This window comes from Centrocercus urophasianus, unplaced genomic scaffold, assembly GCF_019232065.1.
Source record: "Centrocercus urophasianus isolate 14NV4802_14NV808 unplaced genomic scaffold, USGS_Curo_1.0 seq_26, whole genome shotgun sequence".
NCBI classification, from domain to species: domain Eukaryota; kingdom Metazoa; phylum Chordata; class Aves; order Galliformes; family Phasianidae; genus Centrocercus; species Centrocercus urophasianus.
Genome location: NW_024884822.1, coordinates 9,975,211 through 10,099,768, shown reverse-complemented (window position 1 = coordinate 10,099,768; position 124,558 = coordinate 9,975,211). Strand labels below are relative to the sequence as shown.

At 45.2% G+C, this 124,558-nt stretch overlaps 3 protein-coding genes across 8 annotated transcripts; 2 read left to right on the top strand and 1 right to left on the bottom strand.

Moving 5' to 3' along the window:
* The first annotated feature begins 5,555 nt into the window (after positions 1 to 5,555).
* On the top strand, positions 5,556 to 87,698 carry GALNT10 (polypeptide N-acetylgalactosaminyltransferase 10). The gene is made up of 12 exons (XM_042826352.1): positions 5,556 to 5,783; positions 45,711 to 45,813; positions 46,615 to 46,753; positions 50,442 to 50,608; positions 66,289 to 66,474; positions 68,318 to 68,501; positions 69,391 to 69,508; positions 76,264 to 76,371; positions 78,258 to 78,479; positions 79,189 to 79,305; positions 81,116 to 81,268; positions 82,041 to 87,698. Exons 1-12 carry the CDS (start codon positions 5,604 to 5,606, stop codon positions 82,206 to 82,208), a joined length of 1,845 nt encoding a protein of 614 aa, XP_042682286.1. The 5' UTR covers positions 5,556 to 5,603; the 3' UTR covers positions 82,209 to 87,698.
* Positions 87,699 to 90,892: 3,194 nt separating this feature from the next.
* Positions 90,893 to 101,461, top strand: SAP30L (SAP30 like). Of its 5 annotated transcripts, none has more exons than XR_006170222.1 (5): positions 90,893 to 91,078; positions 92,673 to 92,795; positions 94,406 to 94,504; positions 96,422 to 96,981; positions 97,506 to 101,461. XR_006170222.1 is itself a non-coding variant. In XM_042826515.1 (5 exons), exons 1-4 carry the CDS (start codon positions 90,893 to 90,895, stop codon positions 96,548 to 96,550), a joined length of 537 nt encoding a protein of 178 aa, XP_042682449.1. In that variant the 3' UTR covers positions 96,551 to 96,595; positions 99,925 to 101,461. The 5 variants fall into 5 exon arrangements, 3 of the variants coding, with proteins under 3 accessions (XP_042682449.1, XP_042682448.1, XP_042682447.1); XR_006170221.1 differs by having other exon boundaries at positions 96,422 to 97,665; positions 99,925 to 101,461; XM_042826515.1 differs by having other exon boundaries at positions 96,422 to 96,595; positions 99,925 to 101,461.
* Positions 101,462 to 107,934: 6,473 nt separating this feature from the next.
* Positions 107,935 to 109,131, bottom strand: HAND1 (heart and neural crest derivatives expressed 1). Of its 2 annotated transcripts, none has more exons than XM_042826543.1 (2): positions 108,593 to 109,131; positions 107,935 to 108,084 (listed from the first exon to the last, which is right to left on the bottom strand). In XM_042826543.1, the coding sequence occupies exons 1-2, from the start codon at positions 109,094 to 109,096 to the stop codon at positions 107,983 to 107,985; spliced, it is 606 nt and encodes a 201-aa protein (XP_042682477.1). In that variant the 5' UTR covers positions 109,097 to 109,131; the 3' UTR covers positions 107,935 to 107,982. The 2 variants fall into 2 exon arrangements, with proteins under 2 accessions (XP_042682477.1, XP_042682478.1); XM_042826544.1 differs by having other exon boundaries at positions 107,935 to 108,081.
* Between the last annotated feature and the right edge of the window lie 15,427 nt (positions 109,132 to 124,558).

Genomic DNA, 124,558 nt, shown 5'->3' with positions numbered 1-124,558 from the left:
GAAAAGCACACAGAGGAACAAAACAATGCGAGCTGATGAGAGACCCAAGTGTCCACAGAGCAGAGGGTTTATGTCTGGGAAGGCTCAAAAGAATACTGTCAGCTGCTTTTTTATGGCTTTAATTTCTGTCTTCCTGCCCAGTGATTGCTGACTGCTCTCCACATCCCAACTTGGTCACTCTCTGACTTGCAGGGGGTTCCCAGCACCAGGGACAGGCTGGGCACTGGAGAGGAGATGCTGTAGTGGCAGTGTCCTCTGTGTGTGTGACAAGGGGGCAGGCATTGGGCTTCTCAGCCCCCAGATATCCCTGCTGGGGGTACAGCGAGCCACTCGATACCACACTGAAATGATATGATAGCATTTCTCTTTGGTAAAGCACCTTGAGAGCCCTTAAAAAAAGAGACAAGAGAAAAGAAAAAAAGAGAAGAGAAAGATGTTAGGAAGTTTCCTTCTGATCTAGAAACAAAACCGCATATGTTATCAATGTACCAAACACACAGCTCAGATCCCCACCTGCGAGGGCACAACATGCACAAGTGTGTGACAGAGAATCACTGGGTCATTGCACGCTCCATTAAACACAGCTCTGAGACCAAGTGCCCTGACGGCTCCCCAGTGAGATTTGCTGTTGGACAGGTTGGGACACAGCAGCTTTTATTTCCTTCAGACAGGGAAAGGGGGACTTGGGCACGCTGCTGGGGGTGGTGTCATGGTCTAAGTCCCTGTAGTCCACAGACTAGGAACAGGAAGGGATGAGCTGCAGATTGCAGGAGGAGAAGAAGGAAGGAAGTTTGGGACCCTGGGGATGAAGGCAGCACCACTCACTGAGCTCATGAGTGGTGTTTCCTGCCTTTCCCTTTGGAGAGGGAAAATGAAGCACAAAGGACCTGGTTTTCTTATGGCTCTTGAACACGAGAGCCCTCAGAGAGGACCTGCTTGAAGCAGAGAGCAACCCCTTGCTGGAAAAGTGCTCAGAGGGGCTGGTTCAGCAACATGCCCTTTGGGCAGCAGCCACTTCAGCTGCCACAGGCTTTGCTGGGGTCCATGGAGGGGGATTTGTGCCCAGGCCACCCACTCAGAGTGGTGACCTGTGCTCAGCCCCAGGCTTGTTCCATGATGCTATCTCCCCATGGAAGACCCCATGTGCCCAGTTTTGCTCCACAGATCAGCTCCTATGCTGATATTTCTCCACTTGAAAGGCACTTCTTGAATTCTGGACAGGATTCTCCTCTATTTCCATTTCACAGTTCGTGCTCTTTTCCCCGTAGTGGGACTGAGTGCAGTAACTCAAAATGTGATGATCTGTATCATTTAAGTTTTTAGGCACTTCACTTAAACTCTCTCATAACCAGCTTTACTTCTCCCATTCTCCTGGCTGTCTTCAGCATTAGAGAATCAGTGCTGGGTTAAGCATCTTCATTCCTCTTTCCCTTTGCCATAAGGTTCTGTTTTAATGGTGCAAGCAGAGTTTCTCACACTTTGCAAATAAAGAAGAGCCTGAGGACAGAGGTGTTCCATAACTACTGCAGTTCCACCGTGAAGAAGACCTGGGATCCACACAGTGCTCCTCTCACCCAGCCTGCACCCATGGATCTAGTGTGGAGCAAACCTCTTCACCAGCTCCAGCACAGTACTGCACAGCTCTTCCTAGGAAACCTCCCAGATGCAAGGTTCATGGCTGCAAACCTCTCTCAGTGTTAGCTCTGGGCTGCTCTCACATACACACTGGAGAATCTGCTTTCAGTTCATTCTAGCTAAAGCCACGTTGGCACATTTGGAATGCTGCTACCTGCTCCATGCATGAATAGCTGTGACAGGAAACAAAGTCTAAGAAGCAAAAAGTGATGCTGAAGGCTGCAATGCTCAGAGCTGCCTTAATTATTAGAGCGTGAGCTTTTACGTCCCTCGGGAAGCATGGGAAATATTGGCCTAAAAATGCATGGTGTGCTCAAAGCAGCAGAGGCAGGGAGCTGTGGGGACATCTCGCTGCAGCCAGCCTTGCTGTCTCCACTGGGCTTGGAACGAATCCTATTCATTGCAGCATACCTGAACTCAGAGCAGAGAGAGCAGACGAGGCTCATTGCCTATGCCAGGCAGAAAACTGCAACAACAATTGCGGTTTTCTTTCTTTTGTAATAAGGTTACGTGAGCAGACAGCAGCAGGAGACCCTCTCCCTCCTCATCCCCATGCCAAGATTTGTTAGCATCCTCCTGTGCTCAGAAAGAGCAGCAAAGCCACACAGCCGCCAGAGCCACACATCTGCCACACACCGTACCCCAGCCTGGAAGTGGGTGAGGGATTTGGGTTGGAAAAAAAACAAACACAAACATCCCCTTGCAAAGCTGAATGCTGGTATGTTCACACAACTGCACTGTGGAGGATGAGTGGGCCCACCACCTCTTTGCTTCATGCTCTGCTCTAGCAGCAGGCTGGCCATGTCTCATGCTGCTGCCTCTGTTCGCCCAAAGCAAATGCAGCAGATTTCTCTGTTGACTATGGGGATTTGATTCAACCAGGTGAATCCATGGGGAACACTGGCTAGTTTATTTTATTTCTTTTTCTGCTAGAAGCTGTGCATAGGTCCATCCCATGCAGATTAACCTCACAGCCAGTCTCAACACAGAGAACTCGCATTTTGCTTCCCAAATTTTTCCCTTACTCCACTGCTTTTGGTGCTCTTTTCCCTTTCCTGCAAAGTCTGGATGCCCTCCCACAGGGGCTTACAGCTTCTTTTAAAAATCCTGCAGTTACCCTCACCTCCTCAAGCAATTCAAGCACACCAGTGCTTTTGCAGCATCTCCAGTGCCCATCCCCCAGGTCTGGGGGCACCCCAGCATGTCAGAAGCAGAATCTGCTGGGCTGCAGAGCAGGGCTTGACTCCTGCCCACAGGTGAATTTGTTGCTGAGCACAGCATGTTCCCTTTTCTGGGGGAAAAATATAGGAAAGAGAAACAACAAATCAATTCCATTCACGTGAGATATGAGCTGAACTTCAACCAATAAACGCTGAAGGATAAAGCAATGCCAAAGAAAAAAAAAAAAAAAAAAGTCCTGTTGTGATACGGTCATGTTTGAGGTTCATTTATTATTTAGAGATTTTTTTTTTTTTCCTTTCCTCCTTCTGGTTAAAAACTAGATTAGCAGAAAGGAGCATTGCCAGCATACCAACACCCACCCAGAGCCCAGCCAAAAGGTTTGTGGAGGAGCTGAGTCCTGGGTGCGACCTCACAGCAGGCACAGTGGGGACACGGAGCTCGTGGACATTTTCCACACCCACCCCTGCAGGAGAACCAAGGCCAGCACCGGCCCTTACCCATTTTTTGCTGCATTCTGCCTCTCAGCATCTCAGCACACAAGCTGGAAGCCAGGCGACCCAGCTTGCTAGCAAAGAGAGCTTCCAAATGGGGATTGAGCAGTGATTAATTCATCCTATATTTGTTTTGAAAAGTGCTTCAGCAAGGTATACTATTTCCCTTTCCAGCTCGAGGCTTAACATCCACAGGCTTTCTTCCGTCTCAGAAACAAATCCACATTTATTTTGCATGCACCCAATTAATCCCCACAGCATTACATCCAACAGGCCAAAACGAGAGCTGTCTCCACTGAAACTTCAGGAGAAAGAGGAGAGGGAGAAATGCTGGGTGGTTAGTGGAAGAAGTCAGTGAGGCAGTGTTACAGCAACGTGCCAAAGCCCTGTGCTGGTACCACCCGTGGCTTTGGCTGAAGCCAGGTTTTCTTGGCTTGCAGGTTCTGTTTGGGGACCTGCTGGGTCCCCCAGTCCCCACTGTGACAAATTTTGGAAAGATCCCAGCTGGAGGGCATGGGCATTGCAATGTGTGCTCATGGCTGCAGCACCCACATCCTGCTCGCTCACCCCATGGAACCCATTCAGTTATCAGAACCCCACTGGTGGATTGAACCCCAGTGAGGTTGGAACTAGATGATCGTTAAGGTCCTTTCCAACCCAAGTCATTCTACGATTCTACGTATGGCTGCATGAGCTGTACGTGGTTTTGCAGTCCACAATGACTTGGGAAGGAAAACCTGAGGCATTCATTTCAGGTACAATCACTGGAATTCCTACATGGCTCTTCACTTGCTTTCATCGTTCAGGATGCTCCCAGGCTGAGCACTGATTTACCTGCAGCATCGGACATGTTCTGTTCCCTGTTAAATCTTGTGCAACTCTGCCGTAGTCAATCTACGAAGCAAACATTTAATTTAGCAAGCAGGCTCAGAATCCCAAATTTAAACATATGTCAAGCCAGCTAGTAGCTTTGTTTTAATTAACTCTCAAACTTTGTGGCTGTCATTTCTTTATATAAATGAGGATGTTCTGCCAAGGGCAGAATGTAATCCTGTGCGCATACCTACAAAACCGTCTGCTGCTTCCCCAGCGCTCTTCAAAGAGCACGGAAGCAAAGGGATGGGCTGTTGTTATAAGGGTCCAGATGGCAGCACAACATTCTGTGGTCTGCTCGGAGGTCGTGCAGCTCTGCAGCCTGGATCCTGGGTGGGATGGGTTGGGATGGGTGGTGTTGGGGTGGGATGGGATCATTAAGGTTGGGAAAGACCTCTACGGCCATCTAGTCCAACTGTCCAGCTACTATCAGTGTTGCCCACAGGAATATGGATGCAGTGGGTAATGTGAGTGCAGCTTTATTCTCAGTGCTGTTGGGGGTGCTCAATGATGAGGAATAGCACTCACTTTGCTTTTGGGGCAGGAACAGGAGAATTTCGGGGCTCTGTTGTCCCTGCTGAAGAAGGAACAATGCAAGCGCTAACAGCTCCAGAAAAGAAATAAGCTGGTAACCAATTCTCATCTATAATTAATAGGAATGAAGGAGTGGGGCTCAGAACTCCCCTCCCAATTCTGTGTTTTCCCCGAAATCGGGGCTCTCTGCGCCTGACCATGCGGGTAGCCGCCACCTAGCGGGCTGAGAACTTCGGCTATACCCCAACCCGCTCTGCCGGGGGGTCGTGACGTTCTCACGCACTTTCTGTTGCTGTTGTTCAAGGAAATGGAACGTTTCCCTCGGGGCTCCACGTTGGAAGAGGGCCGTGTTTGTGTCCCCGGCAGCCCTGCAGGGTGCTGCGGTCACAGTGCTGCTGTTCGCACGGGGTTCCCTGCTGCTGCTGCTGCTCACCCCCAGGGCTCTTTGCCATTAACAAATGATCCCTAATTTCGGGAAATGTGGTTTATTTAAGCCGCCGCTTGTTTATTTAAAAGAGGAAAATAAATAAACAAATGAGCCATCCCGTGGCTATCCATCATGTGGTTTATGGGCCGGAGGAAGGCAGCTTAATTACCACGAAGATCTCCACCAGGGCGCTAATTGCGGGGCCGCTCCGCAGCAATTAGCTCGCCGCTCCCCGCGCCGCCCCCGCGGGTCCAGCCGGGAGGGGCGGGGCTTGAGGAAGGACCTCCCTCCCTCCCGGCGGGGTGGGCGGGGCCTCGTCTGCTCCGCCCCCCGCGCGGAACGGAGCGGAAGTGCCCGAGTTGCCGCCCGCCGCCGTCGCGCGCGCTGAGCAAGTTGCGCTCCGTCAGGGCGGCTCCGCGCTCGCTCTTCCTCTCTTTCTCACGGCGGCGGCGGCGGCTCCGATGCGGCGGAAGCAGAAGCGCTTACTGCAGGCGGTGGGGCTGGCGCTGGCCGCTCTCGTCTTCTTGCCCAACGTGGGGCTCTGGTCCCTGTACCGCGAGCGGCAGCTGGAGGGCGGCGGGGCGAGCGGCGGGGAGGGGGCGGCCGTGGGGCCGCCGGGGGCGGCGGCAGGAGAGGCGGCGGTGAGTGGGGGCGGTGTGCTGAGCGGGGCCGGGCGGCGCGCTGAGCGGTTGTGGGGGGCGAGCGCTGAGCTGCGCTGCGGTCCTGCGTGCGAGGGGCTGGGGGGGTGGGTGGGCTGAGCGCTTCCCTTTAGCTGTGAGTTGCCCGGGGGGATCAGCCCACCCCAAACGGCGCGGGGAGGGCCGGGGGAGGCTTTGCCCGACTGAGCGGGATGCGCTGGGGAGTGTCGTTGCTCTTCGTGGGGAACGCGAGGTCTGCCTTTACGTAAGGTGAGGGACGAGGGTTTTGCACTGGGATGGGCTGCAGGGGGGACGCCGGTACTTGCCGTGGATCCGGAGGTCTGCTTGCCTTTCGGCTGAGCGCGGTGAGGGGGTAGAGCGAGCTCTTTGCTCTAGGGAAAAAGAAGGCTTGTCCCATCCTTACAGCACAAAGGGTTCTGCTTCCCAAAGGGGAGCCGTCTGCTCCATTTCTCCTCCCCTGCTTCAGGTGGAGGCGGTGAGCAGCTCCTGTTACACCTGGTGCCCCCAGGCCGTGTGGCAAGGACCTGCAGAACCCAGCCCTCCCTGAGGACAGGACGAGCTCGGGTCCCTCTGCTCTTCCCACTGTGTGCCCACTGCTCAGTGACATTGCAGCCAGTGGCTGCGTTCCTTCCTTGTCCCGGTGGTGTAGCTGCACATCTAGCAGACAAACCCTTCCGCTCCGTGTGAGAGACAGAGCTAGATCACCCAAATCAGACATTTGTAAGCTCAGCTTAGCTGTTTTACTTCTGGCAATGTAATTGCTTTATCCAATTCTTGGTTTGGCTCTGTACCATTAAGAATGATGGGGATGTGAAAGCTTGAAATGTCAGTGTGTAACTACCATTTCAGCTGCTGTCTCACAAGACTCTCCTTCTTCAGGACTACTTAAAACTCTTGGTTGTCTAAATCTTTCCCTCCTTGGAGACTTGCATTATGACTGCACGGTAAAGGTAGAGAAACTTCCTGTGGCAATTCCTCTCTTGGAATAAGGCATAGCCATGCTGGGATGGGGCTCTTCCTTCCCGAAGAGATGCTTTCCAGATGTGAGCATTTGGGGTTAAGCCCAGGTGTGATCATCTGCTCGTGTCCCCTGCTGATGGGGTAAGAAGCTGTTGTGTGCCATATAGTGGTTGTGCAGCTGACCCTCAAGACTGCACAGAAATCCTTTTAATGCACGCAGTGCTTGTAGCAAGCCTATGGTACTTGTGCTTGGGCTCATGTTGTGTGCAGGCAGCCTATTTTGCATTGCTGACATAACCCAGCCCTGCAGGCCACTGCTGCACAGCTTTGCATAGTTGGTGTTTTGGCAAGGTGAAGATCAATGTAAAATCGTGGCTTCTAGGCATTATGAAGGAGGAAGCTGGTAATTATCCTTGGGAAGCTTCAAAGCTCCTTGCTGTGGAGGTAGCAGTTAGTTTTGGCTAAGTCTAGACCAGCAGAAAAGATGGTAACAGGCTTACTTCTTCTTTTGGTCTTCCAAAATGGTCCCCGAGCTGTGGGCTTTGGGTAAGAGGAGCTGTAAGCCTGGCAGTTTCTACAGTGCAGTGCATCACTACTGATTTCAGTGTATGTTCAGTCATCTCAGAAGTAAGATATGTCGTATTACCTGCACTATGCAGAGTGTTTGTTCCATTTTTCTTTATCCTATAGCTGTTTGAAGCATGACAGCTGTCCACAAATTTTGAGGTCTGTTTTGTTTTGTGGGTGTGTTGAACTGGGCAGGGAATATTTGTGCTGATTGCAGGGGAATTTGAAATGAAAGCTCCAGTGCTTGTGCAAACCAGAGCTGCTGGGTGCAGGATGAAGGCTCAACCTTCCCTTTTCAGTAATGTGGAGCTGTGGGTCACAGTGGGTCTGATAGCAAAGGCGTCTGTGTATATCATATGTGTGTGTTTTTCAAGGACTGGGCCCTGAAGTGATTGCTGCAGTTACACTGAGCAATGGAAGACGTACCCCGAAGGACAGCTGGCTGCCACGGTGAAAATAATTTCAGATGAAGCAGAATAAAGATAAAACAAATGGTTGTTTGTTTTTTACTGTTGTCATAGAGTTATCTGCCAGCTGACTGCAGAGAGTTTGTCGGGCACCCTCAGTGCTGATGATTCCAATGGTCCTGACAGCCATTCACAGTTCTGTACAGCTCATCACCTTCCAGCTTGTAATGAATGTGCTGTTTGTCTGCTTGCTCGTGAACCCGTACAGAAGGGCTGACTTCTTAACACCGAAACTAGTAAGACCATAGGAGGCTATATCATAAAAATCAATATTCGTTGCAGTCAGAAAAGAGATTTTTTTTTTTTGTCTATTTCTGGCTTTAATTTGCCTTCTCGTGCAGGCTCATGTCTGTATTGGAGGCATTTTAGACATGATACAAAATGAGGTTTTCAATGAGATCTCTGTTCCTGCTCATTCTTTCTCTCGAATACCGCTGCTGTTCAGTAATGTTATCTTCCAGAGTTACAGCAAAAGGAGAGAGAAGTTTTAAGATGTGGTTGGATTAAAATGGTAAAAGAATTCCTGGAGTATACAGTTGCAGTGCTAAGATCTGGATGTTTAAATCATGCGTAGCGTTTGCGTAGCTGTGCACCTGTGCTGCGTGTTACTTTCACAAGGGCGATGTATCCATGCAGGCTATCTTTGACTTGTTTAATCTTTCTAGTGCCTGAAACAGAGCTATCAGAAAGTTAAGCAACCAGGAGCCATGTAAATATATTCCTGAGAAGGTTATGGTGGATTGTTTCTGCAGAAGTTCCTGGGCAGTTAATTGTTTCTGCAGTTACACTTTGAGGGTGCTTGAAATTAACAGAGTTGCTTCGACACCGTGGTTCAGGTCTGGGTTCTTTCTTTCTGCCCTTGGGTTTCTTCTTCTGGAGCTTTGCTGGTTGGGTCTCACCCTGCAGAGAAGGGATGGCTTCAACCTGTGATGGACCTGCCCCAAGGTCATGCTGCAGATGTCAATATTGCATTGACTTGCTTCGACTACGACTGCATGTGCAGAAGCATCCTTTATCGTAATGGATTTACGAATGCTCATTAGGCAATATGAAGTCCTTTATTCATGGTGTGTGCAACAAGGTTGGTGGGGTGGTGGCTCTCGATAGGGATGACAGGATGGAGGTACTAAAATGCTCTGCTGATAACAAAAGCATTGGCTTAGCTTCATATACTCAATATATTTTTTCCTCACCAGCGTGCGTATATCAGCATGCTAATGTAATAAAGATTGACTTTGGTGTAGTTTCATCTTTCTCTTTATATATTTTTAAAAAGGTATTCGGTAGGTAAAAACACATGATCTGCAAGTGTGGAGGATTTCAAGAGAAATCAGCCTGTTCCTTTTGTCTCTTGAATTTCAGCTCTCTGCCTCAGAGGCTGCTGGGCATCGCCGGCTCAAACATTTAATTGCTGTTTGGTCCTGTGGTTTGTAAGACACAGATGAGTTAGTCTGTGGGCTGGTAGTTTGTGCTTGGGCTGATGTGATAGCTGCATGAGTCCTAATCCTCTGCAGAGATCCCCCTCACTACCTGTCTGGCCGCGCTGGAGATCCGCGCTGCGTGGTGTGTGCTGTTATGGGAACGTGGTGCCTGAACTCCAGGAGAGATTAAGCTTGAACATCTCATTCTCTGAATTGCTGGATAGAAGCACTGTGGCAAATTAGCAGCCTTTCCTTTTATGCATTTCATTTGATATGATGCATGCTTTATAAAGTCACCCTGTAGCTTGTTGTAGTAGTAATTTGTGCTCTATAAAATCACTTGTGAGCATGATGGAAGTATATAAATCACAAAGCTGATTGTGTGGTGCCCTCTGCTGCCAGCTCTACCTGGCTGCTCGGGGCTGTGAATGAGACACAGGCTTCAAATGTGATTGAAGACTTGTGAGAACGCAGCCCTTGGGCAATTTGGGGTTGTAAACTTTGGCTTTGGTGAATTAAGTTCCCAGTGTTTGGGCTGTACTGCTGAAAAAGCAGCCCTGGTTTCAACCTAAGCAGGGAGCAGCGAGTGCTGCTTCCAGAATGCTGCTGCTCACCTCTTCTTCACCAGAGGAAGATCAGCTTTGCCATACCAACCTCGGGGCAGCTATGAAACTGTCTCTGGCTGTCAGCTTCATGTTGCTGCTGGCACATGCTGCTTGAGAATGGGGTGATTCTGCAGACTTCCCCTGCTTGGAAGGCTTCCCTAGGGATTGGGAAGAGAAGAGGAAAACCTTTCTGCTCTCTGCCAGCCAGAGGTAAGCAGAAAGCCAGCTTGTCGTGCTGCCTGAGTCTTTGGCAGTGGCACACTGGCCCGTGGTGCTGCAGCTGAACTTTGAGCTTGGCTCTCTGTGACACCTTTGAGGCTGCCACTGTTGCTTGTGTTGGCTAGATGCTTCCTAGCTGATGCAAAAGCAAACTTAGAAAAGCTTATTTTGATAAACACAGTGTAAAACAATTGGAATGTAAGGAATGAAATGCAAGTTAGAGCTAAAACAGCTATTTTTGTGTGGCCAATTTCTAGAACTGGCTACTCTGAAGTTCATTATTTCAATGTAGTTGTGAAATAAGCAGTTTTTCCTGGGCTGACTAGATGTTGTACTACAGAGTGAGCTTATGCAAAAGTTAAGTTTCTGTCTTAGAAGGAAAGAGGGCAGGGGGGGAGAGAGTTTTGAAGCACAGAGTACGTGAAGTGGTGAATCCATCTTGCAGCTGCAAGGTCCCAATTTAACCTGGGAAAAGATGCTGATTAAGAAATTAGAGCTTTCACTGATCTCGTTATTCGTGCTGGTGGTCTGAACCGTGATGGTAACACGTCATTGAATGAACCAGCAGGCTGTGTTCTAGCTCCCCTATGTTGTGTGAAAACAGGGGGAGTCTTGTACTCGTGTCCCACAGGGTTGTCTCTGCCATGGGGCAGAGGATCCATGGGCAGGTAGTTCTGTGGCTGGCCGTTGAAACATCCTCTGTATGCAGTTCTTAAACACTGCCCTGATTAACTCTCCTTCTTTAAAGGAAAATTTCAGCAGGAAAATGTTCTGGCTCCTGACATCAGTAGGTCAGCAGTGAAAGCCGTAATCACACAGCAATCTGCAGAGCTGTATGTTTTCCCATTATGAGGAGGGATCAGATGGTGAGACAGCAAGATTTATGAGCAACTGTAGTTACAAATTTCCTGCCAGCTAACTGCCATGTGTTTGACCGACTGGGAAAATATTGGAAAGTTCCTTATCACTGATGGTATGTTGAAGTCAGGCAAAAAAATGCTTTCTACCAGACTGAGGTAGTATCACCTTTCACACAGCATCACATTCAGTGCAGGAGATCTGACGTTTGCAGGCTCCTATGGAGTGTGCCATAACCAGAATGCAGCGCGTGGGGCTCAGTGGTGCAGTGCACATCAGGGAGGTATGAACACATATGTGAACAGAGCAGTTGTGACATTGGCTGTCAAAGGACTCTGCCTCTCTGGAGGGTCCATCATGCTTCGTGTCTTCCATGTTATTCTCTCTGTGGATTAACTTCAGTAAGTTGTGCTGCTTTAAATTGCGTGATACCATAAATATTGCATTGTATGGTGCAGTCACAGGGACAGGTGGCTGCAATAGCTTTGTGCATATGAGATCTTGGAAAAGTAGCAGAGAAGCACTCGTGTTTAGTGATTGAAATGCACATATAGGTCTGCTGGCATACTTTTTTTAGAAAACTGGAAAGGAATTTTTCCATAACTGAGTGGATTAAGATCTAGATAATCTGGTGGGGTATACTGGAATAGAAAGCAGGTGTCAATGACTACTTAAATGATTGTTTTTTTTAAATGTCATTTAAGCAATGCTTATGTAGATTTTGTTAAAGCTGAATAGATATTAGCTTTGTATCTAGCACTTCTTAATCTGGAATCAAATCAGGAGTGACTATTCTGCCCTAAATTTGTACTTTGTCTTAATCTGAACCAGTCTCCCAGGGCAGAACCACTTCGGGCTGGCCTGGTGTGGTTGGGCTGCTCATGTATTCCCTTTATATGCAGTTTTATCTGGGATTCCTGTTTCTAGAGAGGGCTGCGAAAGAAACTCTGACTGCAGATCCCAGATTGTTTGCAGAATGCTGTCAATGGGTTTTTTTGGCACTGAACAGAAATGTGAATCTGTTCATCAGATTTCACAAACACCTGTACAAATCCTGATGCTCAAGTCGCTTTCAGGAGTATAACAATGACTCTCTATTCCCTGATCCAGAAATCAGAGCACATCTCCCTTGATTTTGTAATTCTCTGCTCTCCTTTAAGACTGCCTTTTCCATTTTGTTTGCCATGAACAAACTTTCACATTTGTTATCTCCTTTGGAGTTTACCTTCAGATAAACAGATCTGGTGTGCTGCTCGTGACTTCTTACAACTTGGGGAGCAGAAAGTGCTACTTGTCCTGCTCCATTCAGCACAAAACATGACCTCTCAGTGGTAATGGTATCTCCCCTATCAGTGTAACCGACACTCGTGGTGTTATTTTGTGTTACTTCGACTGGATAGGTAGGTAACAAGGATAAGAGTGTTTATTACACAGCTTTGTGAGAAATACAAGCAGTACTGGGTATCAGGTTATGGCTGACTTGTCAGACTGTGCTTCTCTTGCCGAATTTAAAGGGTCTGATGGATGACTGGAGAAAACTACCAGTCAGTAAAACCAGTCAGTGTGGCACAAGAGGTTACTGGGCAGCCCCTCTTCTGTAAAATCTTGGGTAGAACGGGAACTTAGCTGCTCCCATGTCTGAGATCTGCCGGCAGCTCTGCATCCAAGTCCCACGTGCCCCTTAAAATATAAGAAATGTGTCACTTGACACTTCTTATTGTTCATAAACTTGATAAAGCTTTAAATAGTGGCTTCAAAGAAGGGAGGTCTGCCATGTCTTGGTCTTTAAATTTGCTTTTCTTTCTAAATAATTAGCTCTTTTCCTTGCCCTTTTGCAGTTGCTTCATTTTCTCTAATCTTAGCTCCGGGGTTAAAAGAGAACTCTCTGGAGCATATATCTATAATTAAGGCTTTTCAGCCACAGTTACAGTGGAGTACAAGCAGTGCTCCAGTGATGCCAATACCCAGGGAAGAAACTTGTTTCAGTGGAGAAGCTGCTGAGTTTATTGAGACCGAACTTTTCCAGCTGTCCCACTCGTGGAGTTCCCCTGATGCTATTCTGCACCTTCTCACTTCGCTGAGTTGCCTTTTGAAGGCTGATGACATTTTCTGCAGCTCACAAGAGAAGTTATTTATTCTTCTTGTCACTTTCTTGGAAGCACCAACTCCTAGCTACGGCGATTAGTGTCCATCATGAGCGTTTTCGGAAAGCTGGGAGAAATGTCAGCCAGTTCATTTTTAAGGTCTGACTTCTTCAGGTCTTAGAACACCTCTCTTCAGGCATCTTAATTAAAACTGAGTTCTGGTTAACAGTACCAAAGGTGAGTGGCATTCAACTGACTTTCATCTTTTGGAAATCATTATACAAGTGCACAAATGCGTTGCCAGCGAAGTGAGCCTGGGATGAGATTTGTCTTGTTGTCTGGGTGCTCTCACAGATCTTCCAAGTGCTGTGAACAAGCGCCTGCTTGGTGGCAGCTGCTAAATGGCAGCTGGTGGGCTTGAGATTTATACCCTAATAAGAGTCTCAAATGGAAAAATCATTGTAAGTGAGGTGTAACTTGTGTGGATATCGCAATTCTTTCCTTAGCAAGAAGTAGAGGAGAGTGGAAGGGAAATGGAGGCAGCAAAGACTTGAACGCACAGCAGCACGGAACCTTGAGTTTTACTTTTAATGTTTGTTCAGTGCCTGTGTCTTCCAGGCTCAAACTCTTATTAATCTTTCAACTGTAGTACTTTTTTTTTTTTTTTGTCCAATTAGCACAAGAAGTAGCAGAAAGTAACTTCTAAAAATTGTTTCTCAAAGCAGTGAATGGTGCCATCCTTCCCTGCCAAGCTGAGTGTCACCAATTTGTGTTCAGAGCTTCTCCCCTCAGTGCTGATGTGTATTTCTCAGTTGACGTAGCAGTGGCTTGATGGCATAGCTTTCAAATACAGATCTGTCCTGTGTGGCTGGAGGTTCACAAAGCGACTGCCAAAGTCAAAATTCCAAAAAGCATTTCAGAGTGTTTGTTTGAAATGCATAGGAATTCTGGCTGCCTGCTGAAATAATGGCCAACCAGGCATTGAGTTTCAAAGAAATCTGAAAGAGGTTGTTGGTTGTTGCTTTTTTTTTCTCCAGGTATGGATTGTTGAACTTCCACTTCGAAATTGCATGAACTCTCTTCCTGCTGCAGAACTTGTAGTCAGTAATAAGTATAAAGGAATTGCAGAACAACGGTGAATCTATCTGTGTCCTGCAGGAACTTTTTTGAATGAATGAAGTCTACATTTGTATGTGTCTGCTCTGTCCTTTGAATAACCTGATTAGAATGGAAATATTTTTTTCCTTTGTTGGTCAAAGTCTTGCTCTGTTTCAGGGTTTTGGTGGATCTGATCTGAACGTGCTATTAGCAGTCTCCTGCATGCAGAACTGCTTTGCTTCTGCCCACTTGAACAACTGCTTTTACAAAGCTGGGTTGCTATGAAAGGTTCAGATCTGCTTTCTCTCTAAAGCCTGAAATCCTTTGCTTGCAATTACATGTGCAAACTAAGATGGTTTTCTATCATCCTCTTCTCTACCTTTGCTTATAAATATGTAAGAAGATCTAACATTTAAAATCTTTAATAGGCAATCTTGATTTTTCCTGAGTGGAGTATCATGTGGGCTTGCCTCTGTGTAAATTATTTGTTCAGATTCATTGGGAAAGTTGCTTTCTTTTCGTTTGCATCGTTATCAATAAAACGATTTTTCTCCATGATGGAAAAGAAACACCTGATGTTTCTCAGCATCTCTCAGATGAAGTCCGAAGAAGGAGTTTTCTGAGACATTAGTAAACATGAGCTATTGCTTAATAAATAAAACAAGCGAAAGTGTTTGAGTGTTCTTAATGCTCAGACCAAAGTTTTCAAGCATGTCTTAGGATGCGATGCTCCTTTGAAAAACCGGAGTCTTAGTGACTTTGATCTAAGGTATGATACACAAACACACGTAACCAGGTCTAGCATCCCGTAAGATTATTTGGATTTTCTTTTTATTTTAGAAGAAAGAGCAGATCCTTCTCTTCTTCTCTGACTTTAATCTTAACTCCATGTCCTTGAAAGTGCTGCTCTTCAGACACTGCGCTTTCGGCTCAGACGAGTGAAATAAAAAACCTATTCCCTCACTAAAGGAAATCAGAACCTCAAAAGGTGGGTAAGTACAGGTGTTACTCTGCAAAGGGCTTTAGTTAGGCAGTAAGTTACTTGCTGTAACGTTGCAGAAGAGCTCTTGCATTTAGCTAACATACCTGTCAGTTCATGTTAGCCACTGCTGACAAGGGTTCCATTTCTCAAGAAGAACTAAACCCTGTGATTATCTTCTGTGGTTTCGTGCATCTTGCAGATTATCAGTTGTCAGGCTTTCATGTGTGATAGCCAAATAATAAGAAACAACCCTTTTTTCATACCTGCATGTGTTAGCTTTGCTGCTCCACCAATACACTGTGGGCTGCTGCTGGTTCTCTCTGCTTCTCAGCCTGCAGCTTGCTGTGTTGGAAATATCTAAAACTAATGTTTACTTATTACTGTTTCTTGCAGTCCAATTCTTTTTGTGGCTGTTTTGAAATCCTGTTTAAGAAACTGATTTCATCTGCAAAAAAAAAAAAAGTAAAAAAAATCTCACTTCAAGAAAACAGCATCTGTTCCCAGGTCTCCTTCACAGTGGTGGAGAAGTTATGTTGGCACAATTAAACTGTTCAGAATGAGACTTCCCAATATTGTTTTGCTTCCCTGGGTCTGCAGGCATGGAATCACGCTTCAGAAACGTCTGTAAAGTATCAGAAGACTTGGGATTTTGATGCAGAAACTGGCAGAAATGTATCTGGAGGGAGAAAGAGGAGAGAGACCAGAGGGCTAACGAAATGCTTATCATTGTTAGCATTTTCCTATTGTTCCTGTTGACCGGAAATGTGAAGGGGAGACCAGCCTTAAAGGAGTAAATTGTCCCAGTAATCACCATATCTCTTCCCTCTTCCTTTAATCGTCCAAACCCATCATGTTTCTTTTTTAAGCTTAGGATGGATTGAGAAATAAACAATTTCACTGAATTCCAACACAGGCAGCTCCAGCTACAGGAAGAGGTGCTAGTGAAGCTGGGAGTGTGTGATGCTGCACTGGGAGTGCAGGTGCTCAGAGCTCAGTTCTTTAGCACGGATCTGTTTAGGTAAACTCCAACCATGGAATTTGCATCAGTTACATTTGTCTCTTGCACTTTGCAGAAGGAGCTGTTACATTTTGGCAAACGTGGAATTCCTTTGGAGAAAAGCAGGAGTGGGGAATTGTGCTCTGCGCTTTGCTGAGCGTATGCATTGTGGTTAAAAATACATCTTTGTATTGAGATTTGGCCAACGCCTCCTTCGCACAGTTGGAATGTGTGAAAGCTGCATCTCCACTCCTCCAATTTGTTAACATTTATCAAAATATCCCTGAGTGAGGTTCATTTAAGCATTAAGGGCATCTTTACTCAAATATTGCCAGAGGAACTATTCTGTTGTGCCTTCTATCATTGCTCCTTATAAAACAGATGATTTAAAATCTTATGAGGAATGTCAAATATATATAATGTTGCAATTGAGCATAAAAAAGAGCAAGCAATTCTATTATGAGATCCATCTCCTATTTCACTTCAGATTTTTCTCATTGTTTTGACAAGGTAGGCATGAGTCACTTGCTGTTCTCCTCCTGTGGTGATAGATCCAGATATTTCTTGAGGGTAGCTCTTCCCATGTTGTCTCTTGACTTCCCTGGGACCCTGCTGTCCTATTTGAACCTCAGTGTCCCATGTAAGCACAAGTTTGTGTCTTCAAGCTCTTCAGTTTATCTGCTTGTAGGTCTCACCACCTATCTCAGCAGGTCAGCACTGGGGAGAGGATCTTTGCTGCTGAGAACTTCCTCAGCAGAGCTGCCAGATGCACATATATCTGTGCTGCTGCCATGTGCTCTCAGCCAAAACAGAATGCCATTGCTAAATACAATGTAATGTGTTTTAAAAAAACTTTTTTTTTGCAGGTAGGTGCATGCAGAAACTTGAGTTAAAGCCTCGGTAATCAATCTAAAGGTGAATCAGTTCTCCTTTTCCCATATCCTTCTAAGCAGGATGTCGCATACACCGTCACCTAAACTAATTCTTAAATTCAAAAGTCCAGATCTGATAGAAATGTACAATCTATAGCTGTTCCAGCTGCAGTCTCCTAAATGACCCTGAGGAGAGGCTGTCTCGAGCTGTTTGTGATCACAGATGCGGGTTGTGAATGGGGGTGTGGAAGATTAGAAAAGTCTTATCTGAAACGTGAAGGGTGCTTCTTGAGTTGTCCTTGATTTCAATTGCTGTGGAGTGTCTGTGTGTAGAAGATAATAGATTTTCTTCCTCCGTAGTTGCATATTTTCTGCAAATACGAGCTTGGGCCATCTGATTAGAGAACTAGAGTCCTTGGCGAAGCCAATTACATACAGACTAACAGGAAAGTGTCTCAAACTTCAGTCTACGCCAAGATCCTTTTCCTTGCTTTTCAGCCTAGGCTGTTATGGGCACAGAGTAATGCTGGTTACCAAAGGTGAAAGACTTCAGCTGTGGAAACAGGTGAAGTGCCTGTGCCTTTCAGATAATTTCTGTAATAAGAGGCTGCTCCTCGTAGAAATGTCTGAGGATCAGCTGTAAATTGATGCACACGAGGAGGGAGCACTGATAAATTAGCTGAGAATTGTCAGTCGTGCAATAAAACTTCAAATATTGGCTTAACCTGAAAATGTTATTGTTTTCAAACATCCAGAGAGAAAAAGCATAGTCTCATATTTCATTTAACAAGCCAATCTGAAAACTTGGTTTAAAAAAAAAAAAAAAAATTATCTCTGGAGGGTATGAGTTCTCAAGTGAAGTCTATTTTTATAGTCCTTGAAAACAAAACCTGACAGACCATATTTGCCAGCATGTGCATTGCTTTGGTGACAGCGTTGCTTTTTACAGCATGCCAGAGGAAACGCGCTGCGCTGGAGCATATGTCAGTGATTAGTGGGGCCAGCACTGCAGGATGGAATGGGAGAAGGATCGTTGTGTGGAGAAAGCACTGGATGGGCTGAATGTGAGAAATGCAGTGCTTTGTGGAGTGCCTTTGAAGGAGGAATGGAGAATAGATATTTTAGGTTATCTGCATGTTACTAATACGCTTTCTTGCAAATTGTTCACGTTTAAGCAAGTGGACGGCTCGTTCCTTTCTCTATGTATTTCCTTCTGTTTCTTCATTTAGATAACTGTTTTATATCTCTTGTGGTTTGTATGGTACAGGCATTTGCACGCTTGGTTTGTGCCAGAGTGAACTGAAAACCCTAGAAAGTGAGACTTTGGTGCTTAACTCCCTTGTGGATGGAGGCCTAAGTGGGCTTAAGGGCTTAGGCTGAGTGATCTTCTGAAACCAGCTGATCCTCCTCAGACCTGAAGCCCACGTTCAGGGCTCTTACCCTTGGGATGTGTGCTCAAGGTTTGCTCCTGTGCAGCTCAGGGTACAGCAGATCTTGCCTCTTCCTCATTGAAACCCAGCTGTGATCTTCAGCATTGCCCCCTTGGAGGACAGCAGGTTCAGAGCATGATGTGCTCTGCATGAGGCATGTGGGACTCTGGTATCTGCATTCAAAGCCCTGGGGCAGAGAGAAGAAGAGGTATACCTAAAACCTGGAAAAAACAGTGTGAAAGATGTGACCTGCTCAGTTGTTTTACACGTGATTCTGAAGGCACTTCCAGATCTCACTTAGCGCCAGAGATCCCTCTGCAGGAATCACAGCATCACGATGTAAACCTTTATAGTGGATTTCACCTTCAGTGCCATGCACGTGGTCACCAGTCAGTTGCTGTGTAAGATGTTCCTTCCTTACTCTGTTCACACATTGTCAGTTATACAGGAGTTTGCCAAGTGTGTCATATAAATGAGAGCAAAGTAAGCGTGCTCTGCTCCGTTTATCACAGTGGACATTAGTGTTTTAACTTTACCAATGTTTATGGAATCTTTCCCTCTGAAATCTTGTCAGAGAAGCTCAGTACCATTTGGATTAGGGAAGGTCAAAAGCAGTAAGAGAATCCCTGAAAACTAGCATGTATCAGATGCTGTGTAACACTGTGCTTCCAGAGCTGGGATCATCAAAATCAGACTGACTTTTTGTAGAGTAGGAATTTGGCTACTAAGATTTAAAAAAACAATGCAAGAAGCAAAGTTATTTCCAGTTAAATCCAAGCTCTGAGGTTGTTCTGTCTGGAGCACTCTATGACTGTCATTTACCCAGCTTACAAACATTTGGGGTAGATTTTTTTCCTCTCACATTTAGCAGCTTTTATAGAACTATTTTAGGTCTGTTTTTATTAGTCTATAAAGTTCTTGCTTCTGAGTAACTATTAAGATAATTAGAAAAGCAGAATTAAATCCTCTGAGCCCATTAGGGAAAAATGATGGCTCCATGAGAACTGACTTCTATTTCTGTAATGCAAGGGGAGGCCTGGTCAGAAGTCTGTAAGGAAGGAGTAAAACACTCAAAGGAAAAATGTTTCTGAAAGTTGCATCCACTGAAAGCATGTTTATTTTCCTTCCCTGAAGTTGTTCTGTAGAAAATGCCTTAAAAGTCAGGTTGTTTGCTGGTCCTGGTAGCACAAAAAGCAGCTTCCCAGAAGTGCAGTAATTTGACTTCATACAGTGTGACAAGTAGTCTGCAGCTTCCTGAAAAGGACAGCTGGATTTTCACTGCTGGCTGAGTCCGGTGTGAAGATCTTTGGCATTTCCAATCTTCTGATGCCTGGTGAAATCACTGTAATGCTTTGTCTTCTGTCTCAGATGTGAGATTTGTGGATCTGTTTTTTCCTTCCCTAGCTCATCAGTACTGTGAGACGATCTGACTTTTGAAACTTTGTTGTTTTTCATCTCTCTTTTTTTAATTCCTTAAAATTAAAGGTCTAAACATTTAAGAGGAGCACTGGCTTACCTCATCTGTGAGTCACAGCTTCTCAATAGCAGCATGTCTTCAGTAAAATGTTTTCAAGCTCATTGAAGTTGGATTAATCAATGATGTGTTGATGTAGACTTTTGGCTGTGTCTGCAGCTACAGTCCTGTTCACAGCGCTGTGTGTGCATGTAGCTATTTCTTTGCTGCTATCCCTGGGCAGCAAAGGAAAGGCAATAGTTCTGATCACAAAGTCAGCAGTGAGGAACTGTATTTGTCTCTCCTTTTCTGGTAGAAAGTTGTTGGAACTGGTGTATCTCAGTCTTCAGAGATCCTGATGCACTGTGAAGGTGAATTTGTGTGTAGACTCTGGCAATGTCTTCCATTCAGAATGAAGAAAGGAACACCAAAGGAGGTTTTCTTCCGTTCCAGTACTGAACTTTGTCAGCTTAATATGCATGAGTTTGGACGTGTTTGTTGCTCCTGGATTAGGCAGTCTGGCTTCTGTTCTCATTTCCAAAGCAAGAACATGTAACACATCACCATTCGCTATACCTGTAAGCTGTTCTTAATTATGTGATGTGTGCAGACAGCAAGAAGGATTAGGACCTGGAGCAGAGACCAGTGTGTGCACCTGGGTCTTGCTGGAAATCATTGGGTACAAAGCTTCAGAAGCTTGTAAAAACTCTGGGCAGCTCCTTGGAGGAGGAACCTGGCTGATGGAAAAGGCCCTGAAAGCTTCTTGGTTATGGAGTGCTTTTAAAATTTAATGACATATAATCCAACATTCTATTTGTGTGTCTGGGCTTATAAATTTAATGATGACTTCTAGCAATTCTGTTTACTACCTCCTGCATCAATTCCTTGTGTAAGAACTAATCTCCCTCCAGAAGATCTTTATCTTAAGATAGGATAATACTTGAAAACACAGGAGGGAAAGGCAGCAGTTGCAAAGATATCCCTGGGTTTCTTGAAGTTCGTCAAATCTTGTATCTTCTGTGGTTCAAAACAATCTTGGCTTTAGCTTATGTTACGAAAACTACCTCCCTATTAGTCTGCAGAATGACTTGGACAACTTACAGGGAGCATGCAAGAGATTAATGTGATCTGCAGCCAAAATGGTAGAAGCATTGAACTACACTCTTTAGCAAAAAAAAAAAAAAGCTGCAGAAGGCTTTCCAAAGGGTTTTATTGTAGCTTAATCGTAGCTACAAATGTTGGCTTGTGTTCCTGGAACACTCCATGCTTGAGAAATGACACATTTATCAGCAGGAGTGGGTCAAGTGTTAGTTTAGGTAAATGCCTGCCACATAATGCCATGCCATCACTTGGGTCAGCCCTTGCTGCCTTGCTGTTGGCTTCTGCTGAGCACTCTGTCTCTTCTGAAAGGTGACAGAGAACGTAAGGAACGCTGCTGAGCCTTATACCTTCTGACTGCTGCATATGAGATTTTCATAACTTGTTTGGGGTTGAAAGGGTAAGGAGGGGGGTTATTCTATTCCTGTTAGTCAAACTGTTCTCATTTTTCTTACACTTTTGATGTATAGCTCTGTGCCCAGTCTGAAATGGGATGCTGCTGTAGTGATTCTTGTTCTTCATGGTGCTTTACATTCAACACAGACTATTCCAGTAAAAGAACTGTGTCTTGCAAGTCACTATTCTCTGACTGCAGGAGAAGCTCTAGCTGTCCCCTAGTTACAGCTGGGCTGCACAGGCTGATGTGGGAATGGGACAGCATGCACCTCTCTGGAACACGTGGCTTCAGAGCGGAGAGGATGCAGTGTCCCTTTCTTCATGCTGCTCCAATGTCCCTTCTCTGTGCTGCTGGGGCTGCGCTGGGCAGAATGCTTGGCTCTGCCTCACATGAAGCTGGCAAATTTGAAGTACTGGACAGCTGGCATCCCCAGGACCTGACACAATGCTTGACACAGTGATTAATCAACGTTAATGGAATTGCCTGGTCGGCCTCAATTTTTCATTATGAAGTCAGCAAGGTGGATGGCTCGAGTGCATGTGACAGAGTATGTGCTGCTGCTCAAGGGTGGGACCCTGTTGGAGCACAGCAGTTGAGCACTGCTGTTGGGAAGTGCTTGTGCTAAAGTTTCATTCTTGGACGTGATGGATTGTGTGTCCTCTCCAGCTTTCGCGTAAAAGAACAGCTCTTTAGTTCTGTGTGTATTGCAGAAATTGGAAGTGTTTAAAGTGTTTTGTTATCTTGCCGTGGCACTGGTTGGATGGGCAGCTTTCTCCAGAGGAACAGCTGATGAATTGCTGGTTGTCACTTAAGGACTATCCAAAAAGAAAGAAAGATCCTTGTGCTGCAGCTTTTTCTGCTCTGTCTCTTGCTATTAGGAGGCCTGCAGTACTTCAGAAGGCTGCAGTTGAAAGAAGTTTCAGAACAGGACCCTGGCAGGGTATAATCTCCTCAAAAGAAATCTCCCAGGAACTGCCTGTACTTATAAACAGACACTTAGAGGAGGCATGAGGCCTAGAGAGCAAGGGAAAGTTCGTTTGTATCCAGACTAAGACCCTTTGGCTGTCTGGACTGGGCTTATGCATTGTTTGCTTGCTGCTGGGTGAGGAAGTGCTGTCTGAGCTGTGGATATAAGGTGCTATGCGACATACTTTACTAGCACTTAAGCTGCCTTGACCTAATTTGCTTGATTTTAAAGCAACAAAGACTTATCAGTGGCTTGTCAGTAAAAGTAATTAGCAGTTAATAATTAAGTCCTATATGAGCATGACTTGAGGTAACACCTCTGTAGAAAAAGCATGGCAAGTTCATTTAATGAATGATAAAGGGGAGACAGGGTGATTGGGGTGCTCGTGGTACCAAACACTGACGTGCTGGGCACGTGGCACAGGATGATGTGGGTGTTGCTGGCTGATCATGGCTGCTGTCCTTCCCTAAGTTGTGGCTGAGCTCAGCTCTTAGCAAGAGCAAGCTCCCATGGGGGTGTAGCACATTCCACAGGATTCCAGATTGTTCTGAAAATGCTTTCTAAATGCTGTCTTAATTAAAGATTTCTCTAAGTCAGAATTAAGTTATTAAAATGTTCCAGGCATTTTCTAGAAGTCTTTGAAAACGGACTACATTCCTTCCCGGGTTGATCTACTCCTTATTGTGGGTTACAAAGTAATATTGTGCTGCTTGCTGGTTGCAGATAAGTTCAAACAAATACATTTTTTTCTTGCAGCAGTTTTTCATGAGCTGACACTGCCATTGAGTCACTCTTTGGGGTTTTGCAATTTTGTATTTGTGGTCCTTCAGCAGCGATGGGAAAAAAAAAGTCTAGTGTTCCTTAGAGGGCATTTCCCTGAAAGTATCAGGTTAGATAGTGCCTCGTAAGACCATGCAACATCCAGACTAACATTCACAATGTTTTCCTGCTTTTTTCTTTTTTTTGCATAGCTTGCTGCTGCTGCTAAAACACTGAGTGCTCTGCACGATGGATTTTGAACTCTGCAGAAAAAATGGTATTGTGTAGAGTTGTTGGCAGCCAACATGTTTGTGCTGCAAGTATTTACTGCACTGATCAGGTGATAGGAAGGCAATAAGTGTTGGAGAGCCTTGCCTGTAAGGACAACTTGCTTTGTCCTGGGTCTGTGCTGGAAGCTGAGAAGGGATGGGTCTGTGGGCCATTATGAATAGTGGTTTAAAACCTGAATCTATGTAGTGAGTTCTAGACACGTCTGTCCTCGTGTATTGAATGCTTCTATTGGGCTCTGCTGTTGATTTGGGGTTTTAATTTGGGTTTTGCAGACCAATGCACAGACATGCCAGTGGCGATACTGGTCTTGCTGAAACCAGTTGTACAGTTGGGATGATAAAGCTCCTCAGCAATCATTCCCAGGACATTTCAGTGGCCATGTCCAGAAGTCCTGTTACAGAAACAAGACCCACGCAGCACTTCCCTGTCAGACTGAACGCAGCCCAGCCTGCTGCATGGTGCTGAACTTCGTGCCAGGCTGCAGTGCGAGGAGCAATTTATAGACTGAAAGCAGCTCTTGGTGCTGGAATGGAGGTGATGACAGAGCAGCAGCAGAACTTCAGGCTTTGTAGGCTGTTACTGAAAAGGCTGTGTGTTGAAGGAACTGAATTTCGCTAACAGTAAAGCAGAGTTTCTCCACTTATAAGTTCTGTTGTAAGAGCTCTGGGTCTGATGTCTTTCCAAATCCATGTTCTGCATAGATTCTGATGTGGGTTGTTACTTATTTAATTTTTTTTTTTTTTTTTTTTTTTCATTTTAAAGGTATCTTAAGAGATCAGTTGGCATCAGTAGAGTTGCTTCATCTTCCTGGTGAGAGCAGTTAACTTCTGTAGGAGGTGATATTCAATCTCCCCTTACTCAACCAGAGCTAGGGAGATTTGGCTGCTGCTTCGGAGGCCCCTCTGAGCTTGCAGTTAGCCTTTGACTTTTGGCTGCTTGGTTTTATAAAGTTGCAAAAGGTTTAAAAAAATAAAATCCGAACTCTGCCAATTTTTGTTGCCTCTTCTGGGACCTGTGAGCAGCTGGGAAACCGCTCATCAAGTTGATGTTCAGCTTTTGACTGGGGAATGCAAGACTGTCAGCTCAAAAACGAACGTGCGGTTGCAAAAAGAGCACTGTTATCTTGTACATCGTCCAGATGTGTGTGTGTATATATATATATATTTGTTTTACAGTAAGTGAAATGTTAATTTTGTTCGTTTATATTTGCTTTGCAATCTTCTGGTGTGTCAACAGCCACGTCAGTATCTATCCTGATGGAAGGTTCTGCAGTAGGAATGGGTGACTCTGCCTCCGTCTCTGCAGTGCAGTTGCTCCTTAGGAACAGGGAAGCCTGCTGAGCTGTCAGCCAGATGCAGTGTTCCTGGGAAACTGGTTATTGAGCATTTAAACTGAAGACAGGTTTTGAAATGTTCTCTTGTGTTCTGAAAGAAGGGTGGGGGCAAATCTTTATGAACTTCACACTGAGATCAGAGACTGAGCAGTGAAAGTGGTGAGTGAGTGCGTTAATCTGTGAGTCTGAGAAAAACATTCATCTGCTGAGAGAAAAGAGTACGACCAGACTGCTTAATTATATCTCCCTTGATTTCCCAGGAGATGTGAAGCCAAAATGTTGTGTTGGAGCAGGAAAAGAGCTTCACCTTGTTTGAACAGCTTTCAGAGCCATTCATTTCAGACCTGGATGAGTTTTTCACTGGGTTAAAATCCCTGCTATCATTTCCTTACATTTGGAACTGTATGCCAGCATTCATTTGAAACAGCGTAAATTTAAAAACCACAATGTAAGTTACTCGTTTTCTGCATCCATCGTAGTGATATCCTGGATAAAACAATCCCAGGAGACTTATTTCTGGGTAGAAATGAAGGGAGGTATGCTGGATATAGCTCTGCTAGGAGAATTTTTGGAGCTTATGCTTCTTACTGGTAAGATTTTGGATGTCTGACCTGTAGGATCAAAGCCAGCTGAATTATGGGAATTTCAAGGTTCTTTAAAAGCATTTTTCTAAAAGCCCAAGAAGTCCAATTAGTAGAACTCAATTCGTAGGACTTTAAAAATTAATGGTAAGTTACCTTATGAAATATAGACCACTTGAGAATATGCTAAGAGCAGGCATATGGTTTTGATATTTTTTTTCCCCTCAAACACTGGCACAGCACTGAAGCCAGACAACTTTATTTTCCTGCTGCATTATAACCAGCTGCAGATGTTTTAGACATTATTGCTTCTAAATGTGCTTTGACAAATGTCTCCTGGAAGCCAGGAGCTCTAAATATTGCATGCAGTGTATTCTGAGGAAATGTTGAAAATAAAGTTTTAGGAATTAAACGTTCTGTGTCTGAATCAAGAAAATTTACTTTCTGCCCTTGTCAGGGAATTTACTGGCTGCAAACATTCTTTTACAAGACATGCACAGATGTTAGTCAGTAGGGGCACACATGGAGACGGGGAACAAATGTTGCCAAGGATGGTTTTAGTCTGTTATTTACTGGCCTTCTGCAGCTAACAGGAGAAGGTGAGCGTTTGCTTGAGATGGTCCTTCAACACGTTGCTAAATGCTGCAATTAAATGTGTAATTTCTCTAAATGCATGCAAGCTCTCAGCGTTAAGCTGGAGCGTGTGTTGGAGCACAAGGGAACACTGAGTTCTGTGCACCAGTGGCAGTGGCTCTGCTACAGACACTTCTGTGATACTTCAATGGCTCTGTTCAGGATTAAGGTAAAGGATTTCAAATAAAGAGAATTTGATGCTTTTTTTTTTTTTTTTTTTTTTGTCTCTGCATAGCTTTGAATTGAATGACCAGGAGGGCATCTTCATTCATTGCGTTTTATGTATGATGGCTGCTCCGAAAGTAATGCCTCCTCTTTTACTATGTTGGGCCATGACATCAGGGGCAGATGTTGATGGGATGACAGTAGAAGTTGAACCTTCCCAGCAATATTGTATCACGTTTTGTTGCTGTGTGACAGCTGGCAGCAGAGAGGCATTCTGACATGGAAGTGTGACTGAAGCAAATGTGTGTCACTGAATTCCTGCATGCAGAAGAAATGACACCCACTGCCATTCCTCAGGGCTTGTTGAAGGTTTATGGAGACCAACCAGTGGATGTGAGCACAGCAAGGTGGTGATTTCGGCAGTGGTAACAGTGATGTGAATGACAAGCCACATTCTGGATGGGCCGTGCAGTTGGTGTGGGTGCAGCATGCAGGCTCTTGTTCATCACTAGTGAAAATGCACAGCTAATGATGGTGACAGTTGAAGAATAGTATTTTGTAGCTGAGAATTTGCTCTATCAAACAGTGTTGATGTGCTCTTTGTATCTGTTGTAGTTTCCATGGTAATAAATAGGAGGCCTTAGTTTCAGAGCAGTCTGTGTACACACATATATACATATATTTACATATACATACATGATGCTGTATGTGTATATACACATATATGCACATGACAAAGTTTTGCTTTTGTGTTCAAACGTATGGTTTTGTGGTCAGAGGAGCTACATGATTACTGACACTGGGAATTGTGCCAGGTAGCTTTGATTTCCAAAGTTCAGGCAGCTTGACTCCCCAGTACGTAAACCAGTCATTCATTCCTTCATAGCCTGTGAGTGGCTGGGGAAATATCTGTGCTTTGCTGTAGGTGCCTCATTAAAAAGTGATCCAGTGTTCAGCACCCTGAGTTCTCAGTGGACAGGCTGAATGCTGAAAGATGAATTGCTCAAAGCTAGGCAGTAGAAATGGCACTCCAAGCATTGAGGTGCTGAAGAGGCAGTCCATCTGAAATGGATGTAGTTGTTTATATGCTGGTAGTTCTTCAATTAAATGTAGTCCTAATTCTCTGCATGTGGGGGTTTCCACCAAAAATGTTTCTAGAGAATTTGAAAGGGAAATGGGGATTGCTTATAAATGTTATTGCTAACTTTTCTGCGAGGTCTGTAGGGGCAAAAAAAAATATTTCACAAGAAGTAGAGTTAACAACGTATCTGGTTTATGCCTTGCAGAGTAACCATAGGACGTCTCGGTGTGTGTCCATGTTACCCCAAAGGAGCCTTCCTCCAGCTGTGGACCAGTTAGGTATAAGCCAGCCTGTGCTCACTGAAATCCCCAGGGCCTGCCTGGCACTGGGGGACAATTCCAGGAGGAGATTAGTGATGGCAAGCATCAGTGGGTAACTACTTGAGCAGGGGCCTACCTGCCTGCTGGAGGGAGCATGGCATGCTGCCCTGCAGCAGGAGCCGAATCAAGCAAATGCAAGTCTAATGATTTGGATTTTGCTACTTCACATTAATGTTTAAAACTGCTTAGATATAATCCTCCGAACAAGTCTCCCCATGCTTTGGGATGGCAAACATTCACTGCTGCGTGCTGATTTTTAAGTATGCTCTGGTTATGCCGAATTCTTGTGCAGCTCAACAGAGGCTCTCACTGATGCCTGGCAAAGAGGAGTTTTCTTGTTTGATTCTGTTTGTGTAGGATAAAATGATACTTTGTGCTGGTGGGCTACAAGTGAAATGTTCAGGTTTTGATGCTTCCCAGGCATGTAATGACTGGAAAATGATATATGCCAAATGTGCGAGGGGGGGCAGCTCTGCTGATGGTAAGTTGCTGTAGGGCTACTGGTTGGATGTGCTTAGTTGGACATATTTTCTTGTCTTACAATGTGTAATTAGGGAAGTTTAAACTAAATGTTTCTGCTCATAATGCGTATTTTTTCTTAGTGGTTGCGCATCTGAGCCACAAAGCAGTTTTCCCTTGTCACCCAGGGTTTTTCCACTATCTGCAGGGTTTGCTCTGCTTTCTTAATACTGCTTCATCAGAAAGCTTCAAAGATAGATGATGCCTTCAGCTGCAGTGTTCTCTTAATGTGTGCTCAGAAGTCCCCTTTCTATAACACGCATGGAACCTGAAGACCTGGCCAAGATTCTTCTACCATGCATTATTCTGGTTTTCATCTCCCTTACTTCTCTTGGCTCTCCTTCAGCTGTTCTTCACCTGAGATTTTCTCCATCTCTTGTATAAAGTGGTATCACAGTGTGCTAGGGAGAACTGTCAGCTCTCTACCAAGGTAGTTAAGCTTGCAGAACCTGACAGCAGGAAGACTGCATGTGATTTGCCTCTTCAAGTAGCAGTGATTCTTGAATAAGTGATACTGTATTTGGCCTGAAGCAAAACTGGCTTTGAAGGCAAGTAGTTTGGTTATCCCACTGACCTGTGGATCCTCATTTGAAGGGCCCACAATTTCTAGAGGTCTGCATTTGTGATGAAGAGACAAATCACGGTTCATTTTCAGAAGCATCAATCAAAAACATACTGTATTTCCAAGCAGCACTCAGAAGGTTGATATGAATACTTTGAAATCTGTAGTAGCTATGAATTTTGGCTCACATCTTTAAGGAAAAGAAAACGATCCCACCTTTAATGGAAAATAGCAAGAAGTTGGCTTCTATTTGGTTTTAAGGAATTTGGCGTGGTTTCTTGTCCCTGTGGTCTAACTGGAATATCTTGGCTTGTCTGAAACAACTGCTGCTTTTGAAAATGTGTTTAAAAGAAGTGTGGGGGTAAAAGTATTTTTTTCCCCCATCACCACCATGCATTATGGTTTCTTCATACTTTCCCTTCTTGGATGAAATGATTGGCTTACTGTAATGAGAGCTGCTATGTAAATTATTCCAGACAGTCTGAATGCTTCTTACTGAGTATGGAGGATTAAATGATGAAGGCTTTCAACTACATAAGCATTTTTTTGTTTTGTGGTTCATTTTTGTTATGGGTGGTTGTTTTTTTTCCTTCTTTTAGATAATGGTCCTTCTGAAACTTCTCAAGATTGTTTAAGCAGAATAGTGTTGCTGTGGAGTTGTTTAGCTGGGGTCATCTTCAGCCGTCACTGCAATTAGCACGTTAGCATGGGCTTGACACAGTTCTGAAGACTACAGCAAATGCCCATTTAAAGTTATATATAGGGAAGGTGTTTTAAATTGCAGCAAGTAGTTGAGGATGTCTAGGCACATTAAAACAAAGTGTACCGAGCAGCCAAAAATATCCCGAATTTTGCACCTACCAGGAAGCAGTTATCGACTCCCTCAGGCTGGTACTGAGGTTTCCTTTCTTTTTGACATGAGTGGTTTTCTGCTTTGCCAGGCAAGGAATTAAAACTCCTTGCTTCAATAAAAAAATGCTTATTGAAGCATTTATTGTTGGAAGTTGGAAGTTGGTACGTGTTCCTGTTTGAAGGAGCAAGAAAACGTGAATTGAGTTTGCTAATGGTAGTAATAGCAAGAATGGCAAATGAATTAGCTTGATAATAATCCAGTAATCAAACAGCACGTGTTAAGTAGGGTTTGGAAGCATGTCTTGTCTTGTTGGCAGGGGTGCTTTGGTCTTGCCCTCACTTTGCAGATTGTGTCTAAATGGGGAGGTTGGTGGCCCTGCATGTAGCAGGGGGGTTGGAGATTCATGATCCTTTAGGTCCCTTCCAACCCTGACAATTTTGTGATTCTGTGTCCTGCTCAGTTGTGCTGGTACATTTCTGTGTAGGGAATTCCTCTAAATGAGATCAATGAGATGAACTGGATTCAAAATGGGGGGGGGGGAGGGAATAAGTATTTTATATGAGCTTGCTCCCAAAAATAAGAGGAGTATAGAACAGTGTAGTTCTGCAAGCACGTCTTGCTGTGCTATGTAGAGGAGAGTCTGGTTTCACCTTTTCAAAGACTCTGCAAGGTTTTACCCCAGGCCATGGGAAAAAAGTCTCAGAATTTATCAATCTAAGATCAGTTTTACTTGGAAGTACGTAGCAGCCTTGGTCCTGCTTGTTTTGCTTTGTGAATTGGGAAGTAATTTCAACAAATTGTTTGTATTAAGAATCTTTCTTCTTATCTTCGTAAGATTGACATCTCTTCTTTATAGTAAATGTTATGGTCCTTCTTCCTCCTAATGTAATTTGTGAAAATCTAGTCCTGTGCAGTTTGCTTCTGAGCTGTTGTCCTAAATAGGATTATGGAAGGACTGACATCTATCTGAGCTTTATACTTTCATAATTCATAGTAGCCAACTGCTCTGCTTTGTGCTTTTGGGGATGGTGAATTTGTTTGGCCTCTCCTCAGAGCAGTAAATGTAGGGAAGGACCTAAACATTTCCTAATCTGAAAGTGTCATAAGACTTAAATTTTGAAGTCTCTTTGCTTATTACTTCAAGTTTCAAGAAATGTTCTTAGAAGTGAGGCGGACTGGTTCATTTAATGTGCGTGGCCCCTGGGGTATTTTAGAACATGAGGAAATAGGTTTGGTTGAGGGCATCTACGAAGCAACACAGAAGTGAAAGCTTTAAGAGAGGTGGAAGAGCATTTCCTTGCTCTTTACATATGTCAAAATGGATTCAGATGTGTTTGGAAGACCACCCTGACAAGCTTTGCAATACTGAGGCTGACTTCTAATGTGTGTTAGATATGAATTATGAAGTGATCTGAGTCCATATTCAGCGTGCATCTGTTAATAGCGTAGAATAATTCCGAGTTGTTCCCTAGATTAGATGCCTGGCATATTTATGATTCTCTTGCCTTTCTAGCAAAGGTGGTAACTTTCACATGTAGCGTTTTCAGAAGTCAGCTACTTTTTTATATTGCCTTAAATATTTTATCTTGTCTCTCTCTCTCACATGTGCTGACATTGAAAATTAAAATTGTATGTACCTGATGGATTTAGTTTGGGATTCAGACTAGCACTGGGAGGAAGAAAGCTTGCAGAATAGCATAATCTTTCCTGATCTCATGGGAAGTGCCTGTTTCTTGCTCACAAGCGTAGGTACAGCTGGTTTTGGTGCTATGGGCCAAATAATCTGCCTACTTCTTGCTGCTGGTTTTGGTGAAATGTGGTATTTTTCCCTTAAGCTTGACAGCCAGCCTTTCTCTTGCAGTTCCACTGCTACTTAAAAAGCCATCCTTCTTACCCCAGCCTTCATCTTCTGTGCATCCTTTTCTTAAGAGTAGCACTGCAGAAATAATATTTTCCACAGTATGTTACTTGATGGAATGTTATGACATGTTACAGCTACTTGAAAGCAGTTGTTGTCTTTAATTTTATGATGTCAAGTTGCTCTGTTTTAAGTAAGTGCCTAAGCACTCCAGCTCCCTTTTTTTTAAAGGTCACTGTATGTGATTCACCTGTAAACCTGTCATCTTGGTCTGTCCTCTGCTGTACGGAGGGGAGAACAGATGTTGCTACCTACTGAAGGATGCTTCAGTCACTTGCTGCAGAAGATGGTCATCAGGCTGTCAAAAGCAATCTTTATAGGCAGGCTGGTCTTTCACAAGGAGATGTGTTTACAGAGCATGAAATTAACGTTTTTGCACAGAGGCAAATAATTGCTTACAACAGAGACTCTGGTAGCAGATTTGGAGCTCGAATGATTATTAGTAAGGTCAGATGGAGCATGGAGGGGTGTCCACCTCCTAAGCAAAGTCATTCAGAACTTCTTAGCTGATTTGCTTATGCCAAAAGATTTTAAGAAGTTGCAATGTTTGCACCTTGTTTGTCCCCTGTAAGGTACTTGGAATAACCTGGAAAGAACTTGTAATAACTGGTAGTAACCTTGTATGTCTGTATCCGTGGCATGGTTCCTTCAAGAATTGTTCTTGAATGAAAACTTATTTTTTGACTTTCAGAAGGTTGGAGAGAATTTGTATTCTTGTTTTATTACTCTTGATTTATTATACAGTGATACTCCAGTGCTGGCAGGGTTTGTTGTTGTTGTTGTGTTTTTCAAAGGCTGCAGAAATGTCAGTGAAATAAGCCTTTGTCATGAACAAAAAGGATCTCTGAAAGCTTTCTGTGGTCAGCAGATCAGTCTCAAAAGGGCCAGTAGATCTTGCATGGTGTTGGCTGACCTCAGCTGCTCTGGTCTGTGCTCTCAGTCATCAGGTCAGGGCTTTTTGTTGAGCAGTGATGGAAAAACCATTTCCAAAGAATGGTTGTCGTCGAAATTAATTTGATTGATTCTTCATTTATAACACAGATCAAGTTTTGAACTTTAGTCTTTTATGGTAATAATACGAGTCTGTTACCACTAATTGACTCTCTTCAGTCTCAGTTTGTTCAGCCTGCTTACTCCCCACTCAGCAGATATTCACATCTTTCAAAATGTTTAAAAAACAATGACTTTAAAATAGATAGAATTTCTTCTAGAAAAAGTTTATCCCATTGCATTCTGCTGTGGCACAGAATTTGGGATGTCTGATCAATTTTATAGGCAATGTCCAGTCAAACTTGGAAGTGGAGGTGCTGCCTCAGTTGCAAATGGTGTTGAAGACTTGGAGCGCTCTGTTTTCAGAACATCCATGCTTCTGCAGGCAGAGGGAAATAAAAACATGATTGGTATTGCAAAAGCTGATCTGAAATACTGATCAGAAATCCTTTTCCAATCACGCATAACCCTGCATGTTACGCTCATGATTTTCACATTGCTTTTCTGCTGAACACAGAATCATAGAATGGCCTGGGTTGAAAAGGACCACAATGGTCATCTAGTTTCAACCACCCTGCTGTGTGCAGGGTTGCCAACCACCGGACCAGGCTGCCCAGAGCCACATTACTCTTTGGAGGTGGTGAGAATTCTTGCTTGGTCTGTGCTGTGCTGAACAGCCCTTACCATAACTCCTTTCCTGTAGCTGTCTGCATCTGAAAGCAAGTGAAAGAGGCCTTGAGAAGGAACATCCAGTCACCAGAAGCAGCGTTTGAAGAAATCATTCTTGTTTATTGCCCAGGGTCTTTGTCCTGGACACATCTTCTGTTGTGGTTTAGGAAGCAGTGCTGTCGGAAGGTGATGCTGCCTGACGTTGCCCAAGGTGCTGCTTCAGAGCTGTGCCTTTCCTGTCCTCTGCACACTGCTGAACTTACGGTGTTCTGCTTTCCACATGTTACCTTCCTTGCACTAAACAGTGCAGACTTTCTTTCTGAATTCTGACTGATCTTAAGAGTAACAAAAACTGAACAGTAGATACACAGCATTACCAAGCCCAAACATCACCTGAATATTCTCTGGAACAACTGCCTTTGTGTTCTGGGAACACTTAAAATCCAGTTTAAAGGGTGCACCTTGCTCCTTGCTCCCACTGAAGAAAAACAGGAAGACTTTACAAAAGCTTAAACAGAAGTTTCCCTTGAAAATTCCTCCAAGCTGGTAAAACAGAGCACCGTGTTCTGTTCCTGTAAGCTGTGCTGTAGTACAGTTTCACCAGCACTGGTTTTGCCTTGAAGTGTTATAGCATAAATTTTCAGAGGACATGAGGGAGGTCGTGCGTACAATGAATTGCTCAGAGGCACCTTACCAAGACCTGCTAATAGCCTTCCCTCATTAAAACAGTCCTAGCAGAATGAACTTATTTTTTGCCTGTTTAATAAGCCTTGGTAGAAAAAAACACCTAGGCAAATGTGAGATATTTATATTGGCCATTCTCTGGTGTACTTATGTATGACCATGTGTTTTATTTCTTTATTGATTTTTTTGTCAATGCTGAAGTGGTATTCTTTCAGTATGAAGTGAAACTCATAAAAATGCTAGGTATAACATGTTCAAGTCAGACTGCTTGCTTGATTCTGGTACAGCGAGCTACAAAACCTCTATTACAGAGAATGTCCTCCTATACAGCAATTTTTCTCAGTCCCATGGAGCTTCATTATGGCTAGGTCAGGCTATGTGCTGCAGAGAAGAGAATTTATATTTTGTTATAAGGCTAAGTCCTGCGCTGTCGTAACGATGCTGAAGGACAATAAATGCTCCAAATAATTCAGTTTCTTTGGAATATAGTTCTGCTGTGCTGTAGATTTGGGAAAATTGAGAATATTGTGTTGTGTTTCTGTGATTCCTGCAGGATGCTCGTGAGGTTATTCTGCAGCTTTTACTTACTTTCAGCTTCCAGAGACCAGTTAGTGAAGACTTCCAGAGCTGGATGTTTTCAGTTTAAAGTCAAGGGAGAGATATCCCTTAAGCCCCCTATGGTAAAATGAGACTCCTCAAAGTCTAATTAGCTTTTGGCCTGAGATGGCACATACTAATATCTCCTGTAGTAGAAAAGCCACTGCCATAATTCTGACTGTGCTGTGCTTTTAATCTCACGTTTCTCCATTTCTTTGCAACTGTCTGAAAAGAAGACTGTCTCTAATACCTTCTTTTCTAACTAGTCTTCTCTGCCCTGCTCAGTGCCCATACTTTTATGTACTTCTGTGTATAGATGTGTCTGTAAATATCTTAGGAAGAGCTCTGCTTTTCTTCCAAAGTGTGGGGCAGATTCATACAGTCAGTGATCTGTCATCACCCAGAAATGACAAAACAGCTGCTTAAATGCTGCATAAGAAATGAGTCACATCTTGCATTTATACAGTTAATGCCTTTTTAGTCATCCTCTGAGTGGTATCCCAAATTTTTGATGTGTTCTTCTGTTTAGTCAGGACCACTTCTGGATTTTAATTCTGTTTTCCACTTAGCTGACAACATCAGATTTAACGAGCATGCTTGTTATTCCAATATTGCAATCAATAGGTAATCTTACAGAGCCTAAAAAGATTCTGGCAAAGCTAATTTTGATACATGACTGGTATGTTTTCATCAAAACATGTCGATTTTGATTACATTTGAGTAAATTCCAATTTGGATATTAGCAATAACAGGACTGTTGCCTACTCATGTTTGCATCACTCAGGGAAGTGATGCATCTCCTCCCTCCTGCCTGCACAGTCATCAATCGTCCCAAAAGAAGCTGATTGTCCTTGATTTTTATCCTGATGCTGCCATAGTTAGTACCTGTTGGTGCTCTCTAAAGTGATTTGTCACCTTTTATACCCATACACAGTTTTTACATTTGTATCCTCAACTTCTCTTGTCCTTAATTCCCCAGATATGCTTGTATTTTTCCATTTGTTGGATATCTCATCTGTCTTCCACAAGCACTTGGAGATGATAGCCCTCAGACTGTCAACAACCTTCTTCCTAGGCCCAACCAATTTATCTTGTGATTTCAAATTTGTTTCTTATTGTACCCTAATTGCTATACTGTGCCCTCCTTGCTGCCTTGCTTGGCATCTTGAGCACTCAGGTAATTTCATGCTGTATTGCAGCTTGCAGCTGTGTGTGTCAAGTGATGAATCATTGCCAGAGGGCATCTCTAGGAGGTACCAACATACCCACCTAGAATTTATCTAGCCTCTAGATTCATCGTTTTAGTATAGATTACTTGATCCTTTCCTGGCCTTGGGTCAGCCTCTTCTCAGTCTAGGGCAGAGGTATGGAGAATAATAGCCATGGGACAGAGTCAAGATGTGTGATGGTCACAATTTCACAACGTATTCAAGGAGTAGAAGCAGACCACTGGGGCAGCTTGCTTGGAGAGAAGTAGTAGACTTTGGAAATGTGACCAGGTGGCATGTATGGTGTACAGAGAAAGTGGGGAATTCTGCCAGTGCAGTGCAGAGGAGTGGTGAAAGAGTGACAGACACTGTCTTGCTGGGTACGTGTACTTGGCACTTCAGCACTGAACTGATGGGAAGTTGATATCCATTATTCTAAACTACTTCTAGGTGCCTAGAACTCCCCTTGTTATAACCTTCAACAGCCAGGTCATGGTGGTATTTATTCCTCACGTGTGTGATGTCTTTAGTCTTCGTACCCCATCACTGATGACTTGTGCTTCTGGAAGATGTTTGAAGACTGAAATTGGGGCATTTGTGCTCATGGCTCTACTTTTTCATTCAGGGTGGGTTAATGCAGCTTGTGTCTGGTCTCAAGGAGTGACTTATTCTTCCTTACAAGGAACTATTCATAAGAATGCTGTAACTGTACACAGTTGACCAGCTACCCCACATTGTGGTATGCAGCAGGACTCCTTGACATTGAGGGCAGTTATTGTATTTACTGCCTTCTGCTCGAGGAGAACGTGGAGATGCAAACAGAACACAAGTACGTCAAATGGTCTGACAGCATGAATGGGGAAACTGGAGGCAGGATGGCTCAAACGTTTCAGAGTAACAGAGGTGATCTCTGGAAGTCTGATTGTGAGAGGAGCATGATTAATTTTGGCATCGATCTATGCATTTTCTATTGCTAGATGCAATGTTCTCCTTGTTTGAACAGCAGTTAAATAACTCCTCGGGAAGAAGAGGCGTGTAAAATGTTGCCTTTTAGTGCTGATGTTTTCAGTTTAGCATAACGCTGTCAAGAAGCATCAATTCTGCCAGGAAGTTGATAAAGAATTTACTTCAAAGCTCCTAAAATATCTGAAAGGAAAACAGTGATTTTCCATTGCTGAAAAACAGCAAAATGGGGTTTTGCTCCATTGCTTCTAATTAAAAAGCCAGATTGAGGCTGATGTTAGCAGTATGAACTAGGAGGCGAAACAACAGTGGATCATCACCTGAGGTAACAGTAATAAACGTGTTCAATTACAAGTAATGCTTTTTATAAACTACAGCTGTCACAATAAGGGTTACAAGTACTGAAGGGTACTGAGTGATGAGCATGGAAGATAAGACAGAAAAATGTGTGCACTTCTCTTAGCTTTATTGGAGTTAGTTGGAATTATTTTGTTCAAGTGATGTTTAAGTATTAAGTTAGCAAGTTGTTTTTCCTGGCAGCAGAAAACATGAAAAATAGTCTCTGAAAATGTCTGCAAGCCTCTCAACGTCTTGGGCTTGTAGTCCTTCTGGTCCTCATACTGATGTCAGTAGCAGGAAAGGTGAAAGAGGTGGATGGGTGACACAGAACCTTTTGAGGAACAGTTTATTCTCTTACTGCAGCAGTGATCTGCTAAGAAGGACAAGTTGGCACTGGGAATTATTTCCTGTAGCACAGCTGGGTGCCACTTGTAGATGTTAGAGCTCCTCCAGTGCTGAGTCTGACTTTCTGGCAGATTACATCACTCCTGGTCAGATTTTGCCTCTTGCATGTTCCTTGTAGGAAAAATTTCTATAACTTATTCATCCCAATGATGGATATAGACTTCTTTTTTCCTATTACCTTCCAAGGGCATCAACTTCTGTAGTGTGCCCTTGAGTTTTACTTCAGTGAGTTTGAGCATGAGCCCAACTTCCACAAGGAGGGGTAACCATCTGATCTCAGCTGTTCTGAAGCCTGCAGGTCTCTCATGCTTTTGGATACCTTGTAATGCTCTGCCTTTTCTTCCAGGCAAAATCCAGATTGCTTCTTTTTATTGGTTTGAGCTATCACTCAGTAAGTTTTCAAACTGCCAAATCTAGCCTCATGTAAATATTTATAATGCATTCTCCTGTCTTAATGGTGGCTCCTGATTGCAAAATGCAAGGCATACTTGTAGCCTTGCTTATGCTCTAGAAAGCATCAAAGAGAGAGATCTGTGCACCATGGTTTCACCTTGGTTTATCTGCCTGATGGAGCACACTTAGACCTCTCTCCTTGGACACACAGTGCATAGATCCTGTCCTGCCCTCACCTTGTGACTTGTTGGAGCTTTAGCAGCCATCTCCCTTCTTTCAGCCATTATACCAGAGTTTCCCAAGGTCTATCCAGAGACATTTCAATTGCAAATTTGTATATTGCAATAGCTCTTTCATCTTCTGCTATTACAAATGCTATAATTTTTGTAAACTGAGCAAAGTCCAATTTGTGGTCATGCATTTACCAGGCCCAACTACTTTGCAGCATGCGTCTTATGTGTAATTTTACATTTGCTGTAAACTCAATACTGTGAGTTTCACTTGTGCAGTATTTGTTGAGGGTGGCACACTACGATGGTTGTGGTATGTTTAATGAGATCAGAATTTCTGCAGCTGCAGTGCATGGTGTGAATCCCTGCTAATATTCAAAATATTTGGAAGTTGTGTTCATCTGAGCAGCCTTTGAATGACCTAATGTTCCTGTAATCTGACCAGCAGCTTATGGTCTGGGTGCAGGGAATACATGGAAATAATGGAATTAACAGCTCTTATATCCTGCATTTTTATTAAATCTTAATGCAGATTAGTCAGGTGTTTCTGCATATGCAGCACAACCCGTAAGTCTATGATAAGCCAGATTTCAGCAGCAGTGCTGTAAAGTATGTCCATACAGGAAATTGCTGCAGCTTGAGTGCCTTCTGCGATTAAATGGAGCGTGGATGTGCGCAGAGGTCTGGAGTCAGCTGTCCATTGATCTCCAAACCAGCTTGTTCATTCTTATTCCTGTGAATAAAATAAGGTTTACTGCATTTTAAACAACCTCTGATAGCACTGAATGCTGCAGAAAACAGCATGCAGCTCTGCAGAGCTTCTTCCAGTAGTTGCAATCCAAAGGGCTCTTGGGGACACACTGCCGTACAGCATATGTGTTGGCTCCCTGGTGTGGAGTTCCCATGAAGCAGGAAGCAAAAGAGAGGTGTTGGGAAGTCTTTAATCTCGTTCTGACTGATGGTTCAGAGATGATTTATCCATCTCCATACCTCACAAACTTGCTGTCAGAGCAGCTCATCACAGCAGTACCTCAGGCAATGTGACTAACAGTTGTTTCCTATCTCAATGGGAGGATAGCCCAGGGAGTAAACTCTTGTTTTTGGAATTTTACAATGTGTTGCTATATGTTAAAACAAGGTCAAAGAGCTGTGCCTGTCGCTTGAGGGGGAAAATGAGGTTTCTGATGCAGCTCAGTGCCCGTGGGAGCTTATCCCACAACTCGGAGCAGATTCCTGAGGCATGCTGCTATGTGGGAAACAGAGCACTTGTGCAGATACCAAGGGCTTTAAATGCTGTAGTGAACGGAAAGGATGAGAAAGAGGTTGCGGGCAAACTAAAGCAATGGGAACTGTTTTGAAGTCTAAAAATAGTTCTGCTGGGTTTTTGGCAGCTGAAAGAATGGCCCGAGACTGAAGTTGCGCTGCATTCTCAGGTGTGCTGGAACCTGGGGAGGAATTCACTGTTTGCACTGACTTTGGGAAGGCACTGTACGTGTGTGTGCCTGGATGGAGTCAGTCAGAGAGCAGGTTTAGAACAGCGAGCGCTGCAGAAGCATCACATTACTTCTAAAGCTGAGTGAAGAACAAGGTGTGAAGTGTTTGGCAGAGATAGGTGGCTGAGCTGGATGTCATATTGCCGTCCTTAGCTGATGTCTTCAGACTTTAATCATTTGATGAGCCAGGATGCTTCTGCAGATAAAAGTTGGTTTGTGCTAAAGGATTTTCAGCAACTGAGGTCAAATAAAACTTAAATGAAGAAATGTAAAGGGGAGGCGTCATTCAGATCAACAAAGTTCTGTCCTAGCACTCCATACAAAAGGCTTTTTGCATTAATAAGCACTGAGTCAGCTGGAACAGGGTAATGCTGAAGCAGTAGGCCATCTTGTCCACCTAAGGCACTGCACACCTGGCCTTCTGCGAGGGAAGCATTACTTCAACAGCTCTGCAAGCAGCTGCCAAGCATCCCTGGGTGTTCTGCAGAAAAGGCTCTGCTCTGTGTCCATGTGCCCCACTTCATTCTGGTGGTTTTGCTCCAGCTGTAGTCCTGGTTCCTGACACAGGATAAGGACTGAACCAAGGGCATGTGCTGCATTCTTCCTTCATGCAGGAGTCGAGCAAGTTATTTCCATGCCCTGAGGTGTGACTGCCTCAAAGAACAGCCCAAGACTGAACATATGAATTTCCATTTTACTGATGATGCTGGTGGGAGAGAAGAGCATGATGGCTAAACTGCGGGATCTTGGCATTATGCAGGGAATCTCTAGGTCTGATTCAGACCTGCTGCTTGGATCTGAGTCACGACACAGCTGTGCAGACATATTTCTCTTTGTCTTTTAAAGCATTTAATCTTTCCCCATGATGTGCCGCCATTTAGTCCTGCGTTGCCTTTTAACGGTTCCTGAAACGTTGAGCGTATGGATTATATTAATGTAGCTCTTAAATTTTTGATGAACTGAAATAGCTTAAGAAATTAACCTTTTGAAAACACTCGAATGGAATGCAGGACAGGCTTTTAGTAGCTTTCTTTTCCTAGTAGTATGCCATCTCCTATTCCAGTAAATGAAGAGCTGTGACTAACCAAGGTCGTGCTTAGCTTCCTGACCTAAAAAGCGTACCTCCAGCTGATGGTTGAGATATTTTTCTTTTTTATGAGAAAATCTCAGTTATTTTCATGCTAGTACAGAGAATGGAGGCTGCACGGTGCTGAGACCAGGTGTTCCTTACTCCAGCTTTGCTGGAACACAATCATGGTAGGCTGCACACAAGGTGCGTGCTCTTCTCTTGCACAGTGCCCCTAGAAGGATGGTCTGCTTTGCCCATATTAATTGCAACTTGCTTCTTCTGTAGCTTTTGCCAGCAGATTGGAAACAGTCGTGTGTTGGCACTGCAAAATGTTTGGAGTGCTGCAGAGAAGAAGGTTTTTTCAGCTGTTGTGAGTAGAGGAGACAGTGCTGAGGAACATCTTAAACGTTATCCCCCTTTTCTTACTCATGTAGTTTAAGGACAACCTTCTGGGAAGTGAGATATTCTCTCTTCTGGCCTTCGGAAGCTAAATGTGCATCAGCTGAGAGGTGGAAATCCCACCTTTGTATGTGTATCCTGCCAACTGTGGTTTGAAATTGCCAGCTGTTGTCAGCAGTGCTTATCGGGGTTACAGTCAAAATTGACCTCTTACAGTGAGTTTGTCTGTTCAGGATTTTCTGACCCAGCTCTAGATAGCCCACAGGCATGTCACTTACCTCTGCCTTTGACTGCAGCTTCCTTTAATAAAGGAATGGCTTAAATTTGCCCTCCCTTTCCCTGTTGTTTTCCTCATCTTCAGCAGCTTGTTGTAGGATGCGACAGTGAGATTTACTCACTGAGGTACTGGGATAAACGAAGAGACCTGAGGTGAAAAAATGCCATCATCTCTGAAGATCGTAGCTCCTTGATTAAAAATAATAATAATAAAAAAAAAAATTAAAAAAGTAACAAGCGACAAAATAAATGTTTGAACAGGGTTTGAAATCTGTACAGCGTTGTGATGAGCTGCGTGCACTTCAGCAAGTCTTTTTTCCTCTAGTATATAAAGCTCTTGGCTTACATCTCCATCTACTCTTCTCTTATTCTGGCTGGAGCCAGGCACACTAAATAGTGATTAAAGGAAAGATTAAAATTCCATTTTTGTTTGGCGTTTGAACGCTGATCGATTCCTTTGGTGGCACGTTAAGTAACAGCATGGTAGGCGACAGAAGGGGCTTATTTACAGCAGTCTGTCTAAATCCATTTCCAATGTATTGCTTAATATGCCTTTCTACTTTAATTCATTTTCACTTTTTGAAAAAACGGAGAGTGAAAGCAGGCAGGAGATTAGTTTAAGATATTGCTGGAGAAGTAATCACTTGTGTGGTAAACAACTTCCAGTTTTGAAGAAAAAGTGAATGTGTTTGAGCTGAAACAGAAGTTATGGGCTTGCTGTAGGACTTAATGGATGAAATTCAATGGCCTGTGCACTCAGATAGCTTTAATAGCTGATTGTAATAAAGCTTTCAGGCTTTGAAATCTCCTTTCTGCTTTGCTGTTAGCAACTGACCACTTCAAAAACAAACAGATTTTTGCAAAATGAGAAGTGAAAGCAGAGCAAAATGGAAAATGGCAAAGTCTGTAGCCTGGCACTTCTGTTTGCTGAGCTGCTTTATATGGACAGAAATACAGATGCTTAATGTCAATTCACCCTCACCGTAAATAACAGATAACCACAATGTTCGAACAACAGCCGTTGAATTTCATAGCAAAAATGTGGTAAGGAGGGGATTGTGCTGATGGGTTTTGGACAAAAGTGCTGAGCCTTCTGCTGTGCAATTCGAATTTATGGGTAATGAGGATAAAAGTGAGAAATGACACAAACTGCAGCACTACAGGTAAGATAAAGCTTTCCACAAATGAGCTGCTTGTTAAATAGTGAAGGCAAAAGTCAGTCCTAGAAACCTGGCTGTGTTTTGCACATTGCTTGGATTTCTCAGTCTAGAGCTTCTGCTGAAAGGATATCATCAAGTTATTTCATTTGCATAAATGAGTCAAATCCCTGCAGCATCCCCGAAGAAAGCCACTAAAAAAGGAAACATTCTGCTCTGTATGTGCTGTGTCTGGATGTCTAGAGCTCAGACGTAAAATAAAGCTTCCAAAAAAGCACCAATGTCAGCAAAGTGCCCATTGTGGCTGCTGGGGGACTTGGAGTTGACGTGCGTGCATTCCCTGTGACAGTGGCATGCTGCTTGTGCTCTTACAGCTGCTCTGCTAAGAGCAGTGACGTGGGCACAGCAGTTGCAGTCCAGGGGATGGCAAATGTTTGTCATTTGCTCTTTTTTCAGTAGTCTGTTTAAGTTTATTTAGTTCTGTGTGATTTTAGCAAGAGATGCTACGTTAACCACAACTGCTTCAAGTACATGTTCCCTTCAGGGCTGCTCTGATGGTGAGTGCTGGGAGGTCTACTGGAGCAAAGACACAGGCATTCATCACTGCAGGCTTCTCGAGTCCCGTGTTTTAATAATGACTTGCCAAACCAATGTGTTAGAAGTTTGCTTACCAGTGATACTGATGAAAGAAATATTCTAAATCCATAGCACTTAGCTGAGTTGTATTGCATTTAGAGCAGCACTTCTCAATTGGATTGATTCATGCTACTTGTCTGCCCAAGGCCAAAACAGCTCCAGAACACAGCCAGTCTGCCTGACCATCTGCAGTATGTCTGTCCTGAAAGGTTTAAAAGGTACTCATGGAAAGATATGCTGGTACAAAGATTAGTGTTGTTTACGTGTGTGACTCTTCTGTCTGGCATCACAGGTACAGGGCAGGAAGGCTGTATGCACCAGAGGCTGAAGAGCAGGAGATGAGGCATGCTGTGTAGATCACTTTTACTTCCCTGGTGCTGATATGTAGAACTGTCAGTCCTGTAAGTCAGTAGGGAGAGCCCAGTAATGGTCTCTGTGCAGGACTTAGGGATAAATAACTCATAATCTGTCTCTCGTGCAAAATAAGAGGCCAAGCTCTCACAGAATGGCCGTGCGCTGAGGATTATTTAGTGGGGATGAAAAATTAGAAACGGCTCTGGTGGACCAGACAAATGGATTGCTGAACTGTTGCAGGACAGCTGCTTCATTGAGCTGAAAATTTGATATGCTTTATACCAAAAAGAACCAGGCTGCCTCTCCTCCTGGCATGCTGCTCTGTCACGGTTGTCACCCAGACCTGCTCACAATCGCTAGTGTTAGCCAGCATTCATTGCTTCTGGGAATATGGGGTTGGAGCACCTTGAGCTCTGAACAAGAGGCAGTGGCTTTATGTTGCACTAGGGGAGGTTCAGGTTAGGCGTTAGGAAAAACCTCTTGTCCAGCAGAGTGGTGATGCAGTGACACAGGCTGATCAGGGAGGTGGTGGAGTCGCTGTCTCTGGAGGTGTTCAACAACTGTAGAGATGTGGCATTGAGGGATGTGGTTATGGGCATAGTAGAGGTGGATTGGGGTTGGTCTTGGTGATCTTAGTGATGTTTTCCAATCTTAGTGATTCTGTTATCAGAAGAGGAAGTTTGCTTTGCTCTCCCCTTGTTCATCACGTGACACAAATAGAAGTTCCTTAATAGTTGTTGACATTGAGAAGTAGCTGAGTGACTCCTTGTTGGCTGAGTGCCCCTCAGCTCTCCTGCAGGGGAACTAAATCTGAATTGCAGACAGCAGGAAGGGGAATACTCTGAGTCTCTGTATTAATTAATTGGTATGTGTAGCTGAGTGTCTGCTTTCATGAATGAAACTTGACTTCTGCCAGGTCTGCAAAATGTCTTGCCAGATAAGTTGAGCAACTGACTATAAATCATCATATGATCCTACATTGAAAAAAATCTAGATTTTAAGTCTCTTGCATGGAAAATAAAATACCAAGTAAGTTCTAATAGTTCATAGGGCGTCTCTCAATCAGATCGAGCTCTGTTACTCATAGAGCTCTCATTTATTACCCTTAGTCTGATGATACCATCAGCACAGCTCATACTGTTGGTGCACTTCCTCTGCTAAGAATTACTGCCCATAAAGAAGTACCCAGAACAGAGCAGACACCTGTGTTCAGCCCCTGTAGTTTATGCTGAAATCTTACCGTAAACCTGTCTTCACTGGTGGTTTTGTAAGCTAATACACAGAGTGCTGAGCTGGAGTGGAAGAAGTGCTAGCAACCATGGGAAGGGGTGCTCCTATGGGGATGATCCATTAAGCCTTCACAGCAGGGCTCCTCAGAGCTCAGCAGTCAGACTGCAGTGAGGTGAGCTCTGTGTGTCTGAAGCCTTACACCTTGAAACAGAAAGATGTCCAGACACCCTACTTTCTCATGAGAAACTTAGACATAGAAGTAGTTTGCAATTTAACTCTGAAAGCAAATGAAATCTCTGCATTAAATGCCAAAGACATCTGATAGCCCTGCAAGGTTACTGTGCCAACTGCTGCTTGGACGGATGGTGGTTTAGTTGGATTGATCTGTTAGAGGGAGGCCTGCATCCTCGTGCATGTGAGCAGTGCCTGGCTCTCGCTTTTTCCTTCTGGGAAGTTGTAATGTGTGGAGCTTACTTTGCAGTTCCAGAGTATTTTAAAGGTAAAAAAAAAAACCAAACACAAAAACCCAACAGTTTTATGTAACTACTTCCTCAGAAAAGATGCTACAAATGACTTGTATCTGTACTTAGCAGCATATTGTAATGTAATTGAAAACCCATTCTTAGAGATTTTCTTTTTTTAGCCTTAAACTCTATTCAACATGCATATAATTCCCTTGGTTTGGGATGTCTGTTTTAGAGAGAGATTGTGATTTTTCTTTCCACACAATCGTCTGCTTGATTCTGAATTCACCCCATTTTTCATTTGCCAACTCGTTCCCAAAACACCCATTGCTTTTGAATTTCAGGAACAACATCATGAAAAGAGCAGCTCTAATTGCTTTTAGCTCAGGCTCATGCCTCGTGTAAAATTTGCTTTTAAGTTGAGCAGCAAGAGTCCTAATAAATGACCTTTTAAATCTTATTTTGATTTTATTCAGGTATAGTCGTGTGCTCATTAATAATGATCCTGCAATAGGTCACCCATTAAAGCTTTATTGTTAATTAAATAGGAAGTAAGATGTATTAGATGTTTTCGGAATGAAAATGGGAGTTTTTAATAGATTCTCTGATTAAGAATACTGGTCTGCATACATGATAGTGCACCAGAAAAAAAAACACCTGCTTAACAGCTATAGATAAAGTACTGTTCTGAGGCATGCAAAGCTTGCTTTCTCCATCTTCCCATTTGGGTTAAAAATGATTTGCTTCAAGTCTGACCTCAAGGGAGATCCATAGTTTCCCCTTACAGGAAGGGAGAGGCTGTTAATAGAAGGGTTTCGTTGGTTTTTGTGGTTTTGTAATATATCCAGTCTTCTCTTTAAAAGGCACTGCACATGAGACAAAAGAAAGACCTTTACTTGGGGGACGGACAAAGGAAAAAGGACTGGCATAATAAGGAAGCTATAAGGAGGGACCTTGAGCGCGTGGGTATGTAAGATCACTGTAAATATTTTAATACAAATCATAAATTAATTGGATTTTATTTGCTAGACTGAGTGCGGATTGGTATGTTGAACTACAGAGTTGAGATGATGTTGGCATGATGCAGCAGTTATTGTTGGTTAATCTCAGTTAAAGCCTTCTCCACCAACTCCAAAATAATCATTATGAGGTGAAAGGATGTTAGTAACATCTTGGCATTTTTAGAATAAGTGCAGAATTGATTTTTAAAAGCTGACTAAAAATCATGGGATTCCAAACCTGGGATATTCAGAAGAGAAAAGGGGTGAGGAAAATGCTGTAGATCATAACATTCAACTTTTATTCTGTAATTCTGGATTTTATCTTCTACCTTATAAAAGGGTCCATTTTGTATGTTACATCCTTACACTGATGTCTGCAAGGGCTCTGCCTCCTCTGTACAAGAGCTCAGCTTTGTTAAATACACACATCCATCTGTGCTGGAAAAAAAAAAAGCAACACTGATGAGGTATTTAAACCATATGTATTCTTCCTGCTGTGGAAAAAAAAAAAAATACTCAGAAGATCCTTCCTGGCGTTGCTGTAGCCCCTTCATCTGTTTCTGTTCCCAGAAGGAAGACTTTAACTTGTACGGTTTTGCACAGCTGAGGTTAACCCAGTGCTGAATATGGCATACAGCACAAAACTAAGGGAGAAATTTTCAAAGGGCTCTAAGATAACTGCTGTCCTTTTGATGCACGGGTTAGCCTATAGCCTGTTAAGTGCCAATTAATAGTAACAGTGTGTGTTTACTTTGTCTGTCTATAGGAAATGGAGAACAGGGAAAACCTTACCCGATGACAGATGCAGAGCGAGTGGACCAGGCATACAGGGAAAATGGCTTTAATATCTTCGTGAGCGATAAAATTTCTCTGAATCGTTCCCTTCCAGACATCAGACATCCAAAGTGAGTATACAGTTTGCATTTCCAGAGGTGAAAGTTTACAAGCCCTAATTTACCATGTCTGCAGTGTGCTGGGCTTTTATGTAGTTTTGTTTGTCCGACACAAGCCTTTCACAGCCAGGGTGCTCTTGGCACTGCTGTCTCATTCATAAAGAACAGTAATTGCAGTGGGAAATGGAGGTGACAAATCGGTTAAAAAATAGTAAAAATAAATAAAAATCACAGAATCACAGAGTTGTAGGGGTTGGAAGGGACTTCTAGAGACCATTGAGAGCAGGCCCGTAAAGCAGATGAGATCTCTTACAATTCCAAAATACTAAACGTTACCAAAAACTTGCAGCCCTGCACTGAAGGAACCTTGAACTTAAGTAGGATGCATCTACTTCCATGTTCATCTCTTCTAACATGACAGCTTAGTTCCTGAGTCTACTGACATGGCCAACAATTTTTAGCAACTAATAAGATAGAACTGTTTCTCTCTGCAGCAGAAACTGATGTAGATGTCTGACTTGTTTGACAAATGCCCTAAATGTAGTTGGATGATGGCTTTGTCAGTAAACTCTGTGTGGTTCTTACGTTTGCCAGTAGCTGGAAATAACCATGAAATTTTTAGGAGCAAAACAAGACCTGAGTAGCTCTACTCAACTACCAGTGAAGAAAGGACGTTAATTTTTGTACATATTTTCCTCATAAAACTTAATCAGAGTTTGTATAAAGCAGTTCTAGTTGAATAGTGACCTTTGAGATCACCTGTTTAATCCTTGTTGATGCGAAGCTGAGATGTATTTTAAACTGTGCACACTTTTTAATCAGAAAGCCTCGTTAGATGTGTGGATGAAAGCTAGTTTTGAATTCAGCAACCTGAATTCGACATCTGCTTTACTCATGAAGTACCATTTCCAAAAATAAGGTTTTAAAATTCATTAGGGCATTCAAGAGATCACCTCTTCAGCTGTCACAGTGAACCAAGCAAATCCTGCAGCTTGACCTTTCTCAATGCATGCCCACAGACCGGAGCAGCAAGCATAACTCCATGAACGCTTCAGGCACGCAGCTGAAATGTTCAAACATACGGATTGATCAGATGAAGATGCTTTTGGTCAGCTTATATTCAAATTCTGGGAAATAGTTTGAGATTGCTAACCTAAGCTGTGCCTGGCTGCCATTTAAGGGGGCTGCCATGGTTCTGAGGATTTAAGCTGTAGACAGTGCAGTATTTCCTCACCTGAAGATTAATAAATTAATTAATGTTCCCCAGTGCTTCACAGAGTTGCTGATTCCTCATTGCTAATTCTGCTGTTAAAACTTTTTTAAAATCTGAAACTTCTGACTGTAGTCCCCAGTTAAAATTAATAAGTGAAGTGTCTGAGTCACCAACAACTTAAGCTGTGATTAATGACACTGCTGCAGCTGGTTCTGCTTGATGTTTGACACATCCTTTCCCCCAGTGTGGTGAGTTATAATTGCAGAGGTCTCAAGATGAGGATAAACAGCATGTATGTAATGGATGCTAGGATTAGCTGGGCAGGGAATGGGGTTGCATTTAATGGAGATCTGCAGTAAAGGAATTCACAGCTGAGAAGGTCTGTTTATTCCCTGCCCATTAAAAAAAGATACACTTGAAACGTTTTGTTTCATATTATTTGGGAGCTTGATGAGGGCAATTTATTATGAAGTTTAGCTGAGGTAAAGTCCATAAAGAACGCTATAGAAAGACACGAGCTGTGCTGCAGAGCACTTATTTTACCTTCCTTTTTATGTTTGGTAGGAAAAAATGGAAACTTTGAAGTTCAGAAATGTGCCTGCAGATAGAGGAGAGTATAAGCACAAGGTGAACTGGGGCAATAATGTTTCCCTTCAGTGCCTTTGGGGTTTTTAATATTCAGTACTAATTTTGCAGGTTTTGTAAAAACAGTTGTGGATATGATAGCTTGAGAGAAACTCTTTAATAGTTAAACTGAATAGATAAAGTTTCTGCTTGCTAAAGTTGGAGAATGAGAATTGCAGTTTAGGAAGGGTTAGAAGAGAACTGGGGGACCTTGTTTCATGTTGTCACAAAATTATAGCTAGCAGCTACCTCCGAAGAAGGTTGATTGCATTGCCAGGGGCTGGATGAAAGCAGTCCATGCAGCTTTATTTTGCATACTGAATCTGTGCATTGCAGCCGTAGCCTGCAAGCTCTTGGCAGCTCCCCAAGACAATTCATTAGACCCATAATAAGCTACTGTCCTTTCATGCAGGCATCACAGTCGCTTCCTGTAACCACAGATTTACTGAGTTTGTGTAACATAGGTGTATCCTTCTCCATTCCCTGGGAAAGGCACCCAGGAGAAAGCTTCCACTGCCAGAGCTGCTTTTGTTCCTATCTGCCCTTCCTGGAATGGGGAGGGGATTGCCTGCATGCAAGTGCTCTGCTGTGCGTGTGCTAGAAGCCTGGTCTGCAAAGCTGTAGTGTATGCTGTGCAGCAGGCAGTACTGTGGCAGGGCAGGGAATAGAGCTTGGCCTCCCTTTTCTGCTAGCCACCATGCTAGCATTACCATTTAAGTGCTAAAAATCTCAGTATGTGCTCTCAGCACTATCTGTTTTGCACTGAACATGTGGGGTAATTTTAACTGCAGTTGTTCATCAAATGGCCTTGTACCTCACCTGTTCAGCAAAGTTCAAACTCCACTCTGAGGGCCACACCTGCAGGAAAATAAACTCTGCACTTAATGCTGTTGTCTGGATGTTTTTCATGAGGCTATCTTGAAAACACACCCACAGGATGAGGCAGCATTGTTCCTATTTCAGTGTTAAGGGAGACTAATGGTCTGGGGCAGTGCCCATAAAGCCCAGGGGTCTGTGGGGACCCTTAAGACTTGAATCTCTGGCCCTATCCAAATCCTGCAGTGCTTTGGATTCAAAGGCCAACTTTCTTGCTTTGATTTGCTAATGCTGAGTATCAAATTAGAACTGCTAAAACAAGACTGGCTACTTAAAAAAAATAGCATTTGAATAATTTACCCAGGATGACAAAGGAAGCCTTGTGTAGAAGTTGGAGATCGATCTGTTGCTGAGGGAAGTAGGTTTATTTATCGAGCAGTTCTTTTCTTGTGATTATCCTGTCTCTTCCGTCTATTGTTCATAATGTTTTCTATTTCTACAGCTCTTTAGGGAAGGTGCTGTTAGACAAGATCCTTACTTTCTTTACGTTCCATTTGAAATTTTTGGATGATGGCTATATGTGTGATTAGAATTATTTACTTCCCTGAAATCTGGGATTAAGTATGTTAAACCTATGTATTAAGAGAGCTTAAAACAGACGCATTCAACTTCTGGAATGACTTCAGAAAATCCTCTTCCTAATGATCTTGGAGGTGTGAGAACTGGAAAAAGAAGTATTGCAGAATGCTGTACCTTAGGCTATAATGGGAATTTCCTTTAAAAGAAGTTTCAGTACTTAACAGATCTCTTTGACTTTCTGAATTGCTAAATATCACTTACTGGCCATTAAAAGTCACTATTTCATAAGGAATGGGTTTTTTTTTGGCAAGGCAAACTGGAACAGGTCAACTTTGTCTCGAAGAAGTCCTTTTTCAGGCACCCTGCATCGTTCTGGGGAATAGAGGATGAACTGAGTTGCCTGATGGTGATTAATATGGAAGTGCTAGTGTTTTTTGGCACTGCCTCCTGACCTTATTCTGTATCCAGCTGCAAGAATAAGCTGTACCTGGAGAAGCTGCCAAACACCAGTGTGATAATCCCATTCCACAATGAAGGATGGTCCTCCCTGCTCCGGACAGTGCACAGCGTTCTGAACCGCTCCCCTCCTGAGCTGATAGCAGAGATAGTGCTGGTGGATGACTTCAGTGACAGAGGTATGACAATTTGCATGTAACATCTCCATCTATTATTATCTGCCTATGCTTATCTGCCAAAGGGATCAATGAACTTGCAATTATTTGTGTGCTTAAGGTAACTGAGTGATTTCTTCCTTGCCAACAGTGGAGCTCAGGTAAATCTTGCTCCGATATAACTGAAAGTCCAAAAGTTCAGCAAAAAAAATCATGTCTCAAGTTCAGTTTGCACTGTTTTAACTCCTGGCATGGGCTGTCCTGCATTTTGGACAATATGGAGGAACCAGACAATTAAGCAAGCAAATCAGAAACAAGGACTGAAGGGAAACAGCTCACTCCTCAGATCTTGCACTTTCTTCTAGACTCAGAAAATGAAAGAAGCCTGGATAAGAGGTCTCTACCTTGGACTATCTGAGATTCCTGGCTTTTTTTCCCTGAATACTGTGCCTCTGGAAAGTAAATCTGCAGCATCCAAAGCCTTGACTGCTTTCCCTTGCTGACATACAGTGCGAAACAGGGAGAGTACTGTCAAGAAAAGAGCATTTGTTTTGGATTGGATTCAGTGTGAACACATATCATCTCTGGCATGAGAAATTACCATAAATGGAAGAACCATTGTTAATTGTCATAGCAGTGTATACATGTCATTGCTGGATGTATTTAATCTGCAGTAGAAAGGCAAGATATCTTTTTTTTTCTGAACCATTTATGTGCTGCGTGATTTAAATTAAATTAATTTATATATTAAAGCAAAACACATGCAGTGTGCACTCCTGCTGAAGAGGGGGAAAAAAGCAATCGAACAGGAGGAATGAATGTCTGTCCTGTAGACAATGCTGTGTTGAGAGCACATGGAATTTGGAAGCCCTGTGAAGCAGCTGGTCCTCCTGTGTTAAAGAGGGTACAGTGATTTTTAGAGGATTACGATCAGATCCAGCAAATCTGTTTTCTCCATTAAAATTACTACGACTGTTTAGATTCTTTACAGACTGCAGGGCTTGAGTCCTGCTCCTGAGATTATGCAACTAATCAAAAAGAACTCTCTATAGGAACACTAAAGGATACAGCTTCAAAGTTTGGACATGTAGGAAATTCCTAAAATGAGCTTGGAAACAAGCTAGTGAGTATTTTGTGTTCTGACCTATATTGACTGTGAAATAAGCACTACCTGATAGCTACAGTATTTGTTCTAAAGTATATCTCTAATTAGTTTGCAAGTAAGGCATGCTGATTTGAACAAATCAATCAGTTATATGAATTAAGTATTTCTTCAGAGGATTTTCAAACTACGCTGGGGGAAGAATACCCTCCCAACAAGGTCTCTTTATTGCTACTTGGTCTAGTAGCAAATTAGTAAAGCTCATGCTGTAACCACAGCAGAGTTGTACAAACACATTTGTTATGGGACGAGTGGAAGTAGTGAAATCTGTTTTCCTGTGCATCTGTTTTCCTTGTTCTCTAGAAGTGCCCATCTGACCAGCTGACAGAGCACTTCTCTGGCTCTCTTGTTTCTCTCCCCATCAGACTGCACACGTGCTGTTTGTCCAGCTTGCCTTTGCTCTGTTCCACCTGCCTCTGCTAGCTCCTCTCCATCAGTCATCCATCTTTCATACAAAGAAATGGCTGAGATTAATTTGTGCAGCAGCTATTTACAGATGGGTACAAAAGACTGCTGGTGTTGGACAGTGAGGTGAATTGTAAAGGGAAGAGAACGAGACACAGACAGCATGCTAATAAAAACCTTTCTGAAACCAATGTTTTCCTGCTAGCTCAGTTGATCTAGCCATGTTGGGACAATTACTGGTTAGGATGAAACATTTTTCCTTCCCTGCTGTCAGTCTGTATCTGCACTGTGGCATTTCCTGCTGGCTGCTTCTCCTTTTCCAGCAGGCAGTGTTCTCCCCTAGCTGCACCGGTGTTGCTTTCCCACATTCCTCCTGGAGTTTAAATAGCTCCTCAGTCTTCAAGAGGCGAGAGTGCTAAATCCTAAATGCATTACCTTGATTTGAAAGCTTGCTGGTTATAAATTTGTTTTTAATTTATCCATGGTAAGTGTTTCAAAAAACATAATCACCTTTCTTTAACCCAGGGCCTGAGAATAGATAATTTAACACCTCAAACTGAACTGCTCCAGGAAATCTTTTACTTCACATATTGTGTATTTGAGGAAGGCCACATTCTTGGATTTGGACTGTTAGACCACCATTCTGGTTATTTATCTCCTGATTAAATTGGGCAGAGAATAAAGACCACATCTCTGAGCAGATGATACCATCACTGCTGTGCCACAGAATCGGTGAGCAGTTAATAGTGAGGAGAGATTTCTCAGTTTTCTTTGAAAATCTCAAATGGTTGCTCTGCTGCATTGTCTGCAGAGCGGAATGCTGTGCTTCTCTTTCAGTTGGTTTTCCCACAGATTTGTGACAGTCTTTGTTCAAAAATTACAGAACCGTTGTTGAGCACGGTGATAGCTAGGAGCCTGATGGAGATCAGAGAGGCAATAGTAAGAACAGTAAATGTCAGCTTCTTCCCAAAGAGATCAGTAAACAGTCATAATGAACTCCAGTGAATAGCCGAAAATGAAAAGAAAAAAAAACCTTAATCATTTTTTTATCGAGAGTTTACCCCAACAAGATGAAATATCTGGTGCTCTGTGCTGTACCTCCTGGTGCCCTTTCACTTGAGGGCTGTATAAAGAGACCTAGCACCTTAATAACTCTTTAAAAGACTAACCCCCAAAAACCTGGCTATCTCCAGCTAGGAAACCATATTCTTCTCACTGGCATTTCTCTTGTGCTCGGCTGTGTTGGGTTAAACACACTGGATTTTGCGCTGGATTTTGCCCAGCTGCCCTTGAGGCCCTGCTGATGGTGTTTCTCTCCTGTTCCGCTGTTGCAGAGCAGTGTTGTGTTGTGCAGTGCTGTGTTGTACCACACTGGACTGTGTAGTACCAGTCCATCAGCATCTTTCATCTATGCATCTGATCAGCTCTCAAACATGGGGGATATTTCACCAGAAGAGTAAAGAGGACTTAACTAATAATAGCTACAGAACAGATATGGAAACCTGACTTCTAAGCACATGATTTTGACTGATGTTACTTTTGTAAGGTTTTTTTTTATCAGTTTTCAAGCAAGAAATTTTTGGTTTGGTTATGAAGAGAGTTGAGAAGTCAGCTAATAAAGTGACAGGAGAGTGAAGATGGATTTCTGGGTTAGTTGGTGGATGCTGTGTTCTGCAGCATACCTGAAAGGCAGCTGCACAGCTTTCATTACTGGAGTTCTTGGGCAGATGAATCATCTTCTGGAAGTGTCAACAACCATTTATTTCTTGATTTGCTTGAGACACAACTCTGCGACTTTTAACAATAAACATTTTTCAGCCAGAAGACGGCCCTGATGACAGCAAATCTTAACAGCAAGCAAAAAAGCTTACCCAATTGTGTTTTTGAAATATTTCCTTTGCTTGCTGTTTGAGAAAGCTGAATGTGCTGGAGCAACTTGCTGTATGGCATTATTTTTGGATGTCTCTTACACAGTGATCAAAATCTGGTCTTATTTCAAACTTAAAGCTGAATCCCATATCAGCCACGTTGCTCTGGGAAGGTCTGGCTGTCTGTGGGATCAGTCTAATGATGGTTGATGATGGTCTTAGTGGCCTTTTCCAACCTTAACGATGCTACGGTTCTATGATTCTGATGCAGTGCTGCAGTGGCACCCAGCCTGCTTTGAGCAGCAAGCCATTTCTGTCTCCAGCAGTTCTTTAGCACCTGACTCTTGTTAGGTTAGACAGACCCTTGTCTTCGTAATCTGGCTGGGTTGGTTCAATAAGAAGCTGCTTTCTAGCGTGTGCCGTTGGTCACAACAGAGGAAATGTTCTGGGTGTATTTCTACTTTCTCCTATTAGTCTCTGATATGAATTTAGCATTCCCAACAAGGCTGCTATAATAGCATGTACTTTTCTTCCACACAAACTTTGTGGGGACATAAGGAGTTCATTCTTCTGACCATAAGCATTTCAAAGCAATGGGGAGGTTTAAATGTGGAAAAGAGTACGGGTTATATTGAACAGAGGGAGGCACCAATTCAGTAGCTATTTTTGGAGAGGAAGAATGAGCCTGCCTGACATTGTCTGCCTCTTTCTGCATCCTGCTGAGAACTGCTAAAGACCCACGGACTGACCTCAGCTGGTTCAGGATGCACCCTTCTGGATAAGTAGAAATCAGAAATGCAATACGTATAAATTATGACTAGAATTCTTGATCATAAAAATGGTTAGCTGTGGCAGTCCTATGTGGATTTGTGGCTTCGCGTTTCATTTCTAAAACTATTCTTTAGTGTTGAGCTCAGTTAAATGAAGGCTTTTCATATGCTGGCTTGCAGGGTACTAATTATATCCCTCTGAGCTTGTTGTTACCAGAATTGCTCGAAGTAAACTAAAATGCTTTTTGTATGTATATCGGCATTCTCCTGGGGATTGTCAGATGTGAAACTTGTTTGATTTTGATTATTTAATTATAATGCTGTTGAGTGGTGTGTGAGTTCCATTGTATCATAGCAATGGGAGGAGGGAAAGAGAAGTTGAAATGCAGGTCAGTTTGTATCGACTCTAGCCTTTTATTATTGCTAGTGGGCAATGAATACCAGGCAGGCAGTTTGTGATGCTTCAGGGGCTGCTTCAGTTCCTAGGTGAACAATCTGAATCTATGGTTGTGAGAAATCAAGCTGTTCATCTCAAGTGTCTGCCTTGTGCAAAATGGGTTGTTGATCTCCCATCTAATCCTTGCAGCTTGCAAATGTAGAGTTGCCCTTGTCTCTCACTACATGAATGAACAGCCTTCAGCAAAAAGAACAAAGGGCAGAGGATGGCGAATTTTGTCTTTGCAGGATTCTTGTCTAAATGTTCTTCTGCTTTGCACCTGATACATATTTAGTAGCTCTCTGCTGCACAAGAACGTCAGCTATAACACTACCACTGGGTGAAAGGCTGAAGTGAAACCGTCCTCTCTTGTGACTGTTTTGAAGAGGTGGCTTTGAGATGGAAGCTAGACTGGGACACTTACAGAATCGCAGAGTAGTTGAGGTTGGAAACAACACCTGGAGATCATCTCATCTGCCTCCCTGGTACTCACCTGCAGCAGATTGTTCAAGCTCTTAGGTTTCGAAAATCTCCAGGGTAAGAGACTCTATAATCTCTTTGGGGAACCTCTTCTACTGTTCAGTTGATCTTATGGTAGCTTTGTGGGGGGAAAAAAAACAACTAAGAATAAGAAGCCACAAGCATCAGGTTGGAAATCTTATTTAAGCAGTATCTGTATTTCCTGTCTTCCAGTTTGTGCCCAAGGTCTCCCAGGTCTTTTTCTACAAAGCTGCTTTCCAGTCCCTGGTCAGCACACGAGGTTACTCCTCCCCGTGTATGGGAATTGGCATTTCAGTTTGTTGAACTTCATGGGCTTGCTGTTTGCAGTTTCTCTAGCCTGTCAAAATTTCTTTGAGTGGTGCATCGGCCATGCCTCCCAAGTTTGTATCACCTGCAAAACCTCACAGGCTTCGTACAGTTCTTTTATTGAGGTCATGGATGAAGATGTTCAGTGAAGATAAATGAATGATGATATTTCATCCATTTGTCCACTAGGACATTGTGAAAGGCAACACTGAAAGTAATATGCCTTTTTTATAGGTAAGAAAATCTCCAAAGTGAGGGAACCCAAATGTGTTGGTAGAGTAGACCTACCAGAATGGGCTGCTCAAACACATTATATGCCCATGTGCCCCAGCTGCCTTCTTGAGTCACCAAAAGGCACAACAGGGGAGCCTAGCATCTCCGAGAATTGATGACGTGGTCTGCATTAGTATGATTATTTGGTACAAGCTGACTTTCCTTTAACATTAAAGCAGTCGTGTTTGTACCTTTTCACCCTTTGTAGCAATTGAAAATCTGAAATTATTCGAGTCATCCTCCCTGTGTGCTGGGAGGTGGTGACAATTGCTGAATGTCAGTTACAAGAAGCATCTTGGCGTGTACTTGGGGTTAGCTATGAGTAGAAGACAATCTGCACACCACACAGGTGGTTCAGAAGTGCTTTGAATATATCTTATTTTACGGTCTAGCTTGACACAAATCAGCGATTGTGACTAAGTGCTTAAATTTCATATGCATCACATTCTTCTATTTGGTTATTTGCATATTGCCTGACAGCTCGTTCTTACTCATTTTTAAGGCTGCTTTTGTATAAATGACAGTGTTTTAGAACAAGTGTTGTCCCTTGTTGAAGGATGAGAACTGCACATCAGTCATCTCTAAGGCACACATTATATGCAAAGTACTGTGTTGATACAGCAGTGATGTTGAATGTGGCAGCACTGAAAATACTGCAGTCTCCAAACATCAGGATTGCTCTGGAAGTGTTAACTGAGCTCTGGGCTGTCTGCCTCACAGCACTGTACGTGTGTGTACTGTGGCAATGCAGAAAGGCTTAACATCCTCCTTGCAGTAAATAGTCAAAATCTGCTCCTGGGACTGAAAGGCAGTAACAATTTCAGCTGAATTTAATGTGTGTAATGCAGAATGACAGTGATGTTTTCAAAATCAACCTTCGGACTTCAGGTTTAAAAAAAAAGAGAAAGGAAAAACAGCGCTGTGTTTTAGGAGGTAGCGTGCACATGTAGACATATTTAATTTTGAGAACATTTTCTTTATAAGCAGGACGCATGGGGTGTTATTTTCCCCTGGGAGGTCATTTGGGAGGTTCCAGGTTACAGTTTTGTCTTTCTTCCACCGCTGCCCTGTTTCCTTTGGCTTTATTTTTTGAAAACAGATTAGAAGTCCTGGATGTCTTTGTTCATCCATTTTTTATTTTTCTGTCCCATCTTACTTGCTTTTTGCTTAGTTGTAGGTTTTATTTCAGCAGGACTTTATGCAATAAGTATTAGAACTGCAGTTTTACATTGGGAAGACTCCTCTAGGTGCTGTGAGTCTGGAATGCAGCCTGTGGGCACTGCTTCTTGGCTCTGGAAAGCAGCACAAGACTTCTAGAGCTTCCAGTAATGGTGTCCAAGGAGTGTTTTCTGTTGGCAGCACCATCTATTTTTACCTCTAGCAAAATCTATTTCCATTCTGTCCTTTCCACTTGTAGGGTTGCTGTCCCACACTTTTCTTCAGCTTGCTTGAAAGTTTACCACTGGGAGTTCGGGTGCTTATCTGTTCCCCGAGTGCCAGAGGCAGGCACAGCCAAATCTCCTTTTTCCCTTTTACAGATAAATCCCTGTGACTTTTTAAATCTCTCCTCATATTGCAGCTCGAGTAATTCTGGGGGAAGCCATGTGGGATAATCCGAATGGAAAAACAAATGTGGGTAAGGCTACTTGGCTGAGCCACATGCTGGTCTGAAGGGCATGAGTCACTAAGCACAGCGTATTGAAAGGAACAGGCAAGGGGTGATTAATGTGTCATTTGCTGCAGCATCAGGTATGTAGCAAATACAACTCTTGTTCCATTAACCATATCTGCCAGGCTTTAATTGAAAGAAATCATGCTCTTAGCATCTGAAATAAAAGAATGGGTTTAAAACCTGAATTCTTCTTGATCTTTAAATGGAACAGGAAAGGATTTATGCAGCTAAAGAGATTATCTTTTCATCTTTAGGCACATGCATTGTAAAAGTCTTTTTTTTCCCTCTTAAATGCATGAAAGTGCATCTGGTGAGTACATCTCTGAAATAGTGACTGTGCTTAGGACAAAGTGGTGACAGTTTTTCTTACTGAATTTTGAATATGATTCTTTTAAAGCTTTTAACCTTCAAGTATTGAGGGGGAGGCGGGGAACAACAAACTTTTCTTAGGCAACTGATTTCCCACAAGCTTTTCTTAAGTGATTCGTTGAAGTTAAGTAGAAGTTGTGATTACCTATAGTCTCAAACAACTTATGAAAGGATTATTTTTGTAAATTAAGTTCTCGCCCTTAGCATTCACTGCAGATCATCTCAGATTTGCTTAGTTTTTCATAACGGCTTTGAAAATGGCTGTCAGTGAGAATCTCCCCTTGGGTGTGTGGTGGCAGGTTGGTCTTTGTAAGTGTAGAGACTTGGAAGTCTGAGGAAAAATGTACTTCATTCTTTCATTGGAATAGAAGGTTTATCACAAATCTGCTCAGCTTCTTGCTGATGCTCGTTGTGTGAGCATGGTCACTTGTCCTGTGGTTTAACAGCAGTGCAGAGCATCACAGTGTAAGCAGCCATGGCCAAGTTCTAAGGCTGTCACTGATACCTGTATGATTTTTCCAGGTAGGATATGACTTGAGTTTGTGGATAGCACTCATTGAGATAGTGGCAAAAACATTAAAAGAGAAAGAGGATTTGGGCTCCTGAGTGGTTGTGACCCACAGCCTGCATGTGATGTTTGTAACCAAAACTGCTGTGAATTAGAGCTACCACTGCAGAGCAGTTGTACCACTGCAGTGAGTCTGTGGGCTACACAGTATTCTATTTGATGGTGGGCACCAAGAGGAGTGGCATTAAGCCTGGTGCAGATGGCCAAATTTTGCTAATGAAAAAAAAAAAAAGAGTAATTTTGATTCTCTACTTCTGGCCATGTATTGTGGCTGTGCAATACATCAGATGTGCTGAGTAACAGCTTTCTTTGGATTCATAGTGAGATGTGGATGGGATTCAGTTTTCTAATTTTTTCATATTTGAATAATCATTTTTAATATTGTTAAGCACCATTTCTGTTCTTGTGTGTAACTTCATAAAGGGCTATAAAAAAAACTGTGGTGTTCATTAAGCAGTAGCTGGAGAGTATTGAAAGCGTATTCTCTAGAGTTGTAAAGAACTTGAGAGCCCCTTGTAGTTGTTTCCTTGAGCTTTTTAAGAGGCAGCCTAAATTAACTAACTAGTTTACTTTTCATCTTGTATTTATTGCTTTGAGATCAGTTGCTGCTGCTGAAGGATCCTTCTGGAAAGAAGATGAGGTAGATTGAAAGGGTCCAGTTGAGTGTGACCTCTTTGTGAGCTAATTATTGTTAGTGAAGGATGTCTGGTAAACTGAAGTTTAGAAAAAAAATAATTGAGGAGCAGGCTTTCCATTACAGCTCATTAAATAAGTCTAACTGCACTGCTCAGTGATACAAAACCCTGCGTGTGTAGTTTGCTGTTGGAAGTTTGCAGGAAAACAGATTTAACTCTCTTCTCCTCACCTTGAAGTATGTCTTGGAGTTTGTGTCCTCGTCTGCTAGGAGTCAAAAATATCTAGATATGTCAGCAGCAGTGCAGATCAGCATTTTAATGCTTTACAGCTGCTTCTCCACAGGAGTTGATCAGAAATGTGATTCAAACACCCTCTGCCAGTGCTCGTATGTGATGTCTACTATTGGTAATCGTGGTTTCTGCTACTGAAGTGTGCATTTTGGGTGTGTTGACAAAGCAGCTGTTCTGATACAGGGACTTTGGTAAAAGGGGAAACTTCTGCACTTTGAGAAAACTGGAAAATAGTGCTTTTGTAATTTAGAAATGAAAGTGGGTAGTCTGAAACATATTGTTCTACATAGCTTCAGTTGCAGTGTTGTGTTTTCAAAGAAGAAACAGTGCATGCGATCTTCACTCCTGTTTACATCTATTTGTGTCAGGAGGGCCTTGTTAACAGTGAGCTAAGCATGTGCAGTGTGGTAGTTCACCACGTTGGGCAGTGCCAGGCAGCTATCAGTGCTCCCCTCTCCCATATGTCATCCACATCCTAAAATGAATGTGTGAGGTTATTTTCCATGAGATGTTTTAGCTGTGGTATCGGCACAGCTGTGAGAAGACCTGCATTTGTGCTTCAGGATTTAATAGATACACTGACCTTCCTGGCAGATGTCAACAACTTAGTGTAATAGTTGCATTTGGTGCCTGTAAAGTAAACAAGAGCATTGGGAACTGATGGAGAAGGGATCTGGAAGAAAAGAGTGAAGTGTTGAGTTTGAACATCTGACATGCTGGGGGTTTGTTACTGCAAGTCAAATATTTGTGTACTTTTCCCACAGCCATATTGCTAACTTCTTCTGTTTGCCAGATATTTCATTTGTTGTTCTCTGGCTTACAGACTGCAGTGCAAACATTTTGCTTTGTCATTGTTTGTTATTAATGAGTGTTATTGTAGAAATGAAGGATTATGTTTTTCAATATTCTGTCTGGCTGCCCCGAAGTACAACATTTGTAGGTCTGTGCTGTTCGTTTTAGCCTTCTCTGTTACCCTTCTTCATAGAGACACCTGAGAGGAAAGCCTTTGGACTCCGAAGGGATGCCTTCATACCAAATCAAGACAACTTTCAAGTGGGTTGCATCTCTGACCTAATAGCATCATCTCTAACAGACAGAAGTCCAGGGTGGATTTTTCTGTGAATTCTTGCACTTTCTGCAATTTCCTTTTTTTGTTGTTTTGCACACAGCAAATACTTTCAGGCCAAGAACTTTTTTAGATGAGCATTGCTGATAAAGGCAGAGCTGAATCTCTGAGGACCAGCTGATTTGTTGTCTTTTTGTGTTGGTTTTTTTTTTTTTTTTTTTCCTGGCAAAATTGAGTAACTTCTAAGACTTTAATCTCACAGCTTTGATTTGTTCCAAAATGTTTCAGCGTGCAGTGCCTTAACTCTTCATCAGCCTGCATGCATCTCTCCGTGTGTTGGCAAGTTGGGTGTCTTATTTTGGTATTGGTCATAAGTGTTAGGCCCTAGTTATGATATCTTACTCTGTACATCACTATCCACGGTGAAAGTACACTGATGTGCTGCCCAGGTGCAGAAGCAGCTCTAGCACAGCAGCTTGCTTTCACTCATTCCCTGTGCATCTGTTGTTTGTAGGGCTGTAAACCAGTATGAGGTGCACACATGAGCCTCTGCTGAGACTGGTGATGCCAGTGGTGTGATGGCCTGTCTTAGGGATTTTCAGTGTTTTCCTCTGCCCATGCAGTGTTTATCAATGTAGTAAAAGTACATTAGCACTGAGCAGGAATGTGGACGTTCCCTTGGGTAAGCAACTAGATAAGGCCAAAGAAGTGGTTTTGATTAAGATTGAGGGCACAGATTCCCCACTTTAAAGGCAGCATTTGGGACAGTATTGCCCTTCCTGCTCATCACCATGGCTACATTTATCTTGAGCTGAATATTAAGTGTGCTGCAAAGAGTTTGCTCCTGTTTCAGCAGCCTCAAAAGCTACATAGCCCAAAAATACAGCTATCTAGTGTGTATGTCAGCAAAATATTCTCTGATGTCAAAAGCAAACAAGGAAATTAGAGACACAAAATCACCTCTTTACATCAGATATAGTCAACAAAGGAGGAAAGAAAAAACTGAGTTCTTTAATTTTGATTCATATTTAATGAAGTTGGAAAGGAGAAGAGTAAACTAATGAGAGCGGCTGACTGTTTCCCCTGGGAAAGACGTATTAGCAAATGAGGTGTTACAGCTTCAGCTCTTGTGTTTTGTGCTCAGAACTGTTTCCCTCAGTGCTGAGCCCCAGCACTGATGCAGGAGGGGCTGTGAAGCTGCACAGCTCTGCACAGCTATCAGGCATTTAAGGCAGCCCACCACAGAACTGTAATCAAGCAAGCAACAGATATTAATTTGTTCTCTTCCCAGGCCTTTTCTTCTTTGCTTGTAAGAAGATTCTGCTCAGAAGGCTGTGATCAGCTTAATCAGTTGCTATTATTGGGACTGATTTTCACAGTGTAATTTATTAAATGTTTATTATCCTCCCAAACTTCACTGATCAGAGGTTGAAAACATTGAAGGAAAATTAAAACCAGTGTAAGTGCTGCCTGTTTGGATAACAGCACATTTTGCTACTTGAAAGGATTACTCATCTGTACCAAAACAGGGAGAAAAGTTAATTTCAATGATGTAGAGCTTTCTATTCTGGGGAGGCCTGGCTTGCACAGTGTGATAGATTTGGGAGGAAGTATAATTCATTCCTAAATTGTTAAACAGCACGTTGGGCCCAAGTATCTAAGAAAAGATGAATGGGCTCATTTGTAATCTTAAACGAACGCGTCTGCCTGGAGGGGGTAGGGATGGGATAACCAGTAAACAAATGCCAGGCAAACAGTTACGCTTCTGGTGTTTGGAAACTATCCAGAATAACCTCCAGGAGAGAAGAACCAGCCCTGTTTGGCTAAAAGGAAGCTCTGCAGATCCTCCAGTTAGTTCTCCCCTCCTGTGCCATGTGCATCCAGTCTGCCCAGTGAGGGACAGCTGCATAAAGCAGTGGGGTTTGTGGCTGTCTGTAGGGAGGGTAAGCATCCCATATGCAATTGCTTCTAAGCAGGTGTTTTGGGTTTTGCAGTGTGATTTGAGAGAGCAGAAAGGACAGAAAAGGGGTGAGACTTCCTCTGTTATCTGTGGCAGTACAGTGGCCTGCCTCTCTCGTAGAAATAGTTTAACTTGAGGGCAAGATGATGTTAAAATGCATAAACTTGAGGACTGTTGAATCATTTCAGTGATGTTTGTGGGAATATAACTGTGGTCCAAGAATAAGCAAGTCAGAGTGAACTACAAACCTATTGGTGGTTTTGTACAAGCATCTATGAGAATGTGAACTGAGCCACTGAGAAGCAAAAGCAGTGGGGAGGATCCAGGCGTGCTGCACAGAGAGAGGCTGCATGGTTTGCAGTGAGAGGACATATCAAGACGTGTATCAATTTGCTTTATTTGAACAATTTAATCCTGTGGAGCCTGGGACTTCAGTGCCACTTCAGCTGGTCCTGTGCTGCAGATGCATGTCTTCAGTTGCCCTGTTTGTTATGTATTTACCCCTCTAAGCTATCAAAAAGAATCCTTGGGCTCCTCTGGCCTTGTCCCCCTTCTTACTGTTGAAGCATCTCTTAGCACAGAGTTATATTTACAGTTCAAAATAAAGGCAACAATATTTCTTGGCTGATGGTAGTTGAAGTAGTTCTTGCCTGGTACTGTTAATGTATATGCTGTATATCAAGTTTATTGCAAAGTGTGTTATTAAGCTATCAGCCTAGTTTTTAATCTACAGATAAACTTACTTTCATTTATGTGTTTAGGCTGTATCACTTTGCCCAGAATAGGCACAGCCATTGGATTCCATCCAGCTCACCTAACAACTTTCATTAAAGAAAATTGCTCTCGTAATAAAAATTACTCAGTGTGACAAGATGCCATAATACATTTTTTAAAGGCTCATAAAATTTTGTAGTAGTTAATGCCACTTGTTTGTTTTGTGAGATTTTCTTTTAAAAGCAAAAACTGACTTAATTGTAATAGTATTTGTAAAAGGATGAAACGAACATCTTCCATCAGGGCTCACAAAGGCCATGCGGGGAGAAGAGTAGAGTGGGGGGGGGAAAGAAATGAGGAAACCTTGCCTTTGAAAACTATGTTTTGTTGTGGGTTTTTTTGTTTGTTTGTTTGCAAAATTGCTTGAAAGTCTGTCACACTTCACTAAGGGAAAGTAGATACATTAATAAGCAGATAAATATTTTCCACTGTTTTGGAGCTGTGGGGTTTTTTTTAAGACTTTCCCGTGCCTTGTAGGTCTGGTTTAGAAAAGTACTAAAAGTGGGATCTGATCTTGCAAATGTTGCTGTGTCTGTGGTTACAGGGAGGGGAACCAGCTCAAATCCTCTGTGTGACCATTGCCTTCTCTTCTCACAATGAACACCAGCAGCCACTCTTTTACTGCACTTGTCTTGGGTGGATTTACTAAGTCATACCTCATAGCTCCAGCTTTGCTGGGTTATGCGTGAAGTCAGGGCTATTTTTCTCTTTTGTGATAAGCTAACAATGGCAAAGGATGTTCTGTGATGTTAGAGAACAGTGGTGGTGGCCTTTTCTTCTTCTTTTTCTCCCCCCTTTTTCTCTTTCTGCCTTTCAAGTCTATCCACTACCTCGTGAGGAGGACAGCTGCAGTAATAATGGATCTCGTCTCTACAGAAACCTCTTATTTGACAAACCTGTAATTGAGTGGACAAAATTTCTGGTTGCTTTCAAAGTCATATTCAGAAAAGACTTGAAAAGGGTGAAGGAAAGGTATGCCAGCCAGCAAAAAGTACGGCAGGGCTTTACTGAGCAGGCAAACCTATGCAGATTTCGTGGGACAATTAGATTTGTCAGGCAAAACACTAGAATGCATTTGTGAGCAAAAAATCCTGGGGAAATTTAAATAAAGCTTTGAAAAAGGTAAAGAGCTTGTGAGGAAAGCTCCAAAGCAAAGAAGTCGGTTTGGGTTATCTTTCACTGAAGGCAGGTGATGATTACTTCAGAGGGAATGTGCAGAACATATGGCAGGCACAGGGATTTTGCCTGTTTTCTTCCCCCAGTAGATAAAGCCCTAAAGCATAATTAGTGGGTCAGCACCATGCAGGAGAACTCGAGACTTGGTGACGTTTATTTACCCTTTTGCTCTTTCTGAGGAGCTGTTCCACTACTGGGCTTCCCTGGCACACTGATGAAGAGTGCTTTCACCCCATCTGCCTTTTCAGCCCCTGCCTTTCCATGCCTGCTTGGAAGCAGAGGAGCACTCTGTGCACATCGCATGGACAACGTGCTGCACCTCAGCACAGCTAGGAGTCAAAAATATGCTGCTGTGTTCCCTGTGGTCAAGGCAGATAAACCTGTGGGGTTATTTGGATGTAAACGATGGCTTCCATTTAGTGTGTGAGATGTAAGGTTAGTTAATTGCTTGGATAGAACGGACTGGCTGAAAGAGGCTGGAATCCTTGATCAGCACTGGATGGCAGCAGGTAGTACAACGTGTTAATGAACGGCTCCTGGCACACAGGGAATGGGCTTTGCTGTCAAGTAAGTCAGGACTTCAGCTGCTAAGATCCCCCCATTAGCAAGCAGGCCAGCATCAGCTCTGAGCCTATTTTTAGGGTTTTCTTTGGTGTTTTGCTCTTTGATGTGAAGACAGCTGTGTGCCCTCAGCCTTTTTGTAGACCAAGCTTTCTTGCATCTAAACAAGCTGCCCATTGTTTTGATCACTCGGTCATCTTTCTCTGCAGTTTTCCTGTTTGAATTCTTGTTATTCATGGTGACCGCAAGCGTGTGCACAATTTCAAACGTGGCTCCAGTCTCTATTCAGTAACATAAATATTCCCATATTTAAATGCACATGTCTCTGATAAGCATTTTCTGTAGCCATCCAAATACACAGGGAGGCTGTGCCTGCCTTGCAGGGTACCTGGCTGGGCTTTGGCTCTTTTTTATTTAAGCATAAGTGAGTGGTCATGTCTTGTGCTCTGAAGAAACCAAACACAATTTAAATGCACTGAGTACAGTTTACTCTTAAAAGTGAATTATTCTGCATCTCTTTAGGCTTCATTATGTTTTTCTGCAGAATGCCCGTGACTCCTTGCAGTCTGTTCTGTTAGAGTTCTCTTAGAGGTCTGCTGGCTTCTTATTCCTTTTTCCCTTTCTCTGCTGCTTTCTTTTTTCATCCTGCACTCCTCTATCTTCTTGTTCTTCCTTGTTTTTTTGTTTTTTTTTTTAAATTACTCCTGAAGTTTGAGAGCATCTTCAGAAGTCTTGATTATGAAGTTATGTTTAAACCTCAGATTTCAACCAAAGTATTCTTATTTCTTCTTTCCTATTAGTGCATTTGTTAAGCATTCAGAACCTATTTCCAAAGGCATTCTTTTCTGGTAAAGAAAGGAACTGCATTTTAAAGAATTTATTTGTGTTTTATTTTCTCATTTTTCATACAGAACATCTGAAGAAACGCCTGGAAGATTATATGGCCCAGTTCCCAAATGTAAGAATCCTCCGAACCAAGAAGAGGGAAGGGCTGATAAGAACTCGGATGCTGGGAGCCTCTGTGGCCATAGGAGATGTTATCACCTTCTTGGATTCCCATTGCGAGGCCAACGTGAACTGGCTGCCACCTCTGTTAGGTATGCATGGAGGTGTCGTGTTGTACATGGCTGAACTGCTGTAGAGGTGGTGACATACATCAGTGCTGAGTGTATTTTATTTCCACCTGCTGCTGGCTCCTTGTGCTGAGAGTAAGTGAACAAAAAGAACATGAAATAGCTTTAAAGGAGGGGAAAGAAAACCCAACAACACTTAACCGCAAGACTAAAGAAAAGCGTTGGCAACCTGCAACCTTCACCACAAGATTTTTTTCTGTGCTAGGCTGTACAATGGTACTGTAATAAGCTTTGATTAATTAAAGAGCAAAGATCATATTCTTCTTTTGTTTCCTCACTAAGTGAAGTATTAAATAACTTGCAGCTTGTTAGAAGAGTAAACTCTTACGTGGTCACTCAGCAGCTTGCAGAAAGTAATTGCTTTGTGCTTCAGAAAAGATCTTTATATACAGTTTTTAAGTAGCTTCCATTTTTTTTTCTCCTGCGAAACTGTGTTCAACTTCATAGTCTGTAAGCCTGTGGAAAATACTTCTGAGTAATGGCTGCTGGTATGTATTTGTGGAAATGATTCGTCCTTTCCAAGGCAGTGCTTCATCTTTAAGGAGGAAGCATCACTTTTACAATGCCAGTTCTTTCCAAGGATGGCTAATTGCAAGGACAGTGCCTTCTGTGCCTCTGGTCAGCACCACCTTTAGCCAGGTGCTTCTTGAGGAGGTCTCTGTTTAAGTGGCAAGTTCCCTTTTGTGTTTGTTTTTGCAGCACTCAGCTGGGTGGGATGATGCCATCTGGATTTTGTGCTTGTTTTGGATGGCTGTGTTTTCTGTGGTCTGTGACCTCCTATAGATTCAGAATTCCCAGTTGTGTCTGCTGCTCTACCCATGTTATTTAGAGTGGGTGTCTCACAGTACCCAGTTCGCTTTAGCTGTCAGATATGATGCTGTATGAAAGAAGAAACTTTGCCCTACGGAGTACCAAACTCTTTACAACCCTTTGGCAAGTGACCTGTCACAGCTCTTTGAGGTTTAACAAAGAAATCTTTGACTTGTCAGCAGGACTGTTGGATGATAATAATGTTACTTTCACAATCGTGTAAAGCATTTGCAGCTTTTTGAGCCTGAGAGAGGGAGCACAGGATTAGTTCAAATGCCATTTAAATGAGAACATGTGTGGTGTGCTATAGTTTTAAAGCATAGTAAGGATTTCTGTTCGACGTTCATTGGAAGCCGAAACACCGTTTGTCGCCTCTGCTGTGAAAGTTAACTTCCAACAGGAGACCTACTTGGTAATAAAGTATTTAAGAAGTTCCAGATGTTTATGCAGGAATTAATCCTGTCGTCTGTGATTTGATTGGAAGAAAAGGCAGAGGGGAGGAGGTGCGTTGCATTTCTGGAGCCTGCTGAGAGCACTTATGCCATTAGTCTGGATCACTTCCTGACAGATTCTGGCACAGCAATTAAAACGAGGTGGTACAATGGGTTATTGCCCTCCGTTGGAATCAGTGCAGAAGGGTTCACGTTGCGGTCGCTCGTTAAAATGAGGACCACTAACTAAGCAATTACAGGATTGTTGTTTTTTGAACCTGATGGTTGAAGTGTCTGTGGTGGTGCAGCTGTGTCTTTCTATTCTGCCTCGGATTGATGTCCTCAATAGGTTGCTTTTATCTGAATAGTTTTACCTTGGATATCTCGATTATCTCAGAAACACCAGATGAATTCATATAAATTGAAGTACCTGCTCAAAAGAGAATGAAACAGAGAAAGGGAGAGAAGCTGTATCTGGACTGCATATTTTGATGTTTTTTTTCTATGCTTTCATGGTCAAAGAACCGACTGGTGCAGGTTTTCTAACATGTTTCTCCAATCTTCAGATCGCATTGCCCGAAACCGCAAGACTATCGTTTGTCCCATGATTGATGTTATTGATCATGACCACTTTGGATATGAGACTCAGGCTGGAGATGCGATGCGAGGTGCATTTGACTGGGAGATGTATTACAAGAGGATCCCTATTCCTCCCGAGTTACAGAAACTCGATCCCAGTGATCCATTTGAGTAAGTGACTGAAATGCAGTGTGCTCAGAGCTGGCTGAACAGCACAACACCCTGTCACAGGGCTGGTTTACACCTCGGTGTGCTGGAAGCCAGAAGCTGATTGTGAGCTACTTGCTTTTTGGCAGCTGTTTGCTTTGCTGATTTAAAAGAAACGCATTGTGTAGTAGCTGTGAACACTCTCCTTTTCATTGCTATTTTTTGCCACCTTAATTCCAGCAGAAGTTAACATTTCATTTGAAACTGTGATGTATAACATTTAATGTGGTCATTTATTACTGAGATCTTTCAAACATAACTTAGTATCCCTAGTGCTCTGCCAAAAACAACAAACTGGTGGCAGCTTATATGTCATTCCCAGGTTGGGGGAGAAGAAAACCTAGCAGAATAATTACAGCAATTTTGATGATTGCAGTGCATTGCAGAAGTAAATCTGTGATCAAGTTATGTTCTGCTGTTGCTGTGCTTGCCAACATTGAGACAGTTCTGCTGTCCTTTTTACTTCTGCAGCAAAAAAAAAACCACAACACAAACACCTTTTGAGGCCATTCTCAATGACTTGATCGTATTACTGAGTCAGAGAACACCACAAGTGCAGCATGTGGGTCCCTCTGGGAGAGGTTCTGTCCTGTCACTTCATGGTGAACTCTTTCTGTTTGGAGGAGAGGCATTTACTGGTTCTGCGAGGAGCCTAGTCTAGTCCTCCATTTGCAACTGGGAAATTAATAGCTAATGCAAAAGCAATTGCTTGTTCCTAAAGGACTGCAAATGCATCGTGAACACTGGGTGATGGAAAGAACATTTGTGAAATCTTGCTTTGTTTTTTAAATGTTTAGCTGGAGATCTGTGTCTTTGAATATGTTTGTAATATGGAGTCTGGTTTTTCCTAAAGGTCTCCTGTAATGGCTGGAGGACTGTTTGCAGTCGATAGAAAGTGGTTCTGGGAGCTGGGAGGGTATGATGCAGGTCTGGAGATATGGGGAGGAGAGCAGTATGAAATATCCTTTAAGGTGAGCTATGTTCTCTGGAAATTCCTTTTGTTTTGAAAAGTAAGAACTGTTCTGAGGCTCAGAATGTGAATGTTCTATCTTGTCCTTGCTTTTGCGTGCAACTAAAGGTGAAAGAGCTGGGAGTAAGTAAGATAGTATGCAGAAGAGACAGTGATGATGTCACCAGTCATTTGTGAGGGTCAGTTTTGGAGCATTAGCTGGTGTGCCCCTGCTCTGTGGTCACAGCTTCAGATGCATATGCTCTTCCCAGCAAGGGTAAGTCAGCTTGCGTGGAGCTATCTGTTACTGGTAGGCTTTTCGCACTCTAGCAAGAAGATGAAATGCTCTCTTTGAGTGAAAGAAATCCAAGCATCTCATTGCCTGGTTGAGTGCCTCCATCCTGAGGTTGAGTTCCCAGAGCTGAGAGCAACTTACTGTCTGTAGTCAATCCATCTGACTCCTGGCTGCAAGGAACGGAGCCTATTAATTACTCTGGGAGAAATCCTCAGCAGTTGCAATAATAACACTTCTGCTGGCAGCAGCTTCGTATCATTATCTGTCTGCCTTAAGGACAGTTCTGTTACTGATTGTCCAAACTGTTTGGTTTCAGGGCTCTGAAATTAGTTAGCTGAGCAAAAGTGCACACTGGTGGTAGTGAGCCACTTGTGACCTACGAAGACCACTGATACCTATGTTATCTTGGAGTATGACACTCTGAAATACATCTAGGAAGCCCACTGGGATGCCCCAGATCACCAAAGGCACGTGGCTGTTCTTCTCTTCAGTGGTGGGAATCCTTCCCATAGCCTGTAGAGGATTAAGTAAAAATTTTCACATTAAACTCTGTTGGGCCACTGTGTGGTTTCTCTTTCAACGATTGAATATATAAACTTATAAGCGTATGAATGCCACTGAAGTAAGGTATTTGGCCCTGGTATTGGGCCCGAAGGCAGGAGCAATGATAGCACACTGTGCAATTTCAGCAGCTGAAGTTCCTCATCTGTCTCCCTGACAAACAGGCATGGGTGATCTCTAACAAAATGAGATTCTTAGATCTCAGTGCCTCTGTGCAATTCAAAGGCATATTAAATTATATTCAGCAAACCACATTACTATGCGTATGTGCCATGTATTACCATACAGCAAAGTTTTTTCTTCCACTGTTTGCTCACAAAATGCAGCCGTAAAGCCATGGTGGAGGTCCCTTGTCTTATGTAACAGCAGCAGAAAGGGAGGAGGGACTCCCTCTTTGGGGATGTCATTACAGTTGGAGCTATTTATTCTTCTGTTTATTCTTTGTGTTGCATGTAATGGAATAGTGTAACGATGTCATTCTCTGCAGGAGGGGTAGTGACAGTATTCAGCCTCTTTTCCTCGGCCCTTTTGGAAAATGCTGGTTTCCAAGAGTGATGACAGCAGCAGGGCAAGCCCTTTGTCTCTGGTGCCACAGCAGACAGCCGTGCTGCTTGATCTGCAGGAAATAAGACTGCTTCATTCATCTGTTTGCTTATCCTCTCTGAAACATGCTGTGTTTTATTTCAGTCCAAAGACGGTAATTTATGGAGGGATAAATTTGCTTTAATTAATCTCTGCAAAGACCCTCTTTTTTTCTTTCATTGCACAACAGAAAAATGAAGTTTTAGCTGAAAGAGGCTCAGTATATTTTCAGAAATTAAGATAAATTGATACATTCATCTGTGGCTGATAGATGTAATAATTCTGCTGGAATTGCAAGAATAGAAGGTTTGTTCATAGAATTTATGAAGCCATGACATTTCCTGGTGAGCTTAGAGCTGCCGTTTTACCTTGAGAAGCAAACTGAGATTTTGTAGAGGGACATCATCAAATAATTTACCTCTGGATTTAGACATGGGCTGACTCTTTTTGCACTATTTACTATTTAATGCAAATTCACAGTTGTGCCAAATGTACAGCTCAGCTTTAACAAAGAACCCATTCCTCTGCCTGGGAGCTGTGGGTGCAGTACTGTGTTGTGCTGTTGGTTTTTGAACTGCTGCATCAGTTCTGGCCTTCTCAAGCCTCACCGGGAGCAGATTTCTTTTTTCCTCAAATTTATTCTTTTTTTTTTTTTCCCCCCACACATAGACTGTATGGTTTTCTGCATTTATTTTAAAATCCAGGGCTCTGTTGCCGAGAGACTGCAAATAAACAAGTTTATTTAGGAGCTTCTTGCCTTTCTGTTTTGAGATCGTATGTATTTCTGTCATCAGCTGGCTGTGCTTCCTTCAGAGAAGAAATATTCAGGTTGAAGGCAAGCCAACACAGAAACTATGAGTCTTTTGCACCTCAGAAAACATTTAACCAGGGAATGAATCAAATTCTTTTAATAAAACACCTGTTCCTTGGATTAAGTGCATGCAAAAACTTCACTACAAAACATAGCATACTGTGGGGATGAAAAAAAAAGAAATTAAGCAAAATTTGAATTAGAAGCAAACTTTCTAATTGAGGTCCCAACCGTAAATGCTGCCTTGCAGTCTCAGTCCATCCAAATAGGAATTTCTGGGTTAAAAATGAAGGAGTAGCTCACGGTTTGCCCACACTGAAGCAGACCTGGCATTCTGTTTTCTTTTGTTCGTTTGTTGTAAAGACAGCATATTTATTAATTCTAAGGCTCTCTGCTTCAGCACAGAGTGGCTTCCTCTTCCTCTGTCCTGCTGGCACAGAGATCAGACTGTCACTTTTTGGTCTCAGTTCATCCTGTGTGCTCGGTTCAAATATCTGTGTACTCTCTCACCAGCAGGAGAATGAGCTCACAACACTCCCTGTGCCCCTGTGGCTGTTGGAAAGTGCTGTCTGCTCTGTCACTCCACAGTGTTTGAATAGATGAGGAAGGGCTGCACTGGTCTGTATAGTGCAAGAGAAGATGTGCATATGCACAGATTGCAGCGTCTTTCTAGCCACCTCAATCTTTTGTTGAGCAGTCAGTCCCAGGTACGGTGGCAGCTGATGCTTAACAGTAGAGAGAATTAATGTTTTCCTGAGTTACTGTTTGCCCTTGCTTTCATCCTTTCACTTACCTTGTCATGCAGAGAACCCCCTGGACTCATCCACCGTGCCCTTTTCTTCCCACCTTTCAGTGTGTGCTCAGACAACCAGCCAGCTTCTCTCTGTTGGTGCACCCCGTGATCTTTACTTTTGCTGTTTCTTGCAGAAGCAGCTTTCTTTTCAAGGCTTGACTCATTCTTTTGTGTGGTTTTGTTTTGTTTTATTCCTGTCTTGGGAAGCATAAACCTTGTACACCCAGATAATTTGTGTTCTCACACCAACTGTGGTATTGTATCGGTGTGTTTTTGAGGAGAGGTTCAGCTCTCTTATATAACATTGTTTTCTGAAATGGCAGAACAGGAATTGGATCAGCATAACATTCCCATGCAGAGAATAGGTGGTGTTATTATCTCATGCTTTCATAGCACACTAGCTAAGTCAAAAGCTCTTGAGTCATTCTATGAATATGGAGTTATAGCTCTCCAGGCTGCCAGGAAGACAGAAACAATATCACCTGTGCTGTTACTTTACTTCTTCTGTATATGATTTTATGATCAGAGTGAGTCTGTGGCCTCCAAAAACTGTGTTGCAGCTTTCCCATTGACCTCAGCATAGCCAGGCTTTCAGCTAATTCCAGCAGAGCTGTCAGCTGCCGGATTCCAAACTCAGAATGTAGATTGGTAAAACTGTGCCTGAGGAGGAAGAGAAATTTCCTGTTTTCTCCTAATGAGATCTGATCAGGTCGTTTTATAGAGCCCTGCCTGCCTGCCCAGCTCTGATTCTTGTTCTTACGATCTTCTAGTAAATGGCTGTTGGAAATTAAGTGCATCAAGTCCAGGCTCTCATGTTTACTGTCGTGCCCACTGGAGAGGTGAGTCACTGGCTCACCCCTCTATAAAACAACATCCCCCCAAAAAAGCTGGCTGCTTGGCCAAAAGGGAAGGCGGCAGTAAGTGACAGTCAGTGTCACTGTGAGGTGCTCCCTACAGAACAGCGCTGCTTCAGCTGTTCAGCAGTGCTGTATTTTTAGCAGTGCAAGTTCTGATGTGTCATGCCTGTGAACTGTACCCTCGTTCCAAAACAACCGAATGCTGCCAACTGAGTGGAAGTGTGCTCTCAGCACACAGCTATTTCGGGTTTGCTTCCCTTGCAGTTATTCCTTGACAGACCCTTGGATGCGATTCCCTTGACCTTTACCTCCAGCATCCTAATGCTTTTGTTTGCAGTGTTTTACTGATGCACGTCACACTCTTTCCCTCTCTCCTTTCTGCCAGTTTTATAGATAAGGACTGGTAATTGTCTTTATGGAGGTTGTAATGAGTTCTGTCACCACACAAAGAAGCTCACTAATAAAATAAATCAAAGCAGCAATGAATGAATAGAGACTGCTTTTAAAATTAGATTTGTACCACAAACGTGCTGTCACTTGCAGCACGAGACAATAGTAAAGCACTGAGCTGGCAAAGTACGGTGGAAGAGTCACTGAGGTCTGCTGGCAGGAATTGGGAAGTTTGCCATTGGCTCCATGCAGCATTGGTACACCATCATTGGGGAGTAAATATTCTAAATCGTGATTAGAAAAACAGCTTAGAACTGATGTTAGACTTTCCTTGTTCAGTAGCTTTTCTTAACACGTCACTGCATGTGTTTACGTAGCACCTTATGGTGTCAGTGAGGAGCTCCTGGCCCAAAGCCTCACCATTCTGCCCAGCTTCCCATATGTCCTTATAGATGAGTGCTGTCTGCGTTGCACCGCAAGACCTGCAGTACAAGGATAGGGCTTTTTCCTCTAGCTGCATGCTGACTGCAGAAGTTGCTTTCTGCTGTTTCTTAGAGCAGTTGTGTTTTCAGAGATGTGTATTTGCACTTGCCCAACTGAAAGCCTTTCCTTAAGGAATCATTTGGGCTGTCAGCAAGGACAACAAGCTGGTATTTTCATGCACACATGCATGATGTTAAAATGCAGCTACTTTTGAACCAATAGGACTTTCTTGTTGCTGGCTGCAGTGTATAAAAATACAGGTTGTTGGGGAATGTTTCTGCTTATGCAGCTAAGTTCTAGGCTTTTACAGCTGTTCCTGCAGATTTAATAGCTCCCAGTTCTGGACACCTACGTTGCAGTTCTTGCAGCTTTGTACAAATTTTTGTCATAGAAGCACAAAACATCTCCAAATTCTTGTTTTCTCAGTCTGTTAATTTCCTAGCAGAAGAAATCATATCTTGGCCCTTTGTAGTAAAAAGCACAGCAGCTATGGGACAGGAAGCATTTCTGATTCCACTATAAACTTCACAGAAGCTGGAAGAAGTTTCTTTTTCATCTTCATCTCTTCTTAACCAGACTCTCAAGACACAGCAGGGACAAAAGGGATGAAATTCTGTAAAAGGAGTGTTTGTCAACTTCTTGTCTCTCTTTCACTGTAATGACATGTAATTAAGTACCTTGAACTTTAGAAGTTGCCTGTGAAAAATATTCCACTAATGGAGAGCAACCAACCCCCATTAAGTTATACACAGTCAGCAAATGACTGTAATTATTAGGGCCAGTAGACAAAGCTGAAACACCAGAGGACTTTAGTGTCAGAGTTAATAATTATGCAGCAGCCTTGGCCAAATATTTCTCTTCCAAGCTAAGTATTTAATATCGTCACCATAGAATATTAATGGAATTGCCTGCTATATGTGAAGCTGTTGACTAAGCTCGTTGTACAGTGAACTGCAGTGGCTCAAATTAGCCACAGTGAATGGAGAGATCAAGAGCTCTGCATCAGCTGGCAGCACCAGCAGGCTGCCTTTAATACTGCTGCCCTGGGGGTATTAATGTAAGGTCTAGGGACAAAGCGAAGGGCATGGCAATGTCATGCTTCAGGAATTCAGAACATCATTTGTCTTGCAGAGAGAAGGATGCTTTTCACTATTGATTAGGAATCTCTGGGAAGCAGGTAGGAATATATTTCTTAAACCTAACAAAGTAGATTAGGTGTTGCAGAAAACACCTTTGGTTTTGGTTGCTTGGGCAAAATGACTCCATCCGTGCTGTAAGTGAGGAATAATAGAAAGTTGTTGCAGACTGTTGGCATATAGTGAGATCTTCCCAGATGGGGAAGGAAACTTTTGGGCATAATGTAGCCACAAGTCAAGCATCAGTGTAATCATCTTTAACTAGCAGTGTGTTTCATCAGCTTTCTGAGGATGTTTTTAAGGCTAATTATGTTTTCATCAGGAAGAGATTTCTGCTTAATTGTAAGGCTGCAAAACCAATGATTGCCTGTCAGCAGTAAAACTATGTAAGTGATATCCCAGACTTTGCAGTGATAACCAGAGGGTAAAGTAGCAGGTTTTTTTCTGCCCTCTGACACCTAAGCAGACCCATGTATTCCCTGGAGCATTTTGTATATGACAGGACTGGTACTGTAGAGATGGCACTGCAGCCTACCCAAGGATCGTATATGGCAGTCCATTTAAACTGCTGTGGCAATTTAAAGTGTGCTGTGTGCTTGGACTTTTCTTTCTGTTCTTCTCTCAAAGGAATGCAAAATTAAACTGTTTGTCAGCCATTGGGCTTGATAAAACTTGCACTAAATCAAGGCTTGCATGGCTCTAAGCAGGTAGTTAAAAGATTTGAGACTAAAGCAAAGAGGGAGGGTGTTCCAAAGAATGTACTGTAAGGTAAAAATAAAGTTCTGCATCAAGCTTCTTTGTAACTTGAAGCCTGTTTTTTTTCCCCTCCACATAACCAAGACTGAATCTGTATCTCTGCTGTTTCACAGGTATGGATGTGTGGGGGTCGTATGGAGGACATCCCTTGCTCTCGAGTTGGTCATATATACAGGAAATACGTTCCTTACAAGGTCCCCACAGGAGTCAGCCTGGCAAGAGTAAGTGGCAGTGATGTTCTCCCCATCCTGCACATGATCAGACACCCGCTTGTGGGGAGGTTTTGTAAAGCAAAGTTCTTCCATTTTCTTTACCTTTTAAGCTATGAGGGATGTCTGACCACAGTGTGACCATGCCACACTTGGAGAGGCAAATTTAGGCTTCTTATACTCAAACTGTACATTTACAGGGGTCAAACTGGGCAGTTTTTGCAGAAGCAGACACCTAACAAAAAAAAGATGAGAGTCTAGGGGAACTGCAGACTCATGTGCAGACAGCTGCTACACTTAAAATACCATCCACTGCTACATGGTGAGAGAGTCAAGCACAGGGTATGGAATCACCAATTTAAAAAACAAGATAACATCTTTATTTGTATAATACTTCAGTCATTTTAGTTGTGTTCTCAAAGAGCAGCACGCTTCAGAATGCTGATTGTGTTTTGGTGATTGAAAAGACCTCTCCATTTCAAGCATCACAAACCACTAAATGAACAAACTGTAATTCTCCACAATGCAAAGTTTTGTGACATCTTATTTCTTAATCTAGTGTAGCCCAAAGTGGAAAAAGCCTTTACTTGTTGTGCGCTGGTTTTGTCCAATTAATTTCTCAAACTGAGAAGGAATTGCATTGCCCTCTGGTGGGAGAAAAAAATCATAGGAGCAGGAAGGCTTCAAAGCTACAAACTACAAAAAAGTACCCTGCAGCTCTGCAGTCTTAGGGCTTGCAAAGTGCTGCAGTGTTTCTCAGTTTAGTAGCATCACCCCAGTTAGAGATTTGGATTTATTGCTTAGCCCTGAAATGACCTATCAGAGGAGCAGAGCGCTCTCCTGTCTGTGCCATCCCTTCAGGAAGGAGCTGTATTTCTTTTGATTCAGCATTTGACTCTTGTATACCCTCACAGTGCTGGAAGGCACTGGTGGGCAGGTGCAGGGAAGGCTATGTCTTATGACTTATTAAGGTCACCTTGAGATGAACGCCTGCTTTTGTCTTGTGCAGGCTGAACTTGGGGCAGGGGAGCACTGCTCATTCTTAGCATCCTTGTTTTTTTTGGCAGCATCTGACCGCTGCAGGGCTGACTGCCCTCAGGTAAGTTGGACGATGCTGAGGGGTCACTGCAGTCATGGCTGCTGTGTGGCACCAGGAGAGTGCCTCATGTTGCCAGAGCTCAGTCCAAGGTCCAGCAGTTGATTGGTTCGAACAGCTCAAGTCTGTGTTATGTTCTTCTGTGTCTGTTGGTTTTATTTTGGCGGGGTTGTTGTGCAGAGCAGTGTGAAACATGCCACTGACAGGAAATAAACCCTTTGCTTCTGTTCTTAAGGGTCATCTGAAAGAGGTGCACTCCTACTCCATCTTGGAGTTTCTCTTAAATGGTTTTTTAAGCCATGAAACCAGAAAAGAGTGGCAAGAAAGGATACTGCAAATGAAGCTTTCTATCAGGGAGTAGTGCAAATCCGGTTCTTAGGTGAATATAAAATGTGACAGGGAATATTTAAGAAAGAACGATTTGTCAGGGACCTTTGAATGGCCAGTGGAATTTACCAGCATCATTCTCTGACTTGCTTCTTTTTTGCAAAAAAAGAAAAAAAAAAACGAAACAACTTTTGATTAATGTTGTTTTTCTGAACCACAAGGCGCTGGATATAATGCCTAAGTGCCAGGATTCTTTTTGACCTCAGCTGAAAATATCTTTCTAAAAATCCCTTGGAACTAGAGAATAATAAAAATAATCTTTGTCCTAAAGCCGGAGAGAGAGAGTGGATGTGAATGAAAATCCTTTCTGAGCTAAAACAGGAGAGCTGTGCTGAATGCTAATGTCAGTAGTTTGTGCAGAGAGTTCTCGTGTGTTTCTCCCCTCCGTTTTCACACATGGCAATTACCCACACAGAATCTGAAGCGGGTTGCTGAGGTGTGGATGGACGAGTATGCAGAGTACATCTACCAGCGCAGACCGGAGTACCGGCATCTTTCTGCAGGGGACGTCACGGCTCAGAAGGAGCTCCGCAACAACCTCAACTGCAAGAGCTTCAAGTGGTTCATGAGTGAGGTTGCGTGGGACTTGCCAAAGTTTTACCCACCAGTGGAGCCTCCTGCAGCTGCCTGGGGAGAGGCAAGTTTGTGCACTGAAACCTGCTGTGGGCAAGCATGTTCAATTTAGGACGTTAAAGTTGCCTTAGCCCTGTGCTCCAGTATTTAAGCAAGTATTTAAAGATCCTGCTTGATATGTTTCAAAGGCCAGAATTCCCATACTGTTACGTAGGTTTAATCGATGAAAGCAGTTAAGCAGCAGCTTCTATTAGTGTGCAAATACAAACAAAACAAAAAAGGGACTTGGTTTGGTCTGCATGCTGCATTCCTAGACAAAGGCAGAACATGGCAGTAGGGTAAACTGGAAGGAGGGGGCAGCTGAGCACTAGTAGGAATCTTATATTTCCAAAGGGCTGTACAACTGTTCTGAGCTACTCTGCACCTTCATTTCCACGTCTGAAAACCAGGAAAGACATTTTTGTTTTTGAAAGAGTCACCCCAGTGGTGAGGTACTGAATTGTTACACGTAACAACACAGTGGGCTCTGCATTTGTAGAGCTGATGGTTTTCACTGTGACCTGCAGGTTATTTTACAGCTGTCTCCTGATGGGTCCCATCTGGGGTTTGTACTTTCTTCTAGCTGTTACCTGCCAGCTCAGATATGTAGTTAAGTGAGAAATCTTAAAACTGTGTTCATACAAATGCTGCTGTTATTTGAAGCAGTTTAAGCTTTCTTTCCTGTTGGCTGTCACTTGATAAGAGGAGATTTGAGCACTAATTTAATATTTCAGATACGCAACGTAGGAACTGGGCTGTGTGTGGACACTAAACATGGATCTCTGGGATCCCCACTGAGGCTGGAAAGCTGCGTGAAGGACAGAGGAGAGGCAGCATGGAACAACGTGCAGGTAATAGTCCCTCTGATCACTCATTTGCTCCTAAATAAATCTGGGGAGCAGGAGTTGCAACAACAGGTAAATGCGAAGCAAGGCTGCTGTAGAACTGTCAGGTGAAGGGAGAGTGCTGTGCACCCCAAGGCTCACGTGCACATTGCTTCTGATGGGCTTGGCAGCAGGATGTGACGTGCTTGCGGCAGAGTCTGCAGTCTGGCAGCCTTCATGCAGAGCTTTTACCTCTGCTTTGAAGTTCTCAGGGTGAACAAAAGACGGCACAGGAAAACAATGTGCCAAAATAATAAAAGAAACCAGTAACAAGGCAGCTGTAATATGTAACAAAGTGAATATTAACTTCAAAGGTTGTGCTGAAAGAAGTGATAGAGGAGCGTCATGCATATTAATGAGCCTGCAGAAGCATTCAATAACCACTTACTATCATCCTTCTGACAGGAGGCAAATGCATTATAAACACCCAAACCACTGCTGGAGAGAGATGAAACTGTCCAGGCTATAGATTCACCCTCTCAACATATAAAGTGCCAGAAACGACAGCTTTATTGTAAGAGAAGGGAGGGAAATATTAGTTTGTCTAAACTGTAGCAACTGGGCTGAGAAAAGATCAAGAAAACAATGCCTTTATTACTGGGCCATATGTAATTCTTCAGGGCAATGGCTTCAGTGGGAGATAGAGGGCTGCTGCCTATCAATTTTGATGCATGAAAACTGGAAACCAATTTACTCAGACACAGTCCAAAACTAAGCCTCTGTTGTGTCAGGAGGATCTTCAACAATTAGTGTTGGCTTATGTTTAGGAAGAGAATGTGTTTTGGACTTTTGTGTAGCCTTGAACCTCAATGATTATGGTAATTTCTCCCACAAGAGCGGTCTAAAGGGAGATGGGAACAAAGCTGCTTTGTGCAGAAGTTTTTTTGGCCACACTGCATCAAATAGTAGCACTCCACTCATTACTGGTTTATCTTAGTGCTCCATGAGATCTCTCTGTGGAAAAGACTGTTCCTACCTGGCTCTAAAAGGAGCCCCAAAACAGCCCCTTCCCAATGAGGGCCATGAGGGATTGTGTGCTGGCCCATATTCCTGCAGCACCGCATACAAAGGATATGCTGGCATCCAGCAGCTTCTATTAAAGCTATGATTTGGCCAGGCATTGATAGGTTATGCCTAGTTACTAGAGATAAAACCCTTTTTCTTTCCTGTTTCCCTTCTTTTACTTCACCCCAACAAAGAGGTCTAGGGAGGCTGACAGATCATTGCAAGGTCAATATGGAGCACCAGGAAGCATTGCCCTGCTGTTAACCCTTGTGACAGTTCAATGGAGTGGGGTGGGGAGCTGTAAATCTCCTGTTTTCTTGTGTCATAAGGCATGGGGCAAACTATTCTCAAGGTGACTGCAGATTGTGTATGTAGACTTGAATATTTACTGCCAGCCTTAACTGAGAGCTCCTGTAGCTCTTCCCTGTTTTTGCTAGCTGTGAAGTGCTGTAATTGGTCAGCTGCTCACTTAATCCTTGATGTATGTCTGCAATGCAGAGACATTCAAGTCTGCCATTAGTATCCAAGCTAACTAGCATGGCAGTTTGCAGCTGCACAGACTCATTTAGCATGCTGTGTGGCAGTCCACATGGTAGCTGTTATAGACTCCCCTCATTAGCAGTCCCTGTCCCCAAAGGTGGAAGCAGTTTTTCTCTAGGATAGTTTTGTGCTTTCTTGAAGCAACCCCCACCCTGTGGACAAAGAAGGGAATGTCATTCTGCTGGTGAAAGGACTGTGTCTGGTACCATCCTGAGGGTCCTGTTTGTCCTAGCAGGTATTCACATTTAGCTGGAGAGAAGACATCCGTCCTGGGGATCCTCAGCACACCAAGAAGTTTTGTTTTGATGCCATTTCCCACAGCAGCCCTGTGACCCTCTATGACTGTCATGGGATGAAGGGGAACCAGCTGTGGAGATACCGAAAAGTGAGTGAGTGTGTGTGTCTGTGTGTGTGTGCATGTATAAGGTGTCAAATTGCCTATAGTCACCTAAATCTCCTTAAAACGACACCACCTAAGTCTTGGTTGACTCTTCATCTGTTGTTGTTGTGCCACTAATTACCTTTGATTAGAAAGAGGTTGCTGCCCTTCTTCACTGGTTACAAAAGGTAAGCAGTTCTTCTCCAGGGCTTGCTAAGCAGAAGGATGTTGTCCTTGCAGTCCTGTCTGCTGCTGGAAGTGAGATAATGTAATGCCCTTGCAAAACCTGTTTGCAAAGAGTTGTGCTGTGCTTATTGGTTTGTTCTAAACACTAGAAGGTCATGCCAAAAGTAGATAAGGATTTATTCATCTTCCTACTAAGCAGTGCTTTTGTTTCAGGCAGGTAAGTAAGTTCTTGATTAAATGCCATATCTGAGTCCTTGCAGTCCATATGCACAGTGCTGCAGAGTGACTGGAACAGGATGTGAGCCTGGAGTCTGCAGAACCTGCCTTCAGAAATAGGTTCTGAGCTTCCCAGTGTGATTGTTAGGATTGGGCTCCCAATACCATTGCATGGGGTGGAAATTGAGGTAATACTTGTCAAACAGTAAAGCGCAGAACAACTTATTTGGATACATTCAAGTGATGAAGTGTCTTGCCTTGGTTTTTAAGTCTCGTTTCGGTTGGTTTTAAATTAGTTGTGCTTCTCTGCTTAGCAACCTCATTAGAAACCTACAACCTCATTAGTAACCTACATTACAAAATGTATCTTCTCCAGGACAAGACCCTCTACCATCCAGTAAGCAGCAGCTGTATGGACTGCAGTGAGAGTGACCGAAAGATCTTTATGAACAGCTGCAATCCTTCATCTCCAACACAGCAGTGGATATTTGAACATACAAACTCAACCATCTTGGAAAAATTCAACAGAAATCTTGATCTTTAAAAGACTGAGAATATATATATATATTATATATATATTTTACAATTATAGTTTTTACTGGGGAGGGTTACAAAAATTTTTTAAGAATCCTTTTTTTTTTTTTTTTTAACAGTTAATGAAGGTAAAAGGGAGAATCTCAGGAGAAGGTAAACTAGCAGGGCCAGTCTTTATTGTGAAGATGCTGCATCCTTCTCTTCTGGTAATGGTGGAGTTCTAAAGGCTTTGCCAGAGCCATTTCTGTGCTGAGATGAGAACAAAAACTCTGTTTTCAGAGGAGTCTGAATGTGATTCAAACTATTTTATTTTTATTTTTTAACTGCTCTATTTCCCTTGTGGGTCTGGTGGTAACTGATTTTATTCTCTAGGACCCTCAAATACAGTACTTTATGTAGCTGCTATACCACCTGCTGAAGCATTCCCGAATATGTGCTTTATCTTTCAAATTCCATCTAAGTAAAATCTTGGACACAAAATTAAATTCTCTGATGTCACAGGCATAAAAAAGAAATAGGCCATCAAAATGTGAAATGAAATGAATTTTGTTTTTTCCTGAAACCAAAATATATTTCAAGCAGATTGACTGTTATTGCTTTCCAAATGATAGCTTTGATAAAGGAAAGAGCTCTAGAGGAAGTGCAGCCGAGTGTTGGGGTTATTGCTGCAGTTATTGGTGATGAGGAATCTGGGTTTCTGGTCCATTTGTTTTGCAGTCAGTTTGTCACTCGCTGTTGAATCCTCAAGGTGAAAGATCAGCAGAGCTTTTAAGTGAGCACAGTTCTTACAAGTTAAGATTTTTGGATACCAAACTCACTTTCTGTTCAGCACCATTTTATCATGGAGACCTCTAGGGTTTCTTAGAGTTAAATGTGAAGGCAACTTTTGTTTTTCCTTTAGAGATTAACTCACTGGCGTGAACAGATTAATTCAGAATAATTAAGTCAGGGCTGGGATTAGCCATTAGTTTTTATCCATTTGTACTTTATTCTAATCATGAGTCCTGTGGTCAGTGGTGTTCTAGGCCTGTGGGAATGCACTCTCCCTTTCTTTCCCAACATCCACAGAACTGTACAGTTTCTAGTGACTGGAAACCTGCTGCTTAAGTAGAGATGTGGAATCAAGGGGCCAGCTGATACCCTGTTCCTTGTGTAGTCAGTTAGCAGTGCAAGGTAATACCCTTCTAGTCTGCCTACAGGATCTACCAGACACAACCAGAACTGTCTCATCCCTCAAGCTGGAAAAAAGTGCTGGCACTGAAGAATGAATGGAGAACTATTAGTATGAAGTCTGAGCTGAGTGTTTAAAAAAAAACAAAAACACAACAAACGTGCTGGTTTAAAATTGTTGCAAAAACAATAAATCAGCTGTCTTATTCTGAAGGCAGCAGTTGCATTTCATGGTAAAAAGAAAAAAAAGTGAATGAAGATGCTGCCTAAAGGAATAAAATCAGCCCTTTCCAATAATTGTTCAGTTCCACAGTTTGTCCAGCTGTGCATTTAGTAATGTTAAAGGGGGAAGTAGCGTGCAACCAGCTGTGGGAGAGTGAAAGTCAGCAAGTATTCAGGATAGGTGCAGTACAGCACTCTGGGTCTCTTGAGAAACATGGTTAATGGACGTGACCTCCTTGAAAGCTCTGTTCTGGCATATCTTTCTCTTCTGTTAAGTGAGGGAGTTGGCTCTCACCTTTGCAGAGCTCCAGAAGAAGCCTTTTCTCCTGTTGCCAACTGTGGGATCATTACCTGTGTTTTAGATATATTTGAGGTCATACAGAGCTGTGTCTGTAAGTTGGGAGCAGACTAGGACAGAACTAGCTGCCTCTGTAGCTCTAACGTCTGTTATGCTAACTCTGAGGTTCAAAATCATTTCCACCTTTTGTGTCCTCACAACTGAGGCTGTATCTGACCTGCTCTACTAATTCACCTGGTACAGGCAGCCTCAGAGCAGGGGAAAAGTGGGCACTGCACTGCAGCTGGGTGTGGGGTTGCCAAATGTATTCGTGTCTAACATTTGGGGAGTGAAGAAAGGAAAGAAGATCTAGACTTCCTTGAGACAGTTCTGCAGCACTATTCTATGGAAGTGAGACCAATGTCAGTCAGAGTTGACATCATATGTTCTCAGTATCTGCAATATGTCTGTCATTGGAATATGTTTTCGCCCCTGTGGGAGAGAGCACCGCTTTCCAGTGCTTTGTGTCTGACTTGCTTTCCTTAAGTTATTAATGCTCCCGTTAGTCTAGTAGTGCTGACTGTGGATCACTAGACGGCCTGAATAAATGTCTTTATGAATGTTTTAATACCTGTGGAACAAGAAGCTGTTTGTCCATGATCAGTGCAATTTTCATTTTCTTAATAATTGCGACACAATCAGCAAGTGATGTACGTGGACTGTAGGGCGTTCTGCTTGCAGCTTTGTGTGTTTTTGTTTTCTAACAAGAGGGTTTGTTTCTGTTTCTAAAATGCATGGCTTGCTTTGTACTTGGACTCACTTTGTGAAGAGAGCTTTGGAGTCCTAGCTGCTTGCCCTACTGGACGCTTGCTTCAGAAAGAACTACAGTAATGAGCAGGTCTTTTACCACAGAGTGATCTTAATTGAGTGAGAAAGGACAGATAGTAGCAGTATGCATCAAAAGACATGGGGATGTTGAGGCATTTTGTCTTCAAGAACCGATTGCAATACGTGGAAACCGGAGCTTTAGGGTGACTGGTCCTATGGGTGCTTCTCAATATTGTTGATCTAAAGATTCTAAAGATTTGGGGTTCTGAACTTGTAAGTGCCCCACAAATTCTGTACATTTCTTACTGGCTCACTGGGCTTTGAGCTATTAATTTATTTACATTAGTTATAAGTTTCAGTACCCTAGAGGCTTTGCTGACTAATGTGAAGACTTAATATAGTCAACCATCCACTGATTGAGAAATAGAAGCTGTATTACACCATTTACATCTTTAATTGGGCCTTTGCTGGGCAAACTGGTTGATTATTCCGATTACTTCTGGTTATTTGTAAGCAAAATTGCTGAAGCATGAATACACAAGCAAATCTTCATATCTGCATGCAAGCCGAGACTGGAGATTAAATACCAGTCATTATCCAATGCCAAATGTTTTTCATTTTTTCTCCTTAAAATATTCAATCAAATCCTCACTCCATGGTTGCGTAAATTCTGCTGCTTTAAAATATCAGAATCCCAGACCAGAGTGAGATCCTTGGATGTGTGATGATATGTAATTATACTTTGATTTGCTCTTGAAGCTCTTGTTGTTTCATACAGGTGCTAACCTCCAAGGCCTACAGAGTAATGTTTGAGGACTTTAAGCATGCAAGGTGTCCTTTTTCATGCCTCAGCATATAACTTTGTTTTTCACGTTGTAGTAGAAGAAAGAGTGAGCCTTACTGAAAGGGGAATACAGCATCCTTAAAATAAAGATGTGCCTTTTTAAATGTAAATGTACAGCAAATGCTTAAACTTGAACCATTTCCTAGTGCCTTGCTGGACAAGAGGAGAGGGGAAGGGGCCGGGGGGATGAGGGTGTATGAGAAAGCTTGACTCATGCAGAATTTGTGTGTGTGCATTCTTTTTAATGTGTAAGTGCAAAATTTGTGTGGGTGACAGTAATTCAGAAGCTCCTGGGTTTCCTCTGTTAAATTGATGTCATTAATGACTTGGGGGTGGGTAGGGTGGACATTATCACTAATGAATAAAGCTAGACCAGAGGTTTTCTTGATAGCTTTTGGGTGTTCATGGTGAAGGCTAATGAGTTTCACTGGCATGTGAGGTCCTACCTTTCATGTTCTGAGTATCCAAATAGGAAATCACAAATAAAAATGATCAGATCTGTAGCAGCAGTGTCTTACAGAAAGTTGATACTTTCAATCGCTAAGAAACTTTGAAAGGATACGTTCAAATCTAATACAGAAGTAGCAAGAAAGCAATTTCTCCCCTTAACTTTCTTCCTGGTTTGTTTTACTGTAACGTCTGTGCACAGAACTTCGCTTTCCTTTACTGAAAATTTCCAGGCAGCAAACTTTCCTCCTCCCTGCTGCACTGAAGTCAAACAAGCAGCCAGTATTGCAGACGATATAAGGATCGTTGCAGTAGCTCTACTGACTTGCATCACTGAGGGGAGATGAGGGAGATCTACTAAAAGTTGTATTGGGCAATTGCATAACTGCTGGGTGTGAAAAGGGAGTAACCTTTATTTTAAATTCTTTCAAGATAGGAACAGACACTTGAATAGTTTTGACTGGAGAGAACTGACAGCCTCTAGCAGTCAGCCTGTAATGTTTTCTTTCAGTCAAAAGAGTGCTGTTAAAATTGTGTGAAACAGTCTGGCTTTGCTAGCAGGGGATCCAAGTGTGCTGTCTGTTCCCAACTGCTGTGGTTCAAGTTCATACTCACCTACTGTGTTTCTAAGCACTTGCAACAAAGGAGCCTGATAGTGCCTAAGGGGTCCTTGCCTGAGAAGCAGCAAGGTAGATTTGTTTTAACAGTTAGTTAGCGTGACAAGCTTCTTAAATAGTTAGCAAACTATTGCCAAAAATGATGAAGAACTTTAGGTTACTTCAGGATCTGTGAAGATCGGTTTGAAAGGCCTGTCAAAGGTTATAGACAGTAAGAGGGGAGCCAGGCTGAGAGTCAGGAGCACTAGGAGGTCCTGCTCCAATTCTCAGTGCATCAAGCAATAGGCTCGAGTCACCTAAGCAAGGTGAGTCTGTGTGCTGGAGTTTCCTAACAGTGTAAGATTTAGCTGTAAGTGCTTGATTTTTCTACCTTAGTAGGTGTTCAGCTAGCTCCTTTGTAGTGTCACACTTTAACTTGGAGATCTGTGCATGAAAGTAGGCAATGATATATTACAGAAATCCTCATTAAAACTCTATGGCTATTTTTTTTTTTAAATTCTGCTTCTGCTAGCTGATTATGCTCACTGCATTTGAGCTTTCTTGATACCTCTGTATTACCCAAAGGACTTTAGGGATTCCAGCAGTCTTATGTAACGACACTGGATCCTGTGGTCTCAAAGCTACTAGTTCAACTCTTGGAAAAAAGTTTTAATCCTAATTAGAGAGCAAGCAAATGAGACCTTCAACTACAAGAGAAGTTAAGAAAAAAAAAGATGACCTGATCAAGCTAAGAGATGAAAGTATTTACCCTTGTGATAAAAGCAACAAATAGCTTTACTCTGTAGGGTGGTGAAGAGAATTGGTTTTAAAAGATATTCTTCAGAATCGTGGTGATAAGATTTAAGTTTGTCTATACCTTGTACTGCATGCATTTTATCTGTAAAACTGGATGGTGCCTCTTGAATTAGTGTATATTTATTTCTGTGCATATTAGGACCAACAGCCTAATATCTGGGGGTGGTAAAGGACTTGTAGCACTTTAATGTAGTAGCTTTCATAAACTGGGAATCATTGATAGAATGCCTAGTGTTTTTAAAGTTGAATGGACTTCCTTTTATAATATATTTAAAATAAATTTTTAATGTGTTTTCTGAATCTGTGTATGCAGAAATGACTGTCCGTGACTGCTTTGCTCTGGTGATTGATTTTCTTTCTCTCTGCTTCTTAGAAATAGCTTCATTACCTGGTCTGGTGTTTCTGTACCATAGGATTCCTGACACAAGACACAGTGCTCTCCTCCAGCCCCACTGGGAAACATCCAGAGATGTCACCATTTCTTTTGTGCCTTCCCAAAGCTCATTTTTATATGTCTCCATGGGGTAAAACTGAAAAACAGTGCAATAAAACGAAGGGGGGCAGCAATATTGTGTGAAAATGCAGGTGTGAAGGTATGGAAAGGCTCTTCCTTTGGGAACAGCAGATGACTGCAAGGCAGACTCCTAGGGGAAGACTGCGCTGTGATTCTTGGCCATGGAAGCATTTCAGTGGGCAGTGCATGCCTATAGCTGTGGGAGTTTAAGCACCATAGCAGTGTCACCTTCAACTCAGTATATGCCATCACAGAAATGGTGATGAGGGAGGGAATCTGTAGCACCACTAGTGCTGTGATCCTATGGGCCTCCAACACAGAGTGAATGGGAATACTCTGATTTCTGGCTGGAGGTGAAAAAAAGGCCATCTCAGGACATCTTTTGCGGCACGTACTCTTTGGGGAATAGTATTTCTGCCTCAAGAACCGTGAATGATGCCATTAAAACAGCAACTTCCAGATGACAGCTATACTGCAGACCTATCTTTAGAAGGTAGTGCTGTTCCAGGTAAGATTTAAGGGCCTGTGCGGGTTTCCTTAATTTCATTAGAGGCTGACTCGGGTGAGCAGGCTATCTCTGCTTCAAAGGCACTAAAGCTGCCTCGGTGCTGATGGGTGTATGAAACATTGTTTCTCACTTCATTGCAGTTCCCACAAAGAATTATTAGATCAGGTTAGTGATAGATACCTAATAAAGAATGGCTCTGTGAAGCAGTTTATTTTACAGCAAGCTAGTTCTGGTCTAGCAGGCTGTGAAATCTTCAGGTTCCCATGAAGATAAATAAGCTGAAATAGACTGTAATTATATGAAGACCTCCACATTCTTTTTTATGGAAGACTGAAAAGATGTGTCACTGCATTACCCTCAGCTGGCAGGAGCTAGCATTGAAATAGCAAACAGCAACAAGAGAAACTTGTTTTTGTTTTTTTTTTCCCCGTTAATAGATATTGCAAGACAACTTGAAAAAAGATAATTTGTTTCATCTGCACTGGGATCAGGGTTTACATGACATTTACAGAAATGAAATGCAGTGGGATGGTAAATACCAACCCGTGCCTCTTTCTCCAGCCAACTTCGCATGGAGGCATTCAAGGAGCACCTGCAGCATCTCCTTGCTGCTGGGACAGGAGGAAGCCCTGGCTGTTACCATTAAGTTCTCTTTTATCCGATTGCTTGCTGCTCTCATCTTCTGTCCCTGCAGTCTGTGTTGTGAGTTTCTCAAATGCTGAGGCAGTCTTGCCTGATTCGAGTTTTATTTGTATCACTAAGATAAAAGTAGGGTGCTATCAGGAAATCTAAGACCACAGATGTACTGTCACTCCTCTGTGCTTCCCATTTCCTTGGTATGTACCTTGGTATGTACCAGCATACTGCTTCAGGCAGGCTCCCAAGCAATCGGGATGGGAGCTTTTATCAGCGGGGGCTTTTTGCTCCTCTAAGTTTCTTTCCTCTTCCTTGTCCACTTGTTGGGCTGCAAGGTGAAGCTGTTTCCACCCCTCGCCCTTGGAGTGGATGGGTCTGGGCCTGCTGTCCCCAGGAGAGTGCACTGAGGTGCTCCAGTAGCTGTAGGGACAAACAAATTACTCATTGGCAACAAAAGCCAAGAGAGAACTATGGAGGAAGTGTAGTGAGACTGAGCCCTGCCCTCGAGATTTATTCTGACACAGTTCGTGATGCAAGGGCTGCCTGGAACATGTGTGTTTTAGTACTTTTGGGCTGTCTTGGAAGAAGAAGAGGCCACAAGTGTCAGTGTTGCTGTGTGGGCCTTTGAGGTATTTCACATGGGCAATTTCAGCCCAGCTCATCCTGCACTAAAGCGCTTTTTTCCATCTGTATGAGTTCAGGCTTTGCAGAAATACGTTATCCTATAGCACGTTGTTTCTCTGGTTGTACACGAAGCCTCCTCAGGACGATGGGATGACTTTCCGCTTCCCGTGCCCACTGGCAGTGTTTGCTGTGTTTGCTGCCTGCTGGCCCGCAGGTAACGGCGCTTCCAAAGTGACACCTTTACCAACATTCATTTCTTTGTGCATGTTTCCAGTCAGCCTGCCTCAGGAACACGCTTCCCTCTCTCTCTGTTGTGTACTTAGAAATTATATGTATTTAATAATCTCCTCAGGAACCTCAGTGTCGGGTGATGCCCAGAAAGCGTCAGAGTTATTTACTAGGGCAGCAATGCACGTTCAGCCCCAAATTTTCTTTTTCTTGGTGTTTTTTGGTGTTTTTTTGTTGTGGTGGTGGGTTTTTTGTTTGTTTGTTTGTTTTGGTGGGAGGTGGGTTTTTTTGTTGTTGTTTTTTTGGTTTTTTGGTTTTTTTTTTTGCGGTGTTTAATTAGCCCAGCGCCCAGGCAAGGGCCGACCTGGGGAGCCGCCGGGTTTCGCAAGGCCTTCCTCCATGCACTGCCGTGAGGGACGCGAGCCCGGCGCTGAGGGGAGGCCGCTGCATTGGGGGGGCCTCCGCGGTGCCCTGGCAACGGCGCGCGCCCCCCTCTTCCCGGCCTTCCGGCTGCCGTGCGAGAGCGGGAGAGGGGCGGAGCCTCGCTGTAGCTGCAGACGGACGGCGCTATCCCCCAATAGGATCATAGAGCGGCGGGGCTACGCCCCGCCCCCGGGCCTGGCCCACCAAATCAACGCCGTGCTTTCAGGCGGGGGGGGCGGGACTTCCGCCGCCGGGGAGGCGGTTTTGTGTGTGTGTGAGAGCGGTGCGAGCGGGGTCCCGGCTTTCTCGGGGGGCGACGGCGCTTCTGAGCCCGGCGCGGCCCGGCCTCCGCGGGCACCGCCGGTAGCGAGCGGCGGCGGGCGGTCCTTCCCGGGCCGCTTCGGGGGATCCCCCCCGCGAGGGGACCCCTGCAGGCGTGGGGGGCCCCGGCGGGCGGCGGGGTCCCCCCGAGGGCCGCTCGCTGAGAGGCGGCGGCGGGGCGGCGGCTCCCTCCGCGGCGGTCGGCTCCGCGCTCGGGGCCGAGGGGCGGGCGGGTGGGCGATGAATGGGTTCAGCACCGAGGAGGACAGCCGGGACGGGCCGCCCGCCGCCCCCTTTTACGGCCAGAGCTGCTGCCTCATCGACGACGGTGATCGCTGCGCGCGGCCCGCGGGCAACGCGTCCTTCAGCAAGAGGATCCAGAAGAGCATCTCGCAGAAGAAGCTGAAGCTGGACATCGACAAAAGCGTGAGTCGCGGCCTCAGGAGGTCGCGCCTTCCTGGAGATCCCCGGGCGCTGCGGGGTGCGGAGCCGGGCTCGGTGCTCGGCAGCAGGCGCGGAATGCGGGCGGCACCGAGTCGCGGAGCGGAGCGGAGGGCGGCGGGGTCGTTCGGGTTGGGCGGACGGGCGGCTCTGCGCTTTGGAGGCTGCCCTGCTGTTTTAATGCGGGTTTCGTGCTGGAACACGCTCGTGCTGCTAGGTGAGATAAACGGTGCGGATTGTTATCTCAAGTTAAGCGTAACCGACTCGGTTAATTAAGGAGAATGAATGGGCAGCCTGACCTCGTGGGTGGCAGCCCTGCCAGCGGGTGGGAACGAGGCGATCGTTAAGGTCTCTTCCAGCCCGTGCCGTTCTGTGATTCAGCGAACGCGATAGTGGAGCGGGTTACTTAAAAATAAACCATTGCATCAAGCTCAGAATGTGAGGTGCCTTTTAAATAGGGCGCTTGCACATGTGTTGGCTGGTTGGCACTGAGCAGCTTGGTTTGCTGCTGACTGCTTTGTGCCACGAAGTGACAGCTGTCAGCTCAAGATAGAAACGGGCTTGCTGGGCAGAGAATGCATAGAGCAGAGCAGTGGTGGGGGCTGCGGAGGGCTTTTCTCAGAAGTGAGGCTGTTGCCGGAAGTCTGCTCTGCCTGCTTTTCTTATCTGATCTCAGATTGAAAGCACTGAAAAGTAAAGAAGGTGAAGTTTCGAGTCCTTCATTTGGCAGCTTCTTCTGTTGCTTACGTCCCTTTTACACATCCAAGATACAAAACGTGATGGAAAGAAGGGGATCTCTGGGGTTTTAGGAATGAAATGTTGTTTCTGCTGGTCACAGGGTGCAGTGGGTTGGTTTGGTGGTGCAGGCACCTCGTTCTAGAAGGTAAGTCTTCATTGCTAGGTTAAGGGTTTCAGAGATAAAAAGAGGAAATCAGATGAATGAAATGGGGAGTATGAAGTGTGCTGCTTGAAGGAGTTCGGCATGCAGGGTGTGTGCATCACTTGAAGATATCTTATTGGTATCAAATAATTTTGATCATTTGTGGTCCTTTTTCGTACGTGTGCCACTTCTTGTCAGATAACTTCAGTTAAAATCCAGGGTCTGTGGCGAGATAAGCTATGGCAAAGGGATATGTTTGCTGTTAGTTTGCCTCTTTTAACTGAGATAATTAGCCAATTTCTGTTTTGCCTAAATTAATAATCTCATGTACTGTTCAAAACAGAAAGTTTGCAAGGCTGGAACAGAGCAACATTTTTCTTGGTAGCACCCTGGCAATAATTCCTAAAGCAGATGCATTTCCTCTGGACAGTCCACTGTTGTTTTTTTTCTGACATGTGATTACAACCATAAAGAAGAAATATGTTATCTGCAGAGGTTCAGCTGGAGCTCTTGAGTCCTTCATTTTCCTTGTTTTTAGTGTTTGTAGTGTAAGCAATCTTCCGTGCCTGGGCTTTAAGATTAGAAATTTCTTAGCGTTAGCCACGAGGAAGTAAGCAGGTACTCTGTAATACTGCTGGATGCCATTTTTACACTGCCTGTTTTGATTGCTTTTTTTTTTTTACCACTTCTGCTTTTTAGGTGAGACATCTGTATATATGTGATTTTCACAAGAATTTTATTCAAAGTGTCCGAAACAAACGGAAAAGGAAGACAAGTGATGATGGAGGCGACTCTCCTGAGCACGAGACGGACGTCCCGGAGGTCAGTAGCTGCCAAGAGCTTGTAGGTTCCTTAACCTTAACCAGTGTTGGGCCTGGTGAAATTTCACTGGAATATTCCCAGCACCACAAAAACTACTGTGAAGTTGCTCTGATTTTTTTATTTCCAAGACTTAGCTGATGTGTGATATCCTGGTTTTCTTCGTCATCCCCGTAGCAATTTTCTGGTCTTGTAAAGCTTGCTATAAAAAAAGTAATAATTTAACTGCACAGCTCTGTGTACGTACCATTTCCAAACAGGGAGCTGCTAGGTTGCTTTACCTTTTTTAGATAAGAAAACCTTACTTCCTTTTTTTGAAGCTAAGCAAACTGTATTTACAGAGGGGACTGGGGTCCTGATGTGGTTCTTTGTTAGCTAGCGTGCATCATTTCACAAAGACTGTAGAGTATCAAATCCATCTCTGTATGACTGGTGAGAACCAGAGGTTTTAGGCTTCTGCAGACCTTTGTATGTCATACTTCTAGCTGCTTAAAAATTACGTTCAAGTTATGGACTGTATTGGTAGCATTAATTTATTTTCAGGAGGTAGACAGATTTATTTCTGCGTTACAAAATGATAGAATCGCCCCTTTGTCCAGCTGTATGCAGTGTTTGCTTTTTGATGATTCTGGCGCTGTTAGCACTGCATGAAGTTGTGCAAAGGTAATCGTGATGGAGGCCCTGAGTTCTGGCCGTGTCAGCAGAGCCCTCTGCTGGATGTGCCTCCCGTGCTGGCAAGGAGCGTTTCTCCTCAGAGGAAAAGGCATTATGCCAGCAATCCACACACCTGCTTGGAGGTCTGGAAGAAGCACTGAGATTTGTTTTTCCTTTTGAGGATACGTGAACCTTTGTTGTAGCTGTTTGTGCTTCTGTTCCATCTGGTTTTCTGTTGGAACTTCACAATACTGACATCACATCGGTTACCTTAACAGCTGCTGAAAGCCCAGCTGGCATCCAGGGATGTTGGTGCTATAGCTTGTGTATGCTGTGTGCTGTTTTAAAACTGAGAGATGCTCGTCATGTTACCACACATGGAACTGTGCAGCATGTTGGTCTTTATGTCATTTTTTTCTTTTTTTTTTTTGGGGGGGGGGGAGGAGGGGAAGGAAATATGCAGAACTTCTCTGTCTCTGAAACGTGGCATTTCTCACATGATCTTCATCCTGCAACCTGCTTGTAAGCAGTGCACTCCCCATTGATATGTTTGAACTATGTTTTATCTCTGAGCTCTGTCTTATGTCACAAGGCATTTGTTCAGTGCCTGCAAAACTGGAATTTCGGATGTGAGCTTTTTAAACCTTATGGGAACAAAAGGTTTCCTTTTGCTCAGAGCTTGCGGAGGTGTAATTGATAGTAGAAATTGGCCAGCAATTCTGTTGACAGCATGTGAACCAGAACGAAATTCCTTATTTCCCTGAGGCTGTTTTAGTCTTTTAGCATTAACAAGTATAAAATAGATTTAGATTTGTCTGTAAGGCAAGCTGACGTTGTTCTGAATGCGAGCAGGGAGCAGCTCTGTTGATGAGGAAGTAGATATTTTTAAATCACTCTGCATCTATGCTTAATAGATGCTAAAGTCAGCACTCATCCCCTGCGCTCTGTTTCACTTCCAGGTTGACTTGTTCCAGCTCCAAGTGAATACTCTGCGACGTTACAAGAGACATTATAAGCTGCAGACCAGGCCTGGACTCAACAAGGCTCAGCTGGCAGAAGTAAGTGATAACGAGGTGTTAGTATTCTCTCTTGTTATTAAAATGCTTTTTTGCTCCTATGCTGGAGTGCCCCTTTCTTGGATGCTAATACTTGTAGTGACTAACCTGCAGCATGTGCTCCATGGCAGATCTGGGAGATGGTGTGAACAGAAAGCTGCGTGCTTTCTTTCACCAGGGGTGGTCATGGGAATCATGGGAGGTTGTTCTTAAAAGCATGTTTTAGTAACTTGCTTTTTCCTGCTTCCTTTACTTCTGTACTTATAGACACAGTCTGTTACCTTTAGGAAAACATAGTTTTGACTGGCCTGAGTGTTAGCTGAAGATGGCTGTTTTTCTGAAATTAAAACTTCCCCATTAATAGTTACCTTAAGTGCCCCTATTTTTTATTTCCTTGCAGCCACCTGAACTGCTTGAAATTGCTGATTTTTTTTTTAAGGCAAAATCATTGACCGTGACTTCAGATTCCTTATTTCTCTCCCTTGTCCCAGTGTCTTATGATTCTCTAGTAAAGGGTTGGGTTTTTTTCCTTAAGGAAAAAACTCTACTGTTTCTTTCACACCATATTTATTGAGAAATAACTCCCTGCAACTCTGTTAGTCAGGGTAGTTGTGCTTGACATGCATCTGCTCTTCTTTCTCTCCTAATGGGATCTGAAGGCATTCTCCAGGAAATGTCTTCTCCACACTTAGAGGAACTATAGCAGTTACTGAGTGATAATGAGGTTATTTTTGTGAGCTGGAGTTTTCACAGCTGTCTTCCCAAAGACTGAACAGTTTTGCTATTACTTTAAAGAACAACCTAAAAAGACAGCAAAACACTTTCTTCTTCTTGCAGTGTCAGCTAGAGAATGAACGTAGAGAATATATAGTGTAGTGCACGTAGGAGTAAGATTGTATGTCCTCATTAGTATATCAGATTTATATGTTATAAGTAACCAGTCTGTTGGTTGCCTCCTGCCATGAAGGACTGCATACTTAAGCAATTTACCATGCATATGCCCAGGAGGGGAAAGGAGAAAAAAAAAAAAACCTACTGTGCAAGCAGAAAATAACCTTAAAGGGAGCCTAACTTAAAGTTGTCACACACTTCCCAGATTTCCTGTGAAGTCTGAGCAGCTTTGACACTACGCTGGATCCTCGTCCAGCTCCCATGCTTGAATCACTGCTGCCTGAGGCTCTTAGACTCCTGCTGCTACCCCACCGTAAGGAAAATTCAAACTTCCATAAATCTTCTTGGAGTGACTTATTGCTCAGCCTGCATCAATATCCAGCTCTGGAGTTGTACTGAGAACCAAAAGAGCTTCTTCAATATAAGAAGCAGGTCTCGGCCAGCTCCAGTGTTTTCTACATTCATTTTCTGAGGGGAAAAAGAAAGCAGCTGTGGTTCAGGGCTTACACTCAAATCTGAGACGGGTAGCCTTAACTGAACCCTGACATTCCCATTGCAAATCCCCAGGGATTCCTTTTGGTGAAAGCTTACCCAGTGTATTTTCCCTTGGAATCTAAGACTTTACTACATCTGGTTCACATAGCAAAGTGTTTCAGTGTTTCTGACACCCCACCTTAAAATACTGAGATGCAGGAAGACTTTACTCTTCCAAATAATCTCGGCATGAAATGAGAATATGCTGCTTTGGCAGGAGGACTTTCTGGCTTTCAAATTCCGCTTGTAGGTTGGCTGCAAATACTGCTGACATAGCAAGACTGTGTTCTGCTCGTATGAACGTTCCAGCTGTAAAGAGAGAGACAGAGAGAGGTAAAGGAGGACTGACAGTTTGAATTGTGCATGTTTGCCTAGGAGTGTATTGTGCTCAGCGACTGTAAAATCAGCTTTTGGAAAACGCAGGGAACCCGGAGTGCTGATTATTTCTACTTTTAAATTTCCAAATTTCTGTCTTTTTGTATGTTGTTGTTCTAGACTGTCAGTCGACACTTCAGGAATATTCCTGTGAATGAGAAAGAGACTCTGGCTTATTTCATCTATATGGTGAAGAACAACAAGAGCAGGCTGGACCAGAAATCAGAAAGTAGCAAGCAACTAGAATGAAGAGTAACAAGACCTGGAATAGGAGAGATCTTGAAGGAACACGTGGTATTGTGCTTTTTAGATATATAAAAACTTTGGAAGTATATTGTAATTTTTTTTTTTTCTAAAGCAGTAAATCTGGATGATGGAAAAGTATAGACAGTTCTTATCAGGAATATTTGAGAACACGTGCACACCATTTGTCTGAAGACTTCTCATTTAAAACTCACGTTGGAATAAAGCAATGACAATAACAAGGAAACAGAGTAAACTTAGGACTGCGGAATCTGTTAACGTAGTGTTCTAAAACCTTTCTGGAAATCTACATCTCAATGCAATTTAGGTCACGGATGGGGTTTTTTTTCCCCTGAATTCAGCTGTCTCACCAAACGCCGTGCAGTTTGTTTTCATGCAGGACTGGAATAGCAGCAGAGATGAAATGCATTGTCGAGGTGCGTGGCTCAGCAGTTTGTCTGAAGCTTGCTCCCCACACACACGTGCTCTGTCTTGCCTTGAGGCAGTGCTTCAAGTCTCAAACTTCTATGAATGCTCCAGCTCACCAACTCTACTCCACTGAACGACTCAACTAGACTGAAAATTGATTTTTTTTTTATTTTTTTTTTTCATCTTCCCTTTCCCTCCCTCCCCCCAAAATGGAAGCCAAACAACTTTCTGGAATCTCTTTTTTCCATTTTTTTTATTTTTTTTAATTTAAGAACTCACTTCTTAATTATCTATAAGCATTTAAGGAATTTTGCAGCTCCTCAGAATGTGGTATCAAGGCAAATTTGCTGGGAATGATCATGTTGGTAGAAAGGCTCTTTCACTTCACTTCTGTGTGTTTCCCTTGTATTCAAGACTTAATGATAGCAGGTGAAACAGTGGGTTGTTAAGACATCCGTCTCTTAACCTCTATGCCAGATCAGGTATCAATCAGAAGCAGTATGACTTTTATACTGATGCTGGTCTTTAACAGGTGTCACAAAACTGCAGTGTGGGTCAGTGTGCTCTGCTTGGTGTGAATCAGACTTCAGCTAATGGATGTAGCACAGTAACCAAGGCGATGAACTGGCTGGAGAGTGGTGCATTTCATCTGTCTCTGTGAACGAGCAGAAGTATGGAAGCCCTTTTCTCTTGTGAGCGTTACTTGTGCTTTCCTAAGAGTTCTGTGACCTGGAGGGTGGATTGCTGGTGCTCACAAACAGTGCTGTAGACAGAAATGTCTCTGGTTTTGTTATTTAAAGCCAACGTGTCCTTATAAACCACGCAGTAGTTATTTTGGCTAAAGGAATTTGGCTGATGAAATTGTTGGTCACGTCTGCCTGCTCTCCAGTGACCTCAAGTTCTATACAAGGGGATCTGCTGTAAAGCACCGCTCTGTGTTCATGCTGTCCTAACCATTGTCTCCGTTCTGTCGCAAGATGCCAAGACTCCACACACAGAGTATATTCTCAACAAGCCTTAAGCACTGAACTCAACAGTTGAAAACATTGGCTAGCATTTTAGTCACCCGAATCTAGACGATGCTGTGTTGAAGAACAGAACACACGGTCGCAGTCCCAGCTTGACACTGCATCAGATGTTTTGTAAGGCACGAGTGAAGCTCTCCCAAGGTCTCTCAAAATCAAGTCACAATTTAAAGCAAGGTGTCCACATCAGCTTTGAATGGTGTGCTGAAAGTCTAAGGAGATGTTAAATGAGCTTCAGCATGTATAAGTTCTGTGTCATAGCCAGAAATAACCTGTTATGCTACGTGCCCCAGTTGTGAAGTTTTGGGAGCGTGGTGATTTCAGCATTTCCTCGTTCAGATCGGTGTGAAACCGAAGAACATGGAATAGGAGAAGTGCTCAGAGAATGAGGAGAGAATGTCAAGTACTGGTATTTTGTGAATGTCTCAAAATTTCTGACTTATGGTGATCCTTACTGGAAGGATGGAGCAGCTCCCACATCAGTCAATGAGATCTGGCTTCTCTCATTCAGGACGGATAGCTAGAAGGGTATTTTCTCTGACTGCGTGTTAATATTCAAAGTGCTCACGTAGTCAGAGGATATTATTAAGAGAAAATGAGTTTCTGAGTTGAGAGTTACGCCTCAGCGTGACTTGTAGACCAAAACTGTATTAAAAAAAAAAAAAAAAAAAGTATAGTTTGTTTGGGGTTTTTTGTTATTTGTTTTATTTCTAGGACTAAATACATCTGTTGGGGTGTTTTAGCAGCCAGCAGCAAAATGATTCTTTTTGAGGAAATATGGTGGCAGGTTCCATCTGTTCAGGTGTATTCACTGGAATGCTTTTTGCAGAGGTGGTATCCAGGAATTTGTTTTATTTTATTTTTTTTTCTGAAAATAGTCAATTGATGTAAAATGTGATCCTTGGTTTCGCTCTTAAGCAATTATACTTCTTTGGAAAACTAATAATAATAGTGATATGTGATGATGAAGTGATGTTTACCAGCCATTAGCAGTTGTTTATAAGGTGGAAGACTTAGGGGCAAGATACCAAAAAACAACCAAACAAACAAAAACCCCAAAAGAATCTTTGGCTGTCAGACCCCATAGCCTTATAAATCCTTGCGAATGCCTTATTGCCTTGTTCTCAACTTAGCTAGAGCAAAACGCCTTGAGCAAATGAAAGCTGATGTCTTGTTGGAAGGGTTGGCCACTTTCTGGCTGCCACGCTATAAACTGAACTCACACGTCAATTCAGTAGCAATATCCATGTTCAGGGTGCCTGTGATTCTTGAAAAGCATTTAGTGTCTAATAACCAGAGAACGCAACAATGCAATTGTCATTCTGTACAATACCATTCTGTGTATCTGATTCCTTATGCTGCATGCCAATTAAAAAACTTTCCAACTCTTTTTTTTTTTTTTTTTTTTTTAATTTCAAAGTAAATGTGTTTGAACCTCACACTTATGAAGCCATGAGGTTTTCGTAGCACTTTTAGATGAGACTTGTTGGAAAGGCAGAAGACCCAGATGGCTTTGGCTGGTATGACATCTGGTGGGTGGTGGTGGTTGTTTTTTTGCCTCTTTTGCATTTTGCTTTTCACAGTTGGGCCTTAAATTCTGTCTAGCTTTGAACCATGGAGCACAAGCCTTGGGGCATGGGGGATGACTGTATGTCATTTTCCATTTATAATAGAGTGGAAGCTTATTTCTTACAAGCCTGCATAGGAGATGTTCACCCAGGGGTAGAGAACTGTCTTTGAAGCCCTCCAGCCATTACCTAGCCTAACTCAATTCCATAGCCTAATTCAATCCTTGTTGAAGAGCTGCATCTACTTCATTAGACCTCTGATCAGATCCAAATCCATTAATATGAAATCCAAATAATGCAGAAACATCTCTACCAGAGTTAATTTTATCATGTGTGCTCACCCTCTGCTCTCTTTAAGGGAAGAAGAAGAAATAATTACTGGTAGCTGTTGGCTTGAGCTCCACTCAAGGGAGTTTGAAACGTGAAGAGTGAGGTCAGCAACAATCTGGTGGCTGAGAAGTGCGTGCATTTCCAAGGAGGCTGGGTTAGAATGCAATTTTTGTAACACTTTGCCTCACAAAGAGTATTGTATATCAACCTGAAGTAAGCAATTGCGTTAAAAGCTGATGTTTCTTTTGACAGGCACTTTAGATGTTCAGACTAAAAAGCAGAGAGGACAGGCTTGTACTGCTTGGCCCCAAAACTCTGGTGTCCCAGTTTTCCTCAGAAGTGTGGCTGTAAACCACCAGATTCCATGGTGTACAAAGTTTGATCTAAACATGTTGTCTGACATTTTAAAGTTGATCTTACGTACAAGAAGATCGTGAGCCAAAATAATCCATAGTAAATGCATGCTTTCAAGCACATCGTGATGGCAAGGAGAAAAGAAAAAACAACAGGACACAGCCCATGGAAAGGCTGAGCAAAACACGCTTCCACAGTTAGCAAGGTGGGGGAAGACTCTTTCTGTGTTAACTCTAGTAATGGATGTTTTATGAGAGGGGAAGGAGGGGGAGCTGTGCACTTTACGTCTTTTGGTTGAGCCAAATGTAAATACCAATGGGAGATCTTCAGCAGTAACTGCAGTTGGAGGGAAGAGAAATGGTCTGCTGGAGGACTGTTTATTTAAATTGGCAGATCATTATACTTCCCTAGAGCACTAGCGTCACTTTGCTTCTACAGTTTAACAGAGTGGGTAATAGGAGGTGGTCTCCCTACCACAAGGAGTCCTTGCACTGCCCACAGCGTCGACTGCAGAGTCCTAAAGGTGAAGGAATGTTATTGATGCCTCACCCCTCTTGTCACTGATGTCCTTTAGCCATCTCTAGCTTACCAAGTTAGGGGAGATCTCATTTTCCACTTCCAAAGCGCAAACAGTTACGATGTAAGATGCTCCTTGCACTTCTCACAGCTGTCCCTGATCTCGTGTTTTTGACTTGGCTGTGAGCACGTCTGTTAGAAATGCATGAAATGGTTGAAGAAAATGTGGGGAGTAGTGGGGGGCTTCTGCCTTAAACCCAAACTTCCCTCACAAGCATCTCTGCAGGCCATGCTGTACACCTCCAGCATCTCCCAGCTGCATCCTGGCAGAGTTGGGTTGGTTCCTGTCCTGCCCAGCACTGGGTGCAGGGGAGGTGAACAGCAGGTAACTCACAGAATGGCTTGGAGTCTTTCAGTGGCTTACTGGGAGAGGAAAACTGTGTTCTCTCTTCTGTTTCTGGCCTCCATGTGTTGTGCTGATATTATGCCAAATGTTTTGGACACCTTGTATTTTTAACTGTGTAATATAGCTGTGTATTGTTAAAGCTACTTAGTAACTTATAGCAAAATTGTAGAACTCATTTCTCTGAGGTGTAGGAAATGTCCTGCTTCCACTGTGTATAAGACTATAAATCTATACTGTCTGACAGAGATGAAATGCTGAATTTCACTTTAATAAATGATCTATCTAGCAACAAGGCCTACATTCCCTTTTGTATTTGCTTTTCTTCTCTTAGCATTTTCAGCTCCAGAAACAATGGCACTTTGCTTTGCATGGATGTTTTGTGGCAGGTGTTTCTGATTCACTGCCCAGCTGCTGAGGTGGGTGCTGCTCCAGAGCAACGCTAACATGTAACGTCACAGTGTGAATTAGCTAAGCAGAGAGATTGCCTTCCATGGAGAGCTCTGGTTCATTTCATTTTCCTGTATTGCTCTTCTTCCTGACCATCATCCTTGTAAGCAAACACAACTCCTGTGTTTTGCTTCAGTAAGAATTGAGTTATGGCAGAAGTTGTGGCTGGAATACTTGTTCTCCTGAAGCCTGTCGTGGCATCTCCTAAGTCTCTGCTGGTACTGTCTGAGGTATGTTTTAGCCTTGATTTTTAGCCAGGAAAGACATAGCATAGCTTTTCAGACACCTGGACTATCACAGAGAGGAATGATAGAATGCTGAGAGCTCAAAATATATTACCTGATTTTTTCATTGTCGAGTTAAATGACTCTGATGTGCAGCAAAATCAGTGATCAGTAATTGTTTGAATCTAATCTCTTAGCTAAAGGCAGTCCGTTAGGCTGGGAGGAACTGAGCTGGCACTCCACAAAAGTCCTTGTGTCCTCACTGCCTGTGTTTGGGGACGTCTGGAAGCCTGAGGAAAGATTCAGGATCTTTTTGCATGCATGGCAGCATGCTGCAGGAGTGCTGGGGAACCTTCAGTTGGAGAAGACAAGACCAGAGGTCACAAAGAGCAGGAGTAGAAACTTAGCAGGACGTCACCTGCATGTTGCCAAGCATTTCTAGGAGGTGTCAGGGAAAGGTCTTCAGGTGAGGACAAGGACAGCAAACCCCAATGGAAAGGAAGAAGCTGCATCATTTGCATTCCCAAAGCTGTGAGCGTGGGGTCTGCCAGCACAGCGAAGAGCTGGAGGGGGAAAGGCAGCAGGGCTGAAGGGAGAACGACTTCAGACAGCAGTTTTGCAGATGCCATCTTTAGCATGCAGGGTACATTGGGAAATCCACTGCTGGAAACAAACTGCTGACGAACCTGCAGCTTGCACAGATAACGCTGCTTAATCTCGTGCTGGCTGCTCGCCAAGCAACCCACGGTTTTCATGCTCCAAAAACCAGGGAGGAATCCACTCGGTCTCTTTTTCATGTATTTACACTCAGAAACTGCAGCGAGCTGACGGGGCGCCCTGACCGACACCGCCTTGTCTCCTGTGCTCCCAGCTGCCGTGCGAGGGCAGTGTTGGCTCGCTGTGGTGGGTGCCCGTGGCCTGGGGTTGCTCCCTGTCCCCAGGATGGCTGCTGGGCAGGGGCTGGCTGGGCTTGTCAGATAGTGGAAGTGGAGTGATGCTGCAGTGGGATGTGAAGACCATGAAAAGGGTTGGTTTTGTTTTGTTTTGTTTTGTTTTCCCCTGCTGGAGATTGAAATTGGATGTCTCTGATTGTCTGTGTGAGCCCTCCTGCAGCCTCCTTGCTGTGCTGATGGAAACCAGGCTCTGGTTCTCTGCTCCTCAGCAGAAAGGGCAGCACAGAGGACTGGGGAAAAATGCAAAATACGTTCAATGGTTTTATGCTTTGGAGATGTGATTGAGCCGAGCGGGCTGAGGGTGGAGGAAGAGCCTCAGGGCTTGGGTTTGCTCTATTTTTTTCTCATTTTATTTTTTAATTTATTTCCTTGTATCCAATAAGAGGTGGCTGCAGCTCTGCCAATGCTGAATCTCACTTTGCCAAGTGAGATCTCTTATCCTTGCAAGCAGCCTTGGCTTTTTTCCTAAGTACCTCAAAGCCCCCTAACATGCTTTTACTTAATTGTTTTTTGAATGTTTTCCAGGATCTGCTTCCTCAGCAGAGAGCACCAAGAATGGAAGCACAGCTGCCCATGCAGGGGAAAGCAGTGACCGCAAGGCAGGTGAGGAGGGAAGAGCTGGCTTGGGGGGATGCTCCCCTGCCACAGCTCAGGGCAGCAAGGTCTGGGGGCACAATGATGAATCCCAGCTGTGGCCACAGAGAAGATTGAGCACAAGTGTCTGAGCGTTGCCTGCAGTGTCTCCTCCTGGCCTTGACACCTGTGTGGGCAAATCTGCCTTGTTCACAGGACAGGGGAGGAGCTGGGTTGCATCCCACAGTGGTCTCGTTCATAGCACAAGTGAGTGTCTGGGTCTTTGTCTCTATCCAGTCAGCCCTGGAAGGATCTGTGCCCACCAGTTTGATGTTCTCATTGAGTCAAACCTACCTTTCTAATGGAAGGAATTCCCCCACAACCCTCTTCACCCCCTCCCCCCCCCCCCCAATAATTTCCACCATTTGCTGGATGTAAGCTCTGATCCTCACACAAACAGCTGGGCTGGTATGCAGGAGCACTTGGAAGAGGAAAGGTGAACAGCTGAGGGAGTTTTTGGTTTGACACATGTCATGCAGCAGGTCAGCACATAGAGCTGCCCAGCCCCTCACTTTGGGATGCTGCTCCCAGCCGAGGCACTCCAACCAGGCTGCTCCTGCAGGTCAGTTATGGGCCATGAGAGCTTTTGTCAACGTAGCTGCAGACTGAGAAAAAAAAATCCCTTTTTCTTCTTGATTCCTCTCCTTTCAGCTGCTGGTGACACCATCAATTCCCCTGGTTCTCTGCTTACTATAAAATCTTTTGGGGTGGTCAGGACCTGAATTCCTCATGCAAAAGAACAAACAGGCAAAAAAAAAAAGGGAACTTGACAAGTAAGGATGCTTGCTTGGAGAATACTTACTGATCCCCACCCCGAGCTTGTGAGTGTTGTGAGAGCAGTAAATGTGCACTTCTCCCAGCTGGAAATGGATCCTTCGTGGGGTGAAGCAATACAGGTTGGTGTTGAAGAGGTGTAGGGTATGGGACTGCAGTTTGTCCATTGTGCCAGGGATGCTCTTGGGAAGGGTGCTGGTGGATCCAAGTGGGGATTGTGAGAGGGGTGCAAAGCCAGAGAGTGTGGATTTATTTAAAAATAAATAAATGCAAGAGTGTTCATCTGCCCCCTACCTGCAGTGTCACCCTGTGCTTGGAGGTTGTGCCTACAGGCTATGGTTTGGGAACAAGTCTTCTCTTTAGGTGGGTCTCCAGTCACGTGGCTCTGCGAGCACAGAGATTCAAGGGAAAGCATTGGGAGCATTACAGCTGAGGGGCCGTGTGCTGGACAGAATCCTTCCACCTGAGCAGTCCTTGCAGGAGACAGTCTGACCCGGGAGCCGGCAACTGGGCTCAGCGGCTCCGAGTGTTGGGAGAGGATCAAAAAGCTGCCCCAGCTGTAAATCTCTCACCTGCCATCTTCCTTACCGGAGCTTGTGGCCATTCCTCTGAGGTCGGCCCCGGGTCAGGATTTCTCCTGTCTCTTTAGCCCCCAAACCTGGAGATTTTTGTCTTATCTTTGACGCCATCTTGACACCGAAAACAAATTATGACCCAATTACCCCTCCCGAGAGGGGCTGGGGCTACCTTAAATGGCCACAACTGTCAGGCGCTTCCTTAAGAGCAGGTCATTACTGGGGTGCAGGCTGGGGAGGGGGCAGTGACAGGATGGGGGGGGGGGAAGGGGTAAAGGGGACCCTCCTCTTGGCATAGGGTCCCCTCCTGCATGGAGACATCCCATCCTGTGCTGGCTGAACTGCATTCGACCTGCAGGCCAGGGCTCACCGCTGGTGGGTGCAGGCTGCATGGTACAGGGGCTGCCCCCAGCCCTGCCCTGCATCACCATCCCCATCACCCTGCATCTGCCCTGGCCCTGGCCGTGACCTTTGGGGGGAGCTGCTGCTGGGGCTGAGGTTGATTCTGCTGCAGCGCAGGTCACCAAAGCCCTGAGTTTTTTAAAAAATCCTTTTGCTTTTTCTCTTTCAGTGCTCTTAAAGCACAGCTCTGATGCCCTGTGTGCCCGTGTGCCTCTTGCTGCAGGCTGCAGCAGCGCTGAGCTGAGTTCCAGCCTGCTGATAATACCTACAGGTTCCCCATACATCTCCCTGTGCTGTGCTGCTGCATCGGTGCCGCTCCCCTTCACACACTGTGCACAGCACCCCCTGATCTCACCGTTTTGCTCCAGGTCCCCTTTTGCTCCTGGCTGAGCTGGGGTTGGGGCTGCAGTTGGGTGTTTCTTTCTTACTTTTTTTTTCGTCAGATTGGTATTTTATTTGGCTCCATACTGTCTACTGAGCTGTCCAGCGTAACCCTTCCGTCGCTGCTTCTGAGATAAGAGCGGGCTCCCTGGAGATCAGATAAACAGGCCCATAAATACCTACAACAACAAGGAGCGGGGCAGAAATATGCAAAAGGACGAGAGGACTCTTCCAAGCCCCAGAGATGCAGGAATGGGGTGAAAAGGACCCGACAGCACTGCTGCCTAACTCCTATCCCTGTGTCTGGTCAGGGTCTGCTCCGCCATTCCCGGTGGTTGCATCCCAGTGGAGGCACTGCAGCACGTAGGGTGCTGCCCTGGGGCGTTTGCTTCTGCCCGAGCTGCCGAAGCCCCGTGCTGGGAGCTGTCGTGTCCCAGCAGCACCAAGTTCACGGCAGGGTCGAGTGGGAGGTGTGCCATCAGGTGGCCAAAAATGCAAAGCTGACGGCCCAGCTGCCACTCGGTACGTGTTGCTGGGTGGGAAAGGGGATGCTTGAGGTAGGAGCTGCACGCAGCTGCCTGCCCGCTGTCAGGACGTCCCGTAGCTGCTGTTCCCCAGCTCAGCAATCCCTGCACGCTGGGCTGCTCGCACACACACAGCCCATCTGCACCACAGGAGCACAGGAAACGTGTAGCATTCGTTTTTGTGATCACTGAAAAATCTCCTTGCTCTGGACGTGGAAACAGAGAGCATTTTTACTCGGAAATCCACAAAGACATAAGGGAGGTGTGCGTGGCAGTGATGTCCCAGATGCTGTCTGCCAGTAGGCACTGCGCTCACAACAGCAGTGCTTGAGGAGCTGCACCGACAGTGCTGGGCATCCCACTGCCAGAACTGGAAACCCACGGGAGAAACAGCAGCAGAGGTTTTTGGGAGGGCTGCAGGCACAGTGTGCCCAGGCTGCCGGTGATGGGAGCTCAGTGCTGGGTCCGGAGACACTGCTGCACGACCCCTGTGCAGCACAGCTGTCCCCGCATCCATCACCCTTCCTCCCCCAGCTCACACTATGGGGCAGCCCCGTGCGATGCCTTATGATGAGGGAGAGTGGCTGGAACGTGTGAGCAGGAGCTCGGGCTGCACCATCAGGGCACAGAATGTCCGGAGTCAGCTTGGGAGCGTTATAAAGCAGCCCTGTAAAGAACGGTGAAACTCAGCCTTAAATAGGACACTGGCAGCCACTTTTCTGTACATTTTCTTTCTCTTTTTTTTTTTTTTTTTTTATTTTATTTTTTGTAATTCTTTTTGTTTTTACAGGGGCCCCCTCCCTGTTTAACTCACAGAACCCATGCCACGTGGAACTTTGTATAAAAGCAAAGCAGCGCAGCGGGAGGATGGCTCTGCTCGGGCACACAGCCGCGGTGGGGCTGGAGGGGCCGGGGCTGCATCTCACAGCCCGCTGCTTTCCTTACACCATCCGTACCCACAGCGCGGCCATCCGGATCCGGGCACACGCACAACGTGATCCTTAAACCAGCGATCCTCATAGGAACATTTGCGATTTATAGGTGTTGCATCTTTTTTGATTTACTTTAGTGAAATAGAAGCTAGAGTGTTCCCCGCTAAGCCCTCGTATTAACCCTACAATGAATTTACGCCGTTCCCATCCTGGTTTCGCCCCGAGCAGCCCAAAGAGCCGTGTCTGAGAGGCTGCAATGAGGAGGTTTGGGGTTTTGTGGAGGGCTCAGCCCTGCCATAGCGCTGCGAGGAGCTGTGCGGGGAGCTGCCGAGTGCGGAGAGGAATGGGAACCGCAGCGCTGCGATGGAACGGAGCCCGCGGTGCCGCCCCGCACACAGCGCTGCGGGGCATCTCAGAACCACGCGCCGGGCGGGGGCTGCAGGACGGGGAACTGCAAAAAACGCCCCGCTGCCCCGTCCGACAACCAACGCCGCGGTTCTGCAGCCGGCGGGGAAGGAGGAGCGGGCGGACCCGGAATCGTTTGCATAAAGATTAAATTTTATTGTTATTAATTTTTTTTTAATTATTCCGGTTTGGGGTTTTTTTGTTTGTTTGTTTGTTTTGTTTTAAATACGTGGTGTGGCGCGCCCGGTCCCTCGGGAAGTGGTCATGCAGAGCTGAGGTAGAACGCCCGGCCCAGGCGCGGTCCCGGAGGCACCTTAGGTAGTTTCAACGCAGTCTCTCGGCCGCGGTCGGGGTTTCTCCGCTATTCCAACAGCGAACGAACAACACCGATCCCACCCGGCCCGGCTCGGGCGGGGGCTGCGGGCGGCGGGGGGAGCGGGGATGGCTTCAAAACGGGGACGGAGCCCGGGGAGAGGGGGAGGGGGGGGGGGGAACGGCGACACCCGGCCCCGCTGTGCCCCCCCCGCTCCTCCCCGACGGCATTGCACATGGAGCGGGGCTCAGGGGTTCAGTTCCAGAGCCCAGACCTGCTGGGGCCAACCGGTGCGGCCCTTCAGCTTCTTCTCGCCGTGAGCCAAAGGCTGCGAGTACACCTCGGGCTGCTGCGGAGAAAAGAGCAGTGAGGAGAGGAGAGCCGGGCCGAGCAAAGCGGCCCTTAGCAGCCCCGGGATAGGGAGCCTGCGCTTTTCTCCTTTTTTTCTTCTATGATTATTATTCGTAATATCACGGTTGCTGTTAGTGTTATGACTGCCGTTATAGTTATTGTTGCTATTACGGTACGATGCGATCTGTTCCTCCCGAAACGGACGGGGGAGCCGCGGCCACCCCGCTCCAATCCGGCCCGGCTGATGGGGAAGGAAAGACCGCCGCGATGTCAGCCCTCGGGCCGCTGCCCCGCGCAGACCGCGCGAATCCCGATCTTTCCTCCACCGAAATCCCCAACGTTATTCTGTTTCTTTTTTTTCCTTTTCTTTTTTCTTTTTTTTTTTTTTTTTTTTTTTTCCTTTTTTTAAGGGGAAAAGCAATTCCCCAGCAATGCCGGGAGGGTTTTCCCTCAGCCCCGCCGCTCCCGTCGGGCAGCGCAAGGGAAGGGCCGCGGCCGCCGCTTACCGTCTCCCGTTTCCTCTTGTTCTCTCGGCCGTCGGCCTTCTTGAGCTCGGCCTTGAAGCCCTCGGGCTCTCCGGGCTGGCTGTCCCTGGCCAGCACCTCCATCAGGTAGGCGATGTAGCTGGTGGCCAGGCGCAGCGTCTTGATCTTGGACAGCTTGGTGTCGGCGGGCACGTTGGGGATGCACTCGCGGAGCTCAGCGAAAGCGCTGTTGATGCTCTCCGTTCTCCTCCTCTCCTTTTTGGGACCCCCAACTCCTTTCCTTCTCCCCAAACGACCGCTGAGCGCTTCCAGCCTGCCCGTTCCTCCGGATCCGAACTCGGCGGGGCCGTACGCGGTGCTCTGCCCGTGGAGCTCCGGGGTCACCTCGGCCGGGTTCAGCACCCAGCCGGGGAAATAAGCGCGCTCCTGGTGGCAGCGAGCCGCCGGCCCGAAGAGGAAGGGCTCGTGCAGCATGTGATGATGGTGGTGGTGGTGGTGGTGCTGGTAGCCCCCCACCAGGTTCATGGTCCGTCGGGGCCCCGCGGGGCTCAGCACCGCGCCATGGCCGAGCTGCGCTGCGCTCCTCCGGGCGGGCGGCGGGGCCGGGGCTGCGGCGTTGGAGGCGGTGGTGCCTTTGGGCTTTGGGTTCTTTCGTTGTTGGCTGGGTTGTTTTTTTTTTTTTTTTTTTTTTTTTTTTTTTTTTCTCTTTTTTCCTTTTTTTTTTTTTTTTTTCCTCTTTTTTTTTTTTTTTTTTTAACCCTTTCTGGAGCTTCCCGGCTCTGCCTTTATATAGGGCCGGGGCTCCCCCCGCCGAGGAACCAATGGGCAGGGGAGGATGCTCGGGGGCCCCGGGGGGAGCGGAGGGGCGTTTTATTCGGTCTCACACCTCCGCCGTTCGCTCTCCTCCCTCCCTGCGTGGAAAAAGAGGCGAGCGGTGACCAAAGGGGGACCGCAGCCTTCGTGATCCCCTCTGCTTCCCTGTCCTGGGCCGGGATATCCGCGCCCCCTCCCAAGAAGCGCCCGTCGGGGGAATGGAGGCGGCTGCGGGATGCGGCGGGGCCGGGTGGGCACAGCGGAACACAGGGGGCTCTGCTTCCCCAGAGCCAAAGTCGTGGGGAGGAAGGGGGGAGGGTAGGACGGGACAGGACGGGACGACACCCGGCCCAGTGGGAGCGGTGCTGCCAAGAGTGCTGCAACGCGGGGAGGAGGGTGAGGGGACAGCAGGGAGAACCCCTGGGCTGTGTGTGTTAGGATGGTGGTGCTGGACCCTCAGGTTGTTGCGTGCGAGCCCTGTATGCAGGGAGCATGTTGCACATCCGCAATCAGCAGGCGGATGTGCTGCATAGATTTGTGCAAGTGCACTCGGGGAAAGCAACATGTACAGCACTTGCACACGAACGGGCACACGTTGTGCGTGCACCGCTCACACAGCTGGGTCACATACACACTTAGCTGCAGCCATGCGCACACCCACAGTTAACACGCTGCACACACACATCGTGCCATCACAAACGTGCTATGTGGCCTGCATGCACCCACCGTGTGTCCTGTGCACAGATACCTGCACTCTGCATGTGCGTTTACACATATTGATTCGCACGCATACACACGTGTGCACACCCATGCACGGAAAACACACACCTACAGATATAAATACATAGAAATTACCCTGTGCATGCACACTAACACGTTTCTAACAGGGCAGTGGGCGCGTGGGGACGTGCCCTGCATTTCTCCATCCCAAGATGGGGGGCTCCCAGTGCTGCTCTTGCACTTCCCCCATCCCCAGGCTGAGCCCTGTTGTGGCTGTGCTGCTTCAGACTCCCCAGCTGACAGCTCCTGGTGGCACCGGGGCCGGTCCCAGTTTGTCCCAGCGTGGACAGCAGGGCGCTGCGGTGGTGACGGCGGCAGTGGGGCAGGAAGGGGCTCGGGCCCGAGGTATGTTAGCGATTAACGGCGTTTTGCAGCGATTCATCTTGCAGCGGAGGGTGGAAACGTTGGAGGGTTGTTTGCAGGCGCTTGTATTAATCATCCGGGCTAACACACCATTAACGTCCTCCTGCATTTTAAAGATGACAAATTTTATTTGACTTCTCTCAATCACGGTTCCCGGGCGGATTCGGGAGCCACTTAAATGCCTCGGATTTTCCATCGTTAGCTGTTACAAGGCGCGCTGCAGAGGCGGGAGGCAGGGCTCTGGGCCCCCCCCATTCAGTGGGGCAGGGTGCAAGGGGGTCCCCGCTGCTGCCGGGCCCCAGAAGTCGGGGGGGGGCCCATCTCACCCCCTGCTTTGTTCTCTGATGATGAACCCCCACCCCCCTTTCCCCACCCGCTTTAAACAAGCACCCTGCACACATTTGCTAGTGATTACCCCGCCGTTAAGTCGGGCCTTGGGTAGGTCACTGCGTCCCCCCACCCCCCAATTTCCTCCCAAGTGCCGGTGTCTGGGTGGGATCCCTGAGCCCTGCATGGGGCTGGGGAGTGCCAATGCCATCGGGTCTCACTTTGTGCCAGCTCAGCATCAGCTGCAGCTACCGCACTCTGCTCCCTGTGGTGATCCCCACCCCTAAAACAGCTCTGATCCAGCAAATCACCAGACTGGGGTCACGCAGAAGAGCATCCCTCAAAATGCCCCAAAGCACTGCTGTGTGCAGCCTTCTTACAGCTGCATCACATGGGATATGGGCAGTGCAGCACTGAGTAACGCTGGACCCCTGAGCTCAGCCCCGGCCCAGGTACTATCTTCCTTTACTCCCCTCCTGACAGCAGTCCCTGTGCACGCTGGAAGGATTCAGCTGAGCAAATAATGGGATCGCTGCGTTGATTTTCCTTTGGAAAATCATTCTAATCTTTCGTGTTTTAATAAAATAATAAAACTGGAGCCCTTTTCACTCCAACACCTTCTAAATCAAACCAGGCTGCCTTTGTCGCGGCATCCAAATTTAGCACTTCTCCAACTTTGGGTGAGTTTCTTTAAGTTTTGCGTCTCCCGTTTGTGTTGGGGGGAAATGGCAAGCAGTTCAGATTAGGGGATTTATGGCTCGTATTGCGGGAGGAACTCTGCTTCTCCCCACCTGTTTTCCTTCAAATCCTGCCTGGAGAAAGGCGTCCTGCACATCGCGGTGGGGTGAGGCTATCGCTGGCCCCCAACACCCCAGATCCATCACCTGCCCTGCACAGGGGCTGTGCTTTCAGCCCCCAACCCTGGGGCAGCCCCTTATCAGCTCCCGGCGCGCGGCAGCCCAGGCTGTGCTGTGACTTTGACGCCAGCTCCGCTCCCCCTCCCCTGCTCCCTTATCTAAATAGGAGTGTAAATCAGGGCCTTGGCAGATGCCCTGGCAGGACAGGGACTCCATAAAAAGGGGCTCTGCTCCAACTCTGTTTACATTGCAGCCCCGTAAAATATTCCCCTTGTCTTCCCTGCAGCATCCCGGCACCCGGTTGCGTCCCCACCCTGGGGTGCAGTGGGCAGGATCCATCCCCAATGCCCCTCCACCCCCAGCAAGTTTTGCCCCCCCCCCCCTCACTCCCCTCCCCTCCTTTCCCCCCAAGCAGGTCGTAGCCCAGCTGCCCCAAACCCAGCATCTAAAAGAGCAGGGCTGTGCCAGCCCCCCCCGGGGCAGCTGGGCTGTGTCTGAAGGTGCCCTGGGTATTTATAGCACTCTCCTGAACCAGTGCAATAATCATCACTCAGCACCTTCCCATCACCGCTGCTGCTCCAGGCTTTGGGAAAAGCACGGGGAAACTGAGGCACGGGCTGGGCTGTGCTTACAGAGGTGGGGTGCAGTGCCCCGTTTCGCTGCCCCGCTGCCACCCCACCCCCAGGCGCTGTCACCCCACCGATGTCCCACAGCCCCGGTGCCGCCCGTCCCCTCCATACAGCATTCCCACTTCAGCCATTCCCCCTCCAGCAACCCGATCTATTTATGGCCAACCTGGCACTGCCTTGTCTGGATAAATCAAACCGAAAACAAAGCTTTATGGAAAAAAGATTATTAAATTTTCCATGTGTTCCTGCAGGGATGCGCCAGGCGCTCGCTGTTTATTTTTTTCCCCTCTCCTCCGCGCGCGCTGTAAATGACAACCGTGTTTACAGAAGTTTTTATGTCATCAGAGCGGAGTCACAGCTCAGCTTCCTCTCCTGTGTATTTTATGTAGATGGATGTGTCTGCGCGGAACACTCAACCTAAACACAGCGCTGGTTTATAGGAAAATGTATTTATTTGAAAAACCGTAACTCACGATTTCGGCAAAACCGGGCTCCACATTTATTGCCGCTAATGGGGTGTGGCGGCCATAAATTAACCTGGAAAATTGCTGCGGCCAAATCAACAACGACTCATTGTGCCGGCGGAGCGGGGCAGAGCGGCCGAGCCCCACAGACGTCCCATGTCAGTCTGCAGTGATGTGGGGATGCGAACAATAGGAGAAAGGGATGCAGTGACAGCCCTGAGCCCAAAGCCGTTCCCTCTGAGCCTCACTCACCCTGAAATCAGGGGGCTCGGTGGAGGGGGGATGTGCCACAAAGGGATTTTCTCTTTGCATTTCCGTTACCTGCCGTGGATACACAAGTCGTGATGATGGAAAAATGGGTCCGTGAGCTCCGAGTCGCAGCCCAGGTGCACAGAGAGCCTCTCTGTCGCACTCCATTCTTCCTCTAGGAGAAACTGGAGCACTGAAACAGGAGACATTTTTCTACCCGAAATCCAGGTCTCTCCACCCAAATTCCATGCGGAGACATGCGGGGAGCCCCAGAGCCTCAGGGTCAGGCCAGGGGTGGCACTGCTGTCCCCCAGCCCTGATGTAGGACCCGCGGTGCCATCCGCCCGTCGGCAGGGAGCAGCGGCCAAAGCCACCCCCTGGTGTCGGCACTGACACAAACCAGCGCCAGCCCCTCCTCCGGACGCTTTCCACTCCTGAAGCAAATTTACAAGGGCTCTAAAATGTCATGCTCCAGGGCATAAGCCAACTGCTAATGGCTGGGGATTGGGAAAGACATTTCCTCCGTGCGAGAAGGATTGCATAATCGCTTATTAAGGCAGCTCCTGGCGTCTTCGGCCGAAGCATCTGGTTTGGGGCACGGCTGGAGCTGCACTGCTGGGGTTGGAGCTGCTCCCAGCCTTCACCCTGATGTTAGAGCAGGATTGGGTCGGCTCGCACTCACACACGTGGGAAAAGAAGAGGGGCTACAGGTTGGAATCCCATGCAGGGAGAGGCTGAGCTGCAGCAGCTGCTGGGCACAGGGTACTCCTCTGCTCCGGGTAGGTTTTGTGGTGAGGAAGGATGGTGAAAGCAGCACAGGCCTCCAACACCAGCCGGGAGCATCTGATAGGGCTGGGCTGCACTGTAGGCACTTGGAGTCATAGAATCATTGGGGTTGAAGAAGACCTCCAAGATCACAAAGCGCAGCAGCTGACCCATCCCCACCGTGCCCACTGAACCCCACGAGCCACATCTCACAGTTCTCAAACACCTTCAGGGATGGTGACCACAGTTCCCTGGGCAGCAGTGCCACTGCATCGCTGCTCTTTTGGAGAGGAAAAGTTCCTCACATCCAATCACAGCAGTGCTCTGGGTGAAGCCCTCACAGTGTTGCAGGGGAGCATTGGACTGGTTTTCCCGTGGGGTAACAACACCTCCAAGGTGCCCCAAATCCTGCTCCATACCAAAATATGGAGGTCAACCTCAGCTGTGTGGCTCAGCTGGATTCTCCTGCCCTAAGTTATCAGACTGCTGAAGATGGTGATATTTTGGGACCCCGTGCCCCACAAGCACTGGTTTTATCTCTGCTCAGAACCTGGTGCAGTTTCACAGTGGTCAGAGCAAGAAGTGGCTTTTCCAGCCCAAACTGATGGGTTTCCCCATGGGTATCCTATATGTAAGAGCAACTCATGCAGCTCTTTAAACGCAGAGAGGGAAAAAATTCAGATGAAGCCTCGTGCATAAAGCAGAGAAAAGGCAGATGCCACATGTACTAAAGCAGGCAGTGGGCTCCAGAGCCGGAGGCAGGAAGGTAATCCAAGCAGAGAAAAAAAAACCACAAAGAAACTCAGTTTTTGGAGAGTTAAAAATTAACAGGCGTCTGTTAGGACTTTTTCACAGCTGAGAATTATTTGGGATCCGAGGGTTTTAAATAATTTTAGTGCTTTTTTCCACCCTCTTTTCTCATTTTATAAATGGGAGGTGGCAGAAGCAGGAGCGCAGCCTGAGCAGGACTGCGAATATTTTCCTTTTTAGGATGAAAGCTTTTTGGGGAGGAGGTGGTGATGGAGCTGGGGGTCAGTTATTTTTGTTGTTTCCTTGAGCTTTGGTCTACGGCCAAACAAAAGGGGAGAAGAAATGGAAATCTGGAGGTTTGCAGAGCGGCTGTTCCTTTGGTTAAAAGAAAAAAAGCAAGTTTTTTGTGCAGAAAATCATTGCTGTTCACAGCTTGTACCCAAACCTCGGCCACACCATCGCTGCTTTTATAAGCACAAACCTGTGCTGTGTGGAGGGGAGCACTGCTTGGGGCTGTCCCAGCTGCTTGCTCCAGCCTTATCCCATTCTACAGCACTGGAATGCGCTCCTGAGTTGCACAGTGGGAAAAGCACTGTGATTCCATGCGGTGATGTGACCCCACTGTGGGCTCTATGTGTGGCTCCGGGTGCTGGGCAGTACTGCAATGATTTGGGGAGTCCCACCCGGGGATGGGCTAGACTTGGAAAAGTGAATCCAGATTTGTATGGAGCAATGATTTTATTGCATGTCCTCCTAACACACTGCAGAAAAACGGTTTGAAATCCAGCTCCTCCTGTAAAAATGCTGATTTTCCCCATCCACAATTCTCAAAAATGAAATGGAATACTTTGCTCTGAGCTGAAGACATTTCTGTTTCTGGATCCTTGCTTCCCAGAAAGTGATAATGAAGGGAGAGCAAGCCATCCCTCGTAAAGTGTACTTAATCGAAACTCCAGTTTGCTGTTAAGCTTTGCTGGGAAGCACTCGGGGTGGCTCTGTGCAAACCAACTTTTCCGCTTGAGAAGACCTTAAAATTCAAACCAAACCAACCAACACGGCCATTTCTGCAGAAGCATCTTGCTGAGGTAAAAGAAAGAAGTCTGTTTGTTCGGCACTGTAAATGCCCATAATTGCACCAAGGATGTACAGAAGTTAGATAAGGAGAGGGGCACCAATGGTGCTTTGCCTGCTGCCCATGGCAGGCAGTGCTGGCAGAGGGCACAGGGAGCCCTGCACTGATGCAGCCGCACTGTGGGTCAGATCAGGGCACCCCACAGTGAGCAGACAGATCTTTCCAAAGAGGTGACACCAAGATCCTTCCATTAAATGTTGGTTTTCCACTATGCTTTACACTTAAAGTAATCCCAGTGATTGCTAAGGCAGCAATACCTTATAGATACCATACAGATATGTAAACACAGAGCACCCTGAGTGTAACGGGCAGCATGCCTACTGCCAGTGGGTCTGAGCGAACCCAATGGTTTGCAAGGGGCTGCAGGGCTGCGAAATCGCCCTTTTGGAGGCTTGTTGTTGTTTTCTCGAGCCGAAACCGAAAGAAAAATCCTTTCTGAAGATGACAGCCTTAATTTACAGTGTCATTAACCAGAGCCGAAACCCAAGCTGGGCCGGGTCTCTTGTGTGCAGCGGCCCCCCCGCGCCTCGCAGCTGATCCGTCTCTGATTGTGCCAGATCTGCTGGTCCCGTCCCTGCTTTGCTCTTGTTTTTCTCTTCATATGGATGTTATTATTTAGCATATGGGACAAGGAGGCTGTTTCTCCCCCTCTCTCACACACGTCCATACCAAACAAATAGAACTTCCCCAGCGTATTTGCGGGGGCTCAGACAGTGGAGATGGGATGCGGGGTCCAGCTGGGGGGAGCCATGCCTGCACCGGTAGGAAAAAATTCTGCAATAGGCAAAGCATCTCCTATTTGCCCCTAAGCTGCAGCTCTTCCTGGGCTGATAAGAAGCCCGGGAAGGCTCCCTGCAGGAACGTGACACATTTTCCCCCCTCCTGGCCCGGAGGATGGGGCTGGCTGCACGCCTCACTGGGGAAGAGCCCCAGGTGCAGACAGGGCTGGCTCCTCACTGATCAGCCCTGCAGCCGAGGGCTTGCTGCTATCTGGGGCCATCGTGGCTCGAGATGCAGACAGAGATGCTGCAGGAGCCATGGGGCTGTAGGGCAGGGAAGGGTGCGGGGGAATCCCTAATCTGTGTGTCTGACACGGAGAGAGGCCGGGTGCTGGCCAGTTTCCCACACTACAGTGCTGTGGACGGTCAAAACCTGAGTCACCTACGTGGCTGAGGCTGCTGGTGGCTGGGCTCTCTGCATCGAGCTGGGAGGGGGAGCTCAGGCCCAGAGGGATGCTGTCACTGAATCATACGGTCATTAAGGTTGGAAAGGTCCTACCTATCTCAGCACACACTCAGCTTCACAGCGAGGTTTTCCCAGTTGGAGATCATAGAATCCTAGGGTTGGTTGAGTGGGAAGAGATCCTCAAAGCCCATCAGGTTCCAAGCCACCAGATCAGGGACCCACCCAGCCTGGCCCTGAACATCCCCAGGATGGGGCTCTGATCACTCCCAAAGGCAATGAAGGACTCAGACATTTTCTGGTTGCTCTCTCCAGGTGGCAAAGCACCAGGACCCCTTTGCTGCCCTCTCACCATGGGCAGGGACATGGACAGGAACAGGAGGCTGCTGCCAACCCACACCACCCAGCCCAACACATCACATCACTGAGCTGGCTGCAGGCCCGTCCTGCACTCCCTGCACCGCAGCCATGGGTGTTTTTCCTCTTCCTCTGTCAAATCTCCCATAAATTTCCCGTTCCCGGCTCCACCAGCGCCATGTTCCCATTAAACCTTCCAGCCTGATTACATCCGTCAGTGTCACCATCTGGGGCTGGAATGTGTCACCCTTCTCCAGAGGAGCCATTTATTTATGTGGAGCAGAGCATTTCAGGACAAAGCACTGCGTTGGATCACATTGGGTCGTTTTTTCTGCGGTCGCGAGTGCAGATCCATCTCACAAGGCACGAGGGAAGCGCCGCCGCTGGATTCTTTCCTATTTATTTTTCCTAAACAGAGGGCAGAGGAGGGGGAGAGAAGCCTACCAGCAGCATCCTGTGCTTCATGAAGTGCCCTGAGCTGAGGTTTTCTTTGCAAATTCCCTGAATCTGGAGCAGAGATTTCTTAGCGTCCCAGTATTAGACGCCATAATCAGACAGTGAGGGTTGAAGATTAAATAGAACTCATGAATAACCGTGCATGGAGAAACTCCTGGCACTGGGACATCCCTGTCCTGGCTGTGGCATTTCCACTTCTGCCCCTCTGTGTGTCTGTGGGCATTGGGTGCAATTGGGACCAAACCATCCCACAGCAGCAGTGGAGGATTCTGCTGCCTTGTCCTGGGCTACCAGGCCCTTGGGTGGTGACGTGTCCCTGGGAATAGATTTCCTGTTGTTTTTTCCCAAGTACCTGTGCTGGCTGCTGCCAGAGGCGGTCTCAGATGTGCTGGAAAAAGCCTTTCCTCGGGGTGCTGCCCGCTGACCTGCATATGGTAGGGGTGGGAGAGACAGTCAGTCTGTATTGCTTTGTTTATAAGAACATATTTGCAGTGATTGATGTCCGAGCTGTGGAAGTATGCTTGCAAGTGGGACTTTAAAACATGAATCAAACAATGTTTGGAATACGTATGCTGCTCTGTCAAACATTTGGAGTCTGCATAGCCTGCGCGTCCAGAGAGAGGTATCAGTGCCTGTGTAGAGGTGTCTGGTGGGAGAACGTGAGTCCTGTGTGCAGACACGGGCATCCTCCTGTGCATCCCACGTGCGAGCACAGGCAGTCCCAAACATCCCCTCGCATCGCCGCATCCTCCCACCCAGCATCCCCTCTCCACACCAGCACAGGGATGCTGCTGGGGACGGGTTGGGGATGGCTGTGCCGGGCGGTGCGTGCTGAGGTGTCCCGTTAAGCCCCGTCCATCACGGGACATTCCTTTTGGCGACGCTCCTTACTGCCAAATCATCCCCTGGGAGATCCGAGGAATGAAGCAGCCCTGGAGGACAGAGCCGGCTTGCAGACTTCCTTCCCCTTCAGATAACCCGCGTGCCCGTGGAGAGAAGAAAGGTCTGGAAGGGGCGGGCGGCAGCCAGATGTGCACGGTGCATGGAGAGCCTCGGCCGGAGCAGCACATGCTTCGGGTTAAGCCCCTGAGCTATCCCAGCTGCACCAGTATTAATGAAGGCCTCAGTTAATCGTGCACTGAATGCTCTCTTGATAAGGGCAGTGATGGTTCAGAGGAGATGAGGGGTCTTCACAGGGATTGTCTGTTTCTCCCAAAATCAGAGCATGTCCTTAGAGGCAGTGTGGTGCTGCTGGGTGCTGCTCCTGCTGATAAGTGACATTTCAGGGAGGGCATTTGGGACTGAGAGGGGCACAAGAATGTGTGTCTCCCCAGGATGAGCAGAATTTCCCCCCTCATGGCTTTCTCAGAAGCACTGCACTCACCCCCTCCTCCCACCTATGCCTTTTATTCTTTTATTTCCCCCAAAAAAGTCATTGCAAATCTATTTCCAATGGGTGGAAACCAGAAAGCACTCAGTTCCCCCACCTGAGTGCAAAGTCCCTATCCATGTGAGCAGAGTCCCCTCTGCAGCACTCTGCTCTCGGTGCCTTTTAGCCCAGCAGAGATTTATTCACTTCTCGGGTATTTTTAAAAGGTATTTTCTTTATAGCCGGGCTTCTCCTGCTTAAGAGAGATTAGGAGATCGTATTTCATGACTTCTCGTGGATTCCCGTCCCGAAGCCCTAATGAACTATGGGTGAGTGCACGCCGTAATCCAGTCTGTGCAGCAGCTTGTTAACTGCGCCGGTTCCATTCTAACAGCTGCTGCGTCCCATCGCACCGCTCCGACCCGCGGCGGCACCGCAGGTCACAGCGCCGTGCTGCTTTGCAGTGAGCGCGGTGTGAACACGGCGGTGATGCTGGAGGGGTCGTGAGCTGTGCCCGCTGCCCTCCCTAATGGAAGCAGAAAGGAGCAGCGCCGTGAATGCCCCGGGGTGAAGGAAAGCGGCCGAACCCCAGCGAAATGTTTCTTTGTCTTGAGAAGTGTCAGCGAAAGAGATTCCCTTCGAGGATAGGATTGTGTTTGCGAGATTCCAAACCCCTCATCTGGACAATAACAGCTTCTGTCTGAGGGAGTGGTCCCGTAAGGCACCGGCCGAGCCTGCAGCATTACGCTGCAGGAGGGTAATGAGGGCTCTGGTGCTGATAAAGCTGGTGCCGGAGCGATGGGTGTGCACGGGCAGTGCATGGCACAGCGACGGGGCACCCGGTGCCGCCTGCAGCCCCGTGGGGCTCTGAGCCCAGAGGAGGAGCCTGGATGGATGCTCAGGGCACCGTCGCCACTGGGGACTGCTGATGATCTCATTAGCTCACGGGAACACCAGAAAATAATTGCTCATGGCTCAATGCAGTCCATCTGTGTGGGATTTTCTCCGTCAGAAGTGCACACGGGCTGGTTTTAATGGTTTTCCACGTTTTTAAGCTAAAACATTTACTAGCACCGGAGCACGGGCAGAAATCAGTTCCAGCCATCGGCACACAGAGGGGATTTGGAGGCACAGTTCTCAGGGTGACTCTGTAACAGGGTTCACACAAACCCTCCTGCCCACAGCAAGCGGGTAATTGATGCTTTGGAACACTCTGAGGCCCTGGGAGACATTGGAAGTGTGTTTTACAGTATTCACTGTTGCGATGCATAAAAAAGCCATGAGTCAGGCCAGCTATGCTCCTGAGACTGACTTAAAATTATTTACACACACACACACACACACACACCCCTTTTTAAGTGATCGCATTGAAAGCTTTTCAAAATGTTGGTTTTTTGGTTTTTTTTTTTTTTTTTTTTTTAACAAAAGCTGATTTTTTTCCCATAGCCACAGAACCTCAGCAGCCCCGGTGCAAGTCCTGCACCCAGCGATGCAGGGGCTGCTCGAAGCTGCAACAGAATTGTTCAGAGCAGCACTCAGTTTCTCTAATTCTGCTGGGAATTGGGGCACACTGCACCAGCACAAGAAGCTGCCCCTTGCTCGCACCTGCCCTATCACTTTCTCCCATGCAGAAAACATGAGCTGTGCGTTCACTACAGCTCCCCAGGAATAAAGTGCACAGGGTGAGCACCCCAGGACTCAGCACAACACCCAGCTGGAAGCAAATCCGGCACCTGGGCTGGGAAATAACCCCGTTACCCCTTATCGGGTGTGTAGGTTTAATCCCTCCTCAAGTGGCACGGAGCAGCCGGCTCCTGCACAAGGCTTTGTTCAGCCACATCCCGAAGGAATCACTGCACCCCCAGTGTGCGGGTGCTGAGACAAAGCAGACCCCGTCCTTCTTGCTCCTGGCTGTTGTCGGAAACACAGAGCCCGAACCCAGCCCAAAGCATTTCAGCTATGCCCTGCACGGGCTGGAGAGAGGAGCCTGCCTTAAGTGGGCAAAGGATTGAGGAGTCGCTGCCTCCGTCCCACCAAGGGCACGGGAGCCTGGCTGCGGGCTCTGCAGAACGCAGGCTGGGTGCTGAGCTTTGCACAGCAACGACAACCCATGTGCATCTTGCCCCGTGTGATGGGAGGGTGTGCTGGGGGTCATTTAGAGAAGGGCTTTTGCTTTGGACATGGGGCTGCTCTCCTTTCTAGGAACCCCCAACTGCTGCAATATTCCCAGTTTTTAGTCCCCAGAATGCTGCAGTATTCCCAGTTTTTAGCTGCCAGAGAGAGATCTGCTATCAGGAAGCTGCAGAGAAAAAGAAAAGGTTTTTGAAAAAGCATCTCTGTCACAGGCTTACAGCAGCAAAGGGGAGGCAGCCCTCAGCATTCCCTGGCCACTCTGCTGCTCTCTGCACCACTGCTGCTTTCCACACACCCCTGACCTCGGGGCTGAGCATGAGCTGTGCACCTGCCCAGGCTGCAGCCCATTTGGGCACAGGACCCATGGATTTCCAAGGCTCAGGACATCCGGGTTATCCTTTATTGGGATCACAGGTTCCTGTAGATTTGCAATGGGAAAAAGCAGAGAAAATACTAAGGACATTGAGAAATGCTTTAGGTGACTCCAGCAGGTTTGGGATTTTTCATTTTTAAGGAACTACCTTCCAGCTTTGAACCATTTTTGATTTAACTCCTTAAGAGACAGAAAGTGAATTCATTGCAGAGAGGGAACATCTCTGGGACAGGAGGAACGATAACCTTTGGAAACAGCTGAAACAAAGCACTGATGCCATCGCCCCACATCTACCTCCAGCCTCACCAAAGTTTGGATTGTAATTTATAAAGCACTTTGTTCAGCCCCAGATTTACAATTTTTACAGTGAATACAGTGACTGGGAAGGGAGTGACCCCTCCAGAAGGGACTAAGCCAGGGCAGGGGTGGGTGGCACATATCAGGTGGCTCTGGGGGTGGTGGCTGGGCCCAGCACCACTGGTCTTGGGATGCTTGAGCCATTGCCAACATGTTGCCCATGTTGGGCATCTCCAGTGCACAGTGGTGATGGACAGCAGGGCCACGAACAACACCCGCCACCGTTGCTCCGGCTCATGTCCTTTCACTGTGCATTATATAAATAATATAAATAACTCGTCCTCGGACTTCAAACATGCCACTTCAGATGTATGGCAGGAGATTACAGAGTTTGTTAAAGCTCAGGTCTTCCATCATCCGGGCAGCTCCGAAGCTACTCACGAAAATACAGATCAATGCTTCAATTTTATGGGAGGCTTGTCCCATGTGACCAGACCCAAATCCCTTATTTTATGGCTTGCTTATACATTCCTGGTGAAAAACGGTTTACATTTTGGGCCCCGGGAGCTCTCCTAAATCAGCTGCCAGGTTTTTGCAGCTGGTAGCAAAGGGAAGCGCTGTCATCAGGCTGCCCGGAGGTGAACAAACGAGCCGCCAGGCGCGGGGCTGACATCCCGCCCTGCTCCCCGGGATGCTGCGCATGAGGACTGCGGTGCCGCGAGGGGACACCCGTAAGAGACCCCAAAGCTTCAGGGCTGAAAGGGTTAACACAGGGCTGGAGAGTTGGGAAGGAGTGTGGCTAATCCTCCTGCTCTGGCCCTGCTAATTATTTGCTGATTCAGCTGCTGAGCTGAGCCCAGACCCAACGCGGGGCTCTGCTATCAGCACTGGGATGTGCTGGGCTCTGTGCACGGCTTTGCCTGGTTTCTCTCGAGAGCCCTGAGCTGTTGCACTGGCTTGCAGGGAAACTGAGGCACGGGTATGGCTGTCTGGGTGAGGAGCAGAGCCCCTTCCATCTGCCTGCAGAGCTCCGTCCTTCTCCTTCACTGCTGAGTGGGTCCATGGGAAACAGCCAGGGTGCTGGAGGCAGTGGGGTGCCTGCTGCTACCCCCAGGAACAGCCCCAGTGACACAGGGAGATGGGGACATTCCTTTAGGCACAGAGAGCTGCTGCCTTCACAAACTGCATCATTTTATAGTATTACAGAATCATTAAGGCTGGAAAAGATCTCCAAGCTCAACAAGTCCAACCTCAGTGCACCCCCACTATGCCTACTGCCCACATTCCTCAGTGCCACATCTCCACAGTTCTGGAGCACCTCCAGGGATGGTGGTGCCCACCTCCCTGGGCAGCAGTGCCACCGCATTACCACTGTTTCAGAGAATAAACTTTTTGTTTCCCTCCTGAACAAGCAGAATGAGCTTCCAGCCTGTTCTGTACTGTGCAGCAAGCGATGTCCTCTGGGGTCACCACTAAATCCACTCCAAATTCCATAAAACTCCCTGTGTACATATGGCACTTGTGGATACAGTTCAGTAGGTATGGTGGTGATGGACTAATAGTTGGTCTCAGATGGTCTTAGAGGTCTCTTGCAGCCTTAATGATTCTATGATGTGATGCAGTTTGTGAAGGTGGCAGCTCTCTGCACTGAATTGCACCCTGCCCCGAGCAGCCCCAGTAGAACTCAGCTGGCAGGAACACAGCAAAAGAGGTGCAAACCTGAAGGGATGCTTGGACGTGACATAGCAGGCACACTGCATTCCTCCTGGCTCCTGCTGCGGGCACAGAGAACAGGAAACCCTGCTGTCCTTCACATGGGGTTTATCTCCCATGAGGCTGTTGCAGGATTCCCCCTGGGGTGATTGTTCCCCTGCTGAAAGCAGCTCTGGGAAGCAAAGATGGAAGCACCACCTGCTATCCAAACATACAACGGGCAGCAGAACAAGGCAGGTTGCTCATGTCATGTTGTATCATACTCACATCCAAACCCAAAGGCTGAGATCTGCAGCTGTGCTGCCCTGCTCTGCCTATGGCCAGAGCAAGGCCTGCAGTGAGATGCCAGGAACACCCTTAACAAAGCAGAACTTCTGTCTCAGGGAAGGTGGGCAGCATCCTCCTGCTTCTGGAGATTTAGAGGTTGGTTCTTTTTTTCTTTTGCAAATGGGTAACTTCATTTGGGAAGAAAAAAAAGGAAAAGAAGGAAAAAAAAAAAGCCACATTCATTTTGCTTTGAAAAGGCTGTAAATAAATCAATTCACTCCCAGGGATAAGCTCTCCCTTCTCTTTGCGGTTGACTCCTGCCAGTGCTAATTGGAGCCAATAGGCACATCAGGAGGGGAGCAGCCCCCTTTACAGGCAACACTTCAGCCTGGAGAGCATGTTTACAGCCTCATTTCAAAGCTATAAGGAGGAGGGATCTGTCATAAACCCTGGCAGCTTTCGCTGAGTGAATGGTGCTGCTAGAATGTTTAAAACCCATCATTTGGGTGGAAAATATAGAAAACACATGTGTTTCCAGGCGAGCTCTGCTCAGCTCCCAGCCTGGTTTGTGGAAATGCAGTCGGTGCAGTGCTTTGGCACGGGGTGACCTGGGTGTGGGGTGGGCACAATGGGGCAGGGGCATGGATGGGGCTGATAGCCGCATACAGCATCACCTGTGACTCCCACTCTGCCCATGGGTGGGATCTCTAT

Excerpts from the sequence above, each read along its gene's own strand:
- GALNT10 (XM_042826352.1), top strand. The coding sequence starts at position 5,604 with ATGCGGCGGAAGCAGAAGCGCTTACTGCAGGCGGTGGGGCTGGCGCTG. Across the intron at positions 68,502-69,390 it reads GATCCCAGTGATCCATTTGA|GTCTCCTGTAATGGCTGGAG; the intron begins GTAAGTGACTGA and ends TTTTTCCTAAAG. Across the intron at positions 76,372-78,257 it reads CAGGAGTCAGCCTGGCAAGA|AATCTGAAGCGGGTTGCTGA; the intron begins GTAAGTGGCAGT and ends TTACCCACACAG.
- SAP30L (XM_042826515.1), top strand. The coding sequence starts at position 90,893 with ATGAATGGGTTCAGCACCGAGGAGGACAGCCGGGACGGGCCGCCCGCC. Across the intron at positions 91,079-92,672 it reads AGCTGGACATCGACAAAAGC|GTGAGACATCTGTATATATG; the intron begins GTGAGTCGCGGC and ends TCTGCTTTTTAG. Across the intron at positions 92,796-94,405 it reads ACGAGACGGACGTCCCGGAG|GTTGACTTGTTCCAGCTCCA; the intron begins GTCAGTAGCTGC and ends TTTCACTTCCAG.
- HAND1 (XM_042826543.1), bottom strand. The coding sequence starts at position 109,096 with ATGAACCTGGTGGGGGGCTACCAGCACCACCACCACCACCACCATCAT. Across the intron at positions 108,085-108,592 it reads ACAAGAGGAAACGGGAGACG|CAGCCCGAGGTGTACTCGCA; the intron begins GTAAGCGGCGGC and ends TTTTCTCCGCAG.